The sequence below is a fragment of the Haemorhous mexicanus genome, chromosome 1 (assembly GCF_027477595.1).
Source record: "Haemorhous mexicanus isolate bHaeMex1 chromosome 1, bHaeMex1.pri, whole genome shotgun sequence".
Taxonomy (NCBI): Eukaryota; Metazoa; Chordata; class Aves; order Passeriformes; family Fringillidae; genus Haemorhous; species Haemorhous mexicanus.
This window is the reverse complement of record NC_082341.1, coordinates 4,834,975-4,978,203: the sequence shown is the minus strand read 5'-3', so window position 1 is coordinate 4,978,203 and position 143,229 is coordinate 4,834,975. Positions and strand designations below refer to the sequence as shown.

The 143,229-nt window shown below is 45.2% G+C and overlaps 4 protein-coding genes across 6 annotated transcripts in view; 2 read left to right on the top strand and 2 right to left on the bottom strand.

Annotated features, from left to right (window-relative positions):
* XIRP1 (xin actin binding repeat containing 1) overlaps positions 1-15,341 on the top strand; it is a 22,708-nt gene extending 7,367 nt beyond the window's left edge. The window contains exons 2-4 of the mRNA XM_059838965.1: positions 3,194-3,348; positions 5,034-5,087; positions 6,695-15,341. Of these exons, the coding sequence (XP_059694948.1) occupies positions 6,695-14,374 (7,680 nt within the window). The 5' untranslated portion in view covers positions 3,194-3,348; positions 5,034-5,087 and the 3' untranslated portion in view covers positions 14,375-15,341. The remainder of the gene's footprint in view (positions 1-3,193; positions 3,349-5,033; positions 5,088-6,694) is intronic.
* A 13,540-nt stretch (positions 15,342-28,881) lies between these two features.
* Positions 28,882-35,855, top strand: LOC132339339 (solute carrier family 22 member 13-like). Its single transcript, XM_059869541.1, has 10 exons — positions 28,882-29,271; positions 31,022-31,125; positions 31,560-31,714; positions 31,817-31,985; positions 33,026-33,146; positions 33,720-33,814; positions 34,310-34,524; positions 35,298-35,406; positions 35,501-35,711; positions 35,829-35,855. Exons 1-10 carry the CDS (start codon positions 28,900-28,902, stop codon positions 35,853-35,855), a joined length of 1,578 nt encoding a protein of 525 aa, XP_059725524.1. The 5' UTR covers positions 28,882-28,899.
* A 7,054-nt stretch (positions 35,856-42,909) lies between these two features.
* On the bottom strand, positions 42,910-49,110 carry LOC132323569 (solute carrier family 22 member 13-like). The gene is made up of 10 exons (XM_059838951.1): positions 48,721-49,110; positions 47,646-47,749; positions 47,156-47,310; positions 46,655-46,823; positions 46,105-46,225; positions 45,441-45,535; positions 44,918-45,132; positions 44,345-44,453; positions 44,005-44,215; positions 42,910-43,526 (listed from the first exon to the last, which is right to left on the bottom strand). The coding sequence occupies exons 1-10, from the start codon at positions 49,090-49,092 to the stop codon at positions 43,431-43,433; spliced, it is 1,647 nt and encodes a 548-aa protein (XP_059694934.1). The 5' UTR covers positions 49,093-49,110; the 3' UTR covers positions 42,910-43,430.
* Positions 49,111-51,695: 2,585 nt separating this feature from the next.
* OXSR1 (oxidative stress responsive kinase 1) lies at positions 51,696-138,585 on the bottom strand. Of its 3 annotated transcripts, XM_059838923.1 has the most exons (19): positions 138,238-138,585; positions 137,376-137,505; positions 119,145-119,257; positions 109,548-109,656; positions 98,774-98,915; positions 84,491-84,546; positions 75,262-75,371; positions 71,776-71,877; positions 68,989-69,122; positions 67,133-67,181; positions 64,472-64,537; positions 64,116-64,238; positions 59,503-59,538; positions 57,702-57,887; positions 56,166-56,242; positions 55,233-55,285; positions 54,832-54,900; positions 53,925-53,989; positions 51,696-53,087 (listed from the first exon to the last, which is right to left on the bottom strand). In XM_059838923.1, exons 1-19 carry the CDS (start codon positions 138,568-138,570, stop codon positions 53,013-53,015), a joined length of 2,028 nt encoding a protein of 675 aa, XP_059694906.1. In that variant the 5' UTR covers positions 138,571-138,585; the 3' UTR covers positions 51,696-53,012. The 3 variants fall into 3 exon arrangements, with proteins under 3 accessions (XP_059694906.1, XP_059694914.1, XP_059694920.1); XM_059838931.1 differs by lacking the exon at positions 137,376-137,505 and having other exon boundaries at positions 138,238-138,450; XM_059838937.1 differs by lacking the exons at positions 137,376-137,505; positions 138,238-138,585 and adding an exon at positions 122,872-123,007.
* Positions 138,586-143,229: the final 4,644 nt, after the last annotated feature.

The following is a 143,229-nucleotide window of genomic DNA, read 5'->3' as shown; positions in this document are numbered from 1 at the left end:
GAGGAGCCCGGCCCTGGTTTCAGTCTCGGCTTCCACCTCATTCACAGCAAATATCACCCTAAGCCTGGCGTGCATAGCGACCTTTAGCTGAGCTTCAGCATCTCCGGCCGGGGAGCTCCCCGCTCCCTCCCGGGGGATGCTCTGAAGCCGCACCTTGCTCCCAGCTCCGGGCGTGTCCTCGGTGCTGCTCGGATGTCTCTATCCGGGCAGACGTGACAGATCAGCCCTCTCATTAGCAGAACGAACTGTTGTTCTTCGGCTCTTATCTGTAATTAGCGATTTAGAGGGAGGCAGCAGCCTGCTTCGTCAGGCAGAGACCAGATTTTTGTGCAAGGGCAGAGCCAGCACACAGGGCTGGAGCAGCCCTTCTCCAAGGCAGGAGGCTTTGTGAGAAGTGATAAGCAAACACAGGGCTGTGCACAGCCTGTGCACTGAAAAAAAAACACAGTCAAAAATGAGAAGGGAAGAAGAAAAAAAAAGAAAAAAAAAAAGGAAGCAATAAGGGGATGCCTTCAACAAAAGCCTTGTATCTAATAATATCTGTCATTAAAACAAGCCCTGTGGCCTTTCATCCATCCAAGCTAAGGGGTGAAGGAACGGGCAACACTGACACTGTGCTATTTCCCTCTGCCTGAACTGGAAATCTTCCTCCAGCTGCACTGTTTGTTCATGGCTGGAGGGGCATGTTGCTTTTCTTTGTGCCGTATGTGAACCTACAGTCCTATAGGTCAGTACAAATTAAATCATCTCAGCAGCAATGCCCATAGCCTGGGGTGGGAGGAGACCATCAAACACCACCAGCCCAGCTCATGGACACAGGGATGCTTTTGCTAAGCACTTCTCACCAAAATGGTCAAGCACAGAACTCATGTCAGCCTAGGCAGGGTCCCTGCCTTGCCATGAGGTGCTCCCACCTCCTAGATGTGGTTTTCAAGACAGCCAAGGACTTGTGTTCATTTTCACCCCCAGAAAGGCTGAAAATGTGTGCTTGGTTTCCTTTCTACCTTGAAGGATCACTGTGCCCAGTTCTCCCCATTGCTCTCGCTGCAGGACTTAGCCAAATCTCATTACCATGCAAAGAAGAAACTTGCTGTTTGCCAGACTGATTGGACTCCTTTCTGCCTTTCCAGTAGGTAATTCAGCAATGAAGGATGAAAGAAAGGCATTCCCAGACAAGATTTTTCAAATTTCTCAAAAAGGAAATTTTTCAGATTCCCCAAAGGTTTCTGAAGTCCCTGCTTTTCTCTAGGACAAAGGGGAACAGTTTTAAACTAAAAGAGAAAAGATTTAAATTAGATATCAGGAAAAAATTCTTTACTTTGAGGGTAGTGAGAATGGGTTGCCCAAAGTTATGGATGTCCCACTCCTGGATGTGTTCAAGGCCACTTGGACAAGGCTCAGAACAGCCTAATTTAGTGAGTGGCACCCCTGTCCATGGCAGGAGGGTTGGAACAAGATGTTCTCCAAAGTTCCTTCCAACACAAACCATTCTATGATTTCCTGGATGCTGTTCATCTCAAAAATCAAGGATCTAGTCAAAGTTTGGGGTGTCTTGAGCAGGCTGGGGGGAAATGATGAAACCAGAGGGTGGTTGCAAACTCACAGCCTATCTCAGGATGCACCAGGTCTGCCCCAGCCTTGCCACTGTCTGCAGTGGCTGTAGACAGATAATTCCCTTTGACTCAGTGTTTAAGCTGCAGACAGCAGAAATCAGGGAGAGAGGTGCCATATTTAGATGGAGATTTAGGGAAGAAAAAAAATCCTTAAGGAAATACCTTCTGTTTCCTCCTCTGGTGTCCTAGTGACTGCCAGCAGAACCAGGCAGCTAAATCTGCATTGCATCCCACTGCTTCCTCATGTATCCAGCCTTGGTACTGCATCAAAATGCCTGCACACCTGCAGGAGCAGCTGGAATAAAGGGCAACAGAAATCTTGAGGTTTGACACCTTCCAGCAGCACAGCTGGCAGGGTCTGACAACCCACTGAGGTCCCTCTGCTCTTATCATCATGGCTTTTTGGTGCATGTTTGTGCCTGTAGGAACTGGTACTTCATTTGAAGCACATTTTTAGTGCATGGAGTTGCTTCCTGTCAAATTAAAATAAAACCAAATTTTCTTTCAGTATTTTAGAGAAAAACTTCAAAATCTGAACTTAAAATTCAGAACACAAAGAAGAAGAGTCATTAGGTTTGTTGTTTTCTAATTCTTGTGATTTGGGGGCTGTGGTTTTAGGGCAAAGAATGCTGGAATGGCTGCAGTGCTTCTAGTGTGCATGTATTAAAAAATACATCAGCCCTTTCCTGCCTGTGCAATAGCTGGATTTGTGGAGAGAGAGCCCATTGTTCAAACCAAAAGCATTGCAAATACCTCACTAAATCCAAATGCAGCAGCACAAGCCCTGCAGAGAACGGGAGAACCTTCTCGTGTTTGTACAGTGGGAAGAGAGAAATTACAGCCCTGCCTAACCTGGAGGGCTGAGAGGCACCCTGGAGGTGCAAAGCTCTACATATTGTGTGTCTGTGATGGGAGGTGGAGATAACCATCCTCACACCTGGCAGATTAACACAGAAAGAAAGTTCTTGGCTACATTTTGGAGTTGCTTCTTTCTTTAAAAACTGAAAGAAGCCAGTTTTCAAAGGGGGGACCCCATGGAAACTGGTGCAGCTCAAAATATCAGGTCTCTAAATTCAGAGCAGGGTTTGAAGGCTCTGCCAAGGTCTCCCTGGTACATACTGTGGCAGGTCTCACCCTTTTCATCTCTCCTGAAATGAGCTACCAGGAGAGAGGCAAAGTGGGTGTAACTCCTTGTGAGGCACACCCATAGCAGAGTGGCGTGGCCATGGAGCAAAAAAAGCAGGAATTGGCTCAAGTTGGATGTGTGTAGCTCCTCCATGTCCTCTGAGTGGCTTGTGTTTGGTAATGACCTTGCCCAGGGAAGCAGGAATGGGGCCATCAGGTCACTGCCAAAGTGTCACTCTCATCCAGGCTCAGCAATCCACCTCAGCCACCAAGGAGATGGGAATGTCCATGTTTTTTCCCTGAACAGGAAGGGTGTGACGTTGAGTTTTGGGGACCAGGGCGGGGGCTGGGGGGTACCTTGGTGTGCAGTGCCGGGAGCCCAGCAGAGCCCGTGGGAAGCTGCTGGCCCTGCCCTCCTGCCCGTGGCTCACCGCACACCTCTGTCCCTGTTTCAGATGATCGGGCACCGTCATTTTTAGACCCATCAGGCAGCACCAGCCACACACTTCAGCAAGGACGAGGGAGGTGCTCTGCACCCTCCGTGAAGGAGCTGTCGGCTCTGTATCTCTCGCAGACAGCTGCTGCTGCCGGCGCCAGCCCCGCACAGCCGGTAAGGACCGGGTCCTCCCCTCCCCGCCACCAGCGGCATCCCAGCAATGTCCCCTCCGGCAAGTGGCTCTGAGAGGGTGACAGAGAATTTGTCTGCTTTTGTAAATCTGAGGAAACACCATGTTTGGTTTCCCAAAAGTGACCATTTTACCCTTGCTGCTTGAAATGTAAGATAAATGTGCACAAACTGAAGCATGTATCGCATATTTACTAAATTCACACATGCACACACACACCAAGCACACACACACACAGCCCTACATCCACTAGCCTGTACAGTTTACTCATAATAAGATTTCCTCTATATTTGCACATTTATATTCATATACATCCATGGAGGAAATAATCAGTACAGAACAACACATATGTCTCCATGCTATCCCCATTCCCACACACACACACATATTATATTTGCTGGGAATGTCCTGACGAAGGCAGGAATGATGAATTTGATTTTCTGTTTTTAGAAGGCTAATTTATTTCTTCATGATATTACATTATATTATAGAATATTAAACTATATTATACTAAAAAATACAGAAAGGATACTTACAGAAGGCTAAAAAGATAATAATGAAAACTCCTGACTCCTTCCAGAGCCCTGACACAGCTTGGCCCTGATTGGCCAAAGAGTGAAAACAACTCACAGCAGAGTCCAATGAAACAATCACCTGTGGGTGAACAATCTCCAAACACATTCCACATGAGCACAACACAGGAGAAGCAAATGAGACAAGAATTGTTTTCCCTTTTCTCTGAGGCTTCTCAGCTTCCCAGGACTAAAATCCTGGGCGAGTGTGGATTTTTCCACAGAATGTAAATGCCACACACACACACAAACACACACACACAAACACACACACACATATATATATATATATATATATGTCCATATATGTGACATTCAAGCATAACTTTGCAGTGCAACCTGTGCTTCTCTGTTTAGATCCCCTAGTCTGGGATCCAGGGATTTAATCCTCCACTCCAGGCTGATCATTGGGACACAGGATAATACAGGTTATAAGGGTTAAGAGGCATATTTTTCACCTTTTCCCAGTTCCACTGGTGATTCAGGAGTGACATGAGATGGGATTTCATACCTGGACCCTTCCTGCTGGCACGTTCAGGTTCCCCCAAACTCTGAACCTTTTATGGGGCCTCTGTTCAGAGATGCACTCTCATGAGTGTTATCAGGGAGAGGTCCAGATGAAGCAGAATCAGTTGAAAATAAATATGTGGACACTGCATTTGGAAAATTACAGCTGGTTAAAGAACCAAGAAAATTTTTTACAATTTCAAAACAATAAATTATGCAATTCATAATGCAATTACAAATGTAGATCAGTTTCATTTTTTAAAATATTTAAGTATAAAAAATACATAGGTTAAATCAAACTTTGGAGAAATCAGTGCTAGGGTTTTTTTTCCTAACTTAAAAAAAAAATATGTTTGTGGTTTTGCTTGTTGACTGAGACATTAGGAAACATGTATCTGATCAACCTGGAATAAGACTTTTTTTCTCAGCTGTACAGAACTGCCAATGAACCAATGAACTGACAACATGCACAGTTTTCAGTTCTCTGTAATTGATATACACATTAGTACACATAAGTATATAAAAATATATATGCAGATAACGTGTCTTGTTCTGTAGTTTAATGGCATTTCTCCTCATATCTTTTCCAGAGTACTGTGAAGGACAACTCCATTCACTCTCCCCACAGACAGAAAAAAAGCAAGGTAGGAAATGTTTAAGATAAGCACTGTTATCTAACCAAATATTTGTGGCCTGTGAGTGTGATCTAAATACCCACACAAGGCAGCCAGGAGCACTTACATACTGAATATAGCTATCAGCTGCTCGGCTGCCCTTCCCCACATTCAGAAGTTCTTCACAGATTAAAAAAAAAAAACACAAAAAAACCCCAAAAAACAGACAAACCCCTTATTTTTAAAAGTGCATTCCAAATACATTGGCTCATGCACAAGATTTGTATTTTTCACTCACTGCAAAATATGCTGATTTTGGTGTTCTGAGTGTGGGTTTCTTTTACTAATGTTCAAAACTTATTTTTAGCCAGAACAATCTGTGTGTAACAGAGTGAAATAACACCGTGCACCATTGCTTTGAGCAACAACTAATAATATTCCAGGCATAACTCTGCAGACGTAACTGCACAGGCATGCCAAGGGTCAGCAGATCTGTTTACTGAAAGGAAAGCCACCAGGATTGCAGTCTCTTTTAAACAATGATTAAAGGCATCAGCTACCTTCCCTGTGGATAAATGCCCAGGCAGTGCAGGTTGCAGGTATTCAGTTCAGTGTTTGGTGTCCAGGATGCACAAACTGAGGAGAAAAATTGCAGAAATGTAGGCTCAGAGGGAGGCTGGATAAGCACAGCCCACTCTGTTCACTTCTGTACCAGCACTGCTGTGAATTTGAGATGAGCTCAGTCTGACTGAGTATAAACAGGTCTAACTTTCCTGGCCCCCAGCTATAGGTGTTACCCCAACCTCTGGTCCCTCAGCCTTGCTTTTCCTCCTCAGACAGCACAGATCATGAGGTCTGGTGATTCCAGAAGTTTGCAAACCTTAGTTAGCCTCATGCCTGTGCAAGTCTGCAAGTCAGAAGAGCTTTATTTAAGTCTCCAGCTGTGTGAATGTGCATCTACTCTTGTGCAAATGGGGCACACTTCTGAGTGCAACGGAAGAAATCATTAATCAGATGAACGTCCTTCCCCAGGCCCTCCCTCCTGAGCAGTGAGGAGTGGGCATCCCACAGTGCTACCAAAAGCTCATCATGTTACCTCACCAGCCAACCTATCAGCTCAGTTTGACACTTTGGTTCCTTCTCCCCATTGTCTTCTTGAGACCTCTTCACAAATAGCTCCTTGGCTTTCTCCTGCACCCAGACCTCTTGTTCCCCACAGGTCCTCAGCTGGGGACACAACAGTTCTGGTCACTGGCCAGCAGGAGGGAGAAGTTAACTTTTCACTGACTTTTCTAAGTCAGCCTTATCCTTCTTGTGGCCACTCTCTCTTGGTCACATAGCCCAGACTGAGCACCTGTGTTGTGCTCTAGCTGGACTGAATCCTGGGAATTGCAGACTAACCATCTCACCTGGATTAGAGACCTTGCTTTGCTGTGGAACCAGGGCTAACACCAAGCCTGGAGCGTGTGCAGTGATGTGATGTTTTGGAGTGCTGTGTGCTGCTGAACCAAAGGTATGGAGCTAACTGGGAGCATGGATTTCCCCTGTTGGCTTTCCCCTTTGCCATTCACTCCATTAACAGCCACGGGGAAGGGGGGTGAGAGATGATGCTGACATTTAAAACTGTTTCCCCAAAGATGTCAGAGGCTCAGAAATCATCTAAAGTTGCCATCCAGAAAATGGAAGATGACTTGCCCCCCCCTCCAGCCGTTGGCTCAGTACAGGTCGCCGCTCCAGGGGTTCAGGATCTCAATGCACTCCCCGTGCCTCCTCCAAAGCAAGCCTTCTCCAAGTTCTACCAGCAGCGCCAGGTGAACGAGCTGAAGAGGCTCTACAGGCACATGCACCCCGAGCTCAGGAAGAACCTGGAGGAAGCTGTGACTGAGGACCTGGCAGAAATGCTTAACACTGAGGATCCCAATGCACAGGGCTCCGTGAACCTGGATAAAGTTCTCCCTGGAGAGGTTCAGTCCATGCGCTGGATTTTTGAGAACTGGGCACTTGACTCCATTGGGGACCATCAAGCCACAAAGAAGCTGACAGAAGAAGAGATCATTCCCAGTGGGGATGTGAAAAGCACTTCCCTGAGGTTTGAAAGCCAGTCCATAAATGGGTACAACCTGTCAACATCAGCCAAGGTGTCGGAAACAGACCTTGCCAGAGGGGATGTCCGCACTGCCCGGTGGCTCTTTGAAACCCAACCACTGGACACATTAAATAAACTATATTCAGATGAAACTGAGGTGCAGGAGGCAGTTCTCAAGGAGCCTGTCCAGGGAGGCGACGTGAAAGGGGCCAAACAGCTCTTTGAAGCACAGTCCTTGGATGCCATAGGACGCTGCTCCTCAGTGGAGGAGAAGAGCATCCTACAACTCAAGTCAGAAATCCAGGAGCTTAAAGGTGATGTCAAGAAGACTGTCAGGCTCTTCCAAACAGAGCCCCTCTGTGCCATCAGAGACAAAAGTGGGACTATCCATGAAATCAAGTCTGTCTGCCGAGAAGAAATTCAGACCAATGCGGTCAGGACAGCTCGCTGGCTCTTTGAGACCCAGCCCCTGGACACCATCAACAAGGACACTTCCAAAGTGCAGATAATCCGTGGGATTTCACTGGAAGAAATTGGAAGGCCGGATGTCAGTGGAGCAAGGTGGATATTTGAAACTCAGCCTCTGGATGCCATCAGAGAAATCACAGTTGAAGAACAGGACTTCCAGGCTTCGACAGATTTTGTCACAGGGGCAGATGTCACTAAACAACGATTGCTCTTTGAGACCCAGACTCTTGACTCCCTGAAAGGAGAAGCTTCAGAAAGTGCTGTAGCCAAAGAACAAGTCATTGGAGGTGATGTGAAATCTACACTCTGGCTCTTCGAAACGCAGCCGATGGAAACCCTGAAAGACAATTTTGAGGTGGGACGTTTGAAGAAAGTAGAGCTTTCAGCAGAGGAGAAGGGAGATGTGAAGCAAAGAAAACATGTCTTTGAGACCTGTCCTCTTGGCAGCATCTCCAAGGCATTTGAGGAAGAAATTCCAGCCACCAGCATGGAAGAGGTAGTGAAAGGGGATGTGAAATCTTTCAAGACCCTGTTTGAGACTCTCCCCTTAGACAGCATTAAGCAGGCTGATGCTGAGCCCACCACCAAAGAAGAGGAGGAGAAGATTCCAGCTGGCAATGTCAAAGCCAACCAAATCCTGTTTGAGACAACACCCCTGTATGCCATCAAGGATAGCTTTGGCAATTTCCACGAAGTCACCTCTGTCAGCAGAGAGCAGGTCATCAGCGGTGATGTCAAGAACTACAAGTGGATGTTTGAAACCAGGCCCCTGGACCAGTTTGATGAAAGCATCAAGAAAGTGGATATAATACGGGGGATCACAAAGCAAGAGGTGGTGGCTGGTGATGTCAGAACAGCCAAGTGGCTCTTTGAAACTCAGCCCATGGATGTCATTCATCTCCAAGCCACAGACGGGGAGAAGCATCCCTCAGTGAAGAGGGAGATCTCCCAGAAGGGGGATGTGAAGACCTGCCGGTGGCTGTTTGAGACCCAGCCCATGCACACCCTGTACGAGAAGGCTGAGAAGAAGCAGGAGGAGGATGGCAGCGTGCCCCAAGCCGATGTGAAGTCCTACACGTGGATGTTTGAGACTCAGCCCCTGGACTCCCTGAAAGTCCAGGAGGAGCAGTATTTGCAAGTCAGCAAGGCCTACAGTCAGGAGGAATTGCAGGGAGTGGACGTCAAAACTGTCCGGCACCTGTTTGAGACTGAACCCTTGGGCAGCAGCACTGCCAGTGAAGCTGACAGGAAAAAAACCATGCGGTACTCCAGTCGTGTGGAGTTCCAGTCTGGGGAAGTATCCAGAGTGAAAGAGTTCTTTGAAGCCAAGCCCTTGGACACAGCCACCAAGCCAAAATCCCAGAAGGATGCTGGAACAATTGAAGCTGGGTCTGTGCACAAGTTCACCTGGCTCTTTGAGAACTACCCGATGGACACCCTGAAGGACAACTCTGAGGGCATCCAGGAAATACCTCCTGAAAAGGATGCCAAGGGGGGAGATGTTGGAGGAAAAAGGTTTGTATTTGAGACCTATTCCCTTGACCAAATCCATGACAAAGTGGATGAGACAGAACTCCAGAAGATCCAGAAAGACACCATGAGCAAAGCTAACGTCAAGTCCTGCACAATGCTCTTTGAAAGCCAACCTTTATATGCTATCCAGGACAAAGAGGGGGGATACCATGAGGTCACTTCAGTGCAGAAAGAAGAAATCATGAAAGGTGACATGAAAGGTGCCCGGTGGTTATTTGAAACTAAGCCCCTGGATCAGATCAAGAAGGAAGAAGAGGTGTTTGTGATTAGGGCTGTCACCCAAGAGGACATCAAGAAAGGAGATGTCCAGACTGCACGGTGGAGGTTCGAGACAGAGCCTCTTGACTCCTTCTCAGGGGGAAAGCTGTCTGTGCCCAGAACAGTGGATGATGTGCAGAAGGGAGACGTTCAGTCCAACAAGCAGCTCTTTGAGTCCCAGCAAGTGGGCCAGAAGAAGTACGTGAGGATGGTGAGTGTCAGTGACGTGCAGCGGGGTGACGTGAGGACATCCACTTGGCTCTTTGAGAACCATCCCGTGGACTCCCTGTACGGGGACGCAGAGAGAAGCTCATCCATGAGCACAGTGCAGAGAGAGGACAGCCAGAAAGGGGATGTAAAACGCTGCACCTGGTTGTTTGAAACCCAGCCCATGGACACCCTTAAGGACACAGAGGTGACGGCCGGCGCTGGGGCCCAAGAGGAGATCCCTCGTGCAGATGTGAAAAGCACAACGTGGCTCTTTGAGAGCACGCCCCTAGATAAATTTGGTGCTTCTGAAGGTAGCATAGAAATAGAACTGAAAGAAAGAACCATGAAGGAGACTTTAGAGACTCTCTGCACTTGCCAGGCTATCCAGCATGATGGGATCCTCATTGAAGCTAATGATATGGAGAGTGTGAAGATGGTGAAGTACCAGCTAAGCAGCCCAGGAGCTCCAGAGATTCTGAAAGAGGAGATTGTGGGAGGCCACTTGCAAAGGATTATGCTGCAGCTCCTGCACAGGACCAATGTGGAAGCACAGAGCATGCTGGTGGAGGAGGACAGAGAGGGCAAGATCAAAGTAAGCCCATTGCAGCTGCTGGACCAGAGTGAAGCTGTTAAAGGCAAAGAGGACTTGAGTGGAGATGTAGCCAAGGCCTTGCAGGGTCTCCTCAGTCAAGATGCTTCCATCAAAAAGGGGATGGTCCTACAAGAGACAAAGTCAGGATCACTGAAGATGACTCTCTACTCCCTCCTGTTCCATTCTGTCCAGCAGAAAGTCGTCAAGGGGGATGTGAAGTCAACAATTGGGAACTTGTTGGCTTCTTCTCAGGAGCAGAAAGCAGCAGCCACCATCAAGCGAGAGGACAATGAGAAGGGAAATGTCCAACTTTTTGCGAGCTGCATTGAGAAGGGAGACCTCAGCTATCTGAAGAATCTCCAGCAGGAGTCAGAGATACAATCCCTCATCTCTTCCCAAGCAGAGGAGGAGGGGGAAGTTGAGAGCGGCCCACGGGTCGTGCAGGGGGCTAACATACATGTCTTGACAAATAAAGAACAAATGGAGAAAGCAATTGCAGGAGGTGAGCCAGGGGCTATGGAGGGAGCAAAAAAGGGATTTGTATGTGAAGGCGTGGGCAGAGAGGGTGTGTTAGAGAGAGAGGCTGTGCATGCAGCAGGTGTGGCAGGCGCCACTGTGCCATGTCTTGGGAAGCCCCTGCCCACAGCGATGGGAAAGGAAGAAGTTCTGTCCGGAGGGCTTAAGGTGACTACAAAGTCAATCCAAAGGGTTGCAGATGCCAGCAAGAAGGCAGAGAAAGAAGAAGCCACCACTGCCCATTTGAAGGAACCAAAATCTATGATACAAGGCACATTTCCAACACAAGTGACAGCTCAGAGGGCAGAAGTGGATGGGAAACAGCAGAGTGTGGTGCCTGGCGAAGCCAGCCAGACTCAGGCAGAAGAAAAGGCTCTGGGGACTGATCTCCAGGCTGCAATGCAAAGCCTGAGGCTGGCAACAGCGGAAGCAAAAAACATTCAGCACCACGTTCAGAGCAAGTTCCAGAGGAACAGGGAGGAGGTCCACACAGCCTGCAGGCAGCAGACAGTCAGCTCACAGGGGACCATGACCCTTCAATCGACCGTACACCAGCAGGACTCCAAATCCACCAAGCAGGAGAGCAGCAGCACTGCCACCAGGACCACCACCACTAGAGTCCAGGAAGCATCCAAGACCCACACAAGTGTGTCTCAGAAGAGCATAGCATCACACAAAAAGGTCAGTGCTTCTGAGGAAGTACAGGGACGACAACTATTGAGCCAGGAAATCCAAGTTGTGCCCAGTAGAGATTTTAGCATTAAGGATGGCCTTTATACTGCCACACCCGTGAAAACCTATGTAAACTCTTGTGTTGAGTCTGATTACAAAGAGCAATCAGAGCAAGAAGAAAGAGATGTTGGTGTCAGAGGGGATGTGCAGACAGCTATCAGAGCACTGCAAAGTGCCGCCACAGAACAGCGCCTGGTAGAAAAGGAGGACGTTGTCCGAGGTAATTTAAAAGCCACACTTCAGTCGTTGGAAAAGTCTAATGTTAATGTCTCCAGAGGGGATTTTAAAGCTGCTATGATATACAGAAATGCAGGGCAGTCCTATTCTGTGTGTAAAAAGAAAAATGAGACTCAACTCGCTAGTAAGGAGACTGCTGTAGTGGCTTCAGGGTCACAGGCTGATAATGACTTTCCTCCTCCTCCCTCAGTTGCTGTGATGAATGCAGAGCATTGCCCACCCTCAACTAAAGCAGCAAGAGAAGGTGCCCTTCCATTACCACCCAGCAAAGATGAAGCCCCAGGATGTTCTTCACTACTCCAGACCCCTCTTCCTTCTCTCCCTTTTCTGTCCTGTAAACCCAGTGACCAGAGTCCTGCAGAGAAGCCCAGGACTCCCCCAAAACCAGAAACTACTGCCTCACCCAAGAAAAAACCTGTTCCCCCTCCAAAACCTGAGCACCTCTTACACGAGGCACATTCTGCCTCTGCAAATTACAGCACAAGCAGATCAACAAAACCCATCCCTCCACCCCTGCCTCCAAAACCTTTAGGCTTGAGGGAGATCAACAAGCCAAGGCCTTCCCCCACAGAGCTCGGATTAAGCTGCGTGGAAGTTCATGAACAATCAGGCTATGAGGAGGTACAAACAAAATGCTGCAATTCAGAGACATCTGTGAAGAAGTCTGTCACAGTTCAGGGTATAAACCCTGAGAGAAAGATGCCAAAATACACTGCCAAAACCCCTCTCCAAATAGCAGAAGAAAGGTACAAGGCCAGCAAAGGAGGGCAAGGAAAGGTAGAACCAGACAGTGCTAAGACATCGAAGCCAATGAAAAATGGAGTGGTTGGTTTTGAAGTCAAGCAGGGAATGATGAGTGATAAAGCAGCTGCTCCAAGCAGATGCCCAGGTGAGGTGGCTCAAAGGCAGATAGAGCTGTGCCGAGAGGAGAAGGGGTGCTCTTCACCTCCAGCCTGTCCTGGCAGAGCACAGGCACAGGATGTGCCAGGACAAACTGAGCCAAGCACCTCCCCTGTGGGTCCCAACAGCCCTCCAAAAAGAGGAGATGGCACTGCACAAAATGCCTCATCCAAGGTGGAAAGGGAAAGTGTATCTAATTCTTATGGATCGTGGGATAGTCAGAGAGTCGTGCAGCAGGTGCATGAGAGGAGGCAAACGTCTCAGTCAATGTCCTTCCATCAGCAGTCAATGAACTCCTTCGAGGAGCACCAGCAGGGAAACAGCAGGCAACTGAAATGTCCTGATAGGGAGGCAGAGACACCCGCCCAGGAGAAGCCAGTGGTTGTTATGAGAGAAAAAAAAAAGAGAGAAACGGAAGATGAGCGTCGGAAGAGGTTGTCAGTGCACAAGGAGGAGATCATGAAAGGCAATGTCAAGGAAGCTATGGAGATCTTTGAGAACCTCAGGAGACAGGAGCAGCTGCAAGAGATCTTGACCCGAGTGAGGGAGTTTGAAGAGGAGACAAGCAAAGTGGATGTGAAAGCTCTCAAGAGCTTCTTTGAGAAGGTCCCCGAGTGGGTTGTGCGGCAGAAGGCCAAGCAACAGGACAAGGCTGAGGCAAAGGAGGACGCTGACAGTGTCTCCTCAGTGGATCTGGTTTTTGAGGACCTGGAGCGAGCCAGTGCTGAGATTCTGCACCTGAAGGAGCAGACACTCGCCCGCATCCAGGACATCGAGGAGGCCATCAAGAAAGCTATTTATTCTGTTTCCAATCTCAAGTCTGAGTCAGACATTGCTGGGCTCTCAGGGCTGTTCAAGGAGTCTCTGGGGAGCACCCAAAGCTCTGTGAGCAGTAGCAACATCCGTAAGATCAGCATTGTTTCAAGCAAAGCCAGGCAAGAGGAAGTCATGCTGGAGACAGGGGAAGCAGCATCTGTGGAAAGTGCAAAGGTGGCAGAAAAGACAGAGGCAGCCAAGGCAGAGCTAGAGGTCCCCCGCCTCGTTCAGTCCCGTGTCAGCTCTCCCTCCTCACCTTCCTACATCTCCATTGAGTCTGCTGCCAGGAAACCAGCAGAATCACCCAGGACAGCACATTCCCCCCGGGATGGCCCTTCACCAGACTGTCTTGACTCTCCAGGAAAGAGGGAGGCTTTTGCTCAGAACAGCTTTAGCTCCTATAACCACCCCTCAGCAGGGTCTGCTGGGCACGACACGAAACCCTCAGAGAAGAGATCAGACCCTGTCCAAACAAAAGCTGGGCTGAGCTCCATGAAACAGCACACGCTTGGCAATGTCAACCATCCAACCAGTGACAAAGAGAAGTGCTCCCTGGACAGCTCCAAAGACAGCTGCCACTGTGGGATGAAAGGCAGCTTTTCGGAATACCGCTCCCTGAACGTCCCCAGCCCACAGAATCCACGGAGGCAGAAAAGCATCTTGGAGCTGCAGACAGGGCCTGATGGGTCCAAGCTCTACGGAGCCACCCGGACTGTCATGGAGCAGTATGAGGAAATGGACCAGTTTGGAAACAAAATCATCACTTCGTCCACCACAGTCACCAAGCAATCTGAGACGCAAACGTCTTCCACGCACGATGTGGGTTCTCGCCCCCACTATGAGGTATCTGCCTCACCTGTGTTTCGGAGGTACTTGAAGAGCCCAGGTGAAGACTTCCACACCAATGGGAGCTTTCAGGAGCCAGGAGTGGTCTTTGTCACCTTTGGCAACTCCAAGCCAAAGAAATAGGAGATTCTGCAGAACAAGAGAGGACTGTATAAGACAAAAGAGAAAGGCCATGATAAACATTTTTCCTGTTTTATCCACATTACATACAGGGATTTACCTACACCCTAAGGACTTCTCAGGGTCATTCTCTTGGTGTTTGCACACAGACAGGACAAGTGCAGCCTGTCTGGACACTGGAGAACAGCCCTCACCTGGCCAACCCAACAGACTTGGTGCTGCACCACAACCCAAAGTCCTGGCACTGTTAGAAGCACAAGGGAAAAATCCATCCAAGGCCACCTTAGGGTACTTCCCCCTAGAATGTTTGGTGGGGGTGGTTGGACATGTTGGATTTGGCTTCTCTGAACTACTGCAGAAGGAAGGATCAATCAAAGAACAATCAATCTGGTCATTGGCAAACAAAAACCTTTAAGGCACCTTTTTCTAAGAAGGGCATCCTACACACATACACACATATTTATATACACAAGCTCATATTGATGGGTGGGTTGGATAGGTTTTCTCTTAGCCAGTAAGAAAAGAAAAGGAAAAAAAAAAATCTTGAGTTGTTGTCACTCTTGGACTTGGGGGAGTTATTTATCAGCTTGTTTTTCAGTTCCTGGAAAGTGTTTGATGATACTGGAAATTGTAAAGCTAAGAACTACAGCTACTATCAACACCATTCCCCCAAAGAAAGATGCTATAAAAGATTCTTGAGTCAGAATGGTTACTGCTTTCTTTTCTTTATTTCTAGAATTGTAATTTATCATTCAGTATACACAAACCCCTTAGTTTAGATTTTCCATGCTTTCCTACATGTTTACTGTTTAAATTCATTTTGAGACTTTGTAAAGCAATTTTTCTTATTATGACTTTGTTTTGTACATTCTCAAGACAAGATTTTAGATCTTTTGTGGCTTTTTTTTTTTAACTTCTATTGCTGCATTCTGATGGTAAACTTTACCTCTAAAAATACTTTGGTCTGGTTGAGTTTCTTTTGCTCAGTGCATCTTTCCTCTGAAAATACCTAGAAATCATCTCTCAATGGACCAGTTGAATCACACATTGAAAGCATTCTGAGTCACTGGAAGGATTTGGTCTACATCTGCTTTATGCTGTGGGTGGATCATCAGCCCTGCAGCAAAGAGTTCATACTCTGATCTGAAAAATGAGTCCAGGGTGATACAGACCCTCCAGTCCAGGGCTCTGGGTGGGATGGGTACACCAGGAAAGGTGTGGACACTTGTGTGTATCCTTTTCCCCCATGGGAGAAGGCAGCTGAGGTGTTGGACCCCCACCAGCCTTACAAGGAGGAGCAGCTGATGAGCAGCCCTTCCTCACTGCTGTGCCTCAACTCACCCCACGCTGAGCCCTCAGGGCTGGGAGGGTGGCAAGGAGTTCACTCCAGGTGTGGGGGAATGTGAGGAGCCCATGGAGGGACTGGATTATTTCTCACAGAATCACAGCATATCCTGAGTTGGAGGGGATCCTCAAGCACCATTGAGTCCAGCTCCAGACCCTGCACAAGAAATCCCCAAAAACCCCACCATGTGGCTGAGAGCACTGTCCAAACACTTCTTGAGCTCAGGCTGGTGCTGTGATCACTTCCCTGGGTGCCTGTTCCAGTGCCCAACTGGAAACAGGGAAAGAACATTTTCCTGACATCCAACATAAATCTCCCCTGACACAATTTCAGGCCATTTCCCTCAGTTCCTGTCACTGGTCACACAAGGGGAGATCAGTGTCTGCCGCTCCTCTTCACAAGAAGCTGTAACTGCAGTGAGATCTCCCCTCATTCTCCTCTTCCCCAGGCTGAACAGACCAAGTGTCCTCAGCTGCTCCTCACACAGCTTCTCCTCAAGGCCCTTCACCTTCTTTGCTGCCCTCCCTTGGACACTCTCTAATAGTTTTGTGTCCTTCTTGTATTGTGGTGACCAAAACTGCCCTCGGGACTCCAAGTGTGGCTGTGGAGCTGTATCCTCCAGCCTGGCTCAGACTTAGATTGCCAGCCTCTGGGTCTGACTGGAGCTCTTCTGACTGATCTATAAGCCAACACCTCATCACTCAGTCCATCAGTTTAACTGAGAATCAGACAGTAATCTCAATTTAAAAAATAAGTTGTTACAGGTAATGCTTGCCTTTTTTCCTCTAAGGAAAAAGAGCCCACACTAATGAATTAGGAGCAGGACACTGGAGAGGAAGGGACAGTTCAGAGTCTACCACTCCATATCCCTAAGCCCATGGTTAGGTTTTAAATAGCAGCTGTCATCTTGCATTATGAACACCTTGTTCGAGGTGTTCCAGACCACACTGGAGTTCTGCTTCCTCCCCAGAAAAGAGGTACATTACCAGAATGCACTGATTTACATCTAGAACCCTGTGAATTTGAAAGACATGCCAAAAGAAGAACAGGGACATCATTTTCAGTTCCACACTGAAGGCTGAGCTGGAACAGCAGATCATAATAAACTGAGCAGATCTATTTGCAGGCAATCAGAAAAAAAAAAAAAAAAACAACCACCTACTTAGACCTTGCCCATTCCTTTAGTAGGACCAGTTGCAAAAATAAGGGAGACTTTGTTATCTGGAGATCATCTTCAAAATTTTTCAACACTCCTTTCTTCTCCCTGTTCGTTTCCATTCAGCTTCCATCATTTCTCTTGAACGACAGCTGTGGAACAATTTTAATTAGATGCAAACAGGTTATTTGAGCAATGAAAATTACTCCACATAAACTCAAATAAACCCAAATATCCTGCACTGCCACTGCTTAAAAATGCCAATCCTATTGTTTGTGTTTCTGGTTTTACAGGATTTCTAAATGTCTCAAAGAGCCATTTATGAGGCTAAGATCATTTAAGACGTGTTTCTTTCATGGTATTTCCATCAGCTAGGTACTGAAATATGATGAGGAGACAGATGCTGCATTATTTCAGCACCATACATGGCTCCTTGAGACATTGAAAGAGCTGGAGAGAAAAAACAAATGCAAAGATTTGAAATTCAAACACAAGCTAAAGGATCAGTTCACATTCCCTGCACTTCAGACTTTGCAATAATAAACCAGCAGAGCACATACAAACTTTCAGATCCCAAATGAGTTATCACAGATTTTCTGTGATTTTGGGGTACAAGACACGACATTGTTCACTGTTCTTTGCCCTGGGTCTCTGCATTCTCACACAGCAGATATTTTCAATAGTAAGCAGGATGGGAGAGCTGTCTGGACCAGGAGGCAGAGGACAGCTGGTGTTGTTAGAACTGTACCTCCTTGAGGGGTCAAAGGACAAGTTCAGCTGCAGGTTTGGTTCTTTTGCAGCCGTGGACAGGAAACAGGTTTCATTTGAAGTGCCCCCAAAAAGTACTGCCCTTCCCAGCTCTGTCAGTCACTGGCCTCCCTGAGGACACTCAGCCTTCAGTCTGAAGGATTCGTGCTCACCATGAAATCACAGAATCACTAAGGTTGGGAAAGCTCTCTAAGACCATGGAGTCCAACCATTAACCCAGCACTACCAATGTGCCACTAAACCCTGTCCCCAGGTGCCACATCTACACACCTTTTAAATCCCTCCAGGCATGGTGACTCCACCACTGTCCTGGACAGCCTGTTCTGATGCCTGACAAACTTTTCTGTGAGGAAATCTTTTCCAACACCCAATCTAAACCTGCCCTGGCAACTGTCAGGGAGCTGTAGAGAGTGAGAAGATGCCCCTTGAACCTCCTTTTCTACAGGTTGAGCCTCCCCAGCTCCCTCAGCTGCTCCTCACAAGCCCTGTGCTCCTGCCCTTCCCCAGCTTCTCCCCTTATCAATAACACAGGCATTTTCAGGATGACCACCACTGCTATATAAAGGTTTTAATTCACACGAGGAAAAAAAGGCAACAACTGATAAGCCACAATCCAGCTGTAACTTTCAGCACTGCAGTAATCAGCAGGGTGCTGGAAGAGCCTTCCAGGAACACCTTGTAACTGCTTTCCACAGAAGGCTTAGGATGATTTCCTTGCCCACAGTGCCATTCAATTGCTTCCAATCACCTCTCTATCTTCCAGACCATTGACAAGTACAGCTCTGAAGAGCAGGAGCGTTTGCCATGCGTCAGACAAGGATCATTGAAAATAAATCCCCTGTGAAAGAGACCAGTATCCCTATAAAAGGTTACCCCACTTAGGAAAGACACTCCAGGAGTTCAGACATTCATTCCCAGTTCAGAGGAGAGATCCTGCTTGTTTGCTAAACAGCTCTGCTTCCTTCTTTTATCATGATTAAAGCAAAGTATACTTTTTCTTATATAACACAGACATGTTAAGATACTCTCTCCTCTGCCAGGGCACAGACCCTTGTGCTGGGTGAGAGCTCATCACCAGCAGAGGAAGTTCTGCAGTCACACTGGTGAAATTCACCTTGCAAGCAGATCAGTTTTGTACAACTCCATGGGCCTGTTTCAGGGTAGATGTTTTAGATTCTTTAGAATCTTTAGATTCCCTTAACTGAATCTCCACTGAGAATAGTGGGAGTTTAGACACCCATTACTTCTGTATTCACTTACACACCTATGGTCTGCCCTCTGCAAAGGAATGGAAGAGCAGAGGAGTGTTGGGATCATTTCAGAGTGAAGGAAGGACAGGGATTTTGCTTACATGTTTCCCTCTAGAAGGAAGAAAGAAATCTCAAGATGTTAAACTCATCTTCTTGAAAGTGTTGTCACAGGAAAACAAAGATGACTTGGCCTTAATGGTATGTTCAGACAAATGGAAGTTAAAAGTTAAAAATTGGTTCCCCAGGTGTCTGTTGCAAGTAAAAGACAAGGTTTTGTTCCCTATCTTGTTCTTGTTCATGTCCACTCGTCTCTTGAGATACAGAACCATCTTTCCTATTTCAGAGAAACACAGAGCCAGAGAATGTTTTGGGTTGGAAGAGACCTTAAAGATCATCTAATTTCAAAGCCCTGCCATGAGCAGGGACACTTTCCACTGGATCAGGTTGCTCAGGGTCCATCCAATCTGGCGTTGAACATTTCCAGGGAAGGGGCACCCACAGCTTCACTGGATGCCAACTTGTTTACTCTGGTCACAGCTAAAATCTGGCCATCAGCCACTCCACATGAGGGCAGAAAGTGGACTCGCTTTTCTTTGAGCTGAAAATGCTGCAAACCAGGGTAGGAACATATTGGGGAAAAACAGAGGGATCAGAGAGCCCCAGCAAAACTGTGGCAAATAAGCTCCTGACAAAGAGGCAGAGTTGTCCTGATGTGAGGGAGTGTCAGTATGGGGCATCCACATTCTCTGATAAAATCCCTTCACCCAGGATTTTTCTCCTGGGAAGCTGAGAAGCCTCAGAGAAAAAAGGAAAACAATTCTTATCTCATTTGCTTCTCCTGTGTTGTGCTCATGTGGAATGTGTTTGGAGATTGTTCACCCACAGGTGATTGTTCCATTGGATTCTGCTGTGAGTTGTTTTCACTCTTTGGCCAATCAGGGCCAAGCTGTGTCAGGGCTCTGGAAAGAGTCAGGAGTTTTCATTATTATCTTTTTAGCATTCAGTAAGTATCCTTTCTGTATTCTTTAATATAATATAGTATTATAAAGTAATAAATTAGCCTTCTGAGGACATGGAGTCAGATTCATCATTCCTGCCTTCGTCAGGACATTCCCTGCAAATACAATACCAGTACTTAGAGCATTGATCTGTCAGGGTTAGGCTGGGCCCAGCTGTGCTCCTTCTGGGGCTTTGGAAAGATCTGCATTTCAGATTAACCCACCAGCTGAGCCTCTCCTTTGCACCACAGGGAGGGGTGCACAGAGATATCCCCACTGCCACCTGCCTGCTCTGGGTCACTTGACCATGCAGAATACCTGGAGCTATTTCTACAGCTGGGCTGATAGCTAAGATTCTTTTCCCCCTCTCTCTCTCTCCACAAGTGTGGCTGGTGCTGGCAATGAGTTCCAGACAGATTCTCTGGGCTTTTCACATAAAGAGGTGTTTGGGGAATCAGGCTGTGGGACACAACACAATCCAGAGAGTAAACACAGTGGAGTAAACCACCAGATCCATGGAGCTATGGAAGATTTATACTGAAATAAGCTGCTTTCCCAGAGCTTGGACTACATCTGTGTGAGCAGCCATGAGACACCAGGGATTCCAGGAATTTTTGAGTCAGAGCAACATTTCTCACCTCATTCAAGGTTTTTAAATAATTCAACTTCATGAATCATTTATTCTAAATCAAATGAACATATTTTTTCACATCAGAGATGCAAGTGTGCTCTGTCTTTCTGTTCTGACTGAATATCAACACTGACCCATCCAAGATGACAGGCAATTTGCGTCAGACAGGAATCTGAACTCTCCCAATAGATCTGCAAGAGAACAACAAGAAAACACAGCGCAGTCAGGAGATTCAGCAAATTACCTAGCAGATGCACTTCCAGCTGGTCATGATTCAGGTGCTTAACCTCAGTCTCTCCTTCCTCAGCCCATGTTGAAAGAAATGTGTGCCTCCTGCCTGAAGCCTGTCTACCCCATGGAGCGTGTGGGCACTGACAAGCTCTGTGTGCACCGCTCGTGTTTCTGCTGCCAGCTCTGTGGGAGGAAGCTGAGGTGAGTGGTCAGACTCAGGAGCATTTATTTCTAAGGGATGCCCAAGTAGCTCCCATCAAAATTGTCCAGGAGTAATTCTGACAGTGCAGCACTCAGGAAACGAGGAAAAGGGGCAGGCAGTTTCCCTGATTCCATCTGCCTCTCCATCACCGGAGGCTGAAGGCTGCCTGCCTCTGGATCAGGAATCTGCATGGATGGTGATGCAAGGGTGAACTGGAACTACAACAAAGATTCACAGTTTGAGGAGATGTAGTTGGAGGAGCCATTTGGGTGCCTCCTATGTTCATAGAATCATAGAGTCATTAAGGTTGGAAAAGGCCTCTAAGATTATTGAGTCCAACCATTTACCCAGCACTCTCCAGCACCAAATCATGTTCCTAACATTCACATCAAGCCAGGCAGGTTGGAAGGCACCTCTGGAAGCCTCCACCCATCTTTCTCAGGCCCAAGGAGAGCAGGAGCTCAGGAACATGCTCAGGAGAAGCTTCAAGGCTGGAGGTTGCACAATCTCATTTGGGGCCCCCTTTGAACATCTGACCACCAGTGAAAATGGCTTTTCTTGCATCTCATCACAACCCCCTGTGTCACAACTTGTTTCCATGGTCTCTCATCCTGCCATTGTCCCCCTCCAAGAGCACTCCAGCCCTGTCTTCTCTATAACCTCCCATAAAATAGACACACACACCCGTGAGTTTCTCCCTCCTAACCTTCTCCTGGCTATCCCAGCTCTCAGCCTCTCCTCAGGTCACACAGGTCCCTCACCATTTAGTGGCTTTTTGCTGGATTCCTTCCAGTACAGCAATGTCTTTTTTTGCTGTGAGGAGCCCAAAACTGGATTAAGCACTCCACATGGAATCCTAAAAAAGTCAAATATAGAGGAACATTCACTTTTCTTTGCCATGCAGCTCAGGATGTAGTTGGCTTCCCTATCCCCAGGGCACAAAGCTGACTTCTTTTAGCTTGTCAGTGGCTGAGACAGCCACCCCCTGTGAGGCTGCTTGAAATCCTGTTGCCCCCAGCTCTGCAGACACTTCCTCCCATCCTGCAGTTGTTGTATCATGGCAGCCCTGGGCACTTTTTCCCATAAAAAGTGCATAGAGGGGCAGAGATGAAGTGCTGGTATGTAGCCTGGCCTGTAAAGAGAAAGGCATTGCACATAACCTGGGCTACAGCCCCCAGAGGTATTGCAAGGAAATGTTTAATTTTTCACGTTGTTCTGGTGTTTGAAAGAAAAATCAAACATATTCTGTGAAAGCCAACACCACTTTTGAAAGGTTTCATTCTTCAACCCCCTCCCTCCCTTCCCCACCAAGAAATGACTTGGCTGAAAGCCTGTCCATCAGTGCTACAGCTCCCCTCCCTCACAGCCACTGACAGCTGTGCCAATGTGTGTTTTCCAGCTTGCAAAACTATGCTGCCCTCCACGGGGTGTTTTACTGCCAAGTCCACTACAAGCTGATGGCTGGAAGCAGAGGTGAGATGGAAAGGCTGGAGCACCACCAGGTTCAGCATGGACCACAGCCCCAGAACTGGTGTAGCAGGGCCAAGAAGACTGAAACAAGAGAGAAACCCACATCCTTCAATGCACACTGTGATCTGCAGCTGGCTGAGCACAGGAACAGCAGGGCTGTCCTCGTAGTGAACAAGCTCAGAACAGTCTGGCCACCTTCAGAACCAGCCTTGGCTGTAGGTGGGAAAGCTGGAAATAGAGTGTGCTCCTGGAAAAAGCCTGCACTAAGCCTGCAATCCTACCAGGCTACAAGCAGGATGCCTCTCAGGGGTCAGGAGGGAGCAGTGGAGAAGGGAAGATTCTTACCTGGAATCACTTACACCAAGGAAAGAGAGCAGGGGTGTTCCTGGCCCAAGAACAGAGAGCAGAGAGGCCCTGAAGAGACTGGGGATGGGGATGTGCCTGAAGGGAAGCAGGGTGGGAAGGTGTCCCAGAGAGTGGCTGCAATCCAGCAGGGCCAAGCCCAGCTGAAAGCAGGACCTGCCTGTGCCTCCCTCCCTCCCATCCTGCAGCCTGTGAAGCCCCTGCCTCGTGCCTCACTTGCTCCCCACCCCACACACCAAAGCACTAAACCCACCCCCAGGATGTACCTGGGTGGCACAGGGGGCTGCACTCTCACGGCCACAGAGGTCCCAGTGACACAAAACAAGGTCTGTGGGTCACTGAGCACACCCAGTGAAGGAGGCACAATCACAGATGACAAACCTGAGCTGATCACAGCCACCCCAGATACTGCAGGGGCCAAGCATCACCTTGGAGAGGGAATGAACAGTACACAGGCCACTCATGTGCCAGGACAGCTCAAAACCAGAAACACCACAAATACAGAGCTAAAACATACAGCTGAGGATGTTGGTCCTCCTGAAAATGAAGCTGAAGAAGCCCATTCCCCCTCTGAAGTGCTGAGGACCTCTTCTGTATCTTCTGGTTCCCTGGAGCCAGGAGGGCCGGGTGTGTCACCTGAGATCTCTGAAATGTTGAAAGAGAAATCAAAGGCAAACACCAGAGATGTCCCTGGCAAACAGATGCCATTAACTTTGGGGGAAGCCATGCAGCCATCCAGCAGAAGGGATATGCCTGGAATTGAGAGCAAAGGGGAAGAATTTGAGAAAACAAAAGAAGAGAAGCCAGTAACAATGTCAGCATCTCTGGAAGAGCCCAGTCCTGAGCAGACATCTCAGGAAAATGAAGCTGAAAAGAGCAGAGTCTCTTCAGCTGGTTGTCCAGACAGGACAGATGATCACAATGCATCCTCTTTAAAAGAAACAGAACCCAAGGACACATGTGGCCCACTGAGAAGTGACACCCTTGAGGGTATTTGGAGACATGATACCAAATCATCTGGCAAGGATTTTCTAGTATCAACAGACACACCTCTGAAAGGAACTGGTGCCCCTTGCCCCTCACATGATGAAGTCAACAAGCCCAAGTCAAAGGAATCCAGGGAAGTTCTTAGTGAAAACACCTTGCACATTTCAGAGCAACCAGCCAAGACATCAGAATACTCCAAACCAAATTCATCCTTGGACAAATGCAGAGGCCGTCCAGTAGGTGAAGAAAAAGTGGATCTGAACCTTCCAGGGGAAAGCACTGGGCCTGTGTCACAAACCAGGGCCCAGAGCAAGGAGGCCAGAAGCAGCCAAGCCTTTAGAGAGACACCAGGTAAAGGTTTCAGGCTTGGGAAAAACCCTTTCATTACCCTTTTTGGCTCTGAAGACAAAAGCAGAACTCCCAGAAAAGAAGCAACAACCCAGAGGAAACCCACAAAACCCCAGTCAGCCCTTGCCACTTTGTTTGGTCACTCCTCAGAGAAGAAGCAGAGTCCACCAGAAAAACCTGCAGGATCCTCAGAACAAGCAAATATTGATGGCAGGACAGAAAAGTCCCAGGGCCTCCTCAGTTCCTCCAGCCAAGCAAAGCAAAATGCCTCCAAGAATGATCAGCTGCCACAGCCTGGAAAGGTGGAGGTGTTCCCCAAACATATCCAGGAGAGCTCTGGAGCATCCTCAGGCTCTGCTGAGGGCAAGGAGGCTGATGTCCTGTTGTCAGCTCCCAGCACAGCCATGTCAGGTGATGACAAACGAGAGAGAGCTGAACGTGACATTCATCACCAAGAGTTTTTAAATAGTCAGGTTTGCCAGCAACATGACAGCTGTTGGCCCCCTCTCATGCCAGCACAGAAAAGTCAGAAAGAATCTGCAGGAAGCTCAAATCATGGAACAAACCCTCTACAGCTTCCTCCAGAGCTTGTGCCTGCAGCTGAGAGCAGCAAAAATCTCACCAGGCAGGGGAATCACCATGATGCTCATCTGCCAGGAACCCAGAACCTGTTGAGCTTGGATATCCAGGACACAGGGGCACAGGATTGGATATTTTTTTCACCAGGCAATTCAGAAGAATTACCCAAGGATGCCGAGATTCAGTTTGGCAACATGGATTTTCTGGGGGGCAGGAACTTGTTCTCTTCTGGACAACAAGATTTGCCCAGTGTAGCAAATGAAACTCCAAACTCAGAGGCAGAAACTCCACCTTTCTTTGATCCAAATCCTTCAGATTTATTTGAGGAAATGTCATCAGAAACAAACACCTCACTAGAGCTCTGGGACACCTCCAGCCTCTCTCTTCTTGATGGGCAGGATGAGATTTATGTGAAAGACCTGGAAGGGATTCAGAGCTGGGAACTCCTGCTGCAGGTGGATCCACAACGCCAGGCTCCAAAGGCAGCAGAAGAAATGTTTGGAATGGGTCTCAGTGCTAAAGGCTCCACAAAAAAGCATCTCCCTACACAGGATGACAATTGTCCCTCAACATGCACGTTCAGCAGCTGTGCTTCTGAAACCTCTAATCAGGGTGTCCTTGATCATTTCCATGATGATTCCACCAAAACACACCAGGAGGCTTCTGAAAAAATGAACAGGAGCAGAAAAACATCAGGAGACAAAGATTATGACAGTCTGTCTTCTGAAGACTTGGAGATGTTAAATCATGACCTTTCAGAGAAGGAGTTCTTCATATAAGAGAAAAAAAAAACCAAACAAACAGAAAAAAAAACCAAAAACCCCCCACAAAAACAAAACAAAACAAAACAAAACAAAACAAAACAAAACAAAACAAAACAAAACAAAACAAAACAAACACAGGGAGAGCTGTGTGGGTTTTTTTTAACCTTTTAAAATCAGCACAAATTTGCTGATATGAGAGCTAAAGTGATTCTTGATATTCAGCTGTACAATGATAAGCAAAGAAAGGTGAAATGAATTTGCCAAGGTCAGAAGGGCAGAGGAGGGAAATGAAACGTGGTGTTTTGAAATCTTGTGGGAACATTGCTATATCTGCTCTCCCTGTGTTCCTGCACTCTGCTCCTCCATGAGTGCCCTTTGCAGAAATATTGCATACTATAAATGCTATAAGAGTTAAAAATTATACTCATGATAAACAAGCTCACGAGAAACCCCAGAAGGTGAAAGCATGAACTATGAAAATGGTCACAGAGCATATCAATTCACATGTTTTAATCAGCTGTCTGTAAAAAAAAAAAAAATACAAAGGTGTTTAAATGATTAATTTGAAAAATAGAACAAAATGAAATCAAATGAAATGAAATTATTTTAAATTAGACTAAATGAGAAAAAAGAATAAAATAAAATAAAATAAAATAAAATAAAATAAAATAAAATAAAATAAAATAAAATAAAATAAAATAAAATAAAATAAAATTAGATAAATAATAAAATGCCCCAACAACCTCCTTGCCTCACCAGTGCCAAAATAACCCTGACTCTGTCAGATCTGCTGGAGGAATAAAGCTGCCTAATGACTGCATCTACTGCTAAGCAGTATCAGTGCCCTGTGCAGGGAAAATGCTCAATCAACATAAATCAGAGGAAAAAGGGATGTCCTTCGAACTTATATGATTCATCAAATGCTGAAGTCAGTCTCACCTTGGGGTGGGTCAAGGGCTCAGACTAAAGGAGCTGCTGGCTCAGAGCTGTGCCTGAAACCTGGCCAGGCTGTGCTTGGAGGTGGAGAGGAGGCTCACAGAGATCAGACAGCTCTCACTGGAGCAGTGGGAAGTGGGTGGCCCTGTCACCTGTGCTTTGATGGCCCAGATGAGCTGTCACTCCCAGATGACACCCCTAAACCTGATCTGTCCCTGCCAGCTCTCAGAGGAGGAAGGGAAAGGCAGGAGCAGCACAGTGGGTGGGTATGAATCCATTTCCCCACAATTCAGCACAGAGGTGTCCAGAGGGGTCTCCAGCCACTGCCACTCCTGATGGACAGAGAAAAGCCAGGCCCATGAATTCCTGCATCAATGCTCTATTTCCTGCACTCGTTCCCAGGAACTGGTTTCTCTTCCTGACCTTCTCTCTAGGATGCTCCCCCTCCCTTGTCCTTGACATGCATGTACAGATTTCCAGCTGTCCAATCCAGGCCTTCCCTGGGACTTTCTGGGTTCTGATGTCCCTGATAGAGGCATCTCCACTTTCAGGAGGCTTTGCAAGCCTTACTGACCCACCTGGGCACAGGTGCTGGACAGAGAGGAATAAGCCCGGGATCCCTACAAGTGGGGCTGCAGCCAACAGCAGCTTGCAGGGCTGCCCCAGCCTTTCTCCCTGAGAGATCTCCACCATGTGGGATTGACCCACTCAGCCCTGGCTGATGGAGACAGTTATGAAGACATCTTTCCATGAGAAATGTCATCGGAGGGTGACAAAGGACCAAAGCTTTCCCAGGGCTTCAGAAGAGCCTGGCTGGTCTTGGCTGGAAGAACAGCTCTAAGGAAGGAGTCACATCTGCATTAGCACAGGAAACTCTCTCAGATCTGGGTCACCCCCAAGGAGGTCTTATAGTCATAAGTTGGAACTCTGCCACAGAAAATTCCTCAGCCCCCAGCTGAGGAATGGGAGGGGAGACCATGAGCCACACGCAACGGGGCGAGCCTGAAGACCTGAGCTTGTTGCACACTGACAGAGAAGGCAGGACAGGGACAAAATGTCTCTGCCAGAGCAGAACTCCTTGGCCAAGTCATCCCACCAAAAGGCCAGAGATGCATTTAGGGTAAAAGGAATCTCTGGAAGTCGTGCACCTCAGCCTCCTGCTCAGGGAATGTCTCTGAATAACAGCAAGTCCACTCATCCAAGGATGTGGATGCAGAGCTGAGTGATGTTTGTCTGTGTGGTGTGTGCAGATGATAAATGCACAGCACTGGTGTGAACTCACACAACTCTCAGTAACATTTACTCCTCTCTTCCTTTATTCTGAACAACACTAACCAGTGTGATCTCACACTCCCACTCCAGCCTAGGGGTGACGCTTTAAAATCCAATATTCTTCTCCTTCACTGACTTTCATAAGCACAACACAGCTATTCCCACTTCTGAAACACCAACCCGGGTTGTGTGAGCCAGGAGTGACTTTGTTGGAGGCTCAGATATACTATGGGCATTGAGAGTGAAAGGCAAAGCATTGGAGAGGAGATGTGAAATGAGCAGGTTACTGATGTGTTCATGGCTCAGGAAAAAGCAGCCAGGGGTTCTGGTAAAAACAACTTTGGCCAAATTACACACGAAATTTCACACACTCAGGGCAATCCAGCTAGCCAGTTTGCCAGCAATAAAGACACAAGGACTCAGGGAGCCTACCCAGGAAGCAGCTCAGATGTGCAGCAGAAATCAGGTCAATCTGCTTTTCAAGTGACATCAGAACCTTAGGAAAAGCCAAGCTGGTGTCATTTCCCAAATCCTGTGTGCTCTGAATGTCTCTGTGTGTAACCTGCTCTTTTCCCTGAGGCTACTCTCTAAGCCAGGCCTATTTAGGATAGGCACAGCAGTTTAGATCTAGTTTTATGACTAACCAGGGTTTCCACAAATGAAAACAGAGAGCTTGGGACACAGCTGTCAAGAGCAAGCCTCCTGGACTGCCAGACAAATTTCCAGGTCCAGAGGGGAAGGGTTCTTCTGCTTCTCTTCCATATCTTCTTACATATCTCTGTCTCCAGGATGCGCTCTGCAGTCATTAAACCATTAATGGCAGCAGCAAATTTACTCTGTGTGCATCCCCACCCCCAGCAAAATTAACCCTCATTTCTAGAATCCCAACTTCATGCCTCAGACACAAACCTTGAGCTGCAGCACAGCTGCCTTCAGAAGCCCTTGTGACACTTCTCAGGCTGGAGAAGAACAAGATGTCACCATACCATCCCCAAGAGTGACAGTGCTCTGGCACCTTTGTTCTATTCCCAAGAGCAGGGAGGGAATGTCTGGTGACAAAGTGCAGCCAGGAGCACTGCACTGTATCATCATCATGGACTGGTGTGCCTGTGCAGGTGCTCATTTTATCACACTGGATTAGGGCTTTAGTGCTCACAAAGTTTAAACATTAATATTTGCCTATTTAAGCCATAGGCACCAGTGCAGCCTGGCCACAGAGGTGCTCGCCATGGCTGAGTTTGGGGATCTTTTAAGGGCTCTGGGGGAGTTTGGGCTCTATCAGAAACTGCTGATCCTGCTCCTCTCCCTCCCACTACTGCTCAACCCCTTCCAAATGGTTGGCCAAGTGTTCATGGTCGTGGAAGTGCCTCACCACTGTGACACCAGCTGGATCCTTGCCGTCGGCCCCAACCTGACGGAGGAAGAGCAGCTGAACCTCACCCTGCCCCGGGGCGCCGATGGCAACTTTGAGCAGTGCTCCATGTTCTCCCCAGTGGATTGGGACCTGGATTCCATCCTGGCCTATGGACTGAACCACACTGAGAAGTGCAGCAGTGGCTGGGTGTACCCCTCAGAACAGCCACCCTCCCTGCTGACCGAGGTCTGTACCTGCTGCTGGAGGAGACAGGGCCATGGAAAGGAGGGGATGGAATATCCTGGGCTGTGCTTTGGTCAGCCAGTGCCAGCTGGGGTGGGAGAGGGTGGAATACCCTGGCCTGTGCTTTGGTCAGCCAGTGCCAGCTGTGGTGCAGAAGAGCTGTGGGTATGACTTTCAGAATGTCTGTAGTCAAAAGTTCTTCAGTCTTATTCCCTTCCCTCTACGGTTATCCAGCTTTCTTTACTCAAAAGTTCTACAGCCTTATTCCCTTCCTTCTATGGTTACCCAGCTTTCTTTACTCAAAAGTTCTTCAGCCCTATTCCCTTCCCTCTATATTTACCCAGCTTACTTTCTGCAACTCTAAAATACCTGAATGGTCTTATATGAGTGGTTCCAATAATTTCTCCACTGTAAACGCCTGGATCTGCAGATTCCGGGGATCCGTTTTCAGTTTAATGTTTGGCACTTTTGTTGCCACTTCACCTGGGTACAAAACAAGAGAAGTGCAATAAGCCAATACTAACCATGACTACAAGCCTCATTGCCTCCTGTCATTGCCTTCTGAGAGAGGGAGGAATATCCTGGCCTGTGCTTTGGTCAGCCAGTGCCAGATCTGGTGCAGTCAGGTTGAGATTTACTGCAGGACTTTGCCTCCATCACACAGCTGGAATCCCTGGGAGCTTGTTGCAGCAAGGCCGTGGTGAAGATGCCTGGGGAGGGCACAGGCAGGGACTGTGGGGGTGTGAGTCCAGCACAGGTTCTGCCCACCATCTGTCTCCTTTCCACTTTCCAGACCCTTGACTTCACGATGTATCTGCCTGGAGGGACCTTTTGGGCATCCCTGCCACAGTATCCCCTGTCCTTCTGCCTGCTTCTACTCACACCATCTCCTCCGTGAAAGACATTTACCTTCAAAGGCCTTGTCATTGATACTTCTTGGGCCTCCAGGAACCTTCAGGGCTGCAACAAGACATGCCAGGGCCATGCAGTTGAGCAAAGCCTTGTTTATCAGCACCCTCAACTTCTCCATTCTGCCTTATCTCCCACCTTCTAGTTTACATGACAGCAGTCTCTCAAAGGTTGTTCTTGATGGTCTTGGATGTCTTTTCCAACCTCAATGATTCCATGATTCTGTGATTGTCCCTCTCTGGACCTTTGCTCCTTTCTTACTTTCCCTCATTCCTCCTCCCTCCTTTCCTACCTGCCAGCTCCAGCACTTTCTCACAAGTACCTTCCATAGAGCTGGGACAGAGGACAAAGTCCAGCCTCTGGCATTTGCAAAAGCTCCTTGGTGTCCCTGAAGCACCAAGTCCATTTCAGACAAGGCTTCTCTGCAGGTGTCAGCAGCTGCATCCCTTCCCATTCCTCCTTTATCAGTAAAAAACACTGCTCTCCTCTTTCCACCTGCCCTGCCTTTTCAGCCAGAGAAGAAAGCTGATACAGCTCTCACCCCAAGGCCACATTTAAACAAAACTTGACAACCAGGACACTCCCTCAGGGACCTTTGGGCTGGAGAAGAATCCTGCAGATCCCAGCACCCAGCAGGTGGGCACCAGTCCCACCACTGATTTGTGTCCTAAGGGCTCACCATGAAGGGCTCAAGCCCTTGGGAGGGCTTCTCTGCTCCCAGGAGCTGGAGCAAGAGCTCAGGCACCCAAATCCTGGATTCACCACCAACCAGAAAGGCTGCCCAAGCCCAGAAAGCCACTGGAGTCTGTCAAAAGCAACAGCTTCTGTGTTTTCCTTCCTCCAGTTTGACCTGGTGTGTGACAGGGCGTTCCTGAATGATGTCTCCCAGTCCATCTACATGGCTGGGCTTCTCATTGGAGCCACGCTCTTTGGGATGCTAAGTGACAGGTGAGGAAACACACTTCCTTCCCACAGACACTGCCCAGCACCCAGGCACAGCCCACATCAGGGGGCAGACTGTCCATGCACTGAACCTTCACAGGATGCAATCCCCTTGCCTGAGATTGGGCATCTGGGCCCACCTGAGAGGTCTGGAAATGTCTGAGGGTTGAAAAGAGAGGCAAATATAGCCTTGTGGGGGGTTTTCAGGAATCACAAGTTTAGCCCCTGCTGGGGCCTCAGGTTTGCCAGAACCATGATGGGTCAACACTGGAAACACTGATTTTTCTGCACATTGTTTCTTGGGGTGTAAAGAGGAGCTATGTTTACATGGATGTCAAATCTCCTTTGGTTCTCAAACCACTTTGCATCCCTCCTGGGCTCCTCCCTCTCCCCAAGGGGTCTCTCCAGGTACTGACTGGGTCTTCCCTCTCCTTCCACAGGATAGGCAGGCGGCCAGTCTTTCTCACCTGCATCCTCATCCAGGGGCTGTTTGGCCTGGGACTTGCCTTTGTGCCCCATTTCTATGTGTTCATGGCCTTCAGGTTTGTCGTGGGAGCTGCGGTGTCAGGAATTATGATTGTAGTCGTGTCCCTGGGTGAGTGGGAGGCCCTTGCCCTGAGGCAGCAGATGTGGCCTCACAGACACAATAACAAAAAAGAGCCCAAAACAAAGCCTGAACCTTTGTTTTTTCTCTTAGCTACAGAATGGGTTGGTGTCTCCCACCGGACAAAGGCACTGCTCATCACTCACACAGCTTTCGCCATCGGGCAGATGTCGGTGGCTGGTTTGAGTTATGGGATTCGCAACTGGAGGCTGCTGGAGATTGCAGGATCTGCTCCTATGTTTGCCCTTTTCTTCTACATCTGGTAAGGAAAAGGGCAGAACTTATGGAAGACACAATCTCGGGGCTTTAGCTGGGTAGAGTGACTCGAAGATACATTAGAGAGTCTCTTTCCCTAGCCCGGAGGTCAAAGAAAGAGTCAGAGCTCTTCAGTTCTCGGTCACAAGGTTGTTTATTGTTTCTTATCGATAAAATTCTTTCTCCTGGCCTGCAGAGGTCTGTTCAGCAGGACAGTCCAGGGCACTCTGGATGCCCCCAGGGTAATGTTATCTTTTTGTAGTGTACACTATTTACAATTATTTTCCAATCCCTATCACCTATGTCAGACAGCGAGCTTCTACTCTAAACCAATCCAAAAGTGCCAACATCACAACAGAAGATGGAGGCCAAGAAGAAGAAGGAGAAAGGCTGGACATGCCCAGATTCCTCCATCTTGCCCCCTGAACCCCCATTTAAAAACCCCAAAAAATCTCTTTTTCCACCCCGTGACGAACTAATTATTGTTCTAATTTTGTGGCTTGCAGATCTTCATATAAGGTTGGTAACTTGCTCCATGGGTCATAATCAAAGTCACAGGCATCTTGAGCACGCTGCCAGGGTCTCTGAGCCCCATGGCAGGAGTCTTGGCAATCCAGGACAGCCAAAGGGATGCCCTGAATGCTGACAATGCAACCCTGATGTAAGGGTGTGAGTGAGGAGGAGGCAGCAGCTCAGAACCAAGCTGGGTCTTTCCCATCCCAGTGCAGCTGCTGGAGGAGCTGCTGCAGAGCTCAGCACATCTCCCTAGGCACTGCACTGCTGGGAGCAGCAGCTGCTTTGCTTCAGGTCTCCAGATGTGGCCTTTGGAGCCTAAATTCTGGGTGTTTAGACCCCTTGATCCCATGGGCCATTCCCTTTAGAGCTGGGCTTGATGATCCTTGTGCGTCCCTTCCAAGGCTGAAGATTCTGTGGTTCTGGGATCTGATTCTGTGGTGGCCAAGGCTTGCTGGATGTGCTCCCAGAGAAAGGGGCTGTGGGGGAACTCAGCAGGACACAGCAGCATGTGCTGGCCTCCTCTCCTGGCAGGGTGCTCCCCGAGTCAGCTCGCTGGCTGGTGACCAAGGGCAGAATCGAGGAAGCCAAGAAGGTCCTGCAGAAGGCGGCAGCCACCAACAAGCGCAGCCTCCCACCAGAGCTCCTGCAGCAGGTACTGGGGGTCCTGGCCTCAGACACTGCCCTGGGCCTTGCAGCAGCCCCTGGAGCTCAGCTCATCCCAGAAACATCTCTGCATTCCCACTGGGGCTGGTCTGGCCATGGGCTGTGGGGGACTCCAGCTCCAGCTGAGCTCCCCAGGGATGAGGTCAGAGAAGAGGCCCAGCTTCGGCTGAGGCTCAGCCTGGAGCTTTCTGGGGTCCCCCTGGGCATGTGGGAAGGACTGAAATGCTTCCCTGGCTTTTCTCCTGGGAGGATTCCAGGAGTGTGACTGATAAGCATAGAGCCTCTCTTTAGTCTCTGGGTTCCCATGCAGAAATGCCTGAAGAACAGTTCCCTCCTTGCCCACCCCAAAGCTCCTACACTGGGGAGATGTTCATCCTGAGGAACCTCTCAGTCACCCCGCCCTGTGCTGGGCCGCCAGAGAGCAGTGGGGCTGCTCTCCTTGCCAGAGCACTGGGGCCACAGGCCTGTCCCAGTGATGCTTCCCATGGACTGCCGGTGGAAAAGGAGCTGGACATGGGTTTCCTTTTCCTGCTCTGACTCTTTGTCTTTCTGTGTTTTAAAGTTGAAGCCTGAGAAAGAGGTCAAGTCTGGAAGTTTCCTGGATCTCTTCCGGACAAAGAACCTGCGGAAGGTGACTTTAATCATGTCATGTATCTGGTAAGACATTCCCTGGTCCCTCTGTCAAAACTACTAGGTGAAAGAGTAGAAGTTGGGGTTGACAAGAACAGTAAATTAAAGTGATTTTTCTGGTAATATACATGTGTATGTCTTGATCTGCTTCATTCTACCTCCACATACTGGACCAGATTTACCATGTCTGGGCATGGGAAGTTGTTTATCCATGATACTGTGGGTTTTGTTAGAAAGGCTTGAATAATTCCAGCTTTGGCAATCCCTGGGCCCTGGAGGAGTTTTGCACCCATCTAGAAGCTTTGGGTTCAGTCTAGAATTTGCTGACCATATGGAGATCCATTCTGCTGTACCTCCTGCAACTATGACCCACACAACTCTCAAAGATGCTGACTAGAACCAAAACAGAGATTGCTGGGAATTCTAAACAGTTTCATGTTTTCTAACCTTTCTAATTTTTGGTTTTAAACCCCCAGAAAACCATCTGGTGACATGTTCTACTCCACTTTACTTGAATTTCAGGTTTGCAGATAGCATTGTCTACTATGGGCTGAGCCTCAGCGTGACAGATTTTGGTCTGGACATCTACCTGACACAGCTGGCCTTTGGGGCAGTGGAGCTTCCAGCTCGAATTTCCTGCATTTTCCTGCTGGAGTGGTTTGGAAGGAAGAAAGTGCAGGGCATTCTCCTGCTGCTGGCTGGCCTCGTATGTCTCATCCTCACTGGCATCCCTGAAGGTGAACCTTCCCAGCCTGTGGGCAGAGCTGGGCAGGGCCCTGCACATCCCTACTTTTGTCCAGAGCCATCCTCCCACCCTGGCAGACCCAGGCTCAGTCCCACTGGCTCAGCTGCCCCCACTGTCACAGCCCCCAGGCTGCTTCAGCCCCAGCATTCTGGCTTCCCCTCACCTTGGATTCCTTCTCCATCAGGGCTGTGCCTGGTTCTGCCACAGCTCCTGGCCCTTGGCAGGCAGTGTCCATTACCCACCACCCACCCACCGGACATCACCACCCCGTGGCAGAAAGCTATAGCAGAAGAAGTGCTTTAAAAGCCACCATGCCTCCCTTTCTTAGATGAAGAGAAAATGCAAATTCCCACGCCCCCTCATCAGTTTGCTTCTGTTTGTGCCCCAGTCCATACTCCACCCCTGCTACGTGCCAGGGCTGAGAGTGAGACTGCAGGTAACAGTGGGGCTTCCCAATGCTTTCCAGGTCAGGGAGGTGGCATTTGCAACCAAGCACTCCCCAAACACCTGTGCTGGCGCAGCAGCTCACTTCAGTTGCACATCTAGAAAATGCCCAAAGCCTCAGGAGAAATCTGGGTTCTCTTTGACAGAGGGTATTTTCCAGATAAGGGTATGCTGGGATCATTTCCAATGGGTTTGGTGCTAGGTTTGCTTAGCAAGTCTATTAGAAAGGACTGTCCCAAGAAATCCCACTGCAGAAAGCTCTGGTCCCAAGTGAACCATCCCCATGGAGGTTACAGTGATTGTTTCTCCCCCTCCCCTCAGACCAGCCCGTGGTAATCACCGTCCTGGCCATCATCGGCAAGTTCACAGCCACGGCCGCTTTCTCCACCTCCTACGTCTACAGTGCTGAGCTCTTCCCCACCATCCTCAGGTGAGATGTCCCCCCACATCAGAGCTTCCTTCTGCCATGGCTGGACGTGGCCACAGGGCCACTCCTGACCTCCCTGTGCCCCTCTCTCCTGCAGGCAGACGGGCGTGGGGCTGTGCTCGACCATGGCGAGGGTGGCCGGGATCCTGGCCCCGCTGATCATCCCCCTGGCCCAGTACCACCGGGCCATCCCCAACGCCATCTTTGGGAGCATCCCTGTGCTGGTGGCCCTGTTCTGCATCCTGCTGCCTGAGACCCGTGGCGTTGAGCTGGCAGATGACACAGGGAACCAACAACCTCTAGATGAGGTGGGTACAGGGAACTCTGAATTTAAGGAAAAAAAAAGCTAATTTAATGCAAAGATAAAATGTCAGAATCAGGGATGAATACAGTCTCATCTCCTCCTCTTTCCTTCTTATCTTCAGGAGCAGAAAGCTGAAATGTCTTTCTGAGACACACCAGAGATGATGACAGAGACTTGGAGAAGGATGTCTGCAGATGCTCAGAGAGCAAGCGATGATTGGACAGACATCTACTAACAGTCTAGTCTGAGTCCATCATTCTTGAAGCAGACCAGGGAGGCATTGCTGCCTGGAAACTGGTCTTTCAGATGGTGAACTCAATATCCATGGTCACAGGGAGAGGAGATCTATGTCACTCTGCCTTTGCAACAGATGCACTTCCAAGTGTCCCTGAAACCCAGTTTAGTCATGCCTGCCTGGCCTCCCAACGTGTTCCCCAGTCCTTTGCAAGCTGGTACCCGTGGAACCATCCCTGTCGTGTTTTACAGCAATAAAGAATCACCAGTAGAGTGGCTGTGCTGGGCAAAAGCGGGCGCTGGGTTTGTCCCTCCTGCACTCAATCCCTTGGGTCGTGGGGCTGCGCGTCAGCCCAAGCCTCGACGTTTGATCAGGATGTCACTGCACCCCTGTCACACACGTATTTAGCTTTTCTTTCCATGTGGTGTTGAAGTTGAGTTTCTACATGAATAATATAAATTATGCTCTGAGTTTGATAAGAGACACTTGTAATGCAATATGTGAATAATAAATGGTGTTGGCTTTTTTATTTCCTACTGTTTCACAGTTGGCCTTTGTAACTGCTCTTGGCTCTGGAGTGTTTTCTACACAGAAGTTGTAAGTCTGTAATTTAACATGCAGATGGAAACGAGCTTTGTTTCCATGAGACACAAACAATGCAAAAACAGAATGTTAAAGCAGAGTGGCTGAGTTTGATAAGGACTTTTTTTTCAAAGTCTTCCAATGAACAATCTGCATTTATTTTCTCTCATAGCAGCAGCAGAAGTTTTCTGAATTGCATGGGAATGCCGCAATTCGATGCCAAACTGTGTGGGCATTTGGACAGTCTTCCTCAGTCACGGTGAGCCTTTTACAGTGACCTTTAGTTGGCTGCTGCCAGCTCAGTCATGACATTTTAGTGTCATCTAGTGTCATGCAAAAGTAAGAGAAGGGTGGGTTCCTGTCCTCCACTAATTTGTTTGCCAGCAGAGAATGTATTTCTAATGAATCCATTTCTGATAACTCCATCTCCTTGAGCACATCACTACTCTCAAAGAAGGAGAAGGCTGCTCATTGAGATTTGCTGCACCCTTTGGTTTCCAGTCTCTTTGTGCTCTAGTAAATGGTTTTTTGAGGGCTGAGGTGTCCCAAGTCCAGGCCAGATGTGCCTGGAGCTGATACTCATTTTGTGCTTTGGCTTTGGTGCACAAAACCACCCCAGTTATGTGGAACTTGGCCATGTGGAACTTGGCCATAAGGAACTTGGTCTGGAGATGGGATAGGGAGTTTGCAAGATCTGGGCTTTGGCCCTGGAGGGAAAGAAACTGGGGAAGGGGCTGGAGCACCAGGAGCAGCTGAAGGAGCTGGGGGAGCTCAGCCTGGAGAAAAGGAGGTTCAAGGGGGACCTTCTCACTCTTTACAAATTCCTGACTGGAGGATGCAGCCAGGTGGGGGTCAGTCTCTTCTCCCAAGCAACAAATTACAGGACAAGTAGAAAGGGTCCTAAGTTGTACCACGGGAGGTTTAAATTGGATAATAGGGAAAATTTCTTCTCCATAGGGTTGTCCAAGACTGAACAGGCTTTCCAGGCCCCTGGTACAGTCACCATCCTTGGGGGTATCTAAAAGACACATAGCTGTGTCATTTAGAGATATGCTTTCATGGTGGATCTGGGATGATGGGTGGAGCCAGTGGTCTTAGAGGTCTTTTCCATCCTAAATGAACCAATGATTCTATGGCTTCTTGCACAGTCAGGAGAGCAGCTTTAATGCTCATCTCCTCACCTCCTCAGCCATTCCCTGCCGGGTCCCTTTTTGCAAGCTTTGCTCTTCTCATGGACCTGGGGCTTCCCAGCATGGGATCAGGTGAAAGGAGAGGGTGATGGCCTCTAGGTAAAGGGGAAGGTCCAGGATGCTGGCACCTCTGCCCCACAGCAAGGATTTCAGCACAGTTTGTTGGTGTCACTGACACTGAAAATGTGCTGATTATCTCAGTGGTCCCTGTGGGGCTCCTCTGACAACAGGAGTTGTTTTGGCCCTGCTTCTGTGTCTGGGGGTGATTTTATGATGATACTCTATTTCTGATCATCTCCTTTACATTCAGAAATAGCTGCTGTACTCTAAGGTTGGTCTGGGGGGTGGGTGTGAGCCTTGGGAGCTCCTGCACAGGTTTTGTTCAAAGACTCACTCCAGGGTGTGCTGGGTGCAGTGCAGACTGGACGTTACTTTGCTGTTGTCTTGGTTTAGAGACAATTTTAGGAGAAAACCCCTTGGAATTAATGTTTCCTCCAGAGAAGGGCTTCAGTAATGCCTTTTGCCAATGAGAGAAATGGATACCAGTGGGTGAAAGTGAAAAAAAAACCCTGTTTATTGACAAAGCAAGGTGCCTGCAAGGCACAGAAAAAGACTGAATAAATGCTAGATATTTATTGTCATAACCTCACCCCCCCCACTCAACAAAAAAACCTCAAAATGCTCACAAAAGAAGTAAACAGGCTGGGAAGGCAAAAATGGCAGTGGCCCCTTTGTCTCAGGGAAGGGGAAAAAAAAAAGGAGTTCACGTAGCAGCCAGATGGGAGCCTGCTGAACCTCTGGCTTTGGTCTCCTCCTCACCACAGATGAAGTTGGTGGATTTTGGTGTCCTTTGTCTTGTTGGTTCAGCTTTTTTTCTGAGGTCTCAGGCTTGGAGCAGCTCCCACCAGTCCCCTGCAGGTCCTGGTCCATCTCTCTGATTGTCTGATTTCAGACCAAAACCAAGACAAATGAGTTCAAGAAAAAAAAATGGAGGATCACTGCTGCAGATCAGGGAAGAGTGGGGAAAGAAAAAAAGGAACTTCTTGCTTAAGCTACCAAAAAAAAAAAAATACTAGTTAAGCACCAAAGTAGCTGCCAGTGTGCACAGCAGGGCACCGAGGAGGTCTGAGAGCGAGCCTAAAGTTGCAGTGCAAGATGTGGCAGGGGGTGTGTATTCTATTGCCATCTGTCAGAGCTGGGGCAGTTCTCTGCTGTTCATGGGGCAGTTTCCTTTATCTCTCCCACAGCTAATCCTCCCGCCAGGAGATCTCTGCTGTCCATGGCCACTGAGTGTCCCTGCAGGGCTGATCAAATTCCACCATCCCATGGGGAGATGCTCCGCCCAGGGGAGGAGCCAAGCATTCCTACCTGGATCCAATCTGCCCTGGGAACAGCCCAGCAGCCTTTGCCCACTGCATTCCCAGAGGAGCAGCTTTCTCCTGCCCTGCATTCCCAGAGGGAGAGCAGGCCCATCTCCAGCAGCCCTGGAGCTCCAGAGGAAAACTCCCCCCTTGTGCAGGATCCCTGCTCCAGCAGAACCACAGCTGTCACTGCAGGAGGGCTGAGCCCCCCTGGGATGGGACTGTGCCACCACCCTGACACACAGGGGGCCAGCTCCTGCTCTGACTCTGGCAGTGGTGTTCTGTATTACTGCATTGTGGTTTTTTTTTGGTTTTTTTTCTTTTTCAAAAAAGACTAACTCCCATATCTTTGCCTGAGAGCCCCTTAATTTCAAAATTATAATAATAATAACCCCCTCAGAGGGAAGGGGTTTACATTTTCCATTTCAAGGGAAGCTCCTGCCTTCCTTAGCAGACACCTGTCTGTTCAAACCAAGACAGTCTTTGAACAAAGCCCTCACCGGGTCTCCCAGGCTCCTGATCCTCCCAACAGATCCATCTTAAAGCTACAATGGTTTATGCCATTTCTGGGCATAAAACGGACAGGGAATAGAGCATTATCATAAAATCACCCCAAGACTGTTGCTTAGCTAGCTTGGTTTTTTTGTTAACTTAAGCAAGAAAGGGATTTTTTCCCCTTTTCCTGGCCTGAAGCGGCTGTAGCAGCAATCCTTTGGTGGCTTTTTGGTTCTTTTCTTGAATTGTTTGCCTTGGTTTTGGTCCAAGATCAGACAATCACCAGGATCCAATCAGGCAGGAGTGCAGGTGCTGCTCTGCCTGGCCTGAGACATCAGGAAAAGCTGAACCAACAAGAGAAAAACACTAAAATCCACCATCTTCATTTGCTGGGGGGGGGGGAGACCAATGCCAGCGGTTCCACAGGTTCCCATCTATTATGCCCAAGCTGCTGCATGAGCTTTTTATTTTTCTCTGAAACAAAAAGCTGGTGCCATTTTGTTCCCCTTGCCACACAGCTGGTCTGTTTGTTTCCTTCCCTGGCATTTTGGGGTTTTCTCTTGTTCTGCTGTGGGGTGTGTGTGTGTGTTGGGGGTTAGGTTCTGATAGTTCAATATCTAGCATTTGTTCAATTTTTTTCCTTTGCCATGTAGGCACTTTGTCAATAGACAGTTGGTTTTTTTTCATTTTCACTCACTGGTATCCATTTTCTTATTGACAGGAAAAGGGATTACTGAAGCCTTTTTTCTTTAGCAGAAACACCCATTCCAAAGCATTTTCTCCTAAATTTGTCTCTAAAATGATAAAACCTGCTCTTCCCAGCTAAACCTCTCTACCCCATTTTGTCCTCATCACCTTGTTAACTTTTTGGCTCCCTCCCTTCAATATGGAATCATCCCCTTTGCCTTAGTTTTTCCTTAGGTCCCATTTTACCCTTTGCCCATGGCCTCACAATCATGAGAGCCCAGAACTCCCCACTGTGTGCATTGCAGAAGTATATTTGCATAGCCACAGGTTTATGTTTACATTCCCACATGCAGTTCCAGCACTCCTGCCTCTCCTTTGTGCTGTCACCTCTACTCATTACAGTGCAAGGCCATGTGTGGGCTGGCTAGGAATGACATTGAGGCACTGAAAAAACATTGGACATCCTCCCACTTGGGCTGAGCTGGGCAAAACGTGAGTCAAGCTATTCAGGTGCTCTTCAAGTGCACCATCCAGGAGTATTCAAACTCACAAGATTCAGTGATCCAGAGAAGATAAAATATAATACAGGGCTGTTGGAGTGAGTCCAGAGGAGGCCACAAAGATGATTAGAGGGATTGAAGAACCTCTCCTATGAGGAAAGATTATATTGTTCTGCCTGAAGAAGAGAAGGCCTCAGGGAGACCTTAGAGCCCCTTCCATAGCCTAAAGGGGCTCCAGGAGAGCTGGAGAGGGACTTGGGACAAGAGCACGGAGTGACTGGACAAGGGAGAATGGCTTAAAACTGACAGAGGGGAGATACAGATTAGATGTTAGAAAGAAATTCTTCCCTGTGAGGGTGGTGATGCCCTGGCACAGGTTGCCCAGAGAAGCTGTAGCTGCCTGTCCTAGGGTGGCTTTATGATGCTTGTATCCCCAGCTGTCTGTTCTGTTTATGCTGGGTATCAGGTTCTGCACCTTTAGACTGGTTCAGAGAGCAAAGGGGGGGAGAAGAAGAGCACAGTTTGTCTTCAGAAACTGCACTTGCTCCCCCACATCCTTCTCTGGACTGTGTTGCCTGCAGCACAGACAGTGGGAGAGAGCTCTCCTTTGCTTTTAGTTAGTTTTTAGCTGGCAGAGGCAGAAATGTTCCTCAGGCTGTGGTTTTTCTTTTTCTTGGAACTGTTCAGCCCTTCTCTGGACTGAAAATCCAGAAGAGCACTGGGAGCTCACTCCCATGGCCCACTGAGGCCCAGGATGTGGCATTTCCAGCACAGGAGGGACTGATAAGAGACTGAGTGAGGCAAGCTACACCCCATGAAAAGGACTTTCTAAATTTGCCATCTCTTCAGAACAGCAAGAGGCTTTATTTTTTAAAATTATTCCTTATTTATGCTTGTGAATACACTGCTTGTTAAAAAACCAGCTTTTTTCCACTTTTCTCCAAGGAAATATTTTCCTGAACCACTTGGAGGAGGGGCCACTGGAATCTGCTTTGTAGAGGGACCCCTTTGGAGATTTCCTCCCAAATTTGCCCTGAACCAAGACATTGCCCCATCCGTGGAAGTGTCCAAGGCCAAGCTGGATGTGGCTCAGAGCAACCTGGGATAGTGGAGGGTGTCCCTGCCTGTGGCAAGGAGGGATTGGAACGAGATGATCTTTAAGGTCCCTTCCCACCCAAACCACTCCAAGATTCCATGAAATGGATCTTCAGCCCACTGGAGGCACAAACGAGCTGGAAGCAGAAGTACATCAGCTGTGCTTGGATGCCTTTATTTATGAAATGAGTTAAAACAGAGAGTCTCAGAGTACAATTTCCAAAGTAGTTCCTCCAGTAACTATACATTTGGCTCCAAGCTCTTCCCTCAGCCTTTACCCTCAATGCCTTGTTTTCCATAAAAGCCTGAAGGAGGCACTCTCCAGCCTTTTCCAAGGAAAGGACAAAGGACTGAGCTGCTTTGTTCTCAAGGTACTGAAGATGAGCACCACAGCAAATCCTCTGAAAAGCAGTGCCAGAGCCAGTCCTTCCTGGCAGGACAATGTCACATGACACTGATTTTATCCAAAACTCTGTCTTGATCAAACTGAATATCTATGAGGTACTTTGGGCCATGGAAAACATGTAGGCATGACAATGGAGAGAAGAAATACTGTGGTTTAACATTTCTTGACACTACCAGAAAAAAAACTTTGAGCTGTACACTCAAAGAGGAAGAACCTGTGCAGCTCCCAGGCTTCTTCTGTGCCACCACATCCAGTAGGAAAAGAAAGCTGGACTGAGGGGCCTTAGATAATATGAAGGGAAGCACAGGAAAAACACTTTTTTTTCTTCACAGTATAAGAAAAAAGCGGTCCTGAATCTTTTAAAGACAAAATGGATCCAGCAAAAAAAGAATAGATTAGAACAGAGAAGAAAAGACTTGACATTTCCCAGAAAGATTTGTACTTTTTTTCTAAGAGACCAACTGCCACAATATCCCTCAGTTTCCTGGAATGGACAAATCAATTTGGTCCCACACTGCAGCCCAACAGCACCTTTTTCCATGCCCAAAGCATCATGACAGGCATCAATTCAAAGCCATCAGCACTGAAGGGAAAATTCCGATGCCTGTTAGACATCCTTGCTCCCTTGCATGTTTTTTTCTCAGCTCTCAAATTAAAAAAAAAAAAAATAAAAAGGAGTGTTTTTATGAGAGAACGAGATGATCTTGCTAGACTGTCACGATAAATCACTCCTTGCAAGTGTGAGATTATTTTCAGTGTTGCATCTGCTCCAGCTCTCCTGTTAGTGAGCCCAGCTCTCTCTTGCAAGTTTTATTCAACGCTCTAGTGGGTGTCTCACTGGACTAAGTTTACAGTCTCACCTTCCTGTAGACATAACTGGAAAAGTGAAGAGGAAGCGCCTCCATTCTAATTCTTGATTTCTTTCCTTTTTCCCCTCAAGTAAAAGCACCTCTTTTTCTCTGGTGAGAGCGCTGTTGGACACCAGTGACAGCCTGCAGTGCCTGAGGACAAGCTACAGAGGGAGATACAGGAAGGCAAAAAAGACAAGGAAACCCAAGAATTGGCAGTGATGGCCTAAGCAAAGGTGGTGTCCTGTGGAGGAGAGACCTTGCCTGTCCTCAGTGCCCACACAGCACTGGGCTGCCTTTATCCACAGCCACCTGCAGACCCAGCTAGAAGTACGTGGTCTTCGTGCTCTCATTGTCTTGGCCACCACCTTTTCCTTTCACCTGCCCATTCTGAGAGCTGCTGGTGGCATTTTCAGAGACCTGATGAAAGGGAAAAGGGTGTAAAAGCAAGGAAAGCTGTGTGACGAGCTGATGGCAGCTGTCCCTGAGACGAGCAGCCTTCAGCAACTTGGATCCCATTCCTGACTGTTCCTGTGGACACCCTTCTCCCAGCAAGACAACAAAAGTATTGGGGTACAATTCCAGCTGGTCCCATGGGGAAGGAGGGCTGGGAGCTATGAGAGTGTGAAAGCCAGAGGATGTGGCTACAAGGCACCAGCGCTTCCCTGAGGAGGGCAGAGGGAGGAAAGCTGAGCATTGGCTGTTGTATCCCATGGACAGGAATGAAGGGATGACTTCCACATGCAGGATTATGGGGTCTCCTCCCCTCCCTCCTCAGCGGGACAGCCCCACTCCATTCCCTCCCACTTCTGTAAAGAAACCCCCAGTGCAATGCCAAGGGTCTCCCCCAGCGCTGGCTGCCCACATCCCCACCCCAGAGGCAGCACCCGGGACCCACCTGAGCCGGGGGGGGGGCGTCCCCTGTGTCATCGGCCAGGTCGGTGCCGCAGGTCTCGGGCAGCAGCACGCAGAGCAGCCCCCCCAGCACGGGGGCGCTCCCGAAGATGGCCATGGGGATGGCGCGGTGGTGCTGGCCCAGGAGCCGGACCAGCGGGGCCAGGATCCCGGCCACCCGCGCCGACACGGAGCACAGCCCCACGCCCGTCTGCCTGCGGGAGAGAGGGGCAGCTGCGGGCTGGGTCAGCACCCCCAGGCCACCACGGGGATGAGCCCTGGGGACAAGTGCGCTGCTGGCCCACCACCACTGCTAGTCACTCCAAAGTGTGCGGAGAGCTCACCTGACGACCGTGGGGAAGAGCTCGGCAGCATAGACGAAGGAGGTGGAGTAGGAGGCTGAGGCAGCAAACTTGCCAATGGTGGCCAGGACGGTGGTTGCCACGGGCTGGTCTGAGGGGAGGAGGAGAGACAACTGCTGTGGATGGGGGAGAGCTCAGCAACACTCACGGATGGCGACTGGGGATTGCAGGGACAACTGTGTCACCTGCAGGGAGCCATGGCCTCTGACAGTGTCTGAGCATGGACCAGGCTGCTCTGGCCTGGCGGCCACTTTCAGTGCACTCTGCATCCATCAATTCACCTCCTTAGGGATTATTTTTTCCAGAGCACAACTCTGTTGACAGGGGGCACGCTGGGCTCAGATCTGCCCCCCGCTATCGCCATCAGCAAGAAAAGTTTTGGTTTTTTGGAACAGGCCCAGTGGGTTTGGCCAGGCCCGAGTGGCCAGGGTCAGCTCAGGCCTAGAGGGATGTGAGCCACCCTGGCTGGGAGGACAGAACAGCAAGCGAAGGGTTGGGGCTCTGTGCCTCCCTGTCCCAGCGGATGTCTTCTCCGTGTGGGACGAGGTCATTCACCTTCAGGGATGCCAGTGATGATCAGACACACCAGGCCACTCAGCACCAGGAGAACAGCCTGCGTTTTCCTCCTCCCGAACCTCTGCAGAATGAAGATACAACCAACACGGGCAGGGATTTCCACTGCTCCAAAGGCCAGCTGGGTCAGGTAGATGTCCAGGCCAAAATTTGTCACGTTCAGACTCAGCCCGTAGTAGACAAAGCTGTTCACAAACCTGAAAGCAAGGCAGGTTGGCACTGAGCAGGTGTCAGCCATGAGGAAATGCAGCATTGATCTCCAATTACAACATTTTGACCAAGCCACAGCATTTTCAAAGAGATGTAAAACCAGAGGAATACCACAGGCCTGCCAAAGCTGGAAATGCTATAACCCTGCCTACAAAGCATCTTAAACAGCCAGAAGCAAAACCACCCATCAAATAACACTTAAAAGCCACAAGGTGAATTTCTTGATAACTAATTGTCAATCCCTTCTTTTCTTTCACCAAGAAATTTGGGAAGAATGCACCAGGGAATGTCTTACCAGACACATGACATGATTAAAGTCACCTTCTGCAGGTTCTTCTTCCGAAAGAGATCCAGGAAACTTCCAGACTTGACCTCTTTCTCAGGCTTCAACTTTAAAACACAGAAAAAGAGTCAGAGCAGGAAAAGGAAACCCATGTCCAGCTCCTTTTCCACCGGCAGACCATGGGATGCATCACTGGGACAGGCCTGTGGCCCCAGTGCTCTGGCAGGGAGAGCAGCCCCACTGCTCTCTGGCGGCCCAGCACAGGGCGGAGTGACTGAGAGATTCCTCAGGATGAACATCTCCCCAGTGTAGGAGCTTTGGGGTGGGCAAGGAGGGAACTGCCCTTCAGGCATTTCTGCATGGAAGGCCAGAGACTAAAGAGAGGCTCTGTGCTCATCAGTCACACTCCTGGAACCCTCCCAGGAGAAAAGCCAGGGAAGCATTTCAGTCCTTCCCACATGCCCAGGGGGACCCCAGAAAGCTCCAGGCTGAGCCTCAGCCGAAGCTGGGCCTCTTCCCTGACCTCATCCCTGGGGAGCTCAGCTGGAGCTGGAGTCCCCCACAGCCCATGGCCAGACCAGCCCCAGTGGGAATGCAGAGATGTTTCTGGGATGAGCTGAGCTCCAGGGGCTGCTGCAAGGCCCAGGGCAGTGTCTGAGGCCAGGACCCCCAGTACCTGCTGCAGGAGCTCTGGTGGGAGGCTGCGCTTGTTGGTGGCTGCCGCCTTCTGCAGGACCTTCTTGGCTTCCTCGATTCTGCCCTTGGTCACCAGCCAGCGAGCTGACTCTGGGAGCACCCTGCCAGGAGAGGAGGCCAGCACATGCTGCTGTGTCCTGCTGAGTTCCCCCACAGCCCCTTTCTCTGGGAGCACATCCAGCAAGCCTTGGCCACCACAGAATCAGATCCCAGAACCACAGAATCTTCAGCCTTGGAAGGGACGCACAAGGATCATCAAGCCCAGCTCTAAAGGGAATGGCCCATGGGATCAAGGGGTCTAAACACCCTGAATTTAGGCTCCAAAGGCCACATCTGGAGACCTGAAGCAAAGCAGCTGCTGCTCCCAGCAGTGCAGTGCCCAGGGAGACGTGCTGAGCTCTGCAGCAGCTCCTCCAGCAGCTGCACTGGGATGGGAAAGATCCAGCTTGGTTCTGTGCTGCTGCCTCCTCCTCACTCACACCCTCACACTGCTGTCATATCTGCAGGAGCTCTGTCCACATCCTACTTACCCGATGCAGAAGAAAAAGGCAAATATAGGAGCAGATCCTGCAATTTCCAGCAGCCTCCAGTTGGGAATTCCGTAACTCAAACCAGCCAAAATCATCTGCCCGATGGCGAAGCAGCAGTGAGAAGTGAGCACTGCCTTTGGCCGGGAGGAGACCCCGATCCATTCTGTAGCTGAAAGGAAGAAGGAAGGCTCAGAGTCATCCAGATTATTTCCCCTGAGGCAAACAGGTGTTTCCCTGGAGAAGAGTTATTCTGGAGGTGAGGATTAGACTGACTTCCTGTTCTGGGACACTCCCCTTGCCCTCCTCTGAGCATTAGCTGGAGAGAGATGCTCCCCAAAGCTCTGACTGAGGGCTGAGAAGTTGCCAAAATTCCAAAGGACAGTGAAGATCTAGACCTGTCCTCACCACGATGTTTTTCTAGTCAAACACAGATACTTTTATTTCTTTGAAGACTTTTCTATTGCATCTGGAGATGCCCCCGGGCAAGGGCATCCTACTCACCTAAGGCCAGTATTGTCATGGTGATCCCTGACACGGAGGCCCCCACCACACACCTGAAGGCCATGTACAGATAGAAATGGGGCACAAAGGCAATTCCCAGGCCAAACAAGCCCTGGAGGAAGATGGAGATCAGAATGACTGGTCGGCGGCCGATCCTGGAGAGAAACAGGGAAGACACAATTGGTGTCTAGAGAGACCCTGTGGAGATGGCAAGGAGCCAAGCAGGTTATACAGTGATTTTTATCACCCTGATAAGGGTCAGAGTAGACTGTGGGGTGACAAGCAAAGCACTGTACACATGCTGTGTCTGTCTCCCTTCCCCTCCCTGTGTGGCCATGTCCTCATGGGACCCAAGGACTTTGGTCAGGGTCCCTGTAGTGAGAAGTGGTAACAAAATGCACAGGGTGCACAGTCCAGACAGGCTCACACCACCCGGTCTGTGCTCCGCTGGCTTTGCACAGACCCTGGGCAGGGGGTTGTGGCTCCTCACCTGTCACTCAGAGGCCCAAAGATCATGGATCCCAGGAGCAGCCCTGCCATGTAGATGGCCTGGGCAATGTCATTGAGGTCCTTCCTGTCACACACCAGGTCAAACTGGAGAAAGGAGAAACAAATGCTTTGGTATCCCCACTTCCAAGGATGTGAATCCCCACAGTATGCACAGGGAACAAAAGTCAGAGGTGGGACAAGCCCTTGGGGCACTCAGTGGGGTCCCATGCACTGGGACCTGCAGGAGTCCCCCTTGTCCAGCCCAGCCAACCAGGGAAGCCTCCTAGTCAGCTGGGCCTGGGGACAGAAGCAGCAGCTTGCTTCCTGCCAGACACCTGAACCCCCAGAGGAGAAAAGATGGAATGCTGATTCCTGGGACAAGCAGTTTCTGTTAAAGAGATGTCCTGCAATTGCCAGCATCCAAAGGGCATCAGTGGAAGGACTGACAGAAGAAGGATCATAGGACCATAAAATGGTTTGGGTTGGAAGGGACATTCAAGATCATCTAATTTGAACTCTCTTGCCATGGGCAGGGCACCTTACACTAGATCAGATAAATCAGAGCCCCATCCAACCTGGCTTTGAACACTTCCAGGGATGGGACAGCCACAGCTTCTCTGGGCAACCTGTGCTAGGGCTTTACCACCCTGACAGGGAAGAATTTCTTCCTAACATTTAATCTAAACCTATTTTCCTTTCTCTTAATTTAGCATCTTTCTTATCTAAAAATTGTGATATTTGGGGTTGGACTAGATGACTTTTAAAGGACCCTTTTGAGCCAAACCATTCCATGATATTAAGTTGGAAAGGTTAACCCCTGTATGCAGAGGGATGTGGAAACCCACAGGGGCAGGAGGTCTCTCCAGGAGTAATTCATCTCCTCACTGGCACCTCTGTCACAGCCTGCACCCTCTCCAGGACCACACCTGGGTCCTGCATGGTGGAGCCAAGGTCCCCAGCCCACACCTGCTGTAAATCCCAACTGCACCATGGTCAGGCACCAGCTCTGGGGGAGCTGTGGCCATTTGAGTGTCCCATCCCTTCCACACCCAGCACATCCAGCAGCAGGTACAGACCTCGGTCAGCAGGGAGGGTGGCTGTTCTGTGGGGTACACCCAGCCACTGCTGCACTTCTCGGTGTGGTTCAGTCCATAGGCCAGGATGGAATCCAGGTCCCAGTCCACCGGGGAGAACATGGAGCACTGCTCAAAGTTGCCATCGGCGCCCCGGGGCAGGGTGAGGTTCAGCTGCTCTTCCTCCGTCAGGTTGGGGCCGACGGCGCGGATCCAGCTGGTGTCACAGTGGTGAGGCACATAGGGGACCATGAAAAGCTGGCAAAACTGGTGGAAAGCCACACTGAGGCAGGGGATCACAGACAACAGCACCAGGCATTTCTGGAATCGCCCAAAATCACCAATTGCTTTCAAAATTTCCCCAATGCCTGACATTGGTGGCTGTGTCTGGGACAGGACAGTGCTGGGACAGACTTCCCAGAGGGCTGGAATTAATGTTTAAACCTCAGATAAGCTCTGCAGTCATAGGCAGTCACTAGAAGTACATCTTGTAATATATTAATCATCCCTGTGCCACCCACAAACATCCAGTGCTGGCTAGAGCAGAAAGACCCCTGCTTCAGGAAACCTGGGCCAGCTCCTCTGCCAGGGCCAGGTGGCATGGACAGGGAACAGACTCTTCTCCACAGTGACTACAACAGCTGCAATTGCTGAACCATCAGGAAAGCCATGTTCAGAGGGGCCAAAACAAGCCCAGCATGATGCAGAGCTGGGAAAAGCCCAGAGGAGTAAAGGGAATTATGTTAATGGATGGGCAGAACCAGAGATGAGGATGGGCAGCCAGTTCACTGTGATTCCAGGGGACGGGAGCTGCCATTCCCTTCATCTTTTGCAGCTTCCCTGTGCAACACAAGCAAGCCAGGCACAGGACATCCCTTTCCACCAGTTCTGGGCCACCCTGCAGCTGCTAGGGGCTAAATGCAGGAAGAACTTGGGGAAAGGGTAAAGGGTTGGAGAAATTTGACACAGGGCAATGGTGCTTGAGGCCAAAATGCCTAAAATGATCATCAAGAACTCGAGTCTAGCACTGCTCAATCCCTCATGTAGGAAAAGCATTTGCCTGGGGTCCTTTGTGATGTCGATGAGGTGCCCAAAAGCCACTTGGATACTCCTGCTGCCCACAGATCCATGAGAAGGGCATTGTACAGCATGCTGGAGAACAGACCATGGATGCCCCACTGGGGCTGACCAGGGCACCCACAAAGAACAATTATTGTGGAGGAGAGGAGGGAGTGCACTTCATGATCTCACTGTTTGTCAGGGTATAAATCCTCCCACTTTCACACCAGCCTGTGTCATCCTGAGGCATTCCTGGACAGGGGAAGCTCATTCCCAGTTGCACATGGCATGCAGAGCTTGGAGCAAACCTCTTGGCTATAGACAAGCTCTCAGGGCACCATCCTGAGTGCCCTTCTGGCTCTATTTCTGCACACAGCTCCTGCAGAGATGCACGCATGGAATGGTTTGGGTCGGAAGGCACCTTAAAACTCATCCAGTTCCACCCCTGCCATGGGCAGGGACACCTCCCCTCAGACCACGTTACTCGGAGCCCCATCCAGCCTGGACCTGATCTCCCTTTCCCCACTGAGTCTTCCTTGGGGCTGTCAAACCTCCCACCACTCCAAACAAACACCCCCAGGGGTTGCAGACACCACTCAGACAAACCTCTTCCTCAAGACACACCAACCAACCCAGTGACAAGCCAACCACACATCAAACACCTGGCAATGGACAATTTGTTCTTTATTGATTAAAAATTAGACACATGCAGTAAAATACAAAGTCCAAAAAAGGAAAAAAAAGCCTGACTATTTTACATCTTTCATTATAATCTACAATACACCAAAGTTGTGAAGAGGATCCGTTTTCATTAACAGAGCATTGTCCTTGAAAGTAGGAACTAACTTAAAATTACCACCTGCTTCCAGGTTCAGATCAGAAATTTGCACAAAAACCAAATTCTTAATGACACTGGAAAACAATTATGAACAGCATTGGCACTTACTGGAACAACATCAGAAAAGACAGTTGTCTAGCACTGTAATAGCCCAAGTAAATATTCTGGATCCCAGCCCAAAAGATCTGGAGATCCATAGAGCAAAACCCATCAGCTTCTTCCTCACTTATTTTCCATTAAAGAACTACGGAACCTTGGGTTAGCGTGAGCTCAAGCTCTCTAAGTCCTGGCTTGGGAAAATGGGGAATAACAATAAATAGATGCTGCATTGTTCCATTTGAGCAGTTTGAGTCCTAACCTTCCTCAGCACCAGTACACAAATGAATGAGGAGGTCCCCAGGGCATGCAGGCAGAGGGAAAATAATACTGTACCACAACTACCTTGTCTCTGTATCCTAAAGGCTCCCAACACATCCACACTGAGCACAGGGTGACGGGAAAATCAAGGTGCCAGCCTGCTCTTCCCCAGCCAACAAGCTCAATGGGGGAACACTGTAGGGAGTGCTTTGTGTCAGGCAACAGGGAATGGTGCCAACACACACTTGCCAACGCAGCCACCACCAACTCCCTGCTATCGGGCACTTGCTTCCTGGGCTCAGCACCCCAGGATGATCTCACTCCCAAATTCTCATCTTCCTCTCCCTCCCCTTCACACTCACCAGCCATGAGGCTGCAAACAGCCCATGGGGACACACCCAATATCCACCCAGAGGCTACAAGCAATAAGGGCAGTAAGAAAAGAACATGCACAATTCAGGAAGCTTCCACAGCTGCTCATAGAGAACAAGATATAAATACAGATTGTTCATCTGAAGACTTGGAAATTAAAAAAAAAAAAAAAGAAAGAAACAGAACAAAAGTCCTAATTGAACCTAGTCATTCCGCTCTGTTTCTGCATTGCTTGTATCTGATGGAAACAAAACTCGTTTCCATCTGCATGTTAAATTACAGACTTACAACTTCTGTGTAGAAAACACTCCAGAGCCAAGAGCAGTTACAAAGGCCAACTGTGAAACAGTAGGAAAAAAAAAGTCAACACCATTTATTATTCACATATTGCATTACAAGTGTCTCTTATCAAACTCAGAGCATAATTTATATTATTCATGTAGAAACTCAACTTCAACACCACATGGAAAGAAAAGCTAAATACGTGTGTGACAGGGGTGCAGTGACATCCTGATCAAACGTCGAGGCTTGGGCTGACGCGCAGCCCCACGACCCAAGGGATTGAGTGCAGGAGGGACAAACCCAGCGCCCGCTTTTGCCCAGCACAGCCACTCTACTGGTGATTCTTTATTGCTGTAAAACACGACAGGGATGGTTCCACGGGTACCAGCTTGCAAAGGACTGGGGAACACGTTGGGAGGCCAGGCAGGCATGACCAAACTGGGTTTCAGGGACACTTGGAAGTGCATCTGTTCCAAAGGCAGAGTGACATAGATCTCCTCTCCCTGTGACCATGGATATTGAGTTCACCATCTGAAAGACCAGTTTCCAGGCAGCAATGCCTCCCTGGTCTGCTTCAAGAACAGACTACGTATAAGATGCAGAATGAAAGCAAGCAGCAAGGACTGCTGAATGTAAATTAAAAGGTTCAGCCCTCATGCCATGCCTGGCACTCATGTGGAGAGAACCAAAATGATAAAGAAAAAAGAAAAAAATTAAGGCAGTTTACACAGGGAAGCTGACTTCTAACACCTCAAAGTCAAGGAACTTCTCCAAAACACAAACACAAGGGAAGGAAGCTCTCCCTCCTGTGGGTTAAGACTCTGCTTGCTTTCTCAGGTGCAAGCATTCAAACCAGCATTTTAAAATGCACAGCCAAAGAGAAGCAGATTTCTCAGCACTCCAGGTGACCCAAACAACATTTACATTGGTGTTTCAGATAGAAGGAGAAGCAGGTAAAGAACAAAAAAGAAAAAAAATCCGTTCAGTATTAAAACTTGTGCAAAAACAGCAAGTGAAAAAAAATGAAACCACATGTAAGCAAACACTTAGGCAAGATCATCAGAGCAGTGGAACCCCCTGCTTCGTACTCAGTAGTATTTTTCTTTAAAGTAAGGCAATAATAAAATGAACATGCAGGCAATGACGTGTTGGGTCTGCATGTTTGAGATGACAGATACAAAAACATGAGAGTTGTTTACAAAAGGTGTAAACGTCATCGGTAATTTCAGGAAGGTTTGTGATCCTATTAAGGAAAATGTTAAAGCTTCTAGGAAGGGGGCTGTAGTTCAATTCTTTGGCAGTAGTGGTTTTTTTTTTAGGCTAACAGAAGCATTACGAATATGCACATGTGGGTTCTCTGTTGGGAAACATCTCCTGGGACCAATGTTTAGCTGATGCTGAGCTGTGCAAATCCTATAAGTTTGCCATCATCCGGAATTTCTGAGCCGTCGACACCAGATGCCTGGAACAGGGAAGAGAGATCCAAATAGCAACACACATGCTCTACCTTCCAGCAGAAACCACAAGCAGGTGTATCAGACAGGGTGGGGGGAGGAAGCAGCCACAGGACAGCTTTGCACTGTATTCAGCAACTTGCACTACCCAAAGTTAAAATTGAGTGCTTTTGTATTTTTGCTTTTTTTTTTTGAAGGTATGAAGGGCTGGGACTGAAGTTTTGCCAATGTCTGCTCCAGCTAGAAATTATATGTGCAGTAACTGGAGTAAAACAAGTGAAAACTCCCTACAGGAAGAGTAAAATATAAGAGCACTTACAGCTTCACTCCCAATAACCTGGTTGCACCTTCGCTTTGCCACTGTAACTCCCCCTCAATTTCACCACCTCTGAAAGATTACCCTGCTCTACAGTCAGTTTTGGCTCTCTTCTTTGGCCCACCATGCTTATTTTCCTTTTTTCTTCTTCATTTCCCCATTTCCCCCTCAGGAACAATGTATCTGGATCCTCCCTCATTCCCTTCCACCAAGAGTCTGTGGCAATTCTTAGCCTATCCACCTGCCTTGAAATATTTCTGCAGGTGCACATTCCAAGCCCCAAAAATACCCCTCTGCAACATTTACATATATTAATTAACACATCATCTCATGCTTATTTATCCCAGGTGCTGCTCAGAGGATACAAGCAGGGAGGCTGCAGTGCCTACAGTTATACAACCAGTAAGCAGCTTTGGGAAAGAGGGGAGGATTTAGAGTGCATACATCAGATGCCTGCAGTAAACATCTACATGCAATGCCTTCTCCTTGCAAGGGACAACTGGATCAATTAGGGAACAGGAATAAATACCAGTCTGAAAGTGATGGATCTGTTTGCCTGGGGCTCTTCCACAATTTTCTGCAAATTAGCTGCAACTGAAATCACACAGACACAAAGAAAATGGGCAAATATTAGGGCAGGCTGGAGAAAAACATCCCAAACTCATTAGTTCTCTTTCTATTACTTAACAAACTTTGAATTTTTACACTGATAAGGAAAGGTTTAGGTCTCATTTAGACTCAGTCTACTTAAACCTAAAGCTTTGAACTGTGAAAATGCTGTTATTGTTACCACATTACTCTTTCAGAGGTAGTTATTTTTCCCAGGATGTGATGGGATCAATAGTAATAAATGCCCAACTGCATCTGGAAATTCAGGTAATTTTGCCCTAGCAGCTGTTCCTGTGTCCAAAGAACAGCTTTGCTTGCTGCAGTTGGAATACACAGGCAGTGCTGACAGTTTAAGTCTCACCTGCTGCACAGGAGGATTTGTTTATTTAGCAAACTGCTTTTTGAGGCAGCTGTTCCCCCCATAAAACTCGTGCTGCTGCCCCAGTGCATGTGCAACTCACACTTTCTTCCCCAGCCCTAATCAAACCCAAAAATCCTGGCTGATTCCAGTCCCAGAGCTCTCTTGCACAGGACCTGTGAGCAGGACAGGCTTGTGCAGCACTTTGGTGATGCATCTCTGTCAGATGATAATGATTTGGCTAATGCATCAATTAGACTTCATTCTGCATTACAAGGAACATTTGTTTCACAATGTTACCAACTAAATCATCTTCTTGCAAATTGGGGGTTGCCTGTCCCAGTTGTGCAGGGCCACTGGGGTATAGACAAGGCCAGAGGAAATTTTCCTATCACCCACTAATCAGGTAATTTTTAACATACAAAAAATGAATGAAATAGTTAGAGCAGAAAAAATAATTTGTAATTACCTATTACCAGATCTCTGCCATCAACAAGACCTGCTGAAATGAGCTCCTGAGACACACCATCTGCAGTATCTGTTGGGGAAAAACCCAAGAGCCATCACCACAGAGCAGAAATTGTCCAGCTGGTGAAGGCACCACACAGAAACCAAAGGATCTTGTACAAACCAAATAGCAGAAATGCTCTTCACAAAAGACAGGGTGCACACAGGGTGCACACCAGGTGTTGTGAATTCACTAGAATTCACTGAAGGGCTGCACTTTAGCCATATGCATGAGTTTCACTCATGTTCCAAGTACAACCACAACAAGCCCTTAAGAAGGCACTGTGGACAGACACTCACACAACAGCACAATACCAAACACATAACTTCCTCTTCACACACTGGAATTTCCCACCAGCTCACCTTTCCCTGGGGTGAATTCAAACCGAATATCATGGAGCTCTTTATTTGAATTCCTGTGGAAAGAAGAGAATTTTATATAAGAGAGACCATTTCATGGCATGATAGGTGGCCAAAAGAAAGTGCTGTCATTGAATAATCAGTCTGTGAATTCATTGCACTCTATCCCCTCAAAGGCAGAAACTCATCACTTGGATGTGCATGTGGAAGCAGCAGTCTGCTTCCCAGCCTGACAGAGGCCTGGGCCAGTCCAGGATAGGCGAGTGCCATGTCTCTGCTACAATGCCATGCTGTTCCACTGTCTCAACGACTCAGATCCCTCAGCAGAGATATCCTTGGAGCACGTTTCAGAGGAGGGAAGAGCCCACTGGCTTCAGGTGCACACACATTATGGAAGTGATGCTCAGAATTCCCACTTCAATGCCCACTAACAACCAGAATGCCTCCAGTGATGAGAGGCAGGTTCTTTTAATGAGAAATAGCAGTGTGGGTAATGAGCATTGAAAGATTCTTTTCTCTGCCTGTTCCCAGTGGCACAGACCAGAATCCACTCCCTGAACTGGGTAAGTAAAAGCTCTTCACTCTCAGAACTGGCTGAAGTGTGAAGTTATGCATGAAGACTAAGATGGTCCTGCACAAGGCCAGAACCCCTGGATCCCTGAATCCTTTTAGGGAACCCAGCTAGTTCCTCTTTCCCACTCCATGAGAGTTTAGAAATGTTTACACAAATATCAAAACCTCTTTCAATACAGGTTTCGCCCAACCAAAGTGGATGTGATAAACTGCTTTTCCAGGTCACAGCTGCAGAAGAGCAGATGAAATCTAAGCTGACAAACACTTAACCACCACCCTATTAATTAAAAGGCACAGAAGAGTGCCAGTGGGCCTCTCTACAAAGGCTCATGTTAACAGAATAGGTCACTTTTGTGTCCTTACCTTAACCTTAATACAAGGTTGATGGGGACTCTCACATCTTCCTGTACCGGAGCTGCAGCAGGGGCTGGAGGTGGGGCCTGCAATAGGATTACATCATTTTAAGGCAGGTTAACAATACCTTGCTCTGGTTTTAAAACCAGAGATAACCTTGATCAACTGTACATACAAGTAAGAGTTAGACTCATCATTGGAATCATGGCACTACAGTGAGAAAGATAACACATCAATGAACCAGGAAAACTCCACACTTAAACAGGAGGGTCTCTGCAATTGCCTTGAAAAGAGTAAAAGCTGCACAACTTTGAGAAATACCAGGAGACTTCAGAAATGCTAAATGTAAAAAGATTACTTGCTTTGCATTAAAATGTAAGGTTTTTAGACAGTCATGACTGTTTCAAGACCTCCTGTGCTTTAATCCCTGCCCCAAACATCTGATTTAAAAACCTGATACAACACTATGAGGAAAAAATTGAACTGGCAGATTAGCATGTACTCTCAGTTACCTTTTTTCCATTAAAGCAAAGGCTTTTAGAGCATCTAGCAGCAATTTTATAGCTGCCTATTTTCAAATCCAAATTACTTCTGAGTAACTATTGGAACATGTAATCAAATAATTTCATATTGGTTAGCAGCAGATTTCCAGCAGGGACGATCCAGGAGTTGCCCTGCACTTGTTACAGCATTTGTGATATTTCCAGTACAGAGCTAAGTGTAATCCAATCTCCACCAAAAAAACTCAAATAAAACAGAGAGGGGTCAGTCACCTGTACTGCCCATGCTGAGGCAAGGATTTTATACCTGCAGGAACAAGACAGACACAACACCAGGCCGATAATTTAAGCATAGAAGTCTTGACCAAGTGTTTTTCATCTAGACCACTTGTTTTTTCACAAGAGAAAAGGAAAATAACACTTTGTTTAAAACTAGCATTTTACTCCAAGGTGCTTTTGGCCCAGCAATGCAGCTCAGGGCTTCTGATCACAACCTGGCTTCTGTTGAAGCTGAAAACCACCAGGTCAGTGAAAACAAACAAGGGTTCATGGAGAAGCCCAGAGCTCTGCAAAACAGTAACCACTGAGCCACAAGAACCAGAAGAGAGCCATAAAGAATAACACACTGACACAGAGAGCTGTGAGGAAGAACATTTGTAGTGCTATAAAAAAGAGCATATTCACACAAAGAGCTATAGAGAACACACTGACACAAGTTCATGAAGCTCAGCTTAGGACAAGCTACCAATAAATAAGATATTGGGCCCTAGTGTCAGATATTCTATTAGTGCATTGTCCCAAGTGTCACTGACACCAACACTGCTCCAGCCTTCACTGCTGCTGATGTTTCAACTGCTGCATAAAATTCAAGGATTAAATACTGGCCTTGTTAAAGAGATGTGAAGGAGGTTGATTAAAGTATCAAAGCTATTTTAATGTTGCCAATAATATGTCAAACTTCCACTGTTTCAGATTGTTCTGGCAAATGTGGAATTGAACAGCTAAGGGCAAACCTGAAAGCTGCAGGAAGGGTGTCTGCTCTTACCTGGGCTGCTGCTGGGGCTGCTGCTGCTGCTGGGGCTGCTGCTGGGGCTGCTGGAGGAGCCTGGCTGGGTGGAGGTACAGCAGTTGGAGGTTGTGCAGGTGCTTGTCCTGCAGCCTGAGGTAGTTCAGTAGGTGCCTGTGCTGGAGCATTGAGTGAAGGACCTGGAGGCTCAGCTGATGGAAACAGCTGCAAGCAAAAAGGAGTTTTAGTGAGAAAAAGAACTCAAGAGTTCTGATTCAAGCACCAGCTTTCCCAGAAGTGCTTGTCTGCCACATAAACCACTTAGAGAAGTTCAGTGCCAAGGGCATTTCCAGGCTTCCAGGACATTAATGTTGATCCCAAGTTGGTGTTCAGGGCTTTAATGTGTCCTTATGTCCAAGGACCCATTCTGTCCTGACATTTGCAAGTTCTACTCACCAGTAAACCAAGATACCAGCATGGCTGTGGATCTTGGACAAAAATGACACTCTGTGTCAAGGCTGCATGTACACAGATATATCCAGCTGGGATGAGAGCACCCTATCCTTCAGTCTCCCTCTTTCCTGGAATCTGAGTCCTACTTGTGTTTTCAAGTAGCCATGCCCTCAGAGGAGAGAAGCCCTGCTTTGACTTGTAGTTACTTTCAGAGAAGAAACCCAGCAAAGCAGTGAGATAACTATTGACAACTGAGCCTTTCCCCAAGTAAATGTCAGAGTAATTCGGGTGCCAATGGAAAGTGAATTTAGAGTTCTTCAAACATCACACTAGAAAAGATTTAGGATTGGACTTGACTTTAGTCTCTTGCAAAAAATAAACCCAACCAAGCAAACAAAAAAATCCATAGGAAATTAATTGGGAGGGTGGAGGGAAAAGAGCTAAATGGAAATTTAATCTCTTTTTTACCTCTTGTTATTCAGTACAGAGAAACCAATTCTGGCATGGGAGCCAAAGAACTGTCAGCTCGATGGCACTTCAGTGTGCCCTCCAGCTTACTCTGGCAGGTTGTAGGAAATATAAATCACCTTCAATGCTGGAAACCTGGACAGGAGACTTCCAATGGGAAAATTCATCCAAAAGGCATTCTGGTTTTCAGCTTTTTTTTTGAATTTAGAATTTATGTCAAATTACAGTGCCAGAACTGTAGTCTTTCTCAAAATCTCCCTTTATAAACACTTCTTAGAAACAAATAAAGAACAGAACAGCCCAACCCAAGACTAATTCCTAGGAGACAGCTCTGTTTATCTTTCAACACAGGTAGGGAAAAGACAGACATAGCACAGTCTCTGGCAGATAAGCTGTCCCTATCACTGAAAGATGAGACATACTAATATTCCTAATGTAAGAAACAGTTCAGAACTGAAGAAAGATGATAAATTGCAACTGAAGCTGCGTTTGCTATCAAATACTACTACAGAATTCTTTCACAGTTCTGAGCACAGGTTCCAAACCAGAGAATTAGACAATGCAAACCAGACATCCTAAAGTTGTGCTCTGTCGGGTTTGTGTTTGAGGGTTTTTTTAAGGAGGAAATGAGAAGAGAGTTGTTATGCTTAGATTATTCCTGTGACCAATTAATTACCTTGCAACAAACAGACTTTTGCCACAGCAAGATGACAAGACATACAACAAACCTCAAGAAGAGCTCTTGGCACTACACAGCCAAGGATTCCTTTTATAGGGAGCTCTTCAAACAGAGCTCAGCTCCATACTGGCTTCTACTTCACACAATATTGCTTTCAAAGGCTCATAAAGCATGTTCCTTGAAACAACAGCAATAACTAGGAGTCATCTTTTCAAGAAGCCATTTGCAATTATAACTTACCTCGGAATTCTGTACAGGTTCTTTCACTCTGGGAGACTGAAAAACAGAGAAAAAGATATCATTGCCTAGACCACAGTGAAGCTTACTGACAAGGAGGACTTGTCAGAACCATACTGAACATGAGAAAACTACCTAATTGTTTGAGGTTACACATGTGTATTAAGATGAATGATAAAAGGGACGCCACACAATTTGTTGTCACATTGTACCACCCGGAAACACAGCCACACTTCAGACCCTCTATTTCCACAGAGGCACACAATAACCTAAGTTGCTCTCACTGTTACTCATTAGCAAAATCCAGGACTCTTGAAGATCACTCAGATTGGATCAAATTACTTAAGCTTCAAGATGGGAAAATCCATTTTAAGCTAGTCTGGCAGAAGAAGATAAACACAGATCTGCCTGGCAGAATTCTGCTAGAAAACAAGTTCCCTTCACTTACTCAGGACAGTAGTTTCCCAACCAACTTGCTTAAAACATACAGAACCCTTGTAGGGTGGGAGGGAGGAATCAGCCTTGCTTGTGCTGCTTTTTAGAAGGAAATCCCTGGCCTGCTCCTCCTGCCCTTAGACCCTGCATTCTGCTGTGCTCTTTGTGAGAGAAAGCAGAGAACTGGCAGGTGGGTGTACACCCAGCAGTGAAAAGAAGAGACCAGGGAACAATGGGGAAAGTGCAGGCAAAGCAACGTGACAAACTTTTGCTTATCAGTAAAACAAAGATAACACTGCACCAGATGTTTCACATGAGCAGGGGGGGAATTGCCAAATATTCATGGAAACCCTGCCATTAAGAGAGCCTGCAACTTTGACTTCCAACAAGTCCAGTTAGTGGAGCTAGGTGGGATGGTTTGGTCCATGCTGGAAATAAAAAAAACCCTGTTCCTTCTCCACATAATAGTCTAACAGGTTGCTGTTTGGACAGTACAAGCTGGACAGCAGAACATTAAGGCTCATCAGGCCCCTTCTCTGAGAGAGTTTCTGCACTAACAGAAGCCACTACCTTAATGAGTGCAGATCAGAGCAATTTGTAACATAAGACTAAAAGGCTTCTCGTGAGAAAAAGTTAAGAAGTCTTAGTCTCAGAACAGCAAGTTTCAGAAAGACCTCTGGACAGGAAGAAGGAACAGTTCCCTCAGCATGACTGCATGTAGGCAGTGTCAGGGAAAAAGTCACACAGCCAGAAAGGTAAAGCTTGAAATCCGTCTCAGTGTGCTCAGCCTTCACTTGACAGTTACCAGGTGGGATGAAAAACATGGCATTGCTCCCAGAGAAACAGCCCTGCTCCACACCTGCAGGCCACAGCTGCTGCAGTGTTCTTCCAGGAACAAAGCTCATATCCAAGAGTACCTGGATGCCTCCAAGAACTACATAAAAGGAAAGATCAGTGTGCTAAGCACTGTACAGATGAGTATGGAAACACTGGCCCTGCCCTCCAGCTGACTACTGATCCGGATAAATGACCAACAGAAGTGGTGAGAGCCAGTTGAGTATGAGCCAGCAAGCGCCCAGGTGGCCAAGAAGGCCAGTGGCACCTGGCCTGTATCAGGAACAGCGTGGCCAGCAGGACCAGGGCAGGGATTGTCCCTTGTACTCAGCACTGCTGAGGCACCCTGAGTGCTGTGTTCAGTTTTGGGCCCCTCATTACCAGGAGGACATTGAGGGGCTGGAGCAAGTCCAGAGAAGGGCAACAGAGCTGGGAATGGCTCTGGAGCCCCAGGAGCAGCTGAGAGAGGTGAGGGGGGCTCAGCCTGGAGGAAAGGAGGCTCAGGGGAGACCTTCTGGGTCTCCACAAGTCCCTGACAGGATGGTACAGCCAGGTGGGGGATCAGGCTCTTTTCCCAGGTAACAAGTGAAGAGAAGAAATGGCTTCAAGTTGCACCAGGGGAGATTTAGATTGGATATCAGGAAAGATTTCTTTACTGAAAGGGTGCCCAGGGAAGTGGTAGAGTCACCACCTCTGGAAATATGCTCAGAAAATATGAAGAGGTGGCCCTTGGGAACAGGGCTAGTGGTGAGCACAGTGGCTCTGGGCTATCAGTGGGACTCAATCCTGGAGGTCTTTTCCAACCTTAACAATTCTATGATTTTATTAAACACATGGACAGAAAGAAAACAGGGCAAACATTAAAACACATTTACCTAAGGCACAAATAGAATTTAGAGATTAGTTCTAACTAACTTTCGCTTGTGTAATCAAAGATGATGTGAGTAAGCAGTGAAATGTGACCACACAACTCACCACTGCACAGATTTATCAGGTAACAGAAAGTGCACAATTGAAAAGCCCACAGAGCACAACTGCTTTAATTTTAATTATAAGTTTTAAATGCAGAGAGGAAGTTCAGAAGGTCTTTATATCCAAAAAGTAATGTTGACCCAGCAAGTCACTTTATTCAGTGAATTGAGAGATATTTTTGGCTTTGGATACAATAAATATTTGCCTGCTTTCAGGTGCAGTCCTAGGAAGAGACTTGTGAAACACATGTTTGCACATATTAAATTCACCCTATTTTTTCTATGAAGTGGAAACAAGTAAAAAATACCAACACTTTCCATTTATGTAGATGATTTTATGTAGGCTAATACTTCAGTATTTTGGCACATTAAGTCAATCTGCAGGGCCTCCTTTTACTTTTATTGCAGTAAAATGCAGGTACAGACAGAATCACAGAATCACAAATTGGTTTGGGTTGGAAAGGACCTTTAAAAATCCTCTACTCCACCCCCACTGCAAGGGGCAGGAAAAAAAGGTGCTACCTAGTTAACAGAAGTTATTCTACCCTACAACTTGGTTAAAACTGCGGAGGGATTTACAGACAGGTAGAATTTATACCAAGTGTTTGAAATACAACCAAAAACACAGGATAAACACTAATCCTCAATAACACCACTGTATTCATTCAAAAAATTGGCAGTTTGGATACAAGTCTTAGGACTGCTTGAAAAGGAATCAAATTCAAGTACCCAGACAGACATGTAGAGAGGTCTGAGGTTCCACAATGCCCTTCCTGACATCCTGGAATATGCAGGTGTCCCAGAGTGCTGTGTTACACATGGGGTGCCTCCAAAATGATAATATACATCTACAGGGAGGTAACTGAATCAAGACCTACTACTCCAACATCCTTCCTAAAGGTTTGCTGAATGGGAGACCTACAAGTAAGGCCCAAGCACAGACCAAATGAGAGTGATCAGGACAGGCAGCAGTACAAGGAAAATATATCAAAGTATCAAGAAAAAGCTGTCTTGCAAAGGAGCTTGTAAACATGTGTGTCAATCTGCTTTTTCCTGCCTAGGAGGAATGAAACAAGTAAGTACTGTTCAAAACACAGTAAACAGTGTTAAGTCATGGCAGCCTGAGCTTTGAGACAAGATAAAACAAGTTCTAAATAATCTCTGGAACAGAATGAGGGTCTTTTATAATATTGCCTCCTAAAATTTGATGGTATTCAAGCCTACAAAAGGAATTTAGAAGAATTCAGCTTGTATCTTATAGCTTATTCATCAAAGAATTTCAGTAGTAGCTACCTGGTACCAAGAGATTTTCCTTGATCATGTATAATACGAAGCTGGACACAATAAGCTCTTTAAGAAGTCATAAGAGTTGCTGTCACAAATAATGCATTTACTCTATCAAATGGCCTTTAAAAACCCAGGCATTTCAGAAGATGCTGAAAAGATGCAAAATCTTGCATTTAATATTAAAGTGTCTATTCAGAACAGCAACAGATGCCAGACTAATGAAACAGAAATGAGAGAAGTTATAAAGGGATAAATGCTTCAAACCAATACTGCTTTTTTCCCTTTCATACTGAAAATCTTCCTCTAAACAGCCTTCACTGTCTCACTAATTCAATTACAAGATGATTAAAACACAGTCCACTTCCAGCCACCTGCTGTAGTGAAAAGAGACCAGGCAAACCATTCTAGTCAAAACCCACACAGGTGACTGCTGGGGGAAGGCAACCTGACAATTCATTGTAATCTTTCAGCTGATCATCATACATTATTCCTCTGAGTTGTTGGCAAGTTTTTACATGTGTTGGGAGAAGGGAAAGTGGTGTTTTCTTGAGGATTTTCAAGCACAAGATTAATCCCTCCTGTGACTTCAGGGATGCTGTGAGGTTTTCTACCAGGATTAATCTATTTCAGTGTAATGGGGGGGTGGGGGGGCAGAACCAGGCCCTGCATGTTTCAGGAATCAGCCATAAGAACAGGCCCTATTGATTTCAGCTCCATCCTGGAGAGGGCAGTAGGATAAAACCTCTCCTGACTCTTCCAGAAGAAAGCATCTCAAGCAGTCAGCACCCTTAAAGGGAATATCCTAGCTGCAGTGTATTAGTATGCTGAGCTGGGAGCAGGCTGTCTGAATTAACATTTCCAATTATGCTGAACATTCCTGAATGAGACCAGCTGTGCCTCACCACAATGACAGAAAAGATCAATACAATTTCTTCAACCTTCAGTCTGCTTCCTTTGCTTCAACTCCCAGCTCAAGGGAAGGGATTACAGCTTGCTGTGTATCATGCTTAAGGCCATGTGCTCCCCAAATATTTTTAGACCTACCACAACTGGATAACAACACAGAAACAGTGGAGTTTAAGGACCCACCCTGAGCTGTGAAATTGCTGCTCTGCCTTCCTCACTTTCTTCATCAAGCTCATCATCACTCCATTCCCAGCCACCATCTTCAGTCTTATGAAGACGCCCACTGGAGCCTGGGACTCTCCGGACCTGCCCAGCACAAGAACACAGAATTTACATCTCAAGCAAACAGTTTGTTTTAGAAGAAACAGCACCAGAATATCTTCAGGTTCCATGACCTACCATGGTGTCTGATTATTTTATTGGAACTAATCGCTCTACCCAGAAAAAGCTGTACTGCAGTAGTTATTACTTAAAATGTGAATACAAGCACAAAAAAATAGTACAACTGTAACAGCAAGAGCCCAGGAGGTTTTCAGTACCTTTTTGGATCTTTCAGTGATTGTTGGTGCTCTCTGCAACATCTTCTCTTGTAAAAACTCTTTATTCTGCAAAGAAAAAAAACCCAAACATTTGCATTGCTGAAAACGTCCTTTGATGCCTTCACTGTCTCTGATAAAGTAACTGTTCAGTTGTTCCTAGCAGAAAGTGCTTTACATGTTTCATCCCTACTCCCCCAAGGATATTAACCACTCCCCTACTTTGGGCTGCAGTATGTGATGTTTCATCCTAAATACCTTCTCAGTTAACAGTGGCACTCTCCTTATGCAAAATGACGTGGAATAACAACTGAGGAGCTGGATATTATTCTGATTTATTTGGAAATATACATATTATACTGCAGTATCTGGTACCCTGCTGAGGCATTTGGCATTCTTCCACTTGCAGCTACTACACCACCTGGATTCAACCTCTTTGCCTTATCTTACTCCTAAATTTATGCCTGTCCAACTGTCAAAGGCAAACCTCAGACAGGCTGGGATGTAGGAATCCCTCTGTGCTGGAGCATACAGAAACTGGGACAGCAAGATTTAAAGTGGTTGAAAAAATGTACAGCATTTATGTTTAGAGAGGAAGTAAATGCAGTGATCACAACAGACTGAATACTGGGGAAATGCTATGATGCTTTATTGTAATAAATTTCCTCTTCACCAAGCTGCTCCAGACTGGCCAATGTGGGCTCCTGAGAATAAAATTTTCTCACTGCTGAACTGTGGGGCCAAACTTGTGGCAGCAGGGGAAGCAGGGCAGTCCAAGCCAGCATCCTGGCATTTGGCTGGGTATTCCACACCACACCAGTGCAATTGGAAAGCTTTGCTGTCCCTGCCCACGCAGAGCTCCCAGAACTCCCCCAGGATGGTTGCCTGCAGGCAGGATGGAGAGTCTCAAGACACACTGTCATTCCTGGTAAGTGGCCCCCAGCATTATCAAACCATTCTTTTACATAACCTAGATGGTATTTAAATATATGACTCAAAATAGATGTATAGAAGCTGCACTCTTCAGCCCTCAAGCTCCAGCTGTCAGTTTGGCAGTGGCTGATGTGTGACAGTAATTTAACCCCAAGTGTGAATTGGCACAGGTTTGCACTCCAGATGCTGGGTGGTTAAGCAGTGCCTCATTTACAATAATGTTAATTTTCCATCACCACCCATGCTAATATGTCTCCAGCAGCTTGATGAAAGCACAAAGGAGATTTAACACACAATGAAGTGTAACATGAACCAGAACTTGCAGAACCAAATGGAGAAAGGTCAGCAATGTGTAAACCATCTTGTCACTTTGGACACCAAGTGTGCATCCAGCATACAGATGCAGACTAATCAGCTGCCTAAAATCCCACTACAGACAGTGAAACCCCAGTTAATATTGTCAAGAGCCCAGACATCAATTAAACCTGCCCTAAAGCAAACCTCTGCATTTCATCAACTGGATCACTCTCCAGACTACCCTGGTTCATAAAATTATCAAATCACACAATACCCTGAGGCAGAAGGGACCCTCAAGGATCGAGTCCAACTCCTGGCCCTGCACAGACACCCCAACAATCCCACCTGAGAGTGTTGTCCAAATGCTCCTGGAGCTCTGGCAGCCTTGAGGTTGTGACCATTTCCTGGGGAGCCTGTTCAGTGCCCCACCACCCTCTGGGGGAAGAACCTTTCCCTAATATCCAAACTGAACATCCCCTGACACAGTTTCAGGCCATTCCCTTGGGTCCTGTCACTGGTCACAAAAGAGATCAGCACTTGCCCCTGTGCTTCTCCTCATGAAGAGGAAGTGCAACTCTCCCTGGGTTGCACCTGTAAAGATTCCTGTCAGCTTTAGGAGGGCATCCAGCTCCTGTTCAGATATCTGGCGTGGCCAATTCCATTTAAGCATCTTCATCTGGGAGTTGAAAACTACTGATTAATTGGTGATGCTGCTGTGCTATGCCAAGTATGCAGTCTCTTTCTGACAGTTTAATCTGTATTCTGCTATAAATCCTGTGCACTTTGATCACAAAAAAATAAGCAAACAGAAAACATTCCCCATGCTCATGGAAATGCAAATCCTGCCCTGTGTTACTGCTGTCTGTCTCCCGCAGTAAGACCTTGCACGTTGCAGATGCACTAATCTCCAGGCAGTAATTACATAATGCTTGCTGGCACTTCACTCCAAGGCTAGAAATGGGAGTTTCCCACTGGTTTGTATCACAGGATCTTCACTTTCCATAAGGCAACACAGGGTGAAATATCTTTAGGTAGCTCTTGCACAGTGGGCCTCATTCAGCCCCTCGCACACAGACTGATTGGAGAGTTTACTAAAATCTAAGTAGCACTCACTGCAGCAGAGACCTTCATGGCTGGACAGGCAGCCACAATGGCACCATTACAAAGGAAGAACAAACCCAAAAGGCACTGAAAGACATTTAAATGCTCAAGAATTCCTAGATAATTTCTGTTAACAACAGCATACACAGGAGATACAGAAGGGGGATTTTATTCTGCTCCTTCACAATGACCCATTCAACTCACTCAGCTCTGCTGGCTCCAAGTGAAAGAGCCCACACTTCTGCCAGTAAAGCTGTCACCCACACCTATCATGCTTCTGAAAAGTCCTTTCCACAGCCTCTGCACAAATCAGTTTAGGAAGGGTTTCCTTACCTTTGCTTTTGTGAAAAATTTGTGTCTTAGGAGTTCTGCTGCTGTTGGTCTGTCAATAAAAACAGATGTAGAAAAGACAATTATAAATGCTCCCTTTCAACCCAACGGTCTTCCAGGCTGCTGCAGCTTGTTGGCATCTCGTGAGGACATCAGCTTCTCCTGTATAATTCCCCTAAAATCAATGTATTCCAAGTAAATTTTACACCAGCAATCTTTTAAATTACTCAGTGTATTCTGAACAAGGCCTATTCTGTTCAAAAGCAATTAATAACTTGGGACTGGTGGGGAGAATTTGCTCCTATTTTGATGCTGAACTTGAGACTCTTAGATAACAACAGAATCACAGAAAAAAATTGCTCAAAATGGAAATCACAGAATCATCACTGAAGTGCAGTACTCACCCTGTGCAAGTAACAGTTATTTCTGATTAAATGTGAGTAATTAGTTTTATTAAACACAGGCAGAATGAACAATCTTGGTCTAAAAGAACATGAACAAGTATAAACTATTTTCCTCTTTAAGTCAGACTTCAGAATAAATACTGGAGAGACATCCCTTGGTCAGTTTAGGAGGAATTTGCTAAAGACTCAAGCCTACATGAGAAAGTGGCAGCTTACAGCATTTTCCACACTGCAAACAGTGCTTAAATAGTAACAGAGTTTAATCAGTGACTTGCAAAGGCCGTTCATCACAGGATTTATTTCATCACAGAGGCAAAAGGCATCCACCTCAGAGCAAGGGAGCCCCTAAAATAATGAAAAAGCAATAGCACTGAATTCTCTTCCCATGCAATATGCCAACCTCCTGTTCCCACAGTCAGGGCAATGCCAGTGGCTGTCAGAAGTGCTTGAGGAGAGAAGGGGTGTGCCACAATTCAGTGATTATGTATAATCTGATCAGCACACATCCTAACCTGCAAGGATAAGCTTTAGAAAGGTGAAAAAATGTCATGCTGGGGAAAAAAACCCCAGCTATCAACTTTTATCAAGTACTCCACTGGATTCATTATGCATTTCAAGTGTAATGCTTGTTAGAAGAGAGAGACTCATTGCACAGTGCGTGAGAAGCCTGTGTTCCTGGATCTGACACAAGAGGGAACTGAAAAATGTCTTCATTATTATTATTTTATGAAAGCACTTTTTCCTTTCCAAAATTAAGTCTGCTTACTGAGGAGGAAAAAAAAAAACAACCTAAGAGTTATTAAAAAAATGGCACAGCAGACACACCATCCCCTTGGTAATATTTCCTATGTCACTGAGTAGTCAAGATACTGTTCAAGGAAGGCTGAAAGTGTCATCAGGTCACTTAAGCAATCTGTATTGATGAAAACATGTTGGTAAAATTTGTCAGTGTTTTTCCTGATTTCCCATCCAAACCAAATATTACATATAATTAAACAGGTCAAAACTACACTGAGAGCCTTCTCTGCACTGCTAAATTTTAAAAAGTTTATTTATGTAGTTTTGCAAGTAAACGCACATTGCCCAACCTGTAATTTCTGATTTGTAAACACAAAGCAGTTTTGACTGGGAACAAAACATGAACTGAAGTCACCTGCTGGAGGTAGCCAAGGGAGAATGGCCCTACCCAGGCAGTGGACTGGGATGCACTCTCATTAACCCAAATGGAAAATGTGTGCCCTGGCCAGGCACAGTGCCAGACATTTATCCATAAAAATAAGGACAGAGAATGTGTTGCCACATAGCAAGATTGCTGTGTTCCTTGTGACTGAAAGGCTGGAGGGGCAGAGAGTATACCAACTTCAAAAAACAGGGAACATAATGATGTTTGTGACTTAGGGGGGGTTTTTTGTTTGCTTGTTTATTTTAATTTATTTTTGTGTGATCCACTCTTACCTTTTTTCAGGGTCTTTTTGTAGGCACGATGAAATCATCTTCCTAAATGATTTCCCATATTTCTTCAGCATTTCCTTATCTTGCACACCAGTTTCCAAAGATGGAGGATCATTTTGTAGTGTCAGCATTAAAACCTGAAATAATTATTGCTATTGGCAATGAGATCTTTCTTGGGTTTTGTCAGAGACAGATCTTGGGGAAAATGTATTTTAGACAAGCACTTTCATCAAGACTCTGAATCAACAAGGATGTGTTAACAACAAAGACCCACAATTCAACTTTCTGCTTTCCATCCCATCTTTTGGTCCCCACTGCAGTCTGTGGGCCAAAAACAAGGCTGGAATGTGTTTTCAGGTGTGCTTTGTGGGATTAAAAGTGCAAGCAGAGCAGAACTTCTACCAGTTTTCCTCATTCAAGATGAGCAGTTGGGCAAAGCTTTTGATTCAATATACCTCCCTGAGGTATTTCTCAGCTAGAAATCAAATTAAAGACAGAGGGGCAACATAAAAAGATACATGAGTTCACTTCCATGTACCAATGTGACAGCAGGTGAAGACATTCCTCACACAAGCAGCTATCAAGCCAAACTGGTTCTTTCCCTCACATCACTTAAATATTCTGAAGGAAAGGAAGAAAATTACTCATTTCCATTTCCACTTGTCACCTACATACAGATGAATATCTATTTTTAGATGAGGAAACAGCACATAGCCCATTTAAATAGCTTTCAACAGCTACATTGCTTAGGGCAGCAAAAGCCCATCAATCTAGCTGAAATTACACAGCCCATGACAGAATTCCCTGCTTTCTTCCCCACTCCTTGAAGGGTCACTCAATGCATGAGTAATTTTGCTGGATAACAAAATTAATCTGCAGTGCAATAAAATTACATTCAATAAATAAAATAGAGAAGGCTTCTTGCAGGCTGCATCACTGGAACACAAACCTCACAGAACTGGGGACTCAATTCTATCTAGCAAATGACAGCACTAAGTAGGTGCTGTTGATACTAAATAGGTGAGGTTGGTATTCAAAGCTTCATCCTGTGCATTCAAACCACAATAAACTGAAGTAAAATTTGCAGGAGCTGCTGTAAAATGCTACCAATAATCACAGCCCAGAAGGAAATATCAATGAAACCAGCAGCACTTTCCCCTGAACTGCTCTTTGCTCTGCCACAGCCACTGATGTTGTAGGAAATTTAATGGCACTACTCAGCCTCTCAACAGTCCCTGCACATAGATGACAATTCTTAAAAGTAATTCTGTTCTGCAAGAGTCAAACCTGTACAAAGTCCATCCATTTGGCATGGATGTGCCTGCTCTGAGTTAGGAGTAGCTGGATTTCCAAATGCTGTTGTGATTGTGGTGTGGGAGGGGATGCACCAAGGCCCTGAAGAAGTGACACCCAACTCCCACAGCACTTCAGCAGGTAAGACTGAAAAAATGGGAGTTTGTCACAGTGTCACTGAATGGTTTGGGTTGGAAGGGACCTTAAAGCTCATTTAATTCCAATCCCAATCCTCCTGCCATGCACAGGGACACCTTCCACTAGCCCAGGCTGCTCCAATTCCCACCCAGCCTAATCTTGAACACCTCTCCAGGGATGATGCATCCACAGCTTCTCTGGGTAACTCATTCCTGTGCCTAACCACCCTCACAGTAAAGAATTCCTTACTCACATGTAATCTAAATCTCTCCTCTTTCAGTTTACAGCAATTCCCTTTTGTCCTATCACTATGTGTCTGTGTAAAACATCACTGTCCCAATGCCAACAATGGAGGGACTTGACACCCACAGGCCTCATATCCCAGGTCACTGCTCTAACCATGAGCCTTGGGGGTAGAACAGGTCTCCACATGCTTGTGTTCAATCCAAAGGACCACACATCCCACAAGGAGAAGCAAAGTGGCCTTGAAGAGGATGGGCCAAAAGGGCTTAAAGTTTTGTGATTGAAACAAAGCCTCATCAGATATCACAAAGGACATAAGGAAAAAGATCTCAAAGCTCAGTAGAAGGACAGGATGCTTCAGACCCCAACTGATGGGTGTCAACTCTTAACTTTGAGATTCACCCACCCCTGAAAGAACAGCATGCTAGAAGCAGCTCCTGGTTCAAGAGTCATGAAAGGGTGAGTTAGGTAAACTTAGAAGGTGATCTAAGGTTCAAGATATTTGAAAAAAAAAATTTGGTGTGTCAGGGTTTAAATAAGAACATTTCTTTCATTTCAACCTTGCTAGAATACTATTGTTGACAATACCACAGTTTCATACTGATGTGTGGTACTTTAAATTGGATCAGTGATTGACAGGATTGTCAGTGTTAACAAAATTAAACATTCTCTTGGATAACTCGTAACAGGAGAGGTATCAAGAGAATGTCTGACAGGCATTAAGAAGGATTATCAGAGCAAGAGAAAGAATAGCTAGCCAAGTGTCACTGGATGACCATAAGGCATTCTGCATCATTACTTAGAACCCTAAAAACATCTGCTGACTTCAGAGGTTTAAAACACACAGCACTTTCCTTAAGAATGGTAAGACTCAGGATCTAAATAAAAACTGCAGTTTCAGATAATGCTGATGAAGGGGCGTATTTTTAAAAGGTGACTCGAGACATCCCAGAACATCATGATCCACAAGTACACGTTGAAAGGACAAACTCTTCTATGCAATGTGCTAAGTTGAGAGGACAAACTCTTCTGTGCAACATGCTAGCCAAATTCTTGAAAACATCCACAGAACACACTGATCCCTTATCTTCCACAAAGATCTGGAGATTTGCTCACCTTCATCGGCGGGTATTTATGGTAAGGAGCTGCTCCTGTGGCCAGTTCAATAGCAGTGATCCCAAAGCTCCAGATGTCTGCCTTGAAATCATATCCTCTGACCTGAAAAATATTAGAGGATGTTATCATGTGCCTCTTGCTGTCCTTTCACACACCCTTTCCCCACGAATTTGGAAAGACCAGCACTATAGAGATGGAAACAACACTTTCTCCCTTCTCTCCCTGCAGGTCCTCATACCTTCAAGGAGGTGTTTTAGAAGTCACAGTCTGGTGAAAATCATGGCTGTGCACTGTACAACTAGGACTGCTCTGCCATAAACTCCACTGCAGAACATAAAGGGACACTGGGCTAACCCAGGCTCTGACTTCTACACACAGACACAGAGAATCATTACATAGTGCAATAAAACTCATAGTTAATAGATGGACTGCTACCCCTTGGGACACCCGCCTCACTACACTTTTAATCAACCTGACTGCAAATATGCTCCATCCTGGAACTTCATGACACACCAGCCCAGTAAAAGCCCCTCATTCCTGCCTGCAGACTTATGTTTCCCTCCAGTTACTAACAGTAGCTTCTGCACTTGACATTAAACACAAGCCTGTTCAGGAAAATTTATAGCATTTACTTCCCCTCCTGCACAGGAAAAAATATTTCATATGCCAAAGCAGTTACTTCCTCATTATCATTAGGTAATATTTTGGCACTTGCTTTCTCCGCTGCAGGGGAGAGACATTATGTACTAACTTCAAGAGCAGCTCTGAAAATCAAAGCATTTTGTTGCTTAGGATGGTTTGTGTTTCTTCTCACTACACTATGGAAAAATGAAAATTGCATCAGAGCAGAGCTAACAGGGGCACTGTGCTCAAATAACCTAACAAGCTTCAGAAAGCCACTCCTTGTGATGCAGCCAAAAAGCATTCCCCAAGCTGCCTTAAAGATGATCTTGAATCTTGGCAAACTAACAAAACCCCCTCCTGTACTATTTGTCATGTAATACTAGAGTTGGACTGAAACTTGTTATAGAGACAGGAATTTATATCTTGCACTGATTTCTTCCACTCTGTAAGCACAATTTTCATTAGCCCTATAAGTCTGAAATGTTTCTTGAAGTGTTTAGTTTATGGATGCCATGACTTTGAACAGATTTCAAGTCAGTTATATAAACAAGCAGATATCTAGTAACATTTAAAAGGCACAGGACAAGAAGAAATACACTGTAAGGGCGGTTTTTTGTCTTCTCACACTAGTTTTAGGTTTGAAGAATAACTTTTGGGCATTTTTAGCTGCATCTTTCAGTTACTCTTGCAGCACACCAATACACTGTACATCTCCATTTCCTGACAGGATTTTAACAGTTTAGTGTGAGGGAGTTTTTTCATTATTTCATATAATCCTGCTTGCAAGTGAAAGTTAAAAGCTCAAAACTGTCTGCAGTAGTTCATCTTGACATCTGTCCAATGAATTAGTCACCACCCTGCAGTTAGTTTATATCAACAACATTTATCTTTCTCATCAACTCCTTTTTTTGCCATAAATCTGTCGAGTGACCATACATTAAAAGACAATGTTGAGCAATCAAACATTAACATTCTGAAGGAATTTAATGGTGCTGAAGGAAACCAGATGGAATTGGGTCAATAATATCTATATGTGAAAGGCTAACTTAGAGCAAGCCCTCTGTCCCTCTTCCCGGCTGGATCCAGTGGCTCAGAGTGACACCTGCTGGAAGGCAGCAAGATCATCTAATGGACATTGAAGGATTTCACATCAGCATCATCAGCATCCCATTAAAATACTGCTTTAACTTCATATTTGCAACTGATTACATGTGCACAGCCTTGGTGCAGGTACTGCACTCTGGGCCAAGCTTACCTCCTCCTTTGGAAACTCATTTGTGGAGAACCACACCTCACTTTGTCACTGAAACCTTCATTTCCCATTTTTAGCTCCCTCTTTAAGGTATTTTTCCCTTTTGTCCTGAGGACTGCAGCTGCAAAGAGCCAGGAGCAGCACCATTAGGTCCTGGCCAGGCTGCTGAGGCCTGGGCATGACACACAGGACAGAAAAGCAAGGGACAGCTCTGATCTACCTTCAAAAACACCAAATACTCTATTTATTTTAACTCAGATTTAAATTTTTAAAAATCCAGAAGAATATGACAGTGAAGCAACTCAGAATCAAGTTTGCAAAGACAATCCCAAAGACAATTTAGGAAATGTGGTTTTATCCTGCCCTGTTAGACCTGCACTCTGAGGAGGCTGCAGCAGTGCTGGAATGCACTGGCCCCTCAGTCCCACCATGAGGAGCCACTGAAAAGGCCAAGCATTGAACAAGCCTTTCATCAATAAAATATTTAAGCTACTCCAAAATTATCTCCATTCCTCAGGGAGTTTTAGATATTGGAAAAAATGCACTTTAATGCACTTGTGTTTAGCTGCATTTGATTTTAGATACAAATATACATGGGGGTCTTATTCAAGATCCTCTCAAGCTTCAAAATATTTTACGAGAAACAAGAGCAAGGAGAAATGTATCAGGGTGGATTCACTTTAATAAAACAAATCCTTAAATATTAAAAAAAAAAAATTTGGAAAGACAAATGGAAACCCATTTATAGCCAGTTATATTTCTGCTTAGCACACTTGTCAGAAACCCAGGCCTCTGTCAAACTGATTTTAAGGGCATGAGGGATAATTTTCAGAATGTTCATGGCAGTGAACATCAATGCCATCGGCAGCTACTGCAAATGCCTTGGTAAGACTGTGGTGTAATTTTCTCTGTGAATCTTGCTAAGAAATTGGCAGCGATTTTATATTAAATAAAGTTTCCATGTGTCCATCACCAGAAGTCACACAAAGCTTCTGTAGTTTAGTTGAGAAGCAGTGGAGGACAAAAAGTGGCATTTCTCCATGCAAGGGGAAGAAGTATGACATCTTTTAGTGAGCCAAAAGAGCAGAGGAATGAAGGGGGAGAGACAAGCATTCCTCAGCATTTAGATACTCACAAGCCAAGAGGAGTTAAAAACCTGAATGAAGTCAAATGCATGTTATTATACTGAATTAACTCCCCACTCTGACATATCACAACTAACTACCCCAAATCTTAGGTTTGCAGATGCAGAAGAGCACATTACTGAGCTGTCTAAGGCATATTTACCATGTGTGAAACTATTTATATTCTACCTCACATCCATGCAAAAGGGAGGGGCAGGTTTATCTTCTTTATGCAACAACTGAGCTGTCTCATCCTCACCTGAGGCAGGAGCCTGAAGAGAAGCAATGGAGCAAAAATCTACTGAACACTTAACATTCCCCAGTAAGAGTCTGGCTGCAATAGGCAAGTCAAAGAAAATCCTGTATATAAGAAAACCCTTCAGGATGTCAAATTATCATCTTGGTTAGAAATAAACATAGCCATTGCTGATAACAGGGAATTCGAGGTGCAGATCAGCTCAGTGGACACTGGGAAACACAATTCACCTGTTCCATAACTTCTGGTGCCATCCAGCAAGGTGTGCCCACAAAGGTTTTCCTGACTTTATTCCTGGTAATGTCACCACCAGTGGCCAGGAACGCACTAACACCAAAGTCTGAAAAGAAAACAAAAGCAGAATTTATTAAGAACACATCCTGAGCAAACTGAAGGGCTATCCCTTCTTTCCCCTCATATTCCCAGCCACCTATTAAGTACCAGACCATGCAGTCATGCATGAGGGGTTTCCTAATAAAGGAGAAATGATCAACAGTTAGCTCCCTCCGAGTGCTGGTACATGAACTGCCATTCAGCAGTTCACCATTCAGTTCCTGGGGACAGCAGAGCTTTCAGCCCTGGCTGGCAGAGAGGAAAATTCCACTTTCCATTACAGCCCACTGGTCACATTAGAGCCTGCCCACACTCCCCCAGCAGCCCTGCTGCTGTACAAACCTGCCCTGCCAGCCAGAGCTGTATTTACATTTGTATACACACATAACTGCACTGACCCTCAAGCAGCATCCTGTGACATCCACAGCAATCAAGCTGGCTGCAGAAAAAGTCCCTTGAAAGCATTTGACTGTTCTAACTGAGGTATCAGCCCTTTATTCTGGATTTTTTTATGACCAGAACATGTTTTATTTTATAATCCTCCATGGCTGAAATGCTCAGTGCTTTAACAGGATCTCAGACTGGTTCCTGATGATACTGAACGTGCCACAAACCAGCCTGAGCATCCCAGGGAAGCCTCACAGACATTGATTCACACCCTGCACAGCATCTCCCCACCTGAAACACCTTTCACAAACCAGGATGCTCATGGATGCCCTTTGTGCTCACTGGTTTTGCATTTCTTGCAAAAAAACCACTCTTTTATTTGAAAACTATGCTGTAACCTCATATTTTATGCAATTAAGAATGGCATGGAAAACAGAATCTGTTACCAGCAGCAGCATACAGGGATAGAATAAAATATGTTTGTTCAGAGAAGAGCATTACCAAAGATCTGGCAACCAAGTCATTCAAGAGAAGATGGCACTTTGTTTGGAGAAAAAATAAAAATAAAAATCAAGTGACAGAGAAACTGTTAACACAGAACTGTTCCAAATCACCCTATTTATGTAGTGCTGAATTACAAGCCTGCAATGGGCCTATAACACAATATATAACTCAATTCCCCATAACTTTATCCACACACACACACTTTTATTTTTGAACACAGTACAAGCAATCAAAATCTCAGATGCCATTTTTGAGACTGATGACAGACTGGGAGGGCAAATCTCTGAAATTCCAGGGCTATTTAACATAAAACCAGAACGTTATAGATCACAACTGCTTTGAAAAATCTTGAAACTCTGTTGACAAAGCAAAATGTAAAAACCTTTGCCTCTGTGGCCAGAGGTGCCAGAGTTACTCCATGGCTTAAGGATGTTAAATTGGAGAATTAAGTGCAATATAAGATCCTTCCTTTCAATATGTAAGTCATGGTATCCATATGAGGACTGTCCCAAGTTCCCTCTGCATCACACCAGCAGTGCAGTGAGTCACTTCTCATTAGAATTTCAATATTTGAGAAACACCTCTGAAGTTATCACTCACAAGATGCTGAAAGCTTCCAGCTCACTTCAGTCGAGACTTCCCGGAGAGGAACCTAGTGCTCACTGAAGTACTAGACATGGGTAACTGCAAGGTGACATTAAATAAAGCTGCATAGAAATCACAGGGCTAAAATCAGCACTAACAAAAGCCTATCATTAGGATTCAGCTCTTCCAGATGTGCTGACCTGTTTTTTTTCCTGTTCCCAAAGGCATTTTGGCTTCCTGCTATGCTTGGAGTTTTAGCACTCCTAGATGGATCAGTGTCCCCATCAGTACTGCAATCTGAATCTTCTGGAAACCCACTTTTTGCAAAAGTGATTTTTGCTTTGAGATCTTCCATGTGAATATTTACCATTTTTGCTTTTCTCAGAAACTGCAGGAGCTCCCTAAAAGATTCAGAGTAAAGTTGCCTTTCACTGCTCATTACAGGAAGTCTCCCAAGATCTATTGTTCTAAACACAAGAGCAATCAGAAGTTCTTTTAAATAAGATAATACTAACAGAAACTTGTCCGAGTGCCATCAGCATTTTATTGTGATGTGCTGTATTTGAACTTGCACATATTATCTTACCTCAAGTTTCCATGCAGTCATTTTGAGGGGAAAGGAAATGCCATTCAAAGCAAAAGCATTCCAGCAGTAAAAACACAAGTCCTTCACACAGTATTCACCACATCTCACATCAAACTCGGGTTTATAAATTCCAGATGGAAATCAGGCCCTTACATCTGCCATCTGAAGAAAGCTTAAATGGAATTAAACTTTATTTCATTACATGGTTGATTTATTTAATGTTTTCCCAATTAATTTCCCTCATTTCCAGTGGGCTAAAACAGGCTCAAACAGCCTGTGCTACCCCCCTGTAAGGACTGACTTTGGGACCATCTTCTCAAATGTCATCTTACTAACTTTATCCAAGCCCCAGCTATTCAGATAAGAATGTGCCTGCTCTCAGGAAATATCTGGAAAGCAATAAAACACAACTCCAAATACAAGTTCAGGTTAAATTCCTTCTTCTGAGCAGTTGGGACCATCTGTGCCTCAGTCTCTCTGCCCCCAAAAAGGTTAAAACAGAACTAGGTTATTGTAAATGAACTGAACTTCAGAAAATGGGGAAATCCATGAAATTCAGGATAGCTCTAAAATGTGTACACATTTGTACTCTTCCTTGGCAGCTCGTGGTTTACATTGGCTCACTACGGTGATAACTGGCAAGGACTGAATCACCAGAGACAGGGAGGAATTGGAAACGCTTGGAGCTGGCTTGCAATACCAGTAACCACCACTGCTGGGGATCCACCGACTGTCAGATATCCCAAAGGAGCCCAAAAACTGCAGACTTCCAGCAATCTGACAGCAAATTACAGTCTCCAGGGTGTCTGGATGGAAGTGGTGGGTTTTTTTTTTTTTCCATTTTTCTGAAGCAATGTAGAAAAGATTCATCTGTTGGAGCTGTTTCAGTCATTTAAACCAAAGATAGCTAAGAAAAAAAAAAAAATACCCATAAAGATGTATATTTCCAGACTTGCATATCACAGCAAAACCAAGCCAGGATGGGAATTCAATCCTGCTGATGCAGGCTCTGCAAAAAATATGGCCAATTTTGTCTATTCCAGCAGAAACATGTTGCAAACCACATATCCTACAGGACACTCTACAGTGGCAATGATGTTGCAGAGTAGTGTTTAAAAAAGCAGGCCATGAGGAAACAATTCCTGGTACTATGGTATCCAAATTGTCTAACTTAAAAACTACTCTGGCCACTCAGGAAATGTAGAAGTTGAAAAAGTAGACCCAGTACAAACAACTCAGCAACATAAGAATGCTGTGGCAGGACCACATCACAACAGGCACCACTGCAGGTGTGTCTCTCAGGAAGACACATTTCTACCATATTCTAGATTGTTTCATCCAAATCTAGAAGTCAGCTGCTAAAAATAATCTCTCCTTGGCCCTCTCATATTGTAACATTACCTTAATCCTAAAAAGCCCAAATACCTGCTACTCCATGCAGCTACCTACAATTTCTTACATAGAAGGGAAAGAAATGAAGAATGTGCACTAAGAGCCAGGACTAAAACCTGCTGATATCAGAGGGGCTCCAACAGAGTTTGGTGTGCTCGAATCAGACCCTAAAGCAGTTTTCAATTCAAAAGGGGTAGAAAAACAGAATAATTCAATCGTGACTTCAAAATCACTTGAGTTGTCTTTAAACAAAAAGCATTTCAGAAGACAGCACTAGATGTTATTTTCACTGGTCACCTTCCTTCTTGTTCAGTTGCTCACCATCAGAAAATATCTGCAGTTGTACTTAGTGCTTTCCTGCAAACCTTAAAGCTTTCAGAGCACTGAAGATGAATGAACCTGGCAAAGAAGAGGAAGACAGTGATAAATAGCAATTTTGCGCTGAGAACGCAGCAGGTGGTAGGACACCAGATGAAAGGAAGATTAGTGGAGAATGAGAATCAAAGGCTTCTTTCCTTTTAGAGTCTAGATTGATGCACAGTGGTATTGGATCTGTAAATGCACACTTGTCCTCCTACTTCACAAAGTAACTTCAGGATGACAGATCCCAGGCTGGGTGGCGCCACCCACTGCCCTCGGAGACGTTCACAAGTGGTTTCAACAATCAAACAGTGCAACATCTCTTCAGGAAACACAGACAGTACCAGTGACACTAAGAAGTTATTTCACAGCTCTCTATAGCAGGAGAGGCCCTAGAAGTCTCCTCCAATCATAGAGAAAAATACTTTTGGACCTTTTTTTGAAAGGCAGAAGAGGCTCCAAGGTGTTCATGATCTAACACAGGCTCCTCGAGCGAACCCTGCAATCAACACTCCCCTCCCAAGTTACATTTGTGCCTTGCCCCTTGTTCAGGCAATTTAATCTCCCAAAGTTAGAGATTCCTAAGGGAAAGTGGGGAATGACACTGCCTGCATCATAGCTCTATGTTTATGTAGAATGCTATTTTAGTGCCATGAATTAAGAGCAGTCAGGAACACAGCGAACCGGTGACAAGCTGGCATGGATTTGTGGAAAGTTACACAAATTCAGTTACACAAGTTTTGCCTGGCCTTAACTATCCCCGTTTTATAAATAGATAAAGAGAGAGGGGTTAGGCAATTTGCCCAGGATCAATTAGCAAGTCCTGAACAACTTAGTGAAATCTCAATCTACTTCAACTGCTTGGCAACACAGCCTGCCCAGGCCACAGCTGACACTGCGGGCACCTCTTGGGAGTGCGCGTTGAGAATTCTCTGGTTTTAAATCCTGAAGAGATCATGTTATTGTCTCAAAAACCAAAAAATTCCACACATGGAGGGATGTGTGCCTCTCAGCCTTCAGCAGACACTTGTATCATCACATTCAATCTCAAAGGGATGGGTGGCAGCATTATTTAATATCCAGTGGATAAAATCAGGGGAAAACAAAGATATAGTCTGAATTCAGTCTCAGTAGAATGTTCACACCATGCCATGGCTGAAGCGTGGCTCATACTGAGCAAGTCTCATGCATCCTGGGAGAGTTTCTCCTCAACCTCTCCTATCCCTTCCCAGTCTATCAAGATGCTCATTTCACAGTAATTTATAGCTCCTGCATAATTAAATAAACTGACAAATGCAAAGCCTTGCTTACTGTGAGAAGCCATCTCCTGGTTTATGCATCAATACTGATGTCGATGCAGTTTTATGTTGACAGAGTGTTTTTATCTGTGCACTTTTAGACTCCTGGGAGTTGATAAATGCCAGAGCAAAGAGGTTTTATGCTCTGATTAAAAGAAATGAAGTAATTGCCATGGAGAGGCTGGAACACAAAAGAACGTGGCTATCTCCATTTACATTGCAATCACTGTCAGCACAGCCCAGAACAATGGTATCTGGGAAAGAGTCCTGCTCTCTCCAGAAGGCAGATTAATCCAGTGTGAAGGAGAACACTTCAAACTGAGAAAGTGACACTGTGAATTGTAACAGGCTCCAAAAACTTGGTGCCAAGACACAAGCCCAAGTGCCCTTGGGGAAAAAAAGAGAAATGTTAAGATAGAAGCAAACTGCCTCACTTTAGGTCTTGCTGGTCAGCTGGATTGGTCAAAGGCAATTTTCTCCTTGGGTCAGTGGATGCACTTTTTGAAAGCCAAAGGAGCGACACAGTTAAAAATAGAGTCATGAGTAAAAATAAGACTTGGGGAGGAGTTTCAAGCTGGGAATTTGTGCAAGCCATTAGAGGAATTTTTAGAATTCCCACTTCCAGCAGATGCCCTCGAGCTCACAGATCTCTCCATCTCTTTACCTGCAGCAACCTCAACTCAAGTGCTCTCACAGTGGCCTTCCCCATATGCACAAACACCAATTCAGGGTTACAAACAGAACCTGAGAAATGTCTGACACACCTTCACCAAGTTGCTTTTCTGTTCAGCCTTAAGAGAATTGCACAGCCCAAAATTCAAAAAAGAGGCTTTAATTTTCACTGGTGAGAACTGTGTAATAGTGCAGCAAAATTACTGCCATGAATTCCACACACTGAAAGTTTCAAGCAGTTAAATTCACTGACATGTTGTGGAGGTACAGTCCTGCAGTTAGGTTTCCACCAATCAATCTCAAATGCACCTTTGCTTTTTTCCCCTCAAAGGATTTCCAGATTGAGATGTACATTCCTCATTTACATTTGAGAATTACATTTCATCAGGGACAAGGAACAGGAACTGTGTCAAGCATGAGGAAATGCACAGGAACACAAGGTCACAAAGGCCAAAGATTAAATAAGACCTTCTTAACAACTGTTCACAGGCAGTTTGGATAGAGGAGTGGCAGAAGGGAAGGAGTCATTATAAAAGAATGGAAGTCTTTCTTCTCTGCTACATGATTTAAATTTTTCATGTACACCAAACCAGCTCCTTGCAGGGAGGTGCCCCATTCACTCCAACCCTCAGGCTACATTCCACAGCTGATCAATCTTTTGTTTTTTATCTCGTGGTGTAACTTTCCAGAGAAACTTAAGAGCGTTTGTTTCATGGGAATGAAGTGATTTCATCCAGCCCATAATTGAAGGACTCAACAATCAACAGAATTATTCATAATATGCATTAATATTATTGTCAAAGGCAAGTGCTTTGATCTTGCTGAAACAAATCTCATTTTATTGGGATTGGTTTGCTTCCAGCATTTTTTCCTCCTCAAAAAATTCCCCAGAAATTCTGCTACTTCATACTGGGTCAGGAGGCAAGGAAGCTTAAGTGTCAGAAATTCCCACAGAAACAAAATCTCATGTTATGACCAGGTCAGGCTCTTCTCTATTATTCATTCATTTATTTTCATTTCTTTCAAGTCATCAGCTGCCTCCACAGAAACTGAAGTGCTTCCTGCCACTGCAGTGAACCCTCTGACCTTGGTTTAGTGGCCCTGCTGTGGCTGATGAAAGGTGACAGGGTTGGTCCTTCTGCATGTTCAAAGAAAGAATTTGTAAAGAGAGAACTTTGCACATCTCCAAGTGCTGCTTTCACAGGATATGCAGAGAGATGAATTTCATCATTTAGGTGTTGCACATATAAACCACAAGTAGTTCAGTCTAGGGAACATGTACAATCACAGACAAAATAAATCCTCTGAAATGCACAGAGCTAAGACCAGTCAACCTTAAATCTATTTATCAACTGAAAATTGCTCAGCAGAAAAAATACACGACTACCTATTGCTAGTGAGCCTTAATACAAAAAAGGCAAGCCTTGACAGCCTTGTGGAAGAGAAACACAAGCAGCTCTCTCTAGGCTGGCAGAAACATTTAGAGTTACAGCTTTTTGCAGCCTCTCCCAAAACAGCATCAAAAGCTTGTGCAATTACAAATCCAACATATCTCGGGCCTGTCATGGAAAAAATGTAGGATTTCACTGCATAAAGTCTGCTCCTTTGAGCATCTTGGAAGCCACTCCCTACCTTCCATCAGCTGCCACATAACTGAATTATTTACACCTCATTAGAAACGTAACAGCAGGCATTAAGGGCACCAGAAGACTTAAAAAAGAAAACGACGACACTTCAGGTTTTTAAACAGAAATAGGTGTTATGTCCTGTAAAGGGCTTATTGTCCTCTGCAGAGAGGAGAGCTACCGAGAAAAAACTGCACTGCAACATGTTCTGCTTCCTGGTGGAAAATCTACACCTTTCATTCCAAGATGCAAAGCCAAGCACAGATAGTTCAAAAGAATAAACAATGCTACAGGCACTTCTCCCTCACACAACTGTCACTGCCTTGTCCCTAAACTCCCACCACGCTGGCCTGACCACTGCTGTGACTCTACCAGCAGGACAGGGCACTAAAGAAGAGACCTTGTCAGACACAGATATGGCTCTTCCCAATTAAAAATGGGATTGAAAATGTTACACATGTACAGGGATGTTTGCCAAGCTGGCAGGAGGGGACAGAGCTCTGCTCCCCAGCTAGAGGTGGCACTAGGACTGGAAAGGCACTACAAGATCCATGGGAAAGGCACTACAAGATCCATGGGAAGAACACAGTACTGAGGAAAGGAGAATTGGAGAAAAATTGTACTCAGGATAGGAAAACAGCACGCTGGGAAGAGAAGGAAAAACAAATATCACAGGTTCTAAATGTACTCTCCAAAAATCTTGGCTTACTTAATAGTCTGTAATAATAATAATAATCAAAAACACAGAATAGTTTGGGTTGGAAGGGACCTTTAATGGTCATCTTGTCCAACCCCCTGCCATGGGCAGGGACACCTTCAAACACAACAGGTTGCTCAGAGCCCCATTCAATTTTGAATGTTTCAGGGATAGGGCATAATTCTTGATTTCTGAACAGAAGAGTGAAGTCTGTGGGAACACGAATGAAATAAAATATCAGGAGAGGATCAGGGGGCAAAACACTCCACACAGTACCCTTTTCCACATGGTCTATCCCCACCCAGGACTGTTTCCAGCACAGCTCTGTTGCTGCAGCTCATGTCAGCAGTGACTGCAGCAGACCTCTCCAGGCACATCTGTATGAGCTAAAGCAACTGTCTGAACAGTTTTGCTTTGCATGACTGCTCCCAAGACTTCCAGCTCACCCCACTTTGGGCTGGGCCAGGGCAGCCAATTAAACACCCTCCCTGCCATCCAGCTCAATTGAAGCAGAGCAGGGAGCATCTACAGGAGCAGTTTGACCAGCTGATCTTTCCTTAAATGACTTTTACCATCAGATATGCCCATTTCCTTCTGATGGATCTGTCCACCCTTCACCAGAGACCTGTGGAAAACCACCTCAAACGTCAATGATAAATCAGTGAGTCTGTGCACTCCACTTCCAAGCCTACAAACTTGCTGATGTAAAAATCTGACTAGCTTATGCCAATAACTTTATCTGATCTATTGATTCTGAGGACTTCACAATCAAATGATTTATATCTGCTGATTGTCATTATTCCAAATAATAGTATTTTAAGATAACAAGACGTAATAAACTCTCGGTTGGCTTTTTGTTTTGGTTTGTGGTTTGTTTATCATTAGGTTTTTTGTTTGTTTTATGAACTGTGTGGCTTTTTGAAGCAAACATTTTTATGCAGGCTTCTCCTTGATCAGTAAACTATTTCCTTGGATATGCAGTTATGCCTAAAGTTTACTCAAAGCTACCAGGGAAGTTACCTGCAATTTGCACTGAGCCATCTTCTCCAAGAAGAATATTTCCTGCTTTCACATCCCTGCAGAAAGATAAAGCAACAATAAGTGGAAGTCATTAAATCTTTATTTCAACCAACAAAAATACACTAAAAGGTTATTATTTCTTATACTTTGTTTCTTATATTAGTATTTCTTGCCTCAAATAATGCAGAAATAAGGACTTAGTTGTAACTTCAGTAGACAGGCACTAAGTAGCATTCATATGATTTATATTTTAAGTACTACACACAGAGAAGACAAAACTTTGCAGAAGGTACCCTTAAAAGTGCAAGGAAAGTGGTTTGTCCCAGGTTCTTAGAGTTAGCTAAAAAGTTGAAAAGTGAACCTAGCACTGGTCAGATACTCATGTACCCCTTTAGGGGAAGAGACTTCAAGAGACAGTGAGTTGATCTGGTTCTCACCCAGCCCCACATCTCACTGCTCTCCAGCCCGGCAGAAGTTCTTGTGCTTCCTCAGGAAATCAGTTTAGCCCCCATACACTGGTGAAAATCCAGAGAGCAGAAGAATGTTGTTTGCTTCTGGCTTAATGAGCCTGGTCAGTGAAAAAAAGTCTCCCTGTTATCTTTTTTTTTTTCCTTTTAATGAACACACAAGAACATCCAGCATGTGCTATGAATGTTCTGTACTTTCCTCTTTCTAGCCAAAAGCTCTGGTTTTCAGGTTAACAGCAACACTTCTCCATTCTTGAGGGGAACACTGCTTTCACTGCAAACACTTTGAAGTTTTCCACTTTATTTTCACAGGCTGCTCCACATGCCAAGCCAAGAGAAGCACTTCATAGCTGACACCCTTGTTCATCAGCACAGGCTGCTAAGTTTGCACTGCCCAGGAACCCACGTGGAACGGCAGCAAAAAGAGGAAAACAACCCCAAAACAAGCAGACTTTCCCTCCACTGCCTTTGGCAAATATTCCAAATCCTTTCACATACAGAAAGAAGTCCAAAGCTATTTTTTTCTCTTCTCCCTAGTGCATCATGAGAACAGAACTGGTGCGATGGCCTGGCCAAAGAGCCCCAGTCAGGCCCTGGAAATCTCCTCCTTCCTGGCTTTGCTATTCTGAAGAGGAGGCTGGGCCACTGCCAGTCACAGGTCAGGATAATTTTAAACACATCCTCTCCAGCACCAGCATTTTTCAGACTCTTCCCAATATCCAGTCTAGGACAGTGGCATAGCAAGGCTTTTCCCCAGCACACAGCAGAAAAAAAAAAACCTGTCTATAAGACAGTCCCACTAAAGATGAACAGCAAACTGCGGCTGACAGCACCTTTAGCCTTCAAACTGGTATTTCAAGTCATGCCAAATGTACACCTCTTGCTAGCAATGCCTATCCTGGAGCCTAACTCCAGTTTGAAGTACAGGTGTGAGAACAAGTACAGGAAACACTCTTATTTGCTTTAATAATGAAGATGTGTCACAACTTTAGAGTTTCATATAGATCTGATAGCCTAAAGAAGCTGACTTTCCCTTCCAGAAGCATGATTTTCTGCATTTTTCTTCCTGCAACCAACACCTGGTAGCCATTGCAGACAACACAGCATCAGTGGATGCTCTTAAATACATGAAGGACCTGAAGGGATTAAATGCAGAATTAAGCAGGTGGCTACACTACCCCCCTTAGCATCCATTGGCCAAATCCAATATAATTGGTGCTGTTGAGGTAATTGCCACAAGAGATACAAACCTGACTGAGCCCTGCACTCCCACAAACTGCTCATGGTCCATAAAAAGGAGGAATGGAAGAGCTCCCTGCCAATATTTAGGTAGAAGATGCCTTTGGGATCCAGCCCCAGGAGCACACAGAGCCACAAGAGCACAGCACCAAAGCCTGCTCTGTCCTAGGTGAGGAGCTGGCTCACAGGGTGTGAAATGTGCCTGGCACAGGCACAGCCACCTCCAGGAATCCCCCTGCACACCAGCACTAATTCAGAGGGAACACAGGGTGTTCAGGAAACTCTCCAATCCTACTGGAAATGTTTACTCACAGCTGATTCTCCTATGACAGCCAGGATGCACAAGGCCCTGCCAGTTCCAGGTCATGGGGAAAGGAATAGGATGCATGAGGTTGCCTGTTGAAGTTATTAATTCTCTTACTGGAGTAAGAGTAATTTCCTCTTCCATCTGTACTCCAAGGCAGCCCAGGATGCTGGAGCATTTCCCCAGCAAGCTGGGCCATGCAGTACTGTGCAGCCTTTCCAAACTTCCCCTCTGGCAGAGCTGCACACGTGGCTCACCAAGCCCCCAGAACAGACCACACTCAGCATTAAGGAAGTGCCAGGGAAGATTTTAAGGAAAACTAAGGATGATGTCTCAACTATCACACACTTCACAATCCTAAGGAATTGTGGAGGCAATTCCTCCACAAGGAAGGCAGGTTTCACTGGCGTGGCATCAGCAGCCAGAAACCAGCAGACATTCCCTATCACCAAAGCATCCCACCACAGCAGATAAGCTGGACAGGATTAGAGAGCAAGAAGTAGTAAAACAAGCATTCAGACTGAATCCCATAGAAAAAATGAGCCCAAGGACTCCAGGCCCTTAACCCCCTCAAATCAAGAGGCTTGCTTTCTTTTTAACTTCAGCTCACATTAATTAAAATTTACATATTTTCTCATTGGAAACAAAAGTCAGTAAACATGATGCTTAAAGCTGGTTCAAGAAATTAAAACAAGTCATGGCCACAATATGAAATCCAGAAGGCCAAAACAGCCACTGCCTAATATCCAAGTCAAACTACAGAATTACATCACCACTTCATGTGGCACTTCCTCACAGTGACCAGCGCTCTGCAAAGGCCACCACTCACCCCAGCCTGGCACACTCCACCCCAGAGCAGCAAAAATGATGGGGCAGCAAGATGTCTGGGGAGTCACTGTTTCCATTGAGGAGTCACTGTTCCACAGAAGCAATTTCTAGCTTTCCCTACCCCAGTGTAACAGCACTGCAACAGCATCTGGTGAACACAGAGCAGCCTTAACACTGGGTGAGCACTCACCCCTTCCTTTTAGCACACACTGGTGCAGTAGCAGCATCTTTGAAGCAGGTTCTCCTCTAAAATCATATTTAAAATAAGGTGCATTTGAAGCAATAGGGCAGGGGAAAGATGATCAGTGCTTTCCTGTTAATTTTCATCAGGAGATGCTTATAAACTTCTGAGCTGAATGGCGAGAAGTTTGTTACTCCAGGATATAGTTATTGCCAAGTGTAACAATTTGAAGGGCACTTCCCATTAATGTGGTAATGACCATATCCTGGGCTGATACACTGGGAATTAATTGTGTGCCTCTGGCATAATTGCTAGAGTGGAAACAGGAAGCAGCTTTAGCATAAACAATAATTATATCACATTTTAAATGAAGTTACAGAAAGTTAGAGTAAACTTTCTTGTCAATAGCTTAACAAATGCTACAATACTTCTGGACACTCCTGCTCCACAGCTGTCATCTTCCTCTCTTCTAAAGCCTTCAAGAGCCTTTCCACAAAATAAGGACTGTGTTTTTATTTACCTTGTACTTCACAACCAGAGTGGGAAGAGAGGCTTGGACTCGCTCCAGTGCAGAGCTGGATTCTCCACATCAGCCTTGAAAGGTTTCACAGCAGGGCAGAAACCCTTCTTCATCTGCATTCCAAACTGGTTTAGCTTCCCAGTTTGACCAGACAAGAGTTACATCACATCAATGCCTCCAGGATGGGGCTGGGCCCCAAGCATGAGGTGCTTTATGAACAAATCTCATCCCAACAACAAAATTACAACCAAGCTCCAGCTACAGGAGATTTGGAAGCACAGGAAGGCAATGAGATGATGCTCCCCACTTTTAAGTGTTCCCACACTCCCCTCAATTAATTTTTCAGTGGGGCACAGGGAAACGACATGAACTGTATCCTGGTGGCTTGTTCCCATGATAGAGTCCTTAAAAGCCTGCTAAATGATCAGACCCACATTCATCTGTAGCCCTCAATCTTCGGCCTAACCCCACAGTGGTTGTTACAGCTACTGCAACCACAATAGAAGGGACCTGAGCAAAGAGTGTCACCCCAGGAGCTCTGCAGCCCAGCAGTGAGAAGAAAACTGTCACAGGAGAGGGGAAACAGATAAGCCCTGTTTACTCTGCCTCTGCTTCCAACCTGCTGGCATGTGCCTTTAGAACACAAAGCTGGCTGTAAGCACAGCCGTGAGTCATTTGCCCATTAGATGCAATTTACATCAACTGCAACAATAAATTTTCATGGACTGAACTCTATAGTGCATAATTTGGCACGAGGAAGGAGTGGTTGGTCCTGCCAAGTTTCATTTATAAAAAGAGAAGGTGCAAGATGCAACAATTACTATTTTCTTTTAATGGTAATGAATAACTCAAAATATTTATGCTGAATGCAACCAATTGCTGGAGTTGACATTGTTCTGAGTAATTGGTAAAATACTTCCAGGACAATATCTCTACATACAGTTAAACATGAGGCAATCTGTGACATTTTACACCAAGTGTTATTGCCCCTCCACCATCAAACATTCCTCTCCCTTCCATAATATGCTGTTACCTGTGTCACCTCTTCCCTTTGCCTTATAAACCAAGATATAAAAAGCTGGTGACAGGCAAGAGCTTTACCATTTAGAGCTGCAAAATGTAAACTAGGCTTGCAGCGTGCAGGCAGATCAGTATTTTTACCCCCTCAAATGTCAGCACGTTCAGTACAGCATAGAAGAAGGCATTCAAGGCAATTGTATTGGAAGTGCTATACATGAGCATGTCTCTGTTCCTGCTCAGAAAAGCTGTGTGCACTAACATTTCCATGCCACAGCGTTGAACCTAAAGTCCCAAACTCTTGGGTGAGTTGCAATTACTGCCTGTTACAGTGCTGTACTGAACTGCAGAGCCACACTCTGAAACATCTCCCAGAGCTTGAAGGTTTTCCAATGGCAGAGAGCTGGCAGAGCAGCTTCCATACTCCCTGCTGAGCCCAGCATAAGAGGAGGGAAGAGAGGGCCAAGTCCACAGCTTGCTTCATCCCTGCTCATCCACAGCCCTCTCAGCAGGTCCTCGTGGCCACTGGCAGCCGGGCCCAGCAGCAGCAGCCAGGCTGCCATAAATTCCAGCAGGGGACCAGCCCAGTGACATGCTTTATTGCCCAGGATCAGGCAAGCACAGCAACTGCTGCTTCCCTCTTCTCTGAGCTGCTCTGTCAGCTGCTGGGCTGTGGTAAAAGACCATGGCCTCCACACAGGAGCTGAGCCAGCAGCACAAGGCAACTCATAATTAACTCCAAAACTCAAAACAGTGGAAGCATTTTTGAAGCTACACCTTCATGGGGGCTACATAGGTGGGAATAATTAAAGGCTTTTGAATTATCATTTTAACGGCTGGAGAAACTTAGATGAATAATCCAATGTTACCAGGAACTTTAAAACCCTTTTTCTTTTTAAGCAGTCTGAAGCAAAGCTCTGAAAGGCAGAAGTGACTGACAGACTGTGGCTTTGCAAACAGAGCCACGTGAAGACAAAGCCCACTGGAATGGACTGTCAGCTTCCATCACAGAGAGCTTTAAGAGTACAGCAAGTACTTGTTTTCTCCCTACCCTACCCAGAAGATCCAGGCAGATCACTCTGAGTGCACTGAAGACCTCTTGGGAGAGATAACTCCATCCTGTCGCCTGGCACAGGCAAACAGAAACCACAGTAAGGGCTGCATGAGAAATTAATCCCCCACTGCACTTCATTGTAAAAACATAAAATATCTATCAGAGGCTCCACAAAGCACTTACTAGGTACAGCCCCTCTCAATTTTTTGACCCCCAGTGCTGCAGAAGTGGACTGCTGCTTTAAGTAGAGGGTTTAAGGCCCAAGAAACCACGACTCAAATTTGATTTCTTTTAGGTCAAGTCGCTCTGGCAGCTCAGACAAGGGACGACTCACTAGAGCAAGCTGCAGGAGATCTGCCTGAAATTCACTGTCATCTTGGTTGTCTGAATAGCTCCAGGGTCTGGGAAGATGCTGAGGCAGTACAGAGAGAGTTGCAGACCTTGGGCTAACTCGGTGCAAGCCTCTATTAAGAAATGAGACAGGCAGCAGTGTGTCACATCCCTCACTGTGTCCCTGTCTGTCACCCAGCCGCCGTTATCGCAGAGCCTGCAATTTTCCTTTATCTCAGCAAATTATGTCCAGCTCACACTTCTCATTCCTGCGCCAGCTTTGTCTCTGATGGTTTGGTGCTCTCATTAATTCCTTCTCTTCCCACATGGTTCAAGCCTAACAGAGGATTAAAGGGAGGTGTGGTTCAAGGACAGATCCTGCCTGCCCTGGACTTCACCTCCCATCCATGGCTAAGCCTCCAGCCCAGCAGCAGGGCTCAAGTAACCTCAAGTGCACATCAATGTGAGGCAAGTTGCTCCAGCTAAGTCCAAACCCTTAAAAAACAGTTTCAGACATATCAGCTCCTTCAGCCAGAAAACAGTGCTACAAGCACTCGACCTAGGCCTGCCTCCCAACATGGAGATGATCTAACCATACCAAAACTCACAGCACCACTTCTTCCTTCTGCAAATGAGGCCTTTGCTTCACACATTTGCCCCAAAGCATATCACTGCTGTGACAGCAGCTCATGGCAAGGAGGATTTGCCAAACAACCCACGCTTCTAACAACCTTCAGCAGTTACTGCAAGAGAGAAGCTCCATCTCCAACTTCATACACCACTTTTAAAGTTTCCTCTACTCTGTCAGAACTTCAGTTTTTTTCTCTTGTATAAGGAAAGGACTCTGCCCAACAGGCTTTAAAATCAAGCTTTCATACATTGAACAGCAGCTAAAAATGTAACAGGATTGTTTCCACAAATGCATTTATTCAGCCTGTCCATTTCCTGATCCTACTTCCTAAGGACTGCAGTGGGGACAAGGCACAAAGACCTTTTAACACCTGCTGCATGAAAAGCAACAGTGTGAGCTGTGGAGTCACAAGTTCTCTTCCTAACCCTGGAGGCCCAGATATTTTTGGGACACCCTGCCTTAGTCATTAGTAACAGAGGGAAATTGTCAAGTTATAACAGGGTCATATTTCAGTATTTCATGTCAAATTCTTCCATATGGAAGGAAATGGGTTTGCTTCACGTGACAACACCAGTGACACCACCATGCTGCAGTATCTCCTGTATATCAGAATATGTTCCTAACGTGTTCAGAAATACGAATTTCCAAAAATTTACCATGTGTACAACACCCCAGTTTGAGTACAAGCTGCATCAGGTAGCAGAAGGAACAGGAATGTCAGTGATTCACACAGCTCCCTGCCATGATGGAAAGATGAAAGGCATTCTGGCAAATAGACAACAAATCTGGATCAAATTAGGCCACAAAAAAATTAAGATAGGGGAGCTGAAAAAGATCTCCATTTCCCAAAGGCAATCAGCATCCTGTTCTGGAGAAGCAGTGAGTCTATCTCTATACACACAAGGTCCAAGGCATTCCCCATGCAGCCAAGAGCTGTCCCCATCTACAAAGCCACCCGCAGCTCCTGCTCAGCCATGTCTGCAACATGACACAATAGGAGGAAGGCAAGACAGCCAGGGCTCACAAGAAACCTGCCAAAAAGACTTCCTTCTCCAAAATCTGTAAGGTGACAGTTTTAAGCATGACCAGCATAGGAAGAAAGTCCTCTATTTCATCCAGTTGTCCCCATAAAATGGAGAAAGCAGTTATAAAATCAGGTATTTGTACAATGGAAACAAGTCCTCACTGCACTCCCAATCTCACTTGGTGATGCTTTCCAGGCTGCCATGAAGGGATAGATTTCTCTGTGGCAGTTCTTTGTTTGTCGTCCTAAATGTGTGCGGATTTTGCCTGACTTTTGTTTTTGAAAGTATTCACTTTTTAATATCAAAGTTTTATTAGAACTCAACAAGGCAAGATGTAATTCAATCTAGTAAATATAAAAAAACCAATTGTGATGCAGCCTTGCAAAATTTTCTAGTGTATTTAATATGTTACCACACAAATTTAGCCTTTAGTGGCCCTTTTCTTCTGCTTTAGCATAAGACATGAATGAAAAGACTGCAGTGGTCCGAATAAATGTTTAAAGCACCTCTACATATGCAGCTTTTAGGATCTATGAAGGCCAGAAATTCTGGTGCATCAAACCAGGGAACAATTTCCAAAGTTGTCTTTTTGAAGTGAGTTCTATTCACGTCATGTATCATCACAGCAGAACAGATGAACAAGACAATTTAAACAATTACTTTGCTGCTGGAGAGATGCTGCAAGAGCCTATATTGGGTGAACTAGTCTCAGCAATCTATACCAGACAAAGGCAGTGTCATGAGAAAGATGTCACAAACAGTGTTGTGCACCTGTGAATGGCATTGGGTTTCTTCAGAGTAAAAGCTAAGAGTCTGTTACATTTTCACTTGATACATTTAATGCTGCAGACAGTGAATGATTATCCCCCCTGGAAAAACATCAAAATCAAATACTCCTGACAATTTGAGAATTGCTAGAAACCACCATTATTTGAGTGTACAACTCAGTCATGGATCACTGACCAAAACCTGTCACTGCTGCAGAACCTTTAGGAGATCACCCAACCTCTATTTCCCCACTCTTAATCATATTTTTCCTGCTTCTCATCTCCATGTAGCAAAGCAAAGAGAAAAACCTAAAAACTCCTCTCCCTTTTATAAAAGGCCAGAGTTGTTCTACCAAACAGTTGGGTTTTCCTTTGGACTAACCCAAAGTTACTCAAAGTAACTTCAGGACACCCAGTGAGAAAGTTCAGAGGCAGCTCCTGGGTGGGAGGGAAATGACAGGGGGACAAACACCTGACTGCAGCAGCCACACCTTCAGGCATCACCCTGGAGCCCACCTGCACCCCTGTACTGCAGGAATTCCCAAGAGTTGGGGCATCATCTGGAGCTGCTGCAGGGCCCCCAGCACCCCTGTGATTTCTGCAGCAGTGATATTTTACCATCAGAGGTCGAAATCCCAGGTTTTTAGACTTCAGAGCAAAGACTGTCTTTATTCACTTTGAGGAGAAGTGTCTCCACAGGAGTTATTGTTTCTGGCTGTCTGCAGATTTGGGATTACATCTGGTTTGTATAATCTCTCCGCAACCACAGGGAAGTTTCTTTTTTTTAAACAATGAATTTCTGGATGATGCAGTGGAAGAAACAGCCACCAGGAAAGCATGATGGTTTGCCAAACCACCACAATACACCCCAGTCTGACTGTACAGAGACAGGGTTCAGTGGTTCTTGGGCCCTTGACACTGCACAGCAAGGTGTTTATTTGGGGAACTAATTACCCAGTTCAATCTAGAGCAGCCTCTTCTCCTCCTTCCTAGCAAGACACACAAGATAACATTTCTGTTCCTCTGGCTTCTGAGTTATTTACAAATTAAAGCTCCAGAATTTCTATTAACTACCAGCTCGAAAGGTTATTTCTACCCATTCCACACTATAAGAGAGAAGAGACCAAAGTACACCTCTCTGAATAAAAAATTGCACTTCCCACAGCTAAGCAATAACCAGTTTTCAAATTACTGATGTCCTGACTGAAAAATAAACTGGCAAGTAGAGGTGGAAAGGCTCTGCATCCTGTTATCCATTCCTCAATACTCCCCTACCAAAGTTCACTTCTAAAACACACTCCCCAAAGCAAGATCACAGCACTGCAGAGGAGGGCTTGAAGTTCTCCCACAGTATTCCTACAGAAACATGAAAGTACACTATTTCAGAGGCATACTGGAATCCAGTTTAACCACAATACCTGCCAGCACAGCTATCAATGCATTAATCAGCTACATGAAAATTAAACTTGAATCTTGTAGGACAGCCAAGTTCTGCCAAAATACACCCATCAGCTCCTTCATCTTAAATCAAAAACTTGCAACTGGAGGTGAGCTCCTGCAAAAATCCCACATGCAAGTATTGGTGATGTGTATGTGCAGATAGATGCCCATTTTTCAGAAGTTATTTACTCTTAGTTGGGTAAAGAGGCAAAGAATTAAATTTTGATTCCCTTTCAAAACCATGCTAAGATTCCAAACCCCCCCCAAAAAAGAACCTATCTGGCATAAAAGCACAGCAAGAATATTGTTTCCAGGGTCTCTTCAAACACACATTCAAACAGCTGTCCCAGCACCCTGCTGCTCACATTCTGATTTTGAAAAGACACCAAAAACACCCCAAACATTTTGTGTGGCAACACAGGCTGATCTAATTCAGCATATAAAACATGTTGATGTTCCTCTCACTCTGTGAGAAGTAGAGCAGCAAACAAACTAATAGCTGGATTATGCCATGCCAATAGTTCAAGTGCATGCAACTCTAAACCACTTCCCAGGCTTTTTTTTTTTGTTTTTACAAAAAAACAGGACAGTATCACATTTATTGCGCTGCAATAGGAGAATCTGGTTATATTTAAGCAGTGTATTATTTCACCTGGACTAACTAAAATATTCAGTTACACAACAGCTAATCATGAACACAAGATAAGCTCGGAGATAAAAATAGGGAGAAAGACAGAGAGACCTTGTAACAGTTAATCAGCATGATTCATTTGTCAGCCTGCCATATGCAGCACCACCTGAAAAAGAAAGCCTTGAAGTTCCCTCCAATAAATCTTTTCAAGCAATAAAACCTCTTGGGTTGGTTTTGCTTTAGTTTTATTTCTAAGTCATTCATCAAACTCCTGCTAATCCCCAAATACACAGAGGAATCGGAGTCTAAATGGGGAAGAGGTACAACATACCCTGAGTGTCACCCAGCCCAGATTAGCCTGGCCACGACCCCTGACAGCACTGTCAGTCTTGTCTGACTGCCATAAAGAAATGTGCCCGAGCAGATTCCTGCAGGACAGCTTCACCCAGGGCTTCCGAGTGTGGCCCTCTGTCCCCAGTGCTCTGGCTGCTGCCCAGGCACTTAACTCACTGAACATGAGCCGGATCACTGGGATTTCAAATCCTCCTTGGGATCACCGTGCTACGCAGGAAACCACAACAGGGACAGTAGTGGCTGGCACGGGAGAGGGGGACAGGGACAGGGCAGTGAAGGCAGGGAGCTGCCAACTCCCAGATAAGGCTGGCACTGGTGATTTTGGAGGAAGATGGGGACCATTTGTAATCAATTGTTACTGTGGTCTAGAGTGTTCATGAAAATAAAACTGATTTTGTCTTCTCCTTTGTCTTTGCCATAAGGCCTCAGACACTTCCCATCAGCCCTTGCAAGATGAAAGCAAAAAAACATCACTTTGGGCAATGTGGGAGACTTCAGCATTTATTCCTGAACAATGGAGTCTATTCAAGTTTCAGACTCGCTCTGGCGGTTAATTAGGAAAGTAAACAAGAAAAAATTATAATTTAAGCCTTCAGTAGATATTTGGCTTTCTAATCTCCTCTAGAGAATACTGACAAACTCCTCTCCAGTCCAAAGCAGGGATTTGCACTTCCACACCAAGACAGCCCCTCAAACCTTAATTGGAAATGGCATTAAGTTCAAGGCAGGCACAGGTAGAGCAAGAATCATCAGCAGCAAAATTTCATTAAGCCAGTTTTTCACGTGTTAACTTCATTTACCCATTTAAGATTATGCATAATTCAGAAGTATTGAGCAGCTCCACTGACAGAAATATGTTCTCTGATCTCACTGGTGATTTACAGCCCCACTTCTGGTCTACAATGCCCACAAAATTGCATTTGGGACCCAATATTCATCGTTTGGGCTGTGCCACTGGCCTGCCTGTCCAAATTCAGATGTGCTAATTGCAGTCATTCTCTCATACTGTGTCTCTAATTTTATCAAGTTGTTTTCTCCAAGGCGTAATATAAGCAGAGTTTGGAGATTTAGTGTAACCAGCTGAACATTTTTTCTGCTGGATGGCTGCTTGCTTTGGGCTGGCTGTTCCAGGTCTTAACTAAAGCCCTTCAGTTTTGACCCTTCACAGCTGATCCTGCTCTGGCCTAAAGTTCACCCCAAGTACAGCTGCCCCACACTACAGATAGAATATTTGCAGTTCAGCCATCACTTGATGTGCTTTCCTTTAGAGCCAGATACTTTAAGCTGACCCAGGGGACCAAAGTTCAGTTATTTTAAACACTTCCTCTGAGAGCATCTCAGGCATGGCTGCAAGATTTCCACCTGCCTTTCCCATCAGGCATGACCAGTATTATGACCCCTAGCATTAAGCAAAATGGGAAAACCATACAGATATTCCTACAGTTGAGGAAAGGTCCCAGCTGCACTACAACTTTAAACTGTGTTTGCCTCAGCAGCACACACACATCTGGATAAAATGGAACACAGCATGATGAACTCCATTAAGGAAACACGTTTCATCCCTCAAAGGCTTGTCAGCTTGCCTTCTGCCAACAGCCCAAACAGCTTTGTATCACAGGTAGGAAACCACACAATTTTCCCTCTGTATCCCACTTCTCCAAATTTCCCAGACCACTGTGCCCAGTAAAATGAGATAATCCAAATCATTTTCTATGATAAAATATTACACAATTTTTGGAGCAGCCCCAAAATATAGGGATGAAACACATGCAAAGGGGCTGATGCATAACCACAACCTTAAGCTGCAGCAATGACACAGCTCTGATTTCTTTGCTGAAGTTTGTACAAAATGCTTCGATGAGCAGGATGAGAATGGTCACAGCAGGTTTGATCCAGTCCACTTCCAAATGATTCAATATGAATCATATTTCCTTTAGACCAGCAGTTTGAATTTTGTGAACACAGTATTTTTGCTGAGTGCAGTAAAAAAAAACCCACACCACACACATAAATTTATTATCTCTAATCTTTACCACATTTACTAGTTATGCTTTTCCATTCCAGCCAGCCAAATGGAGAACCACCTCTCTACAATACAGGAAACATTATGCAGTATCTTCCAAGAAACTGAGATTTAACAGGTTTCTGCTGCTTTAACATATATATTTCAATTTCACTAGACCAGAAGATAACTAAATCAGCCAAGCAAACCTACTGCAGGTCACAGATGAACACAGCTCTGTCAACTACTTATGGCAAAGTGAAAACTTACTGCCATGTAATTGGCAAGTAAGTTGGTTTATTACTTTACTCTAAATACCCAGAGCTACCTCAAGTCTTATCTCAAAAAACAAAGTTAAGCAACAAGCAACCAGCTATGAAATCAAAACTGTCTCCAATAAAGATAATGATTCTTGTTAAGTCAGAATTTTAGTTGAGACTGGAAACTGAAATTTGAGACTTCTTTCAGGGAGAAGAATTCCACCTGAATAATTTCCAACTGTTTCTTTCCTTTTAATCCAAAATAACCTACAAAAGACAGTCAGTTTGATTGAAACTATGAATATTTCTTGTATTTTCTAATTTAAATAACATTTTGGCAAAAAAACTACCTCTTCTTGTGCAGCTATAAGAGGACAGAAACTTACTCCAGCACAGCAGCAGCAATGCTTATAATGGCATTGTACCAGAGGAGAGCCAAGCTCACAAAATTCCCAAGAGAGAAGAGGCTGTTCCAGTAGCAGTCTGTGGCTGGGATTGTGTATATTACCCACAAGCAGTATATTCTATTTTCAGCACATATTTAGGATTGCAAATCTCAGTCTTTTTAACAGAGAACAGACCAGCTTAGCATCTTCTACTGAACTACACCACACCTTGACACCAGGAGAGAGGAAAATGTGATTTCAAAACACATCCAGACAAACACCAGCATAGAAACCCATGAATTTCAGTGATCTGTCAAATCACAGGCCATTAGTTAACTGGGTTTTGCCTACAGAAGAAGTTTTTCCATTATTTTTATTTCCTTTTTTTTTTTAATAAAATTACTCAAATTCAAATTTCATTATGTTCATCTTGCAGTTAACCTCAAAACAAAAAAAAAAAAAAAAAAATCAGAGCTGGAAGGACTTTTTATTAAATTGCTCAGCTCTGCCTACACAGTGCTCTTGGTAATTTGTAGCTCTGCAAGAAACAAAACCAGTGGAAGTTTTCCAGCTTTCCATCAACTACACTTTGCAGCTGAATGTTGACATTTAGAAAAAGATTCCCTACATTAGAACTTTCAACACCCCAAAATTTATCCAAATTTGGCCTAGTCATTGAACATAGACACAGTATATAGAATATAAACATTTGAATTCTGCATTTTAATAAAGCTCCCACCTTTACTTTCCTCTCTTTATGACCTCAGCAAGTTATGGGATGAGACTCTGTGCTCAGCTACTCTGTTTCAATTACATTTTATGACAAAGTGAGAACAACATAAAATACCTGTGGATTTGCCCATTTTTATGCAGGTAGTCCAGTCCCTCCAGCACCTCCTTAAGGATTGTGGCTATACAGGCTTCATCCAGGACACCAGTCTTGTGTTCTCCTTTGGCCACAATGTGCTTGATAATATCCAAAACAGAGCCTAGAGAAGAGTTAAACATCTTAGTTTAAACTAGAAGAACTGATTCACACTTAAGTGTAATTTATCATCGTTTAATATACAAGAAATTCACTGATGGTGGTCAGGATCAGAGTCAGAAGATGAAGCTTTTGCTGCAGGAAAGCAGAGGCAACAATGCACCCCTGAGGGCAGAGCCTCAAGGGGAGCTGTAAAACCCTTGTGAACACAAGCAACTAACTGAGAAGTTATTTGAACAAGACAAAATGTAAAACACACACATGACACTTGGAAGGTTTTTAAGTAGATACTGATGCTACAGCTGGCTTAGTGCTGAGTACTCGAGAAGCTGAAGGGGGAAATGGAAAAAGCAGGGGGCTGCCAGGACTCAAGCTGAAGGCAACAAGCTTGATAAAATTAGGCACTCGTTTTCAGCTCCTACAAATTCTGTGCAGAAAAATATCAGGAAAAATCTCATCTGTTAAGGGCTGGTACAACCCTAACAGCAAAAAAAAAAAGTGGAAATCATCAAATGAGAAGAAATGAGGCTGAGTTCTGACAATAAGTCCCTTCTTTACTGTGTACAAAACTGGAATAGCTTAGATCCTTCCCTAGAAGCATGTTTAGTCTCTCTCCCATGCATGGTGTGAATTACATCATCTTCCATGACAAACCAGGCTTTAGAGAGCAAACCACTTCTTCAAACTGCACCCAGGAATAAACGGAACCAGTGACTCGCACCAGGCCTCTTGTGCAAGGCCCTGCTTTTCATAGACACTGCCTACTGCCCTCTTTGTATTTGCATCTGGACTGAAGATACTTCTCAGAACTTTTTATTGCTCCAGCATGGGATGGCTAAGCCTCTTTTCCAAAGCCTGTGCCATTTAGCCCCTTCAAACTTGTGTTTCTATGGTTTAATGGCTGGATAGGGACTAGTAGGGTTTTTACAAAGCAATGTCAGCAGTACTGGGAAGTTCCTAAAGAATGAGAAAAGCAGGCACAACTGGAGAACACAAATTGCAGCTTTGTTTGTCTTTGAACAGGAAACTTACAGGGCAAGAACACCCCAGTACTAACTCAGCTAGTTTAGAAAAGCTGGGCTCAGTTTTAGAAAAGTTTAGAGAAGTTAATTCTTCTTACAATCAAAAGTAAGTAAGAGAAAATTATTTTTGGATTTAAGAACAAACTCTCATGAATTTGGCCCATGCGAGAATTAGAAGTTTCACCTTGTAAATTCCTGAAGCAAGTGAAAAATACAAAAGAGGTTTTTAGTTTGATTTTCTTCTCACCCTACAGGTTCAGGTAGACAAAAACCCCTTCCTCTTTAACATTTTATTAACTATCCCAATTGAATTTCTAGGCCAAAGCAATCGTGCAGATCAGTTTTCACTTAGAAGAGTATTTTCCTTTTGGACACTCCTACAAAAGCAGAAGCTGCAGGGTTTGAATACAAATACCATGTGGAAAAGCTCATTTTGCACAATTCAAACTGCACAAGAAACAATTACATGGGTGCACATGTCCCTTGGTTGGTGCAAAGCAGTATATGCTGAGCTCATCTAAAAGCTAGCTGCAGAGCTACTATTTCTCACTTTCCATCTTCTCTGGCCCACTGGCACCAGCTTCACCTGGACACCAATACATCCAGGAAACCCAGTGGAAATAAATTGTGAGATAAATTTGTTGCCCTGAACAGCACCTTCAGCTTCCTCTTACCAAAAAATCTTTGTTTAGTTCAAGATATTTGCAGATGATACAATCTTAACACAGAAGACTCTAGCAAAAATAGAAAAAAAACCCAGAGGAAAAAAAAAAAAAAAAACCAACAGAAATGAAGTTACATAATATTGCCCCAACATTTTATGCAAGAATACTCAGTGTTCAGCCTTCCTTTATCCCACCCAAGCAGAGAAACACACTCATGTTTGGTGCATTTTGACATGGGTCTTACCCAAAGGTTCCACCCAGACATAATTCAGCTTGTTTTGACATATTTTGGACTTCCTGCATCCGAGCAAGAATATCTTTACTGAGGAGAGCTAAGATTTCAGATATTGGAGATGGACCCCTTCACTGAAATCTCACCTTTATGTCCTGAGAAAAGCATCTTCTGTTGTGTGTCATAAGGACTCACCTGGCCTTCAGCCTATCATGTTTTCACATTTAAAGAGTATATGCTTACAAATTTTGAGGCTTCTTATTCTGGACAAGAATTTCTGTGACATGAAAAATATCCCATCAAAGAAGCCTCTCCACATCCACTATTCAGGTTTTTCCTCTGAAATGTGCCTTAATCTAGAGAACAAACTGTCACTTGTTTTAGAAGTCCAGTGAAAATATGTGGTTCTTCACGTACTCGTTTTGTCCTCTTTCCACCCACGACTCCGTTAGCAGACTTGGTTCACAAACATTTCCCTTCTCCTGCAAAGGGCTCAGGGAACATGAGGAGGCAGATCATATGGTGCTCAAATTCATTTGGTCAAAAAATCCTCTATTTAGCCAAGTTAGAGGTTGTATTTAACCCTGAAAGGGGGGTGGAGGGTAGACAGACAAGAGGGCATGCACAGAGCCAGCCCTGGTTGTGAAAAGGCTGATTCACACCCAGGCTATATCTGTTCCCAGTCCTGCCTGACACTTTTTAAGCACATTTATTTTAAAACCACTTTCACATTGAGACGTTCATAGAAGTGGGGGAATTTGCCAATCCTCTGCAGAAAGAAGAACAGCAAAAAGGGATCAGCAAAATGCTTGAGTTACTTCTCAGGAAACAGCTGAGAAGCAATCCAAGAACCACCCTTCTGCTGGAAAAAGTGTTCTTAGGACCATCCCCCTTTGTCTGCTCAGGGTTTGCCCACTGGCACCACAGCACCATGAAACTGATTTTTCCAACTCACAAATCACTAAGTTTGGGAGTTGGTTCTGACTCACAACTCAACTGCAACTTCATTAAGCACAGCACCAGGGAATACATGGAACAAAGGCAAGCTGCATTTCCCAGCACTGCTCCATGCAGTGTTCCAGCATTCTGGCTCAGGAAGCCTGGCATGGAGCAAGAGAATAACCAAATCCCCAAAGAGAAACCCACAGCCAAGGTAGGAGCTCCTTTGAAAGGAGATGTCATGGGAATTTCACAGTCAAGGAAAACACCTCCTGCTAGAAGGCCAGGATTGGACTGGAGCATGAGGCTGATCAATTCCATGCAAAGTTGATGCCAGAGGTCTCAGTTAGTGTGTGACACACTAGGGGGTAAGACCTCCACTGTTTAGGATACAAATTCCCACACCAACTCCATTATACTGGACCAAGAGATGAGGAAAGGGGGAAATGACTGTTTTGCACAGTGGCCTGCTCCCAATCCAGCAATACAATAACTGCTAAAATTAACTGGAAACTAATCCAGCTCAACTGGAACCAGGGCCTAAACCACACCAGAGGATGTGCTTAACAAACTGACCACACTGCTGGGAAACACCAGCATGACTGCTGAGACTGCCAGCTTGTGAGCCAGCCTCAAACCAGTTCAGGAGTAACTGGGGAAGAGAGAGCACATCCAAACACAGCTGGATCTCTGCTTAAATGCAGTTTCACTATGGATTTGTGCTCCACGTGCAAACTCCTCAGTCTCACTTTAAGACAGAACCTAATGGCCAGAGGATGAGGTTCACACTGGAAATGAGGTATCTTGCTCTGTATTAACAGTTACAAGATTTTCAAGGAGAAAACAAATCTACTACAGTGTCTCCAGAAAAGAAAAAAATATCTTTGACTCCTCCCTAAAATAAAACCTCTATTTTAGATAATGCTATGAAGCACTCTGGTGTGTATTATACATGGCATGAGGTTTGATTTCAACAATTCCCTCATTATTTTTCTCATTAAAAATTCTCAAGTAGCAAGAACAGACCCAAAGTACCGGAAGTTGAATCCTAAGTCAGAGAAAGATATAAAAAAAGAAATGGAGTTTGGCTGAGGCTGACTGGAAAGCTCTTCCAAGCCCAGAAGGGCCACATACCAAGAAAAGACAAAACAAGACACAGAGAAAAGGGTCAGAACTGGAGTCTAACCATAAATATAAATAATGCTGTCATTAACAAGGATGTTTAAAGAAAGCTGGTGATGAGCAACTGATCTCAAAGCCCAATAGAAAACAAAGGAAAGGAGACAACATTTGGTGATAGATATGGAAAAAATGCAGCTAAAACAAATTCCTGCCCATCAAATATACACTGTGCAGCAGATCAACAGGAAGCCTACAGAGATACTGTGCAATCTGATAAAGCATTTAGCATGACTTGTCATTCATCATCCAAGTGTCTCTGTACTCTGACACCAATGGCCATGGAAATGCACCTCCTTAGTAAAGAGCAAGTTCCCAGTGCAAACTGTACAGCAGTTGAGAGGGAAGTGGTTTTCTGCTCCAACTCACAAGTTCCCCAGTTTGCTCCAAAAGCTGCTAATGCAGTAGCTTCTAAGAACAGCACAAGTCAGAAGGAACCTGTACACAGACTTACCCTCAGCTGAGAGAGCCCAACCTGTAACTACTTGTAAAAGAAGGGTATTCAGGTTTTGGATATTGACACCAGGCAGACCACTTGCAATGGACAGTCCTGGATCCCAGCAAAAGCAGTCCTGACTTGCACCCCATGCATATCCAGTAAAACTGACTCTTTCAATACCATTAATTGTGTGAATTAACAAAGATACCAGGCTACCTATGGTGACAAAATGAGATTAAAGTTCCAGGGTTCATCACCTCACTGTTGTGCCCCTGCATCACTTCCAAAGCCATACTATAAAATGGGATCACTACAGTAACTGGAAATCCAGTTTTCCAGGCAGGGTGGAGACCAGAGAGCCCGGAACTCCTTAAACCAGCTTTGCTGCTGAAGAAAACTTCTGTGTAATCACACCCTCGGGGCAAGAAGTCCTAATTGTTCCAGTGATTCACTTTCAACAGCAAACCACCACAAACACTGAGGCTTCCTGTTCCAAATCCAGAGCATGATTCCTTGACCTCACCTACACCAGCAAGCCTGTGGAATGGCATTTAGGAAGCCTGTTTCTGACGTTTCTCCTCAGCAGAGGAAGAAACATCCACAGTCATCAGTGACACTGCTTAGTTCTTCAGCACACTGGAGCTGAAGCACAGAAGGGCATGAAAACCTGAGCAGAAAGGAAAGCTTGTTTGGAACAAGATTATAGATAAATGCAGGAATATTCCAGCTGGAATTTTACATGCCCCCAGAGGAACAAAAAAATGTACAGCAGAGCTGGTTGCTATGGGAACCATATCTTGCATGTTATATTATAACCTAAGTGACAGAATCAAGATACACTTTAAGTTAAATGCAAAGTAAACTCCTCATTTAACTTTGTCTGGAAAGCAGAATGGGAAAATTTAATTCTCCAACTTCCAACCTGGAAAACACAACAACAACAACAACAACAAAGCAGGTTACACTAACTGCATTAATTGGCCATTTAGAGGCCTGACAGAAATAGGCTTGGAAACAGTGCTGGGGAATCACCACACAACTTTGTGAGACCCAAAATCTGCCCCAAACCTGACAAACACTGATGCTGAACGGGCTGAACCTTTGAGAAGGGAGAGTTAGCAGATTCACTGCTGCTTCTTTCAAGACATCTCAGCATTAGCCAGTGGTTTCAGTGAGCCTGGTTGTCATTAGAGCCAAGAATTAAATCTGCACCTTGTCAGTCTCTGGCAAACAGATGAAGAAAATGCATAAGAAGGAAGAACTGTTTGGATTCAGTACTCCTGGGACTGAGGAATACAGATACAGCTAGAGAGTAGCAAAGTAAAGGAAACAAGTTATACAAAACAAAGGAAAAGACATTAACCCTGGTTAAACCTCCTCAGAGGAAAGCTAAGGAAGCATCCACTTCTTGCCTCCTTCCCCCCAGGGCATGTGCATGGATGCAGAAGAAATATGGATATATTAAGGCAGAAAACAAGATAATACAATAAAGGGAACAAAACAGCCTATTGCTGTTGTGATCAAGACATTTATAGGAGAAAATCTGAAGACTAATTTTTCATGCTTTTCTTATTACAGTTAGAAGTGGCAATGTACCTACACACATTGCAATCTATAATCATGTACAATCCCTGCCATCCCCTGCTTCTGACTTATCCCATCCTTAATTGTTTGAAATGAAGTTGTTTCTACAAATAAAATCAAAACCCCTCCAGATGAATTAAAAATAGCATATCTCTCTCCTAAGAAAATAATTCAACATAAACACAAAGATTTCTAAGGACCTGTGGTTTATGCTTTGATCATAACTCTCCATTGGAATTAGGAGGAGCCAGATCAGAGATTAACACAGCAGAAGCAGAACAAGATGTCCTAACTCCTTGGTAGAGAACTAAGATTTGCCTACCTCTTTTGGTCTGGCATTCAGAACCTCAGATCAAAGGCTGAAGTAAGAAGTTGATTAACTAATCTTAAAAACTTTCAGAAATTAAAAGGTTTAACTATTTCAATACAGCAATCTCCTTAGCAGATTTCATCAGGAGCCTTCAAGAGGGCAGAATATCCAAGAGTCCTATCTGGAAATGTTTCAGTATTTAAAGGATTTGCACAGTTTAAAAATATTTTAAGGTTTTATCTGCTGCAGGCTAGGACAGGAAGAATTGTTGTGTGATATACCAAGTCACCAGGGCCAGCTGTTTCATAGGAGCAACTGTTTTATAGAGTTATCTACAGCCATGGGTCACCTGTGAAATGAGAGCTCTTGTTAAAAGCAGGGAGAATTTAGAAGAGCAAGCTGGTCACAATCAGTAAATGCACAAGAACAAAAGCACAGCTGCTCCTCTTCCTACTAAAAAGCCACAGGAGGAGTTTGAGAGCAGGACTGGGCTTCAGCAGGCTTTAAAAAGGCACGAGTAAAATCCATGACAGGAAAATGCCAGGGAGGCAAAGAGCAGGTCAGCAGCTGTCTAGAAATAGCCATTGGATTTTAGTTTGGAGTAACACTGGACTCAAAGGCTGGGGTGTCGAGTTCATGCTGCTAAGCTTAGAACCCTACAGAACTTCCAACACTAGAGAAAAGGGTCTGTAATTTCTAATGAAGGGAACAGAACAGCAGGCACTTCACAAACCTGACACAGACACACATCACCAGACCTGAAAGAGGCTGTCAGTAACTGCACACACCAGCACCCCTTGTCTCTACCAGCTGCATCTCATCACAGCCACGTTTCTGCCATCAGCAACTCCACACCTGCTTTGGGCTGGGTGCTGCCAGCTCAGAGGGCTCTGAGCAGTGGCTCCCATCAGCCTGGCTGGGCTCTGATGCACATCAGCTCCCCAGGGCTACCTCCTGGCTGCTGACAACTTTCAAATATAGAAATCTTCCATCAACAGAGTACTTGGGGAGACAAATAGTTCTGTTTCAGTGACAATGTCAGTCAGGTAATTAAGGACCTTTGAGTGCACCCTCTGGATGTCAGAGGAGCAAGGTACTGTTAGACAACTGCCATTTGTGGATTTAGAGTATTTTCCCTTAGAGACACTTCTAAAACACTTGCATGTATGTCCAGGTTGGGATTTTAACAAAAGACTGCAGCCAGAAAATAAATTAAATTGCACTTACAGCAGCAACAAAAAAGGCTTGCATTACAGATTGGCTGTCTTGTGGGCTGTTTGTCAAATTAATAAGGTCAGTGTTTGGAGGCTGAAATTAAAACTAGTTTCAGCCTGAAATCACACACCAGCATACACTGATAGAAAAGAGGCAATAAAATTCTGAACTTTACTGAGAATAAATTATCATGAACAAAAGCCATGATCAAAATACAGACTGGACATCAGAATGTATTTCTTATGTACTTATTGGGATGTACAAATCTTTTTAAACAGCTAAACAAAATGAAAGTGTTAGGCTGTACTCTGTTTTGGGTCTGTTTTGGTGCAGTTTTTTTGCTTGTTTGTTTTTGGTTTAATTTTGGGGGGCTTTTTCTTTGCTTTTGTTTCCTATTTTAAAAACCAGCTCAAAGGTTTTTCCTGTTGAGAAACCCAGATCATTATTTTTCCCACTGGATGACAGATGACTGCAAAACGAGCCACTTTATTACTGATAAGAACTAAGCTGGAAGGAATGAGAGGCAGTTTTAGAAGTGTCTCTTGTTACATAAATCACTCAGCCTAAGACCAACTGAAAATAGGCTCATTAAAAGTGAATGAAAAAGCTATTCAGTCAGAAAGCTCCAATCACAAGTTTCTTCCCCCATCCTCAAGACTGTGCTGTAGAGTCTGCCTATGAGATCTAATATGAGATTCCTGAAGCACAGATATAAAAAAGTATGAAGTAAAAAGTACATAGAAGAAAACAGCTGAAAAATACCTCACAAGGTACCCTCCTGCTTAGAAAGTGAAAGGTCATTCTCAAAGTCTTTCTATTTACTTTAGCAATTCCTCCAGCCTTCAAATGATTCCTTTTAAGTGAGAAAATTTAACACTGACTCACAGAAATGTTGGGGAGAGGGAAGAATTACACTCTTACTGGTCTGTCTTCTACTGAATGACCCTACTCTTCAACATATGCAACAGAATAAGAAGCAGGGAAATTTCCTAGCACTCCTTTACTGCAAGTCCCCCACTAAATGCCAGAGCTGCACAAGGGTCAATTATCAGGCTGAAGAACATAAAAGCCCATTCAAAGGGAGTATTAAATGAGAAGCAGGTCATCATTCACACCAGCAAGAGGCTGGTTCTGAAACAATAATTATTTTTTCCAGAAATTTTCCAGTGTAGTCATTACATCTGTGTTGTCTTGATAAGGATGGTCTGACTTTTCCCCAGCTTTACACAAAAAAACCAAATAAACTCCACCTCCACACAAAATTGAGAACAAACAGAGACAATATTTGGAGGTTCAAGGATGAGCCTCATTGTGACAGAAAACTGCTGTGAAGTGATGGAGGCAGCTGTGCATTTTCTTCAAGAGGTTGTGTACTCCTGGAAAAGGCCAAATCCATTGCTGCTGCCTCTCCAGCACCCCTGAAATGCCATTACTTCATGTTGTGGAAACTTTCCCATAGATACACTTTCTATACACACAGCAACACTGCTTGCTCTAAGCTGGCAGGGGATTCTTTTCCACACACAAACAGTCATCACATCTTTAATGACCTGCTACGTGTCCCTCTAAGAAAACAGAGGCTATTGCTTAATGACACGTGAGCACATGAGACATTAAAAACCTTTTAAGACAGACTTAAGGCTGGCATGGAATTTAATTTCTTCCAAGAGAACTGCTAAAATTCTCTAAAGAACACCTTCAAAGAGACATGTTTTATGGTCATTGCTGAGCTCTTGTGCAAAATGCAAACAGGTTTAGCCAGATTTTTCCATATCATCTCCTGGTATTTTACAGTCCATAAAGTTAAGCCAAGAACAGAGAAGCCAGGTTGAGTTTTTTTCAAAAAGCAAGAAAATAGGGATTTTTTTTTTTTTCAGTTTTCAATTCCTGTTTGCTGCAGTGCCAGGAAAATGAAGTCTTCCTAAAGACAGGCCCAGGATTCAGCAACAGCACTTTGTGTTAACATCCAGAACTTGAGTCCAGTTCTTGCTTCAACTATAAATTAAACAGGGATCCTGGAAAATATTATGACTTCAAATAAAACATTACTGATACAAAATTTTCAAACTCACTCTCTCAAAAAGTTGTTTCTCCAGCATCTGAGAGAATAAATCCAGAAAAGGGAAGTTTCCCTGGCTCTGTGTTAAGCAGGCAGTGATTTTCAAAAGCCAGTTAGGCTTACTAACATTACTACTGATGGACATAACATGAGAAGCTATTTCTGAGCTGAATGGGTTGCCATCAAATATTATTCATACAGAATGGTTGGAAAGATGCCTGGTAGGAAGGGGCCTGAGGGTTGCTGGTTGACAGTGGCTGAACATGAGCCAGAGTGTGGCCAGATGGGCAAGAAGGCCAATGGCACCTGGCCTGGGTCAGCAATAGTGTGGCAGCAGGGCCAGGGCAAGGATTGTCCCCTTTACTCAGCACTGGTGAGACCACACCTCAAATTCTGGAGTCACTTTTGGACCCCTCATGACAAGAAAGACTTTGAGGTGCTGGAGCAAGTCCAGAGAAAGGAACAGAGCTGGGGAAGGGTCTGGAGCACCAGGAGTGGCTGAGGGAGCTGGGAAAGTGGCTCAGCCTGGAGAAAAGGAGGCTCTGGGGGGACTTTCAGGCTTTGCACAACTCCCAGACAGGAGGGGGCAGCCAGGTGTAGGTCAAGCTCTGCTCCCAGGGAACAAGCAGTAGGACAAAAGGAAGCTGCCTTGACTTGCACCAGGGAAAGTTTGGATTGGATATTAGGAAACATTTCTTCATGGAAAGGGTTGTTCAGCATTGGAACAGGCTGTCTGGGAGGTCATGGAGTCACCATCCCCACAGGTGTTTAAAAGTCATGTGGATGTGACACTTGGGAACAGGTTTTAGTCATGAACTTGGCAGTGATGGGGTAATCCTTGGACTTTCTGATCCTAGAGATCTTTTCCAACCTAAACAACTCTGCAATTCTTAATTCATGGGTGGGAACCTTAACAGGTAAGGAAGGGAGAGAGGAAGGAGGGAGGACAGGTTTTTATGCTGCCTTTAGGGTAAAGAAATTGGACCACTCACCTCCACTAAGCAACTTCATCACCAGCCAAAGCTCATCTTTCACCACAAACGATGTGTAGTAAGATACAATGTTGGGGTGATGGCACTGACTCATGGCTTGAATTTCTTTCTGTAGAGAAAAATAAAACATTAGCAGTTGGACACGATGATAATTACTCCTCGGGCACAGAAGTTATCTTCCTCAAGACAAAGCAAGGCTGCAAAGAAAAAGGATACCTAGAAGGTAAATGTAGAAAATCCAGAAATACTCTAAACACTCAGGCTGCATCATACTAGAGCCAAAAAGTATTTTAGGGTGTTCTTCCTGCCTGTCTAGAGGAAGAAAAAGTTAACCAAAAAAACCCATGGCAAGGATATCAAAGTGGTGGCAATCAAAATACCTGCACGCAGCTACAACAGAATATTCCCAAAAATTCACTCTGGTTTGTGACCTAGGAAGTTCATGCTGACTTCTCCTTTCAATAAAACACTATGCAACAGATGCTTAATCTGTTGAAGACTATCATTTGGATGAGAAAGGGAAATATTGGCCTCTGGGGAAAAAAGGCCTCTAATTCCTAAAGTTTCTTCCCAGCAGGAAAGCAGATGGCTTAGCTCAATTAGGTTGAAGGCACAAAGGACAGCTGTATCCTTTGTCACACTGGAAGAAGAGAGAGATCACTTTGAGATTAGAAAGTCAGTAGCTACTACCAGTCCAGAACAATATGAAATATATTCAGATATTAAAGTGTTTTGAGTCTTGACTGTGCTTAGTCTTAGTTTTGGTTATGGGTTCAGAGTTGAGATTTTCCAGGTTATGGAGGGAACAACACCACAGAAAACATTGACTGATTTCATTATGCAAGCACAAATCACCACTTTGGACAGAAAGACTCAGTTTCTTGGCTGTCCATAGACAAAAGCCATTCCCTGAGCCAAGCCTGGCACCCTGCACTGCACCCAGCTGAGCCTTTGTGCTTCAGCCAAGTCCCCCAACCTGACAAATTGTACCCACCCCAGACACTCAATCTCTCATACCCCGAACTTCTGCTCTCAACTACAGCACCCCTCCACAGGACACACAGGAGGAGGAGAGCAAGGCCCCTCACCCCCGATCCTTCCTTCCCTCTAAGCACAAGATTTCCCTGGGACTGAAGTACAAGAAAGAGCTCTGAGAAGAATTCACTCGTGCCCAGGACACCCCACAAATGCAGCACATTTTCCTCCTGCTCCTGTACAAAGCTCTGCTTGTGACTGAGTTCAGAGTAAAGCCACTGCTTCCCCTTGGCAAGGCCTGTGCTGGCAATCACAGCTCCAAAGGAACAGGCTCATGTTGATTTATCCACTTAGCACTGCTTTTCAGGGAGTAGGTGCCTTTGAGGAATCCAAAGCAATTGGTTCCTCTTTCTGCTTCCCCAGAGAGGCACCAACTTTCCAGGAAACTTAACAAGCAGATTAAAGAAGAATCCTTCTAAACAGGAAAGGATATTTGAAGAGGAATAAGCTATTCATCTCCATGTAGCATACTCTGACTAAAAAACACTCTGTGAAAATAAATACAGCCTAAAACAATATATTTTGCTTAGTCTGACAGCTCCAGCTCCCTTCCTTGAAAACTTTCACTTGTGTCAAGTCATTTTTCACAAAGGAAATAAATCAGCAACTTCGGAGTTTTCTGTGGTTCTCTGTAGTTCTCTCTCTGACAATTAAAATGTTCTACACAAGATCAACTGGCACCAGAGGAAACCAAGGTGGAAAGGAGCAAGCAAGGACTGGTAATCCATCCCATCAGCCAGACCTGCCCCAAATCCACCACTCTGAGAAAGTATCTAGAGAAGCTGGCTTTATATTTTCTCAGCTGGACTGCTCAAAATATTTTGAAGCAGTTCCCTGGGAGATCAAGAGAGTAATATGAGAAATGTATACAAACATTGCATATTTAATATATATTTGTGTATGCTACTGGGTACAGGAGGCAATGACACAAAGTCTGGACCAAGTTTACTTAAGATCCTAGACCTAGATCAGATTTTTGTCATTTAAGCAGCCCCATACTACAGAAATTTTCAGGCATTTGGTGACACTTAACATTTTATTATTATTTTCTAAGAATTTCCTCTCTCATTCACTACCACAATCTGCTCCCTGGGCTGGGAAACACAGCTTAAAAAATAGCTGAAATCTGTCATGTGCACCAAAGCATAAAGATGGAAAATAAATAATCACAAACCTGATTTGTGCAATTAAACACCTCTGTCAGCCAGTGGATGTATAATACAGGCAGATTAATCCATTTCTCTCACAGTGTAGCACAGCTCTGAATAATTAATTGCATCACAGCCCATGATTTTCAGTGTTTTTACATTATTAGCCATCAGAAGGAACAGCAGCCAGGCAGACTTTCCCTCCCACCCCCAAACCCCCATTTCATTTTCAGCAGTTTTCTAGGATAATCTCACACTGGCTACATCAAAGCTTGGTTCCTGCTCTCCCCCAAAGAGGGTACCAACATCCTGAAAGCTCAACCCATACAACTGTTTAAAGTGATAGTGGCAAATCACAGGGGCTTTGTGGTTAAAATGCTTCCTGGCATAACTGAAACCAAGCCAATTCTATCATACATCCACAGCCTGCTCCAGCAGTACAAATGCAGGGGCTGAAGGGCTGGAGCTAAAGCAGAGATCCCACTCAAGGATCACTGGGCAGCTCTGCTCAAAAGCGTACTTAGAGTAGGAAGGGATAAAATGCAGCAAAACAGCCATTTTGTGTGTAGTAAGCTCAGCTTTAATACTATTCCCAAAGCTTTTGGGAGAGTTTGCTGCTCTTCAAACACAACAAAGTCACAGCAGGTAGAGGTTTCCTCTTCCCACCTCCCTAATAAGATTGCTATCCCCAGATAACAGAGTTACAACTGTGCTTCCCATATTTTCCCCAGCATTAAAACTATATTGGAAGACTGCTAATAAAAATCTCAGTGATTTCCACACCTCTGTAATAATTCATTTGGGCTGCTCTATTCCCTCTCTGCCAACAGCCATGGTCACTTGATACAGACCCCCAAGCCATCCACAGATGCAGTGGGTGATAAGCAGCTCTTCTACCCAACACCCCTCACACTCCGTGGCTTCAGTGATGAGAGACAGCCTTCCTGCCAATTCCCATAAATTCCTCTGCTTTCTGCTCAGCTATGGAGAATGAATTCCCGACAAAAACAAGTCTAGACACAGGCAATGGTTTGGAAATGGTTACATGCTCACCCAGGGCGAGATATTAAAAATATCTGTATTGTCAAATACCAAAAGCAAATAGACTGGGATTAGCTCTAAATGCCTCCATGGCTTCCATTAAGGGCTCTGACAAATGTTTTCAGTACTTCTACAGGCAATAAAAGAAACATTTCAAGGCTTACAAAACAGTCATGAAAGTGCAGTGAAGTATAATCTGGAATCATAAGCAACCTATTAGTCTCCTGTAAGTCAGACATACTTCTGGAGATCAGCTATTTTGGATGAGGGTTTATTTGCCCAGTGACACACAATTGAAGTTTGAATTAATAGAAGCAGGTAAGGCTGTGTTTTAGCTACCAGCTCAAGTTTCTTAATGCTATTTTCTTTTCACATCACCACCTTTTAGTCTGTGTTTGTCTGCCCCTGAGGCTTGCTTCAGAGGGACCATGCTCTCAAATACCAGGATAAAAATTATGCTTTATTTAGTTTTACTTCCTACATATTGACATGAACTCCAGAGAGATAGCATAGCAGCAGAGTGCTTTCATCTGGCTACCTGCAACTTCAGAGTACAGAGAGCTGCCAGTGTGGCTACCCTGTTTGAAGGGAATCACAACCATAGGAGAAGTGGGGAGGGAAAGCAAGGCTGGAGCAGAAATCAAAGCAGGTCAGATGTGATCAACCCTTGAAAACATCAATGCTTCAACTATGGCTGGCAAAGATCTTATACCATGAGATTTCATCTGGCAGATAAGGCATTAAAGCTGCTCTTCATCCTTTTAAAGCAGGATTTAGAGCTCCAGTCCTATAGGCAGCCATAACCATTCACATTCTGCTCCAAGTAAAATTTTAACAGTTTAGCTAAAAGGTTATAAAATTGACAATAATAATTCATTTGCCTTTTGAGGTGGCAACATAACTAAAAACAAAAAACAAACTCAAACACGTTATTCTATCAAAATTAACTCCAGAGGCATTTTTTAAGAAGGTGGGGAGAAAGCACAAAATCAGAGATTCTGATTCAACTCCCACTCCTTGGATTATCCAGTTCAATTCCTTGCCTTAAGTGGCTATAGGAGCTAAACTGGCATGAGTAAAAAGGGGTTAGATTAGCTCTAGAACAACAGTGGAAAAGAAACAATTCTGAAAGGGATAAACACAGTTCATCCATTAAGTAATCTTCAGTGATGGGAACAAAATAGTGCCATGACAAGTCATTCAGCACTTGTCCATTTTAATGGCTACTCTTCAGCCTCATTCAGTGGTCATTCCCTCTTTCAAAGTCTTCATCATTGGTGAAAATGTACTGAAGGAAGCAGGTGTTTCTGAACTGTTGTGGTGCAGCAATTCCTACATGGCCATTTTTTATTGGTTTCAGCCAAAAGCAAATGGGTGAATGACAGCCTCCTCACAGATACAAGCAAGCCAGCTTTACCCACATCCCCAGCTAACCTACCACTGATCCTTACAGCTGCTCAGATCAATACCCAGTGCTTACAGCTCAACAATGCTTTCAGTGTGATTAGTGCCCACAGACAGCTGCAAACTCTCTGAAATTCTTTACATGCACCATCTCATGCTCATCCAGTCCAAGAGAAGGAAGACATTGGATGTTCAGGATTCCACCTACCATTAATTCTGATGTTCACAGTGAACTTTACACAAAAAAAAACCAAAACAAAACCAAACAAAAAAAACAAACAAAAAAAAAAAAACAAAACAAAAAAAACAAAACAAAACCTAAAACAGTCCAGTAATTTAGACTGCTGTTGTTGCTGCTTTGATAAACAATACAACCAAGCTGTACCCAGCACAGGTTTAAGTCTTAAGCTGCAATCCCAACATGCAAGGAACGTGTAACTCAGATCAAATAACCATGCAGAAACCACATGTCATTTATCAGATTCCCTGGCACTGACACCTGGGGACTTCTTTTCCGTGGAGCAAGCATGAAGGTCTCAGGCCTGGAAATAGAATTATAATGGCAGTTCCCATCAGGTGACAGGCATGGATGAAACATCTGTACTACTTCCACAGCAATCTGCTGCTTTGTCCCCAACAACCTTATAGTCTGGTTAAACCACTCGTAGGAAGTGCTCCATCAGATCAAAGGCAGTTCAATATCCTGTCCAAGTCTTCAAAAGAAGGTGTAAAAACCCTATAAAAAGCAGTTACACAATTATCTGCCTAGAGGGTAGACTTCTGACTAAGCCTGGGCAGTTAACAGTTGGCTTATGATTTAAACCAGGGGAGTTCATAATCCCTTTTTTAAATCCTATCTAATTTAACCTTCTCAACTATAGGTTGATTTATTTAATCTCACGCAATGTTTGATCTCCATGCTATTGGCAGCAAGTTCCCTGGGTTATTTCCATGAAATTCTAAAGGACATTTCTGTTTAACTGCAGTTCAGTTTGTTCCCTGAGCCTCCTTAACTGCCCTCTGGCCATAGCACTGAAAGAGTAGCACCTTCACCTCTTGTGTGCAACCTGTCAGGCCCAGGGCAATCAGTCTCTGGAGCAAGAAGATTTTGGAATCTTTCTAGGAACAGCAACACCACATCTCCCATGCTCTTCCTGAGCCTGTCTCCTGTTGAATCATCTTAGGGAATAAACAGGCAGCATTTCCCCTAGCTGGGAAAGCACAATGTGAAATATCCCATAGCTTATGTTTCCCTCTCTGCTGTTCAACATTCCTGGTAACTGCTAAGCTGACAACCCACGTCATCTGCTACTCATGGAGAAAAAAGTCTCCATCTGGATGAAAGAAAACTCAGCTTTAATTACACAAAAATGAATTAAAGAGTTTGTAGGACAGAGGGGGGATTTAAGGCCTTTTAAATGAGTAATTCTTTAAAACAAGAAAACACTTATACAAGAAAAAAGGTTGGAAGCATGGTTATTTTGAGGCAGATGTTACACCACTGTTTCAAGGATTGGCAACAGCAGCAGAGCAACCAGCATCCCACAATGGAAAAGAGTGCAAAACACAGCTCTGAATGGTGTGCAGCTGTGAAATACAACACATGAACAAGCAGACTGTTTGCAAACCCACACCAGTGTGGTTGTTAACTACTGTGGGTTGCAAGACAAATAAAAAGTGGAACTTCAGCAATAAATCAAAAAGTCCAAGACCATTTTTAGACAACACTGTGTTTGACCACCTCTCCCTGCACTCCACTCCCAGTCACACCCCTGAGCAGGAATCCCTATAAGCTACATTGTACTTCTCTGTCAGCTGAATCCCACAGGCAGGCTAGGAAAGATCTGTGAGCATTCAAAAATGTACAGGAAAAAAGATTAAAACGAAGTATGGAAATAAATTCCTGACAAACATCACCTAATTCAGTAGCTGGGTTAGGAGGAGGCACATCTTTGCACAGCATTACTCCTGCTGTCTACATTCTTTACAGCAATTAGCACTTCAGCTGAAGAGTTGAATGCCCTTGACTTGGCCTGCTCATGATTCAACAAAGCTGGCCCTTCCTGCATTTTCCATACCCCATAGCAGCAGTAAATAAATTTAGTGCATTAACCTGGAATGTCATATAGTATATGCAAAGTGTGCAGTTTATTCCTGACCACCCACACAGCTCAAATGTATATTGAGATAAAAGGTTCAAGATCAATATCTTTAATGAGCCAAGTCATAGCACTTACACTAAGCACAGCATCTCCAAAGCAAGGATGTGATCCCAGATTTCCTGGCCTCGGGACACCTGCTAGGTTTAAAGGAAGCTCAAGGCCACTGATCCATCCAGCTGGCGATAGAGCCACTTACTCTGCATTTCCCACTCCAAATTAACCTTTCTCTTCTCCTCCATCCCAAGAACTACAAGTGCAAACCACTAAGCAGCACAGACATTGAAAGAGGTTTACAAGAACCAAATCATCTTTTTAAGGATGGCAGTATGGTTTGCTGGTCTCCCTACCCTCTCCCAAGCAATGTGAGAATGTTCTGCCCTCTTGGCTATGCAGCTTCTGGGAATAAGGAAGCTTGCTTCAACAGAGAATTCTAAGAGTGTGAGGCACTGCAGAAAAATAATTCTAAAATAATTTAAGTACAATTTGCCTTTTGCTATTGCACTGCCCAATGAGTGGGCAGTGCTGCAACCCAAGAGCACTCACCTGACCCCAGGCAGGAAAGCAGAGTTCACCATAAGCTGACTGCTGTGCCCAAATACCTTCAGAGCAACAGAAGCCCCATGAAAGCCCCAGTTTGTGATTTTAACTGCACTAGGGGAGAGGAGAAAGCAAGGTAGGGGCATAGCATATCCCAGTGTGAACTCATCATATTTGTCTTTGTATTTGCTTCTTAAAACAACTGTAACCTGCAACCACCTACAGTTAACTTTGGGGGTTTTTTTGTGGGGAAGGCACAATCCTGCAATACAAAGTTGTTGCTCAGAAAAGTTAATTAAACTAATTGGGAAAACTGCCACGAAGGGAGACTACCAGACTGCAAAACTTAAGAATATTTATTTTAGGGTAGAAGCAGATAGGGAAACAAGGTAAAAAGAAGTGAAGCACACAGAGCTGAGAAATCAGGAACTTCCATTCTTTTGGCTCTTACACTGAGAAACAACACTGGTGATCCAATAGACAGACAAATTCAGAACAAACCCAGGGAAAACACTTCTTCACACAACACAACTACCTCAGCAACCCCTGCTCCTGGGAACTGCTACAGCTCAGAACCATCTTCATTCCCCTCCACCCCTCTATAACTTTTAAATTCAAGAACACTTAGAGCTGCATACTTAACCCAGAGAAGGACCCACACCAGATCCAGTCACAAAACTGGAAGCTCTGGAGAGCTTACAACAGTAATACATTGCAGACCCACCCATAACAGGAAAAATCATTGTGAGGAATGGGTCAGCCAGAGACTTTAAATGTGCAATTAGAAGTACTTATCTAAAATTACACATCAAGTCTCTGCAGTGCCTCTTTCTGAACCTAATGTTTTTAGTCAGAATTGGCAATTACTCAAAGAGTCACAGTCTCAATTACTACATCCTGACAATGCAGTCAGGAATACCACGGAGGCAGGGTAGTACAGGCAAGCCACACAAAAGGCTTGAAAAAGATACCAAGGCTTGGTATAAGGACAAAAAGACCAACTGTGAGAAGAGATCTTGAACTCCTACACTAGCATGAGCCATAAGAGGATTTGAACACAGGCCATCTTGAGTCCCACACGCAACCCTCCTCAGGAGCACTGGCAGCCTGAATGGGGCCTTTCCTCTTAACCAGGGCAGATTTACACACAGCCACAACAACAAAAATACCATTAGATACTAAATGGAAACTGGAACTGTGGTTCAGGTGATTTGCTGAAGATTGTACAAGTGCAGAGGTAGTAGGACTCCCAAATTCTGTTTCTGTTCTACCTTTTAATTGCAAGCACCAAAACAAGTGCTTGAGGTAAACTACAGCAGCTGTTGAGGGGGGACAGAAAGACAAGGCAGGATTATAAAAATCCTAGAGAGCTGCTTCAGAAAAAAAGATGGTACCAGGCCTCATGTCCATAATGCCAGTATTTACTGTGGAAAATTTTGCCCCAGAGAGCTTTCTCTTTCTATTGGAGACACCTCAATGTTCACAGGAATGTTTGTGTCTGCGTTGTTTAAATTCAGGGACCTTCCAGATGTGAGGTGAATGAGACAACCACTGCATTACAGAGACACCAGCTCACATACAAAGAGAATAAAACCAAACCCATCAACACCGGAGCCAGATGAGAAAGGGCAAATTTCAGTTACCACAGCTACTGCAAAATTCAGTTTTTCATTGAGACAACCTTGAGAAAAGAGGTACGGAGCAGCAGAAAATTACAGAGCTGCAGCTCCAAAGGACTCTGTCTCCTGTCCTGAACTCAGAATTATGGGGGTTTCCATATGGCAGCCTGTAATATGTCAGTGATCCGTTTAGCTGGCATCAGTACCAGAAAGAGATTAGGAACAGCTAACTCATTCAGTTCTTCTCTTCACAGCTGAATGGGAAAAAATGTAAAGAACTGCAGGAAAGGAAAAGAAAGCAAAGCCATTTCCTTCAATTTTAAATGTTCTGAAAGCATGTACTCAGGATCCCCCTCAAACTTCAGAGCTCTTGTGGATACAGCAGAGCTTCACACTTGCACATTAACTCAGTTCAAAACAAAGGGATTATACAAAGTGCAGAGCTCTAAACAAACAGTCTGAAGTTTTGCAACAGCTGATCTTTTTAACATTTTAAGTACCACGTCCCACAACCAGGACAACTGAGCTGCCTCTAATGAAGTCAGTCTTCCCTCACCTTCACCCCACTTCAAGAAAGGTTTTAAGGCACTTGGCAAAGAGATATCTCAGAAATAACTGAAATACAAATCCCCAAACAATTCTATTGCATACCAGGAGTTCATCCATGCTCGTCTGACACTTCTCAAGATTGATCCGTTTAATCGCCACCTTCTCCTTCTTCGGAGCGCAGAAGGCTGCCTGGACCACCGCAGTGGCTCCACTCCCTGGGGGGAAAAGAGAGAGTTACCAACACCTGATGGACTTCAGCAGGAAAAGAGGGAGACCAGACAACAAAATTCTGAGTGTCAGATAGCAAAGACAGCAGAGCCAGGTAAAAACCCAGTGAAAGCAGTCCGGGCACTCCCCACTGTGCAGCTCCCTGGGTTGGCTCAGCCACCACATCCAAGTGCTGGGCAAACTGAATGAAAACAAGTGGATCTTTATGATCCCTTCCAGGGATCATTACAGCTCTGCAGTCCAAAAACCCTCCCCAGACTCCAGCTTCCATACAAAAGAGTGATTCTACTCATGTACTTTTAAAAGATATGTCACTGAGGTCACACAGACTTTTAACCTGATGTGCTCACCCAAAGTGTCAAAACAAGCCACTCTTTGCTACCAACACTAATGAGATTTTTCAATTTTTTTATGCACTAACTGCTGTTCTCATCTCTCCTCATTTTATGCAAAGACACAAGGTGGGTTTTATTCAAACAGGTTCAGCTCCAGCTCTCACACTGCTTCAGTTTCTGGGTTGAAAACCACAGTCCCAGAACATTTAAATTCCAATAGGGAAAAAATACCACATTTTAACATATAGTCATTCAAACTGCTACAAGTAGGGAGTTCTGGATTTAAAGTACCCAGCACCATCATAACCTTTGACATGCAAGGGAGTTTGCAATAGTGAGACTTAAAATCTATTTCATGTAAGTTCATTTTTGTTGGCTTCCAGAAGCTGTTGCAACATTCACCTCTCATCAATAGGACACCTTGTTGCTTTACTTTCTACCTCCATCATGGTTCCCCACATTTACAAACTTTACTGGAAAGGAGTGAAAATCCACAGTAATAAAATGGGGGTAGGATATGTGGAAAATAGCTCAAATGTTCCAATTGCAAATACCTTAAAAATGCTAATAAAAACAAAGATAAATGAAAACAACTATTCTGCATTTTGGTGTAACACACCTATTTTAGCAGATTCTCCTATTTTTAACTACTTCCAGATTCTGGAACTCAGGTAAAGCACATTTTTGCAAGCTTTGTGATTTTTTTCCCAGTACATTCACATAAACTGGGGGCAAAAACTTTCATCTTCAAACAAAGGCTACTGAAGATCCCTACAAATAACCATCAAGAGTCTTCTCACACCATGTTCCAGGTGAGGGAAAGAGCTTGAAACTCAGCCCTGAAAGACAGAGGAAAACTGCTACATTCTGAGTTGCAAAAAATTGAAAAGCCCTGAACTGTGGGACTCTGCTCCTCTAATCTTCAACCAGCACCTGCTGCAGTGGGAGCTACAGGACTTTGACTTCACTTTTTATGGCATGGCCAGTGCACCCTGGACATCAGCATCAGCTTGCCAGGACTCCCTGTACTCAGGAGTTTACATTTTAATGGCAGAAGTGTGCAGAACACAGAATGCTAATGTTGCTAAAGCTTTATTATTTTCCAAAGCAAATGGGTTTTTAAGAAGTTCAAGACTGAGGCCATTTATTACTTGCATACATATTGTTTTTCAGAGACTATTCACAGCACAAGGCAAAACAAAGTTATTAGGAAAAGGACAGCAATAGCAGCAAGAATATTTACAAAGGGCTTTGAAAATCAAGTTTGAGTGCTGTAAGCAGGTTCTAGAGCAAATAACAGATGATGGAGAGGTCTATGTAGATATTTAACAGAAAGTGTCCAGAAAGAGCAAGGAGGGGAGGTTTTGACAGCAGAGTTTGGTTAGACTGCCAGGAGCAGGGCTGAAATACACAACATTAAGCACAGGATAAACACCCCAAAAACAAACCTCCATATGCACTCCCTGTAGTCACTCTGCCCAGCAGGTACAGGAATCCAGCATAAAGGCAACAGTCCCAGCATAAATTAATTCCCACTCACTGGGAATCCTGGGTGGCCCTGACCTACTCCCCTTCACCCAGTAGCTGCTTCTCTTGGTTTGTTTCTGCTGCTTCTTCGATGGAGGGAAAAAGTAAAAAACACAAGGACTCAAGACAAAGAGAGCAACACACACAGAAATGGTGACATAAGGCAGAAGTGAGTTTGCACTTCCTAGCATTGCTGGTCTCCCTACAGCAATAGCCTTTTGGAAGTCAGAACAAAAAACAAACACTGTATCAGTTCTTTGGAAAGAGTTAGATCCCAGAAGAAATGTTGCTGCTGACACATTCAAAGTGCCAGTATTATGATTTCTTTCTTTGCATGTCTTAGTGCATAGTAATAGAGGCTGAAAACACAAGCCAGAAGCTGGAAGAATATATGACTGTGCACCTCAGAGGACTGTCTTGTCACACAACCCTTTTCACTCCCCAGCTGGATTCTCAGTTTGTATTTACACCTCTAAAGCTACCTGTCCTCATAAGCACAGGTATCTGTGTTCAAAGACTCTTTCTGGATATCTCAGACATTCAATAGTGTCAGCATACTCCTGCTTTCCCCCCCACCCCCAGCATGACATTCCAGGATTTCTGTGCCAGTTAAATTCAGTTTGTGTAAGCACAACTGGCAGAGGTGCTTCTTACAATCCAGATGCAGCATCATAACAGTGAACCAAGCCCTTCACAAGATGAAGTGCAGGGCTTTAAAGAAGTCACCACACAAAGAACAGCTTTGTGTTTTCTTCTTTTAGGATATTACTACCAGAAACAATAGATACAGCCTAATTAAAAGCAGGACCACTCAGGCTACAGCTCCTTTCCAGTCCTCGAGTCTGGGGGATCAATGCCCACTAGGACTTCAGGGCAAAAACTGCTTTTCACTAAGTGCTGGACAATGCCCCAGCCTACAGGGATCCGATCTGTTATGAGTGTATGGCATTATTTGAACAGTAATGAAATCCCAAACTAAATCCTTCTGGGCACATGGCAGGGAATCATCTGAACTCGAGACTCCTCCCACTTAATTCCCTGCTGCTCCTACTTTTCTGGCAGCTCTCTTTAGTTCGATCACCACCTGCTCTCCCCACTCCCCCCTCTCCCGCTAATTCGTCATTTCTTTCAGCTCCTCTGTAGCACTAATTATAGAGAAACAATGAAATCTCAAAAGCGTATCAAGCGAGGATTAAGCCAAGCTGCAGCACGATGTGCCACAAGCAAGCTGCTCTTTGGTGGCAGCAGCAGCTTCTGGGACCAAACAAAGACAGGTTTCCGTGCTTCTTTGGAGAGTTCAGAAAACATGGCAACATGGGCACTTCAGGCTTTGCAGCCACACAGTTTGTTTATTAAATCTCTCCTTTCTCTTGCCACAGGGTGGCAAGAGAAAGGAGAGAAGCTGCAGCAAGGATGCTGAACACATTGCTAAGAGAAAACAAGCATAGGGAGAGATGACACCCACAGAGAGAAAAAGAAAAAGCTCATTGAGGAAGTTATGTAAAGTTTAGGAGCAGGTAACAAATATATGAGCAACAGCAGGAAGAGAAGAGATTTCTTGGGCTGCTATGGACAGGAAAAACCCCAAGGGCAGTTTGTGCCAGGGTAGCACAACTTGGACAATCCAACTCTCCCAGTAGTCACAGATCTGCTGCAATCAGAGCCAGCTGCAGTCCCGATGACATGGGCAGCACAGGGTTAATTAATGTTCCTGTGCTGGGTTCCCACTCACTACCCACCTCAGACACTCTGATCAAGGTCAGTGCTGAGGCTCTTCCCTCCGCCTCTCTCAGCCTCTTTCGGAGAAAATTTGCTCCCTGGTTAATCTCTCTCAACATAACGGCTTAGCAAAACAATGAAAACTGGGCACAGCCAAATGCTTGCTGCTTTATTCCTGAAAAGCAGGAGAACATTTTGTTGAAGGATGATGGGGAGGAAGGAGACCCCAAATGGGTATTAAGATCTGCTTAATACCCCCTGCTTTTGCCTCTGTAAGGCTCTCAGATATAGTTCCAACCCTTAGGATCGCAGCTGCAAAATTCCTGCATAAGAGGGTCACGACCTACTTTAGAAAACACCGCCTAAAGAGGAAAACATACCCTTTCTAACCCCTGCTTCTTTCATGTTTCTACGATTAAATGGCTCTTTCTGAAATAAAACCAACCTCTGACAGGATTAAAATAACCCAAATAAAAAAGTCCCCAAGCACTCAGTTACTGAAGCCTGATTTTCCAGGTTATCTCCTCTGGATCCCCGGACCCATAGTCCCTGTACCTTCAGCATCCACAGCTCCAGCCTGAACTCCTTAAATTTAGACAAACTCCCCATGAAAGCCCAGCATCAGCTTTCAAAGGAGGCTGGATACCATCTCTTCTACGGTTCCACAATTTACATGAAGCTTCCATTTTTGAAAATAAAGACAAACCTGCTGAGATCTCAGCTGAAGTTAATGGAAACCAATTATTTCAAGGCTAATTGGAGGAGTGGAAACACAGGGGACTGACCAGAGGACACAGCATGTCCCTACACAATTTGTCTCCAATTTAACTGAATCTCTGCAGCCACAAAAGGGCATTGCAGCTCTCCCAGTAAGTCTGGGATAAATTGCACCGTTGCCTCTTCCCAGGCAAATGCAATTGAAGCCAGAGATCCTCTTGGCAGAGAGATCTGCTTAAGCAATCAACAATCATGCCAAACGGTCACAAGACAAGCATCAAATCCTGGCTCCAGGATAGTATTCTCCTACCACGTGCAATAGCACTTTGAAGTAGTTACATGGTAGGAAGACTCACAAAACAGTGTTGCCCAAGCTTTAAATTTACTTCAGGCACCCTCTGAGAAGTGAAAGTTTCCCTTCATTGCAACTCAGTTGCTCACAAAGCAGTTACAATCAACAGGGGACGAGTTCCATAACAGTCTTGTAGCATCAGTCCTTACCCTACTGCAGTACCAAATCCCCTCTGAAGAGGAAATATACTTTCCCAGGGCCAAATGAAGATTACAAACCATTTAGGTTTGAAGGAACCTATAGCCCATTCTCCTGCAGAAAGCAGGATCAAATCCTGCTTAGATCAGATTCCTCAGCATTTAATTCAGTCTAGTTTGGATTTTCTTTAACAAGAGATATTTCCACAATCTTTTTGGCTGTTTCTGTGTTTCACCACGCACAAGGTAAACTTTTTTCCACCCTGCTAACTTAATCAGATCTCCCAGTTTTTCCCCCAACCTTGCCCTTCCACCATGCACCTCTGTACAATTCAGCTTCATCTCCTCTAGAACTTCCCACTAGATAGCTGAGGACAGCAACAACTCTTCTAAAGCCGGGGAAATCCCGCTCTCCACCTGCCCCATAAGTCACATTCCCAAGTCTCCTTCAGCACAGGGCAATGCTCAGCCGAACACCTCCACACAACCCTGCCCGGAGCTTCCACCCTCCCCTGCACACACACGACCTCTCTATTTTTAAGCGAGATCTGGAATCCATCCTCCACTATCTGGAGTGCGGTGCCAGAAAGCCGCTCGTGACGCAGGCTCTGTTTATAATTGTGCCCCCGGGTTTTCCTCTTATGAACAATGCACACAAAACACTTCCCTGCAAGGCTGCTCTGCACCAAGCAGTGACTTTCAGGTTCCAGGTACTCCAAAGCCCAGGAAAAACCTTTAATGCTTTACAACCCAGGCTCGGTATTCGTGTCTCTTCAGGCTCACTCCATCTCTGGATGCTTCAACTCTTTGACAGCCTCATGCCAAAGAGCTGTGGGAGCCCTGCTCTGATTCCAAGGACAATACAGCAATAAAACAAGAAGCTACAAGACTAGCAATAGAACTTCTTATGCATTCTTACAGAGTACAGGGCAAATACACATCTAATTAAACCAGAAATTAAATACAGGATTGCAAATTCAGACCAATCCTGCATTGTTTGGTTCATTTCCTATGAAGGCAAAGTGATGCCTCTATTTTATGCCCCTCATTTGAGGCTTCTGGTGAGAGGAGCCCTCTTGCAAAGAATGAACTGCTTCTAAAAACAAGCTAGCAAGAAAAAAAAAAAAAAGCCTACTCTCAAATTTCCAGCCAACTCAGCAGGAGGTGGGAATACTCCTTTCCCCAAGCAGGACTTGGTAACAAGAGTCCATTGGATGTCAAAGTCTTGCTGGCACAAGCCCCACGATTCAGGAAGAGTGAAGTAATGCAATGTTAATGGTCCTTGAATATGTTTTTCAAGCCATCTCCCCACTACAAGCCACATTCTTACTACAAAATGGAAGATACCATCTACAATAACAGTTACAAATAGCATGAATAAAAGCAAAGGGAATTCATAACAGGACTTGGATATTCCGAGTATTGCCACAGAGGGGGCAAAAAGTCTGCTTACCTGTGGAGAGGAAATGCTTTCACAGCAAAGTATCATCTACTCAGCATGGGACTGCAGGAAGAGTGTTAACAATTCTAGAAGTGGAGTTAAAGCCTCTAATCAGCAGGAGGATCACCTGGGTGCTTCTAACACTGCTCAGAGTGAACTCAAACAGCAAGCTGGCTCTGAGTACTGCTGTTAGAGACACTGGGAACAGCAGCAAAACCAGTAAGGGAGAATTCAGTTGGGTTTGCTCTATGCCTGGTTGGGAGGCCTGTGGTAAACTGAAGCAGCAGCAGAGCAATAAACCATGGCCAAGACACAAAAAAGTTACAAAAGCACAGGAGTGAGCACAGTTCCCCTCCCACAGCAACATGGGAGTGCAGACATGCACCTACCCCTAGGAAGCTCCCAGAGCTGCGCCAACACTGCCACCCTCACTGCCAGACACCTTTCCACGATTCATCCCCAATACAAATCTACCGTGAATAGTATTGCCTATTTAAATTTCTTTACAAGCTGAAGGATGACACACCCACAGCACAAGCACCTAGTTAAAACCCTGGCAGAGGTAGTAAGAGGCCAGGTTTAGCTTGGTGCACCTTCTCTCAACTCGAGTCATGCAGTGTCTGAACAACAGCAGAGATAAAAAGATACTGTGTAGAGAAGAGGGAGAGAAACACTTGCTAATACAGTGCAAGGAAGAAATAAATCAGAGAAGCATAAGTAAAGGCAGAAAGTGAAAGCAGATTTAACTGGAAAGTTGTAAGGGAGCCAAATTTAAGGCTATATGGGGGATGGAGGAAAACCAGCCATCCCCACAGACCACATATCACAGCATAAGAACACACTACATATGAAGATCTGCACTATGTGCATGCTACAATCCTGCAGGCAGCTTAAGAGCTGAACTCTCACATTTACAAGGCAGTGGCTACCCTCATATTTCTGATGAAAAGGCTTTAGGAAAAACAGCTTAACCCTGATTTCAATAAAACTTTGCATTTCCATGTGGTCAATGTCAAAATGTTGCCCTGCCCTTCAGCCGAGCCTAACTCAAATCATTGAATGCAACGGGTTCATTTGTGGTTCAGGCTCACCTTGAGCACAGCCCAGTGCTGGGAACACTCAGCTGGGTTCAAGCCAAAGGTGGCTGCAGGTACAGTAAGACACAGGGCATGTGCTGGACAACACCCTGAGAAAGGGCATGGATGGGGAGGTAACAAGTCGAGGCAGAGAGTTAAAACTTAAATACGAGTGACTTTCATTTCACACCAGCACATCTGATGACTACAGTCTAGACCTTTTACTGAAGAACTGAAGGAGCAATAGGAAAAGCAGTTTTCACTCATGAATTCCTGTCTGTTTCATTTAAATTGCAGGTGTATCGCTTTGCAATGCTTTCTGATCACTTATTCCACTACATCCAGAGCTCAAGCAGTTTGAGATTCTGTGCAAGTTGTGGGGCCAAAGATTTCAAATAGTACTCACAATACAAGGGATTTCTGTTATTAAGACACCATTATGTGTTCTTCTCAAAGCCTGAGAGTCTTTGCTCAATTCATGTCAGCACCTGCAGTATCCAGCAGACAACTGATATTCCAGCATTAATCAAGGATGCTCAAAGAATTTCAGAGAATAAGGAGAAGTATATTCTGAAAGTCTGCTGTCCAACTAGAAGTACAGCCAAAACATTTGAACAGCACATAAACTTGCTGACAGTGAGTTATTCACCAGCTTGACAAGAGCTCTTGCAGTTCAGAATACCACTGAAAATCACACACCATGTCCAGAGCTCAGAGGTTTCTGCCCATGTAAGACAATGTATTTCTCAAGATTCCTAGTGCTCCATGTGGAGAGCAGTGGAGAAGGATGATAAGCCTGCAAAGATCACACAGTGCTGCCAGCACTTGCTAAAACATGCTTCCCCTCCAGTGGTCCATCAATACAGAAATGTTCAATGCTGCAGACTTATTACCCAAGCCTTCAATTCACGTCTCAGACTCAGAGGAAGGAATATAAACCCAAATTCAATAACTTGTAAGAAGTCCAGTATTATTTTCAGAGCCATCAGCAACTGATGGGCAATACCCCAAGCTAGGTACATCTCCTCATGGCCCCACTGAACTCTAAACTATAAATAAATAAATGACATTGATTTCTAAGCTGGAGGGAGGCTAGCTACTGTAATCTAAATGACTCAATGCCAAGGTTTCTGCAGAAAGGAAGGGGAATCTTATGGAAATCTTCACCCCACCCCACACTGCATTGTTCTTTTAAAAATCTTTCGGTATCTCTTAGGCCCTGAACACAGAAAAACGTCGTCTGTTTTCCACCTTCGGTAAACATTCAGGTTGAGAATCCTCACAGACCAAGCAGGGAAGCGACAGGCTTGGAGAGAAAACGGTCAGCCTGTCAATATAAAACAGGCCAGGACTGGAACACAGGGAGAGGAATAGTGTTGGCCATGCAAAGCATGTCAGCAAGATATGTGACAAAGTTGTCACCAGGTCACTTTGCTGTTTGAGTTCATCTGCAGTCGCCAGCCCACACACACACAGCCAAGGCGAGCTTTCCGCTGCTTCCCTATGAGAGAGCTGCAGCTCCCCAGCATCAGACTCCAACCAGAGCAAGACAAACAAGGAAAACAAAGACCAGGGGGAAAGCCACTGGCCACAGAAGGTATCAGCAGAGAAAAGGATTGCCAGGGAGGGGCATCAGCCCATCTGACATTCCTCCAAAATTTCCACTGCAAACACCAAAGCCCGGAAGAGAGGGTGGCAGAGAGCGATGCTCTTGGCTACATGCCTAACCCCCCACAGCACTCATGATATCCCAAATAAGTCCAGACTAGCAGACATTCCCATCATGCCTTTAATAAAACACCCTCCAGCTGTCCAAGGTACCCAGGTGATTTGGGGAACACCTCAGAGACCATTTTCCCCACGGCAGTAACTAAAGTAAGCTCCAAGGGCCAGTTACACAAGTCCTGCGTGACCTGCCACATTTACTTAAGATGCTATTAGCATGCCTAAATTAGATTTTTAATTTGAAACCAATTATATTTATTTGATTTTGTGCCAACATCTCTGGCTAATTTAAAGGGCACTGCAGCTATGCAGTGCTAATTCTACACAATGGACAGCAGGCTCAAACATCTCATTTCCAAACACAGCAACTTTAGTGGAGAAAGTTCACCCTTCCCTTTTAATCACTGTCAGTTGCCTTTATGGTATATGCAGCAATGTAAATATCATGCTGGCTGTCATCAGGTATTACCAAGGCTCAAAACACAGCACTGGTACAGTAGCCAAGCCAGTGTTCTCCTTTCTTCCCTCCCAATTTTTATCTCTGAATGCTGTCTCAAATGTAATTGTCAGCTGTAGAGGATATTTTATTTGGCCGGGTTTCCACTTAACAGAACAATCTGTCTGCTTACAGTGCAGATGTTTGATAGTACCGTGGTTATTTTAGGTAAATAAGCTTTTAAGTATCAGATATATCCTCTCTTGAAGGCTATTATCCTTTCTTTTCAGCAAATATCTTGATCTAGTAAAGATTTTCTGCATCTATTAGTCCATCCAGCACAAAAGATTAGCCCACTAGTTAAAAATTACATTCTTTAACCAAGAGTAACGAGAACCATCCTGAGCCTTAGGATGTGGACAAATAACTGAGCTGAGGTTGCCAGTTCATCAGGCCTCTCAGCTGTTCAAATATGATTTGCTTTGGTGAGTTGTTCAACAGGAAGCCTGTTCATGCTCAAGATGCTTTTTCCAGTGAAGTATAGTTTGCTGCAAGTCAATACCAAGGTATTTATTAGCTGTTAATACCAAGCTATTTATTAGACAGCAATTGGCATCCTCCATGACTATTTTTACTTTAGTGAAAGATGGAACTTATGGCTTCACCTTTAAACTTGCTTGCTGCTCCTGGGGGGACCATACTGTCCTCTAAAACTCCCTGAAAGGAGGCTGTAGCAAGGTGGGAGTCAGTCTCTTCTCCTAGGTAACCAGTGACAGGATGAGAGGAAATGGCCTCAAGTTGCACCATGGGACGTTTATACTGGATATTAAGAAAACCACCTTCACTGAAAGGGCAGTCAAGTATTGGAATAGGCTGCCCAGGAAAGTGGTGGAATCACCATGCCTGGAAGTGTTCAAAAAACACTGGATATAGCACTTGGGGGCAGGGTTTAGTGGTGACCACAGTGGTGCAGGGTAATTGACTGGACTTGATGATCAAAAAAGTTTTCTCCAATCTGAATAATCCCATGACTCTACAAATTTATGACTACTTCACATGGTGAGAAACAGAAAGGGTCACAAAGAAGTGGCCTAGGAAGTAAAGACATAACACATCAAGTTTCCAAAGAACTCCATTTCCATTGGTAGATCTTGAGGGATCACAAACCGGAGACATTTGTATCAACACCTTCAAGGTTTGGAGACCGCACAAACTTCAAGGTTCAGCTTTCCTGAACCTTCAGAGGGAACTGTCCTTGCAGACACAGCCTGAACATAAAGCAAGTAGTGTAAGAAAACCATCAAGCCTCGGCCACGTGCAGTGAAAGACAAGGCATTGTTACTTTCCACCATCGTGGGGAATCCATTAAGCAGCTGTTTCATCCAGCAGTGACAGGGTCACAGGGAGGTTTGAGTGTTTAATAGAACGTGTGTCAGTAATTCCCCCATGTGCCATTTCCAACACAAGCATTCATTAATTCGGTATAGGGATTATACAGTTTGGCATCAGCCAGAGCAGGGGACTGAACTCCACCACCCTGGGAGTCCTCACTAGCTGTGTCTCAGCAAAGTGACAGCAGCTTTCTGGTTTTTGACATCATTAAATCCATCTCCGTGGATTTTACAGGAAAGGTGTTTACTCCACAACAAGAAGCATGGTCTTTAATTGACAAATTTTCAAGACATCGAGATAACCTAATACTGTGTTGCCTGCCTGAAGCTGGAGACAGCCTGAAATTCCCAGCTGCAGTTTCAGTGCCTTACTTACCTCAACAGGTATCAGCTCAGAGCACAGCCAAGCCAATAATTTTGCTAAGAAAAATATTCTCTAAGTACTCTCATCCCACAGGCGTTATTGTGCTCTCTCACTTTTCAAATACCATCATTTTCCAATAGCCTCTGCACTGTTTTCAAGGCTTCCTTTTCAGAAAAGCTGGAATGAACCCCAGAACTTAAGGAAATAGACTTAAAATCCCCTGAAGACTGAAAATGAACAAGAGCCTAGCTCAGAGAGAATCAAAATTGAAAATGCACAACCTGTCCAACAGTAACTATATAGCTTTCATCCAATATTTAGTAAACCATCAGTTTTACAAAACATATGTTGAACTGCCCCAAGACGCAATAATTTCACACCCTGCCACAAGTACCTCCACACAATTCCAAATTCACAAATAGTTTTTTAGACATTTTCCTACCTGACAACACCCTCCCCTGTAATGAACTGTAAAATTTGTCAATTAGCTCTGCTCCAAGGTAAAATCCAACTTCAATTCTTCCACACAACAAGCCAGCAGAGGATACCACTGGACAAGCCACGTGTTCAGTCAGATCTCACCAGAAACGAGGTGGGTACTCAAGGTCAAATTTTCACTCTGCAGTTTTAACTTAATTCAACTCTGTGGATGGATGAAATGGGAACAGCATCCTCCCACACAGCTTTATTAATAGCAAGGTGCTAGCAATAAGAGTAAAGTTTGTCCTTAAATTACCATTCATGACTATAAAACAGTAAAACTCTGGCAAAACCCAAGGAGAGTTTACTACAGTAAGAGAGGATCACTGAAGTATTTCAATTCACACTATTCCTTAACAGCTGCTTGTACCTTTTCTTTCCAGAATCAATTTACATAGGCTCATTTCCTGCCCAAAGGAAATACCCATTGGGAGAATGCTATAAAGTCAGTCTAGCATGGAACAGTGAAATGGAAGAAAACACTAATTTTTTTCCTCTCCCTCGCCCCAAATTCTCAAGACAAGGCAGTTGGAGCAGAAAATTGAAATCTGGCAAAAAATTAAAATCTCATTCAGAAAAACTTTTTTGTATTTCCTCACAAATGCATTTTAATTTGACTGAGTTATCAGACTTTGAAGGTGTCGTTTCACAAGCATGCAGCACAAGCTGTATAAAACTGTAAGGGATGGGAGGTGAAAGGAAGATTTGCCTAATATGGTAATTTGGTGAGAAAGTGAATCAGTGCTCTGAATTTATTCTGCACTTCATTCACAGATGGGATCTTGAAGCCTTTAAGAGTGGAAGAGAATAATCCCCTCCAGACTTACCACAGTGTAGAACCAAAGTGGTCTCAGAAATCATGGCAAGGCACATTAGACTCCAGTTTGACGGAGGTTGATACATAACCAAATATTTTTTCCAGGATGGAATTTCTCTTAATTACAAGAAAATTCACATTAAACAAGAATTCTGTGTGCAGTGGTGCACACCAGGAAATAATAATCTTTAAGAACCTCAGGGAGTGGTGAAAGGACTTGGAAAAAAAACTTTGCTGGTTGTTGCAGCTGTTGAGCAGTTGTGAAAAGAAGTACTGAATCTTTCACTTGTGCACTTGCATCACCACAAATCTCTACCTGCTTTTACAGTGTGACAGGACCACCTAATATAGTTAAAACTAAGAAATATGCAGGCTGTGACAATTAACATGAAAACCCCACTCATGAGCAGTGTTTCAAGGCAAACAACATGCTCAGACAAGTTAAGGAATCAAACTCAGGGCTGACAGAACCCCACACTAAGGTCAGTCCTTTCATTTATGTTCATGCACACAAGGGACATGAGAAATTCTCACTCAGTACCATGGACCCAGTCAGGCACCTGTATCCCTGCTGCCACTCAGCTGCAGTTACACCATTTGCTAAAGTGATCATGTTTTACTCAAACCAGACAAGTCGGATTTTGTTCCTAGTCTGGCTCCCTTCATTAGTATATGCATTGCTTTCCTACCAGAGGTACCCCATCTCCTCTCACACAGCAGGAGCTATGACCTTCTGATTAAGAGCCTGGACTGCCTGTCAGCCAGGGACCTAACTCTGTCTCCAAGACTTTCCCGTGTGGCTGCCAGGAAGAGAGACGGAGTTCCACGTGTTTTTTAGAATCGTCAAGGCTGAACTCCCTTAGGTGAAGTCACAGGAAACTGCAGCGATTTGGAGAGCCAAGTCCTTCATATCTGCATCTCAGTTGTTTGATTCTAAAGGGAAGGCAAGATAATGGGCTGAACTTGTCTGGAAAGCCCCAGCATCCTGATATTTCAAAGATTTTGCAATGCCAAATTCTACTGCTCCAACAGCTATTCTTCTACACCCACAAAGCCCTCAAGTCTGTCTCTCCCTATTAAGAAAGTTTAATAACACCAAGTTTACAAGCACTCCATTAGCATGTCCACAGCTAAATTTATTGCTGCAGAGATTTATGATGGATATTGTCCATTTTTGGGGAAATCTTCCAAGAAAATTTGACGAAGACACAGTTTGTTGCAACGCACTAATACAATTAGCAATAAGTGTTATTGCCATCATTTTAAAGAGCTCAATCTTTTACTAAAATATTACATCTCTAGACTCTGGCTTAGTGGGCAAGCTGCTAACACTCAGAAAGAAAAGAGATGCTGCCAAGTATAAATAGACAAACGTTCTGGGGAAGAGTTGATTCTCTTCAAGATTTCATCAGCTGCAGAAGCAAGAAGCCTCCTAGGCATGCATTTGTCAGGCAGCATATACACCCCCCAGGTGTGCTCAGAAGCACAGCACAGCCACACTCCCCAGCACCAGCCAAGATATCTGCATTAAACTGGAACTATTTGAATGGATTCTTGAGAAATATGGAAGTGTTAAACATTAATCAGTCCAGGTACCCAACAGTACTGGAAGCAACTGCTACACAGAAACCAAGCCCAGGAAAGTGTGAACTCTTCCACATGAAACACCCTGCATGTTGTTTTCTTCCTTAATACCCTGGAATAGCTGAAAGCAGCAGGATCTGTCTCTGCTCTCCCCTCCAACCAGCAGGCAAGGCTAACAAGCACATATTCTTCCCAGCCAGCCTCCTTCATCACTGCTTGGCTTTGTAAGTCCTTATTTTGCCGCCTTGTGCATTTTATCCTCCTTCCTATCAGAACACAGACAACAGAGGCACTAAAAAAAGGCACGTGCACAACCAAACACCTTTTGCTTTCACTTCCCCAGAGGTGAAAAGTGACTTAGTTCAGCCCTAATTCTAGCAGGACAATGGTATCAAAGGTCTTAGAGATGAGATGTCAAGTATCCAGAGGAAAGGTAGCCTGGATGCAGGAGTAGCTTGGCTATTCTGTTGCACTCAGGATCACACAAGATATATTTGACTACATCCAAGCAGCAGAGAAACTGGTACTGAGCATCTCCCACTTCAGTTCCCAAGCAGACCAAGTACTATCAATGACCACTCATGTTTTAACTTATCTAGAATTGCCCACAATGTTAATTTAATGTAACTTTTAACATAATATAAAACAACTAAGGTTTTTCCACCAACTTCATGTTGCAAGAATGAGCACACAAAGAAAGTCTTCAAATGAATTAACCAGCCTGAGTACTGGGAATACAGTATAGAAATCAATTTTGCTCAGCAAAGCTGGGGGGGAGGAGTGGGAATCCATGAGGAAATGCTAAAGCAAAACATATGGCACCAAGACTGAATCCTAAACACTCCATTTAGAGCTCAGGCAGTTCTATTTTGTACAGTGTAACATTTTTCTTGAATGGGTTTTAAATATCAGGCGTGTGAAACTGGCTGCAGCCAGCACACAGGCACCACAGCTAGCAATGAACACCACACTCCAAAAAAAAAAACCCAACTCCTAAAGTTATCAGTGGACAAGAGCCTCCCATTCCAGCCTGATTTTTACATCCAAAGACCCTGATTGCTCCTGGCCAGCACTTCCAGGCTGCTCTTTTTCAACAGCCGTGATTTCTCAGCTCAAGACTCCTACACAAGGTACAAGACAGATAAGCATGGACATCTTGATAAAATTTGGGAGAGCAGACACCTTAATTCTAAGAAGTTCCTCTCCACCCACAAAAAAAAGCTCTCTCACACAGGGCTGGGATAAACACAGATAGAAATCTAATTTTCAGCCCCAAAGACCAATATGATCACATGCAAAACCCAACTCCAAAGCTACTTGAACCACAGTCATTAAAAAAACTAATCATTCCTAAAATGGTGACTTCAATTTTCAATTTAGCCTTGATTTCTGATGGGATAAGAAACTCCCAGCACATCTGTTCATGCAGCCTGCACTGTCCTCATCACTGCAAAGGAATCTGTCAGGGGAGAGAGGGCACAGGAACAGAGCCTGGGAGCACTCCCACCACTAATTTATCTCCTGTTTCTGGCATGGGCTGTTCGCAGCAGAGGGGATGCTCCTAAATCAAGCAGCCACAGTCAGCACAGCTCTAATCTTTCCAACAAAGTAGCAAAACGAGAATGACCCAGTTCCAACCAACTTCACTCCTGCTACCGGCATTTCCAAGAGGAATTGTGAGATCCAGGGGAACCTGAATGTGTGAGTATCTGATCAGCACAAGCAGCATGAGGTCGAATTTTTCTCAGGCTTCAAAAAGAAGACTGCAGTAATTTATATGCAATCCACGCTCAGAAGACCAACCACCTTCACTGCCACAGCATAGACTATATTCTGCTTTTTAGATAAAAATTGCAGCATCTCCAAAGGCCTTATTCACCCGAACTCTCACTACTCTGGGGGTACATTTCACTGAAATGCTTTTTAAATTGCTTCCTCTACCCCACCTGCATTTTATTCTTTTTTAAAATGAAATCAGATTCTTCTCTGATCAAAGTTCCTCGACTCAGTATACCAGAAGTTATTTAAGCCTAAGGAGGCTACTCAGCAGTTATTAACACTAACCAAGCATAATCAACATGGATATTAATCCACACCTTTATAATGGCATGAGTCATCCCCAGTGCTGAGTAATCCTTTTTTATTTATATATAGTATTAGCAAGAATCAGGGGAGCAGTTTTTTCGCAGAGGTTCTCTTTGCAGGTAGAAAACTTGCTTTTTCTATTCCTTCACTTGAGTGATATGGAACCATCCACATCCAATAAAAGCCACATATGGCTATTTTCAGGCAAAAATAGTACAAATTAAAGAACTGGACTACAAATGGATTTCCATTACTCCACGTGAAAAAACAGCTGAGCTGGTAATCTCAAAATTTACTCTAAATTTTAAGACTAATGTGTTTTTTTTTCACCAGGAAACAAGTTAAATCCTTTAAAAGCACCGGTACAAGGTTCATCTCTTTCCACACCAGAAAGTCTCTTTGTTCAGTGCTGAAGAACCTTTACAGCTCTTCATTTATAAAGAGAGCTCAAAAAAAAAAAAAAAAAAAAAAAAAAAAAAAAAAAAAAAAAACCAAAAAACAAGAACCAAAAAAACCAACCAAAAAACCCTTGAGATTTACAGGAGACACGAAGCAGGAGGCAAGGCAGTCCAGCTCAGTTAACACAGTGACATTTTGTCCCACAAATCATATACGTGCTAGGAAACTTGCGTCACATCTCCATCCAGGCCGCTGGCAGACACACCAGTGTTTGAAAGGAGTAAAGGGGGGGCAGGGGACAGGAAAGTTAAAAAGAGAAACCATATGTTTGCAATATACACATCTCAGTGTACACTCCATCACACGCCAAAATGCCAACACAACCTTTCAGTGAGCAGGCGACATCCAGAAACTCAGTTTGCAGAGGGACAGGGAAGATACAGAAGAAAATTCAACATTTTTTTCCAGATTTCTCCCCGAGTTCTGTCAGTAAGCATGAGACAACACATCTCTGTGTGTCTCCCAGTACTCTGAGGCTGTGGGATGTGCATCTCCAGCAGCAAGTTCTCCCAAGAGCAGAAGTGTATTTACATTTCCTTTTGTTCCATCCCACCCCGCTCTCCAGCTACAGAGGCATTTGCTCCTATGCTTGATTACTCAGGTCCAAATCCTTGCTTTCTGCCACCACAAAACACCCCTTTGCAGGCTCTCAAAAGAAAAGGAAGTATTTCCTTTGAGAAATTCAGTTCTCTTTCCCCAGGAAACCAATGGCATGCTCTCCCCCTTCCTCCCCACACCTGTATGTCCTGCTCCTCAGGGAGGCTGAACATCCTCCTCCCCAGGGCACATTTTCCAGAGGAGATTTAAAGGGTTGGTCTGTAGGATTACATCTTCCTTGTCTCCTTCCTAAAGCACTGCTGCTGCCTCTGAGCAGGAGAGGACAAAGCCTGATCCCACAGAGCAAAAGGGATTTCCAGAAGGATTTCCCCCACTCCACAGCTTTAGTTCCTTCCTACTTTTAAACAATGCTAAGAATTTAATCTCTTAAAACAGCATTTTCACAAACTCTCCAACCCTCAACAGAAAACAAGCCTCCCCACGAGGCAGAGATGGAAAGCCTGGGCTTGACAGTGCTACGTCATCCAGAAACTTCAAATAAAAGCACTCCACAAAGATTACTCAAAGAATTAACCTCCTTCCTAAAACCCTTTGGCCGGGAGCCTGCCCTGCCACTCTCCTGCTTCATTCCGAGTCTCCGGAGGGTGAGACAGGAGGCACCGACCTTAGAGTCACCTGTGGCACCACCTCTGATGTGTCACACACTCGCCCTAGAGCAATATATCCCTTAAACACACCCCAACAAAATGGTCGAGACAGCAAATAAATCAGTACAGCGGGAGGCCTTTGGTAACTGAGCAGTTTAACTCCAAGAGAGAGTGAAGAAGGAAAAAAAAAAAAATCATTTAATGGAGAGAGCAAGGACTGGGGCCTCGAGCTGAGGACAATGAATGAAAACGCACGGCAGCAGCAAAATCCCAGCGTAAAAGGCTCGTTCGGCGGCTCTACCAAACCCTCCGTGCAGGAACCAAAGCAGCGCGGGGCTCCGAAACTGCTGAGAGGTGTGATCGCCCCAAAATGAACCGGGGTGCCCTAGAAGGAGAGAGTCCACGCAAGCTCTGGAGTTCACTCCCGCTGAGCACCTCACCCCCAGCACATCCCAGACCACACCGTGGTGGGAAGTAAAGCCCCCCAGAGAGGATCCTGTCCCACTCCCCCCGACACGAGGAGACCCAGACCCTGCCCAGAGGAGCGGACAGACGCCAGGGAGGAGCCCCCTGCCATGGGGGCGTCCACGCGACCACCACAATCCTCTCCTGGGATGGGGCAGACCCACATCCCCTTCCGTGGGCCCCACACACAGATGAGGAGGGGCAGCAGCCTCAGCAGAGGGGTCCCACAGACCTTCACGCCCCTCAGAGTCTCCCGCAAGGCGGGGGGACAGAGCCTCTCACATCCTCCTTACATACGTGGCTGGAGGGGGGGGTGGTCACACCGTCCCATTCCGTGACGGGGTCCGTGAGAGGGGAGCCCTCCAGCTGAGGTGCACCCCAGACCCTCACATCCCTCAGAGTGGGGGGACAGACACCCCCCTCAGCTGAGGAGTCCCCCAGACCATTACACAGCTCAGTGTGGGGGAACGGACCCTCTCACACCCTCACATGGCTGAGGGAGAGGGAAGCCACACAGTCACACTCCTTTGCGCGGTGTGTGACAGGATCCCCCTCAGCTGAAGGGGATCGGACCCCCCCCTTCCCTCAGCGGACTCACACCCCCACATCCAAGGGGCACCCTGCACCCCCCCAAACCCCAATGACCGCTCACCGATGACCTCCTGCAGCTCGTAGTCATCCTTGTTGATGGACCAGGGCAGCGCGCTGGGCTCCTCGGCCATGGCCGCGCCGCGCCCGCCGCCCTCCGCGCCGCGAGGGGGAGCGTCCCCGAGGGGCGAGAGAGCGGAGAGGAGGCGCTGCGGTGTCCCGGCTGTCCCCGAAGCACGGCCGAGTCCGAGCCCCTTCCTCCTCCGCCTCCTCCTCTCCCGCCGCTACCGCCGGCCCAACTCCGGCCACCGCCACCTCCTGCACCTGCCCATGCCCGGAGCGCTAACGTCACCCGCGTGCGCCCCGCCCGCCACGGCGGGGCGCCGCCTGACGCCATCTTGAGTGTGGCGTGGCAACACCCCGCCCCCCTCCAGAAAGCTACTACTCCACGGTTTTCTCGGTTATCCCTACCGGCCTCAAGGGACGGGCCGGCAGGGGAGTACTCCAAAGCGAAGGACGGAGGAGGAGCCCCTAAGGAAAGGGCGGGGATGCCACACACAAGATGGCGGCGGAAACATCGTCCCCGCCCTCAGGCACAGGGCGGGAGCGGGTACCGGTTTAAGAGCAGTGAGGGCAACGATTGGCTGGCCGCTGCGGGATCCGCTGCTTCTATTGGTCGAGCGGCTGTCAATCATGTCCTGGCGTTTCCCGGGTCCCTGTGCTCGCGGGGCCGGGCCCCGCTCCTGCCGTGAGGGGAGCCGAAGCCTGCGGGCCGGAGCGGGGCCCAGCCCCGGTGCTCCAGGAGTGCACATTCCGTATTTAAAAATAGTGTGTGGCTGTGAGGGATCAGGAGGCCTGGTGTGTTCGCAGCCCCCGAGGATGGGCAATTCTCCGCTCCACGCCGCAGTTCCAGCGTTCGTGGATATGTCCAACACCCTCATGGAGATGTGCTGCACGCTCATCCTGCGGTTTAAGGCTCCACACCCGGAGCTTTTTTATCTGGATGCACTCAGGAGTACATCTGGTGGTCATTGAGGAAAAGAAATTTAAAAGAGTGAGGAATACAAGGCTGAGTGGCACCATGAACTCACAAAGGCTGATGTCGCTTTCTAATATGTATACATTTAAATTGTTTGTAGTTTGAGGATTTTTTTTTTTTCCCCAACATGAAAAGAGATAAAACAGCATCTCACTATTGCAATGCAGGACTGTAACCATCAGGGGAACCGACTTGGAATCCGAGTATCAAGTTTCATCCTTTGCTGGTCACTGTTCTTGTGGCTTGATGTCAGGCCCTTCTATGGGTCAAAGAACATCAGTTACATGTATTTTTAGTTTATTAGGACAAATTCCTGAGATGCCTCTGGTGAACCAGGCTTTGTGGAGGGCCTGCCAAAGGCAGGGTCTGACCACAGTGCTTTCACTCGTTCTCTAGTGCAGGACACCAGCTCATTCCTTTACTCTTTCTGTGTTCTACAAAAGCCCCACAGCCCCATCTCGCTCACTGCCGTACAGGCTCTGTCATAAGGCAGTAACTCCAACTGAAAAGCTGTTTGTTTTCCTGCTTGTCTCTGTTAAACATTCCCCTGCTGAGCCATTTTTAATATTTGCTAAATATGCCTTAATTAGTGCTCGGAACCGTCTCTGTGATCTTTTAACCATGTTATAAAAGGAGTTTATATAGCAATTAAAAACAGGTTTTACCCCAGAGCAGGCACCCGGGTAGCCAGTGTCGTATTTCTGATAGCTAACAGCATGTTAAAAATGGATCTGAGCCAGGCACCAACTACAAAAAGAGGCTTATACACTTAATTTTACCACATGCTTTTTAATTCAGAACCATCTTTTGGATTCTCTTATTCTGGGCTGAAAATCCTCTCCCTGAAGGCAATGCTAAAACTCTTACTGCTTTAGACCACTGGGGTAGGATTAGGTCCACAATGTGCCTTGTTCTTTAAGAATAACCACAGGCTTTGATCAAAATTGAAATTTTAAATGTTCACTGGCAAGACCACTAGTGGCCACATGAGCATAGAGAGATGAGTGCTACATTTTAGTTTTCCAGCTCTGCCATGAAAAATGCATTTCCATATTTTTCAACCCAGATCTCTCATTCAGTCATAGACTCCAGGTCTCATAAATTTTGCTTTTTTTTTTTTTTTATGAACTCAGCATTTTGAGTCTCTCAAAAGTCAGGGGTTGCTGTTGCACTCATTCATTCAGTGTGTTGTTCCAAGCTGAGTCTGCTGAGGGATGAAAACATGGAGCTGGATTCCACAAAGTTTTTATTCCTTAACCAGCTTCAGACCTCCAAGCAGCACCTTCTCCTCTTTCATCACTTCTGCTCATCCTCTTTTTCCTGATTTTCTGAATTTTGCCTGTGTCGTGTAGGCTGTGAGCTCCTCAGGGCAGAGGCAATGCCTCTATTTATAGAAGAGCTGTGAAGTGTTGCTGCTGAATCAAGTGCTCTTTTATAATAACAAGAACTTTTAGTGGAAATATGAAGTGGAAAAGCCGCTTCCTGGTGTATCCACCTCCGCTCTGGACCAGGCTTTAGGGGAGATTGAGAAGTGGAAAAACTTCAGATGTCTTTCAGGTGGGAAGGCTGCAGCCTGAGAAGAAAAAAATCCCTGAGGGAAAAAAAAAATAATAAAATTCCAGAGCTGGGTTTCCTGCATTTTTTGACTTCCAGTAAAACACCACGGATCAGGGCAGGCAGGGCGCTCCTCCTCCATCGATTCTGCAGCAGAATGGAGGCTTTCTCCTAGCTCCTGCATTTCACTGATATCCTGGGGCTGGTGTTGCACTGCCAAAGCCTTGGCACACCAGGCACACAATGCATGCTCACACAAAATGCTCCCCTTCTCGTCAGACACATGGTTTCCTGCCATTCTGGGCCAATTACTTATTGTTTCAGTGAAACTTACTGGCACTGTCCAGCTCTTAGCTTGGTTTTTCCATCCATGTAATATTGCAAAAATGATGTTTAATAGTTTAATACCCAGGTTGGTTTTTGATGCTCAGCACACAGACATTGCTACCTTTAGTACCTGGAAGGGGTCCTTGATGGGTTTTCTCAGCAGAGCAAGGGAGGTGATTCTGCCCCTCTGCTCCGGTCTGGTGAGACCCCACCTGCACAGCTGCATCCAGCTCCAGGATCCCAGCACAGGAAGGACGTGGAGCTGTTGGAGCAAATCCAGAGGAGACCACAAAGATGCTGGAGCACCTCTGCTGTAAGAAAAAAGGGAACAAACTTTTTAGCAGGGCCTGTTGCAGTGGACAAGGGGCAATGACTTTAAACTGAAGGGCTGCCAGTTTAGTTGAGATATCAGACAGAAGTTTTTTTATCATAAGGATGTGAGGCACTGGCACAGGTTGCCCAGAGAAGGGGTGATGCCCCATTCCTGAAGATATTAAAGGTCAGGTTGGATGGGGTTCTGAGAAGCCTGGTCTGGTTGAAGCTGTCCCTGGTCATTGCAGAGGGATTGAGGTGGATGACCTTTAAAGGTCCCTTCCAACCCAAACTATTTTGTGATTCTGTGATCATCATCACAGCTGTGAACATAAACTAACTTTTGGCTTTTTACACTTGGGTTACAGAAAACTAATTTAAACTCCAGTTTGTGTATTGAGGCATTGCAGATTTCGTCTTTCTGGTCATTTAGCCTCTCAGATATATAATTTCCTTCTTGTTACAGTTGAAGCCAGAGTTGCTCTTTCAGCACAGCCATGCAGAGACATTTGCTGTCACAGTTCAGAGGTGTTCTGGGCCATGGCATTTGTTGCTGTGTTTATGGTTTAAGGCTCTTTAAGGCACCATAAACCTCTGTCTGTAAGTGCAGTGGCTCCCAAGGCTGGTGCAAACAATGGCACTTAATGTGCCTGTGGAGCTGCCTGGTACAGGCCTGGGCTGAGGGAAGCCCATCAATGCCTGTTTTATTGCTTTCAGAGCTGGGCAAACCCATGTCCTCGAGCAGAATGCCTGACCTTGTTCCACTGCAGAATTTGCCTGCTGTTCTCTCTTCACAGAAACACTTCCAGGTTTATTGAAGGGACCTCACTCTATCAAACTGCAGCTGATTACTTAACTAAGTACAAGGCAGTTTCCTCTCCAGCAAACAAAGGCAGGCACTGCACTTGATCTCCAGGGGTTTCTCCTGGCAGCTTTGCTTTGGAGAAATTATGTGAAGACCCTGCAGTGGAGGAAGGAGCAGTGATTTCAAACCCTTCAACTGGAGCAAGCTTTTAATAATAGTTGTTTTCAAACCACAAGCTAAATTCCAGTCTAAACCACACCAGCAGGTTTTCCTAAGTGCTACCCTGTATCTCCACCCCATCACTGAGCCATTTTAAATTCAGCTCTGAGGTCACTTTGAAGTCAAGTAGCTGTAGGCCCAGTTTTAACAGGTGAATTCTGGTTCTCACAGGGTGTTTACTGAAACAAGCTCTCGCTCTGCAAACACGCTTCTCATCCCAGCAGCCTGCCTCTCAACAGAAACTCTGCTGCTCTCTAACTTCCTTCACTGAAAATAGCCCTCGGATTTTAAGCTCCAGGAAACAAGAAAAGAGTTTGTCTCCAAGACAAGTCTTTTTCTTCTTACATGTTTCTTCTAAGTTTATGATTTTTTTAGTATACAAATTGAAAGCCATTTAACCCTCTCTGTAACAAAGCTTTGCTGCCTCCTTCCAATCTAATATAAAAATCAATGCTGGACTTGAGAAATAATTACAAGAAGATCTTGATTAGCACATACCTGAACAACCATTTAATAATCAGCCCTGGCTCTGCTCTGGTTTACAATAATGCTGTCTTATTACCTCTTTGTCTTTACAGAAGCCAATGAAAGACACTTCACATGCCTGTACCTCTTTTCACCCTGGGAAAGTCACAGCTTCTGAGGACAGAAAGGTTTTCCCACCAGCCTCTTCTGTGGAGGGTCAATCTCCATCATAAAGCATTTTCTAAGCAGCTGACCAGGACAGGGATGAGAATGTGCTTCAGAGCTTTTTCCCTGGTTCTTGAAAGTGCAAAATAAGCCTGGTGGAAGCAGCCAGA

What these genes read in the sequence shown, in the direction of transcription:
- LOC132323569 (XM_059838951.1), bottom strand. Translation starts at nt 49,092, where the DNA reads ATGTCAGGCATTGGGGAAATTTTGAAAGCAATTGGTGATTTTGGGCGA. An exon ending in GCCTTTTTCTTCTGCATCGG is followed by an intron (nt 46,226 to 46,654) that starts GTAAGTAGGATG and finishes CTCTCCTGGCAG; the next exon opens with GGTGCTCCCAGAGTCAGCTC. An exon ending in CATCACTGGCATCCCTGAAG is followed by an intron (nt 44,454 to 44,917) that starts GTGAATGACCTC and finishes TCCTCCCCTCAG; the next exon opens with ACCAGCCCGTGGCAACCACC.
- OXSR1 (XM_059838923.1), bottom strand. Translation starts at nt 138,570, where the DNA reads ATGGCGTCAGGCGGCGCCCCGCCGTGGCGGGCGGGGCGCACGCGGGTG. An exon ending in CGAGCTGCAGGAGGTCATCG is followed by an intron (nt 137,506 to 138,237) that starts GTGAGCGGTCAT and finishes CTCTCCTTCTAG; the next exon opens with GGCACCCCGGTTCATTTTGG. An exon ending in CAAAAAGACCCTGAAAAAAG is followed by an intron (nt 67,182 to 68,988) that starts GTAAGAGTGGAT and finishes TTTTATTGACAG; the next exon opens with ACCAACAGCAGCAGAACTCC.
- LOC132339339 (XM_059869541.1), top strand. Translation starts at nt 28,900, where the DNA reads ATGGCTGAGTTTGGGGATCTTTTAAGGGCTCTGGGGGAGTTTGGGCTC. An exon ending in CACCAGAGCTCCTGCAGCAG is followed by an intron (nt 33,147 to 33,719) that starts GTACTGGGGGTC and finishes TGTGTTTTAAAG; the next exon opens with TTGAAGCCTGAGAAAGAGGT. An exon ending in TTAATCATGTCATGTATCTG is followed by an intron (nt 33,815 to 34,309) that starts GTAAGACATTCC and finishes CTTGAATTTCAG; the next exon opens with GTTTGCAGATAGCATTGTCT.